This window comes from Artemia franciscana, chromosome 10 (assembly GCF_032884065.1).
Source record: "Artemia franciscana chromosome 10, ASM3288406v1, whole genome shotgun sequence".
NCBI lineage: Eukaryota > Metazoa > Arthropoda > Branchiopoda > Anostraca > Artemiidae > Artemia > Artemia franciscana.
In genome coordinates this window covers 5,679,060-5,823,238 of record NC_088872.1, presented here as the reverse complement: position 1 = coordinate 5,823,238, position 144,179 = coordinate 5,679,060, and the positions used below count along the sequence as shown (strand labels likewise).

Sequence of the window (144,179 nt, the reverse complement as noted above, 5' to 3'; positions counted from 1 at the left end):
GAAGAGGTACGCTTTGGAGGGGACTCCAATGCGTCCCCAAATGCGATCGGTCGAATTTTTTAAATATTCATTTTGTCCAAAATAAACCAAAGATAAGTATAAAAAAAAACTCCAGGGTGTACACAACCCCCCAGAACCCTTTAGCAAGTGTTGTAAATTGTGGCCCAGGGGCATAAAAGGTTTTTTTATGGAAGGAATGCTCGAATAGGTCTCAGAGGGGCCCCATTCTACCGGAAAATGAAAGTTGTAGTTCTCTCTTTAAGAGTTGAAAAGGATCTGAGGGCAACTAGTCCCCCTGCCCTCTTTACCCAAAATCCATACGATCCATTTTTTTTAGATATCCATTTTGTTAAAATAATTAGAAAGACCAGATAACAAAACCTCCAGGTCAACACAACCCCCCAGAGCGTGGGGAAGAGTGTTGTATGTTTTGCCCCGGGGGCGTATAAGGTTCTTATGCGCGGGTTAGTAGAATAGTTCAAAGATTAGATAAGCCTGAACACCATCCCAAGTTTACTACCGAAAATCAAAAAGCTTACTAACGATATTTTTATTCCAGAACTTCAGGCAGCTGACCCCGGGCCCTCCCTTTATGCCCTGACCCCTTCTAAAAAAAACAAAAGCTTATTAATGATACTTATTCCCAAACTTATGGAAGCTGATCTCTGTTCCTGTATGGCCCGATACCCCCCCCCAAAAAAAAACAAAAACAAAAAATTTATCAATGACAAATAATGGGAGCTGACCCCCCTGGCCCTCCCCCCACACCCCAACCCCGAAAAACTTATTAACGCTATTTTATTCCAAGACTCATGGGAATTTAGTTTATTTTTATTAGCCGTTTCCAAAACTGTCCAAGATACCTATATTCGTCACTACAAATAAGATTTTGGCCACTTCTCGCTTCCATCAAACAGTTAGTGTTAACGAACTGTAGTAAGGAGCGACCCTGCTCAATAGTAACCAAAACTCTAAAAAACGGAATTTTGATACCAAAAGTTACATCAAAAGAATCGCATTTTAATGCTGATTTCAAATATATAAGTTATATCAAGTTTAGTCCTACTCATCAGAAGTTAAGAGCCTGAGAAAATTTGCCCTATTTTAGAAAATAGGGGGAAACATCCCATAAGAGTCATAGAATCTTAACGAAGATCACACCATCAGATTCATCGGATCAGAGAACCCTACTGTATGAGTTCCAAGCTCCTATTTACAAAAATGTGTAATTTTGTATTTTTTGCCAGAAGACAAATCACGGATGCGTGTTTATTTGTTTATTTGTTTTCCTCTTCAATGCCCCGCTCTTTACGCTAAAGTTTGACTCTTTCTCTTAACTCTACCTCTTAAAACAGTAAAAACCTTGAGCGTAAAGAGCGGGACATTGAAGAGGAAAAGCCCCTTTCATATACGGAGTAATTTCATATAAGGAAGTATGCGCATATTGCCTTTTTGTCAGTTGTACATCCCCCTCATCACGCCCTGAAAGTTTCCACTTAACATTCTTAAGCCATTCATAGAATTAAAAATCTTTATTTCAATCTGAATGTTTCTATTTCTCATAATATCAGAAAAAACGTTATAGCTGAGATTACCGAAAAAAATGAATTTAATTCAAAGAAGATGCCTGCAGTATTGAATTAGCTCTCAAAGGGATTACACCTGTTTGAACTTTTGAATTGTTTGAACTTGATTCCTTAGCCATGAATTAATTCAGTGACTACAGAAATTGTGCAATCTGATACTTGAATTTATCACACGATCAGATTTTTGGCGTTTTGAATTGAGAAAACTAGATACGATAGCCAAGTGTGGTGTGTAGAGAAAATCGAATATAATTTGCCTGCGCGTTAAGTACACGTTTTAGCATAGAGAAGGATTAGAAGTTGGGCCGATCTCGCACAGATTGGACTGATTGTTCACTTGGATACATTAGTGAGGCTCGGCCCTCACGGAAAGATAAGTTTCTTTCACTTTACAATCTTTCATTTACTAGGCATGAATCCTGCGAACATTAAAATCGGTGATTTATTCCTAGCCAAATTTGCGGGCTATCCACTCTGGCCAATTCGAATCCTAGAGGTAATGACGACGAATACCGGAGACTGCAAATTTGCTGTTTTTTGCTACGGCAAAAAAGAGGCTGTTCCCTCTTCAACGCCCTGCTCTTTGCGCTAAAGTTTTACTCTTTCTCTCAACTCTAATTTTTAAAACAGTAAAAACTTTAGCGTAAAGAGCAGGGCGTTGAAGAGGGAACAGCCCCTTTCATATACGGGGTAATTTCTGTTCGTTTTAAGTTTTAATGTTGCTCTAAGAAAACTTGTTTATTATTTAATAACGGTAAAAGCACAAAGCCTACTGCGTATTTGGCACTTTATTTGAATTTTATTACAAATATTTTCTTTTGTATTTATAACAACATTGAAAATAAAATAAAAATTGCGGTGGAATCAGGCTAGGATTTACTAATAGGCCCACTAGACCCTGAGGTTTTCACAAACCCCAAAGCTTAGGGGATTTCCCGAAATTCTTCATGGCCATGATCTTTACACGAAGTCTTCTTAAATTTTCTTGCAGTCATTTTAGTTAAAGAAAGACAATCTAGACGCGTTATAAAACGTTACAGGAATGCTTGTTTATCCAGACAACTGGCAACTCCTGGGCGGCACTTTCTTCTGATTTTGTGATCGAACAGACGTTAATAAGAAGTATGAAAACAAGTTGTAGTCTAACGAGAGGTAGAAGCATGGCTGAATTGCAGCGAATAATTTGGACATTTGCTATGCCTTCTTTTGTTCTCGTTTACAAATGCATGCAGAACCTGACTGGCCTCGTGGAGTCCACTTGTAAAAATCAAGCAGAAGCGATAACTTCAAGGAAAGCTAGAGCTCTGGTGGACATTGAAAAGATAGTTCGATACATTGAGCCCAAAGAAGCCTTCAGGCAGTATTCAGAGCTATTGAACGTAATTACTGGTATCCGTGCTTCATCATCTGTAAACAAAGACGATGCCAGATCTGTGAGAGAAACGATTCAGAAGGACATGGAAGTGGAAGACATTGACAAATATGTTTACAGGAGAAATGAGAAAGCTTTAATTATGGCTGAGAATTTATCCATGGTGCAATATATCCGAGACAGAAATAACCGATCCAGCTCTAATCTTCATATGTCTAGCCGAGGTGGTTAGCGCCAGTGGTTCTGACTTGAACGACGTTCTGTTGTTTGTTTTCCATACTGATACACCATCGCTCTTTATTTCGTTCGAGGTGATGAGGAAAGCCGATGAAGCATCTCTAACAAATGAACTGATGAAAATTAAAGGGCTTGATGGTCCAGTGACATTACCAGCCTCCCAGAGAGCATTGAACGGTAGCTGGCTAGTCAACAAAATCTCTGGACTGCCGGATGCCTATACTCTAAGGTGGCAGGATCTTACATAGAGTATGTCACAAGACGCTTCAGCCAGGTAGAGGTGGCTTTAAACTCTTCTACTGATGCGCCAACGACAAAAAATTGCACACATCTGAAAAGAACCAAAGGTTTCCTAGGATCCAACCCTCTGGAGATAATAGAAGCCTGAGAGAAAAATTTACTCTGCATATACAAAGGACGAAGTAATAGAAGACACTAAAGGATGTCAGGGTACAAGAATTTACAATGCGGATTGCAACTATAATTGCTGTCATTCAGACAGAGTGGCTTCCGCCGACTTCGGCTACCGCAAAGTACCACTTTTAGAGGTGCTATTTACAAATGATGAAGTGGCAAGACACCTCTAATTCTGTAAGGCTTGAGGAGTGGGTTGGCACCTCTCTTCATCACGGAATATGTATCTTACCATTATAACAGATGCTTCATAATCACAGAAAAATTTCCCGAAGATGATGCAGTTCCAATCCACCAGTCTCGCAGTTGCAGCTGCCTTCAGAACGGTTTGCCCTGCAGTTTTGTCTGTGGGAGTGTAAAGGGGTGTTATATGCTAAGGCTGCAGCAAGACAGGATGAGAACGGTAACGAAGACGAGCAGGATAAAGAATTTGCTTTAGGTTTTGCTTAAAATGAAACTATTTTTGTGATTAATTTAGCTGTTAACGTTCCTTTTTATAACTCATTGATTTGAAGTTTTGATCTCGGTTAAAGAAGTGGTTTTCAAGATGTTATACTTAGCAGCCCTCATATTACAGGTCCCTTAGAGTTGGAATTCAGGTAAATATAAAAAAAACCGACGTTTTGACCTCATATTTGGTAATTGAGTGCTTTATTTGATATAAAATGATCCTAAAAGGAATCTGTAAAATAAAGATCTGCATGCTTTGCCACCCATCCCAATTCCATGAAGGTGAAGATTGATACTGGTGTACGGAAAACTGGGTTTCTGATGTCAGAATTGGATTCATCGTGCTTGATTTGATACAAAACGACTATTTGAACTCCATAATATTTACAAGCATAAAAATCGATTTTCCCCCTCATTTTCCCCTTCAAGGGTAAATTTGGGACACTTGTGCAATGGGGATTTGGGTGGATTTTTTTTTGTGTAATTAACATGATTTTTCTGAACATTTTGGTGCAAAAAAAAAAATCCGTGATAATTTCCTTGTGTTCAAACCGTTCCCCCCCCCCCACTCTTGCCCTAAAAATGTAAAATTAATCAGATTTGAAGGGACCCATCCTAAATTTTGAACCTGAGAAAATTTACCTCATTTTGAAAAAAGCGACAAAACAACACCAAAGAAGGGATGAATTTGATAAAAACTGCACAGTCAAATTAGTGCTAGAGAAACTTAATGCAGAGGTTTCAAGCCCCTATCTACGAAAACGTAAAGATGTTACATTTTATCGAGAAGATTTGCTGGGTCAATTTTCATCGGATTGAAGTCTGTGTGTATTCAATTTACGGGTGAAATGTGACGGGGGTAATCTAAGAAATGGGGCTTTGCACAGGTTGAGATTTCTGGACACAACTGATTATATTTTCAATTTACTTGAATACTTTCCTCTTACTTTAGAGTAACATGTCAACCGACGTCTTAAATGCCACGAGAAACCAAGCAGCTGCTAACAGCAAAGCTTTTAAAGAAAACTCCCAGCTTCTGGCAATCTTTTAGGCCAAAATGTATGTTTAAATCAATAGCACTTTATTGATAATTCCCAATCTCTACACCTTTGGATCTCAATACCTTTCGGAAAAGAAAGTTCTCCGAGAAAGCAACTCTAATTCACTTTCGTTGTTGGAAAAGTGACTTTGACCACTTCGTTCCCAGAGGCTGCAAAGTATTTCTAAAGCGTTACGACATTTTTGAAAGGCATACCTTGAAGAGAGACGAATTTTTGAAAGCCTCTCGGCGAAAAGCCTTGGATTAGGCTCATTAAAAGTCGACGTGTTCCTAATGCAACTCTGATTGATTGAAATAAACTTCATTTTCTTTCCTAAATTTTTGAATGGACTCCCGTGAAGAACATCAAAGAAAAAGTGGTTCTAAAGTAAGAAAAAAATTCATTACAACTTTAACCAGTAAAATGAAAATAGAGCTTTATACAAGAAGAAAACGGCTAAAAATGCAATAGTTGTATGGGTAAAACTTACCCATATATTCTTGTAAGGTTCACACAATCGCCTTTGGGATATTTCTTAAATTCCTTTCCCACATAATAAACTAATTAAAGCGAGACATCAACAGGGCAGACCCCTTCTGAAATCTTGGAGGGGCGCTCCTTCTAACCTTAGAGTTTCCTCCTGAAATCAGGTAAATCTTTCTGAAATCTTTATACTTTAAAACTTGTTCTTGTAAAATGTTTCTATTTTTTCAGTGCAATTCAGCCCCAAAATTATTGGATCAGTGCCTCTCGGTGTATACCCCCAATGAACAAAACCCTGGGTACATTCTTGGTCTTGGTTATTGAAATGTTTATCTATAGAGCACAATTGTGCTGGCTAAGTAAGGAGCGATATGGCTTCAATGTATTTTTTCTCCAAGGAAACTTTATATGGAAGGAACTTTCGTAGAAACTTTGGAGGGGCTCATTCGATTGTGAAAAGAAACTTTCAGGGCATGATGAGGGGGGTGTACAACTGACGAAAAGGCAATATGTGCATACTTCCTTATATGAAATTACTCCGTATATGAAGGGGGCTTTTCCTCTTCAATGCCCCGCTCTTTACGCTAAAGGTTTTCGTCAGTTGTACATCCCGCTCATCATGTCCTGAAAGTTTCCACTTAATATTCTTAAGCCATTCATAAAATTAAAAATCTTTAGTTAGATCTGAATGTTTCTGTTTCTCATAATATCAGAAAAAAAAACGTTATAGCCGAGATTACCGAAAAAAATAATTTAATTCAAAGAAGATGCCTGTAGTACACTGATATGCTGCAGTATTGAACTAGCTCTCAAAGGGATTACACCTGTTTGAACTTCTGAATTGTTTGAACTTGATTCCTTAGCTATGAATTAATTCAGTGACTACGGAAATTGTGCAATCTAATGCTTGAATTTATCACACAATCAGATTTTTGGCGTTTTGAATTGAGAAAATTAGATACGATAGCCAAGCGTGGTGTATAGAGAAAATTGAATATAATTTGCCTGCGTGTTAATTACACTTTTTAGTGTAGAGAAGGGTTAGCAGTTGGGCCGACCTCGCACAGTTTGGAATGATTGTCCACTTTGATACATTAGTGAGGCTCGACCCTCACGGAAAGATAAGTTTCTTTCACTTTATAATCTTTCAGTTACTAGGCATGAATCCTGCGAACATTAAAATCGGTGATATATTCCTAGCCAAATTTGCGGGCTGTCTCCTCTTCCCAATTCGAATCCTAGAGGTAATGACGACGAATACCGGAGACTACAAATTTGCTGTGTTTTGCTACGGCAAAAAACACGTTTTTTGCTACGGCAAAAAAAGGGGCTGTTCGCTCTTCAACGCCCTGCTCTTTGCGCTAAAGTTTGACTCTTTCTCTCAACTCTAATTTTTAAAACAGTAAAAACTTTAGCGTAAAGAGCAGGGCGTTGAAGAGGGAACAGCCCCTTTCATATACGGGGTAATTTCTGTTCGTTTTAAGTTTTAATGTTGCTCCTTACTTTCAGTTAAAATAACTTGTTTTTTATTTAATTTCTGAACGTTTTTGAATCAATGCATGTTTTGATTTTGGTTCTCCGCAAATGAATAATTAAAACGAGATTTGCATATTTATTTGTTTTGCTAAATGGCTTTCTCATAGTTTTTGGTCGAATGATTTTGAGAAAAAAGGAGCGGGGGAGGAGGCCTAGTTGCCCTCCGATTTTTTGGCTACGTAAAAAGGCAACTAGAACTTTTAATTTTTTACCAACGTTTTCATTAGTAAAAGATATATGTAACTTGCGAATTAGCTTACGTAACAAACTTCTATATTCGTACGTTTTTATTATGTATATGAGAGGGTTCACCCACTCGTTAATACCTCGCTCTTTACACTAAAGCTTAAATTTTGTCCCCTGAATCACAAAGGCCGTAGAATAAATAGTTGAAATTACTAAAAATGCTTTAGCGTAAAGACTGAGGTATTAGGAGGAGGTGAACCCCTTACATGCGTAATATTTTCTGTTCGTTTTAATTTTTAATGCTACTCCTTACTTTTAGTTGAAAAAACCTTCGCATATTTATTTTTTCATTGTTTTTCTAAATAATGCTAGAAAATGCTGCGCCCCCTTTATGGAAATCTTCTTCCCCCATGACAAATTCCTTCATGGAAGGTTCCCCCAACATGTCCCCCTCTTCTCAACCTCCCTCCCAACCGAAAAATCCCCCTGAAAACTTCTGTACACTCCCCATAAACCATTACTATATGCAAAAACTGGTCAAAATTTGTAACTTGCAGCCCCTCCCACGGGGACTGTGGGGAAGTAAGTCGTCCCCAAAGACATAGTTATAAGGTTTTTCGACTATGCTGAATAAAATGGCTATCTCAGAATTTTGATCCGACGACTTTGGGAAAAAATGATCATGGGAGGGGGCCTAGGTGCCCTCCAATTTTTTTGGTCACTCAAAAAGGGCACTAGAACTTTTCATTTCCTTCCGAATGAGCTCTCTTGCAAAATTTAGGACCACTGGGTCGATACGATTACCCTTGGGAAGAAGAAAAAAAAGAAGAAGAAGAAAAAAACAAACAAACAAGCGAATAAACACGCATCTGTGATTTGTCTTCTGGCAAAAAATACAAAATTCCACATTTTTGTAGATAGGAGCTTCGAACTTGTACAATAGGGTTCTCTGATACGCTGAATCTGATGGTGTGATTTTCGTTAAGATTCTATGACTTTTAGGGGATGTTTCCCCCTATTTTCTAAAATAGGGCAAATTTTCTCAGGCTCGTAACTTCTGATGGGTAGGACTAAACTTGATATACTTATATATTTGAAATCACCATTAAAATGCGATTCTTTTGATGTTACTTTGGTATCAAAATTCCGTTTTTTTAGAGTTTTGGCTACTATTGAGCCGGATCGCTCCTTACTACAGTTCGTTACCACGAACTGTTTGATGGAAACGCGAAGTGGCCAAAATCTTATTTGTAGTGAAGAATATAGGTATCTTGAACAGTTTTTGAAAAAGCTAATAAAAATAGACTAATTTCCCATGAGTCTTGGAATAAAATAGCGTTAACACGTTTTCTGGGTTTGGGTATGGAGGGAGGGCCAGGGGGTCAGCTCCCATTATTTGTCATTGATAATTTTTCCGGGGGGGGGGTATTGGGCCATACGAGAACAGGGATCAGCTTCCATAAGTTTGGGATTAAGTATCATTATTAAGCTGTTTTTTTTTAGAGGGGGTCAGGCCATAAAGGGAGGGCCCGGGGTCAGCTGCCTAAAGTTCTGGAATAAAAATATCGTTAGTAAGCTTTTTCATTTTCGGTAGTAAACTTGGGATGGTGTTCAGGCTTATCTAATCTTTGAACTATTCTAGTAACCCGCGCATAAGAACCTTATACGCCCCCAGGGCAAAACATACAACACTCTCCCCCACGCTCTGGGGGTTGTTTTGACCTGGAGGTTTTGTTATCTAGTCTTTATACTTATTTTGACAACATGGCTATCTAAAAAATGGATCGTATGGATTCTGGGTAAAGAGGGCAGGGGGGCTAGCTGCCCTCAGATCCTTTTCGACTCTTAAAGAGGGAACTACAACTTTGAATTTCATGGTAGAATGGGGCCCCTCCTAGACCTATTCGAGTATTCCTTGCATAAAAAACCTTTTATGCCCCTGGGCCATAATTTACAACACTTGCCAAAGGGTTCTGGGGGGTTGTGTACACCCGGGAATTTTTTTTATATTTATCTTTGGTTTATTTTGGACAAAATGAATATTTCATAAATTCAACCGATCGTATTTGGGGACGCATTGGAGTCCCCTCAAAGCGTACCTCATCCATAAGAACCTTATATGTTCCCGAGGCGTAAGTTAAAACCTTTCCCCCGGGCTCTGTTGGGGGCTATGATGACTCAAAGATTTTTGATATCTGATCTTTGGGCTATTTAAAACAAAATTGCAATCTCAGAAATATGTCTTGAGTGCATTTGGGGAAAAGCGGGTGTATTTGAGAGTGGGGGGGGATAGATGCCCTCTGATCACTGTTGTAGAGCTTTATATTTCCAATCAAATGAGTCACCTCTAAGATTTATACACATCCCTTACATAAAAACTTTATATGCCTAGGGGCATGGCTTACAACACTTACTTCCAGGCTCTAAAGGGTTGTGTCGACCCTGGAAGTCTTTATTTAATCTTTAAACTATTTTGAAAAGAATAGCCATCTAAAAATTTTGATTGGATACATTTGGGGAAAATAGGATACATTAGGAAAGTGTGTGTGTGGGGAAGGGGGAATATATGCCTTCCGATTACTTTCGACTCTTAGAAAGGTAATTTCCGATTTCTAATCAACTGAGCCTCCTCCAAAGTTTATGCCCCCATCTCTTCCACATGAAGCGCCTCTAGGAAAAAAAGGCCTTATGGCCTTAGGGTTGGTGGGGGGAGGCTAGTTTCCATCTGATCACTTTTGAATCTTAAAACGAGAACTAGAAATTTTTCAAAGTTTCGGGGGGGGGGTCCGAAGGCCCCCCACCCTGCGTACGTGCCAGCTTACGTAACACACTATTATATTCTTATATTTTTATTACGTATGCGAGGGGGTTTGTACCCTCGTCAATACCTCGCTCTTTAAACTAAATCGTAAGTTTTGTCCCAATTCTTTAAGAATGACCCCTGAATTAGAAAGGCCGTAGAATAAATAGTTGAAATTACTAAAAATACTTTAGCATAAAGAGCGAGGTATTTATCTCCTCCTAAATACATTGCTCTTTATGCTAAAGTATTTTTAGAACCCCTCATATGCGTAATAATCTCTGTTCGTTTTACGTTTCAATGCTACTCCTTACTTTCAATTGAAAAAACGTTTTCATGTTTATTTTTTCTTTGTTTTTTTTATAGTAATGTTAGAAAATCCTGCGCCCTTTTCATTGAATTTTTGTTCCCCCATGACATATTCCTCGAATGAAAGATCCCCCCACGTAGCCCCTTCCCCTCAACCCCACCCCCCAAACCAAAAAAAGCCCCCTGAAAACGTCTGTACACTTCCCAATAACCATTACTGTATGCAAACATTGGTCAAAGTTTGTAACTTGCTGCCCCTCCCCCAGGGATTATGGGGGAGTAAGCCATTCTTAAAGACATAGTTATTATGGTTTTCGATTATGCGGAACAAAATGGCTATCTCAAAATTTTGATCCGTTGACTCTGGGAAAAAAATGAGCGTGGGAGGGGGCCTAGGTGCCCTTCAATTTTTGGTCACTTCAAAAGGGCTCTAGAACTTTTCATTTCCGTTAGAATGATCCCTCTTGCGACATTCTAGGACTACTTGGTCGATACGATGACCCCTGGAAAAAAAACAATTAATAAACACGCACCCGTGACTTGTCTTCTGGCAAAAAATACGAAATTCCACATTTTTGTAGACGTAGGAGCTTGAAATTTTTGCTACAGGGTTCTCTGATACGCTGAATGCGATGGTGTGATTTTCGTTAAGATTCTATGACTTTTAGGGGGTGTTTCACCCTATTTTCCAAAATAAGGCAAATTTTCTCAGGCTCGTAACTTTTGATAACAAAGACTAAATTTGATGAAACTTATATATTTAGAATCAGCATGAAAATCTGATTCTTTTGATGTATCTTTTAGCATCAAAATTCCGTTTTTTAGAGTTTTGTTTACTATTGAGCCGGGTCGCTCCTTACTACAGTTCGTAACCACGAACTGTTTGATGACTCTTTTATTTGTGAATTTGACATGAATATTTGCTAGGTGTGGTGGGGAAATGGTGTCACTCTGACGACTTGGATGCACATAGCTTTTGATTGGATTCAACATCCCTCTCAACATTATCTGAAAGTTTAAACTTAATACCCTAGCCATTCTTGAGATATTTTATATACGCCTTTTTAACAACCTGAATATACATAACATCTTTTGATTTAATTTAACATCCCTTAACATTACCTGGAATTTTCAACTAAATAGCGCAATCCGTTCCTGGGATATTGTATTGTAGATCATTGTTTTGTTAACCGAGATACACATTGTGCCTTTTGGATTTATCCATATCGCAAATGGCATTCCCTGAAAGATACAATTTAATGATCTTAACTGTTCCTAAGGTATTGCAGCTACGCCCTCTTAACAGCCAGATCTCTTTAAGTTCAACATCCCCATTAAAATTCTCTGAAAATTTACCCCTAACTGTTCCTGAAATATTGAAGAAGTGCCGTTTCTATAACCTAGATTCACATATGGTCTTTTGATTTAGTTTGACACCCCCCCCCCTCTTACTGGTCCCTGACAATTTAATGTCCCCAGTACCTCCCATCTATAGGTTTAAGCAAGGGTGATTAAAAAAAAAAAAATTCTAAATACATTGTCGTTATTACGGCTTTTTTAAAATATCAAATAGGTCTCTTATGTATTTCTTGTTCCGTCTTTTTCCCTTTTTTAAGGCATGTTGGAAATGTTTTGTTTTTTCTTGTTTTGGCCACCTATCGGCATTTTCAAGGTGGGAAACTCTTGAAAAAAGGGATAAGTCCTTTACACTTAGTAAGACAGCAAAATGGAGAGGCCTAGCTGGTATGTTGGTGTTACCCTTGACTATTTTGTAGTATTTACAATTTTTAGATTCAAATGGAATTTTTCACGAGCACTCATTTTGCTATAGAGTCACTTTTCTTGGAAAAATTCAGACTTTTTAAGACTAAAAATGAAAAGATGGGGCATCCATGACAAACCTTAAATATTTATAAAATATACAATGGTTACTATACGTTTTCATTTTAGTTTTTTCAAATCCATTTAGCAACAAGACGAATTATTCAAACATAGTTGGAGACATAAATGAGTCTAAATCGTTTAGGACAGGAAAGTAAATCTTTCCTTGTTCATCGTAATAATTGTTGTTTACATAATAGTAATAATTGTTGTACACATCCTGAAGGATCCGTACTTAGGCTAGTAGTAGTACTAAGTATAGTAATAAATCTTGCTTGCAAAACTAAGCGCCAATACCACGCCTAAGTCTTCTGGAATCAGCCACTGTGTTGCCTTGTGTAAGCCACAGTTACTTGTGTAACTCTGTTGCCACTTATACCGTCTTTTTCAGTACAATACCACCACTTCTAGGAAATACCCTCGGAAATGCCGCACAGTTTCCTCAGGATACCGCATATCGCAATTATACTGCAAAATGGCTTTTATTACCGCATTTATACCGAGTGATGTCACTGTCCTGGAAAAATGGCAAATTTTTGCTTTTAACTTGGACGTAGTTGACACACAGAAAATTTAGGGGAAAAAACACCATTGAGAAAATTTTATTTTACATATCTGCTGAGGCAGCAACAGTTTCTAAACCTAGCATTCTCATCTTCTAGAGCATTTCCACTAATTTATGGGAAAATGGAACGAACAAGGATTGAAAAACTTTCAAATTTAGTATTAAGGATTGAATGAGGGGGCCCAGGGGTGTCATTATTCATTGTTCCTACCCACCTTTTTTGGGTAAATTTTAGGGAAAAATCTACCACTTAAAAAAACAGAAGTGTTAAAAGACGAGTTTTTGTTAAAAATAGTGGCGAAGGTGTATTACAGGCATCTAAATTCACTGTAAACTTCACTTCACTTCGGTATAAAAAACGTCACTCCAAATTACGCTACCGAAAACTTGGTAGGAGAAACGCCACTTCCAAGTTTCGCTACCGAAAATTCGGTAGGAAAAACACCACTTCGGTATTGCAGAAACGCCACTTTTTCAATCGTCCGGCACCACTCTGCGTTTTAAATTTATGAAGATCATGTCCTTGAACATTTGTCCTTGACGATTTAATCCTCAAGTGTCAGGTATTTAATTAAAATTGTCAAAATTTACCAAAATGCTTCAAATTATCAACATTTCCAGCAATTCAACTTCGAATTCAAATAGCACTCAATAGCCTTCTTCTCTCATTTAAATATAAGGGATAACAACAAAACTAATAGTATTTCAATCTTAAATAAGGGGTCCAGTGTTCAAAATGTAAATTTGTCAAATTTCTCTCTCTGAAAACTTAATGGCACACTGAGAAATCAGAAAGGTGGTTCCATTAAAAGAGATTTGTCAATTAGTGAATAATTAATACCGGCTGGGATGTTTGAAAGTTACCGTGGGAAAAGCCAATCTGTCCTCACTTAAATGCAATGCCCGCGCTGCTCTTAAACCTTCTAAATGTCAGAGAGCTAGGATTATTTGTTCTAAACTTCTTCTAGCTCAGGGGTCTCCAGTTCTAATCACATTTGTGATTTTCTTTTCATCTACATACAAGAATAGTTATAAAATGAATTTTGAGTGCATAGCTAAACTATAGGCGGATTTAATGAGAACTCCCTGTCAATATTAAATCACCACAGTCAATATAACAATAACGTTACAAACAACTATATAACAATATATTGTTACAATATTTATAACAACAGATACGATATATAACAACAATATAACACAATATAACATAACAATATAACAACAGTACATTGACCACAGTCAATATAACAATAACGTTATAAACAACTATATAACAATATATTATTACAACATATATAACAACAATATAACACAATATAACATATAATAATATAACAACAATACAACAATATATATAACAATATAACAATATATACAACATTATAATAACGATATATAACAATATATGTAACAATATAACAATATGTACAATATATAACAAAAATATAACAGTATATAACAATATATATATAACAATATATGACAACAATATAACAATGTATAACAATATATATAACAATATAACAATAAATACAACATTGTAATAACAATATAACAATAACACAGTCAAAGACCTGAATCCTCCTCGGTCCAAAAAAGCGAATAATAGACCTTTTACCTTTTTTTTTACAATGGATTCTGGGAAAATGTTAACCTTATCCGATGACGTGAAAGATACAGGGTAATCTCTAAGATGATCTATACGACTATATCTATACAATTCTATACTGTATGTACAATACAATTTTATATTGGTAATCTATACAATTTTACTTTATAATATTACTATTAATGACCCCTTATCGCAGCACCATGCTTCGGCCAACATAGTTATAAACGGTTCTCCTCCACTCAACTCTACTCAGGACTTAACACTTTACCGTCTCCATTCCCCATAAATTTCTACTTTCTTTAACCATTTCTTGCTACCTCTTTCAACCCCACTTGAGGATGTCCTGTATTTCTTTTGGTCTAGCTCGATTATTAAAAAATATTAGTTTTGGCAACCTATAATTATTCAGTTGCAAAACATAACCAAATGTTTTCTCTTTTTTTTTTTTTTGAAAAGTATATTCAACGTAATATGTAGAATATTTTATCTTCAGAGCAGTCGTAATTTACGTTTGGCAGGGACTCTCAGGGGGTTTGGGGTAGGGGATCAAAATCCAATGAAGTCCTTATTTTGGCAAATACTTGTCCAAATAGCTCATATATGTTTATAATTTCCCAGCTTATGTTGTCTGAAACTCAAGGTCTGTTATTCGTTTTCTGTTTATCAGTATATCTAATTTTGATTAAGTAGGACCAATAATGTTAAGATAATGTTAATAATGGACCAACATTATTAAGATATGCCTACAATCTCATCCTCTTTTCACTCGGAAGAAGATCGGAAGCAAATAGAAGACATGACTCCCTGGAACGTACAGAGGAATTTATTTAGGAGGGAAGCGAATTTAAGGGGGGTGGGAAAAGTTGGAAAAACAAAATTAGACAAATTAAATGGAAATTACAGAGAAACTATAGAAACAGATTGCATAAATATCGAAATTTTGAGTGGAAGAATGGACGTATATACGTGCCTGATGACTTGCTTTTATAAGGAACGGCCTCAAGCTATTGAGAAGATTTTAAAAATATGGGCATCTATGGTTTTCATAACTTTGAAAAACTTCGCGTTAGTTGGTATTATTTATATTTTATTTATAATTATAGTTATTTATTATATTTGTTTTTTATTTAGTATATTTATTTATTTATTTTATATTAATTTACTTATATTATGGGTTTTAGTTATACAAGTAAAGAGGTGCTTGACAAAAGAATACTAAGAAGCCCAATATTTGGGCTTATATAGTACACTCCCCAGTATATAATAATATTCATAGCAAAACTATTCGGTGGGGCTGACAGGTATACATATACTTTATTATGGAGGGGCGCCACGTTTGGTAATTTAACAAATGAAAATTAAATGAACAGTGTAGAATTTTGAAGTCATAAAACCCTTGTGAATTTGGAGGGGACCGGCTTGAAGACTCGCCTTCCCTTCACTTCTTGTGCCCCATGGACAGACACCAATTGAGGAAATTAAGTCGTCATTGAATGGGCACCATAATAAGCCCTTTAGTGAAAAAAAATCTGTTTTTCATCAAATATTGATAAGCTTTAAGACAAATTATGAAAATTTTACCAAGGTTTAAAAATTTTAGAATCAGTAATTTCAGTTTAATTTTTACATTTGTATGCTGAACCGGATAGTTGCAGGGCCGTTCCTAGGGTCAGTGGCGCCCAAAGCAAAATTAGTCACAGACCACCACCCCCCACTCATGACTCAAACATAAATAAAAAAAGCCAGGCGTGGTGTTTAACTACCATGACGCCCCCAAGCCACGGGGACCAGGGCAGCTTGTCCCGCCCGCCTCTTTTGAATGGCTATGATAAATTCTCGAGCTTGTAAAGGAAAATAAGCATATTCTGCAGTATAAGAGCATTTCTCCAAAAAGGTCATCCTAAAAATCACCCCATGAGAGTCTCGAAGAGCCAAACGGGCCATTGGAGTTATAGCCCCAAGGGTTTAGAAGGGACTAGCAGATTCAGCCTGCTAGATAGATTGTGGCGCAAAGGGAAAATTTGTTGATATTGCACAAAATAAAGGTATGTGTGGTTTGTTTCTGGCAATAAACCCTATGTCCACCCCCAAACAGCATCCCTAATCCCATATGAGCATAATTTTCTATTGGGTCTATGCTAAAAACATTAATATATGAAAGCTTATCTACTGTCAAAGTTAGCAGTCCATTAGATAAAGGGTCATATATATGTGCAATTCCATTTAGGTTGATGAAGGATTCATTCTTGATACCTGTGAAACGCCAGAAAGCAGATACGAATGGCTCTGTGAGAAAAGGGCGTTTTTATGTCATGCGGCGCCAAGATTCGAAAGGTGATTTGTTTTTGCATAACAGCGATGAGCTCTCGAATTTTCATGAATGTCGTCTTGATTTCAGCGAAGAAATTGAGTGACATACAATATTCTTGCGTAAACGAACACTAAAAGTCCCTAAATGAGATAAATGGGGTCAAGTCAACCCGTATTTTCTTTCAACTTTTTCTACAATATATGATTGTTTAACAAAAAAATAAGTTTTTTAATGGAAACACAGAGTTAAATTAAAATTTAATATGAACAAAATTATAGCTTCTTAGTCTATACAACATTTATTAAATAAAATTAGCGCAAATGAACTGATTCATAATATCTCACTATTATAACGATTGAGCAAATCTAACGCTTTACTGAAATCAAGATACCAGCAAAAAAAAAACATTTCTTTTGACAAAAATGGTTTTTCAAAAGAAAAAACATTTCTGCAGTTAAAACGACAATCGTTTTAACTGCAGAAATGTCGCTAAGCTAGCCCGTGGAAAATAAAAAAAGACTAATTTATAAAGTCCTCAATACTGTTTCAGCAGTCATGATGTCTATAACCTTCAGCATTTTGTCTAAATCCTCTTAAAAAATAAAAAAAGGAGTCATTATTTTAGTAGCCAAAACTTCATTATGCAGCATACAAAAATAACAGACCGATATATGAGGCAACTAATTGGTTTCATCAGCTGTCATAAAATTTTAAACTATAGAAGCTGAATAAAATAAATGTGACCAAATCAACCCGTATTTATTTGATCCGAATATTGTATTTTCTATAACCTAACTCTAATAAATATTATCTATCTCAGTTCAGGATAACAAAGAATATTAAAAAATATGAATATTAAAAATATAAAAAAACCAATGTCTTGGATTTGGCACATCCATTAAGGAGGGAGGCCTTCAGTTCTGCTTCCTTATATAATGTAGGCTACATATTTGTACAATATGCCTCATATTACCTATATTTTCTATATTCAAATCTATCCTTAGGGGTGTTTTTCGACTTCCTCCAAATATAGCCTAAATAAATTAGGGGTGTCAGTTAGGGGTGTAGATGGTAGCTTCAAAGCTTCAAAACTCTGGGCTCATCCCAAACCAATACCCCAATTGTCTAAACCATCCAAAGATCTAGATCCTTGTTTTTTTGTTGTTTTTTTTGGAGGATAGCTTATGTAAAAGGTAAGTAATCTTAGGTACAGGTTAACAAATCACCAGATATCTGCTATGTGACAAGTACTCATATAAATTTATTTGAATGGGTATATTTCAGGGAGGAGGATAAATTGTCACATCCATAAATCAGAAGATCATGCAACAAAATCTATTAGAAAAATTGTTAAATCGTCTGATTAAGGGAGGTAGTCCTGGCAGCTCCCCCTCTGCCCGTATTAATTTGAAAGACATTTTTCGTTTCAAATTCGTACTCACAATTTCAGCCAGTCCACCCCCCCCCCCCATCAGCAAAAGGAATTGGGCCGAAGGTAAACATCTCTCACTGTTTGGAACTAAACTGGAATTTCTAAGCCCCCAACAAATCGCTTAAAATGCCGACAGTTTACAGAGGTTCTTGTGACCACTTAAAATTACTCAGACTGTTATATTAATCTTCTGTTTGTTTTTTTCTTCTTTTAATCTTCTATTCGTATTTTGCATTGGACAATAAATATAATTGATTATCAGTAGCTGACAAGATAGGTAACTTGCAAATGATGCTTCATAGCCTTAATTGGCACAAATTATTGACTGCAAGATGTTTTTTGAAAATTTGCAATTTGAAAGTTTTCTTTGGAATCTTGGTACTAAACCTGATGCACTAATTTATTTTTATTTGTACCAACAGTGACAAGGTGACAAAGAGAGGTCGATCCTAAAAACCAAACAGCATGCTTTAATTTTTTTTAATGGAGGCTCGATCCCTACTTCTCCTCGAAATTGAATCTGAAGGTATCTTACTGGGGCTTTTTGAAAACCCAACGGATATTCAAATATTTTTTCAAGAATTCTACCCGGGCATATTGCAGCGTTCGAGGCCCAATATTCGAGCAGAGAGAAATTTAAGTTAAAAAAATAAGCACAAAAAAATATAATAAATGAAAAATGTGGAAAGTTATTTTTGCTTAAAATTCTGTGGATTTCGGGTGACTGGGAGACCCAATTTTTGGTACCTCTCTGACTACCCTCATCGATATTTATAAGTTTTCTGGAACAAGGTTGTGAATACAGCATATTACTCTGTTTGTTTCATTATCTTAATTTTATTTATGTTGTAAATGTGATTAGAATTGAATGTAGTAAAAAAAAATTGCAAAAACAAATTGAATGTGCATTTAATCAAGTTGATTAGCTCTCAACACGGAATATTACCCCATTTGTTTTGTTATTATTTCATTTAAAAACAACAGCAATTTTGAATTCTACCCCTTCCAGTCAGTTACTAACTTCAACTTTTTAAGTTCGTAGATTCAGCTTCGTCCTTTTTGTAAGCCGCACCTTATAGATTCCACGAAGAAGATGGTGACAACAGAATTAAACTTTTCCCCACCCTATGTGGCAAAATGACAATCTCTCATTCATTTCTAAGGCGATTATGGGTGACAGCATCAGACTTATCAGAACTTTGCTGTTTGCCACATTATTTTTTCTATTTCCATCTCCACAATTTCCACAGTTCTATTTAATCCTGTGTTAATACCTTAGCGGCACGCCAAGCCGTGTGGAAGAGTAAGGTATGATAATAATGATCGATCCTAACTGACAATAGGATCTCTCTAAGGCTTAGTAGGGCCTATGCTTGATAATATCCTTTCTGAATCTCTCTTGGGCTTGATATCTTAAAAATGTGAATATGAAAAGTAATCTGTCACTTGTCTCTCTTAATATCTCTTTTTTCTTAGCTAAATGTAGGTATGGTCGGAAAATTACCTTTCCTGGAATAACTTCCTATAAAACACAGTAATCAATTACAAGTCTATAAGAAGCAGTGACTGTTTGGTAATCCGACGCTTTTGCTAACGCTCGTCTGCTTAGGTCAAGGAAGGTCAAATTAAAAAAAAAGGTTAAATGTTCAAAGCAGATGAGATACCCATTTAGAAATTATGCTATGTTATTGTTGTTTAATTGTTGTTACTGTTGTTTAATTGTTTTTAGTGATTTTATTTTTTAATGTAATTTTATTGTTGATTTTCGTTTGTGTTTACTCCACTATTTATCTTTTGACGTAAGTGCGTTATAAATAAATATTATTATTATATTATTATTGTTGGTTTTTAGAAGGAGAGATATACATGGTTTTTTCATGAAGTATCACCGACAAAAATATTTAGTTTAAAGCATGACCTATTTGGTCACCTAAAAAAGGAACTAGAACTTTTAATTTCCGCTAAAATGCACCCTTTTTCGACCTTCTAGGATCATCGATTCGATACGATCACTTCTGAAAAAAAACACACCCGTCATATATTTTTTTCCTGCAAAAAAATACAAAATTTCACATTTTTGCTGGTAGGAGATTGAAACCTCTACAGTATGGTTCTCAGACACGCTGAATCTAATGTTGCAATTTTTAGGTAAAATGTCTTTAACTTTTGGGGGTGTTTCCTCTATTTTTCCAAAATCAAGATAATTTCCTCAGGCTCGTAGCTTTTGAAAGGTAACACTAAGCTTAATGAATCTCATATATTTGGAATCACCATAAACAGGCAATTTTTGGATGCATCTATTGATATTAGCTTTCTTTTTAAAGTTTTGGTTACTATTGAACCGAGTCGCTCCTTATTTACAGTTTGTTACCACGAACTGTTTGAAAAGTGTTAATTTCTCAAAGCAGGTATTTTTTAGTAAAATGATCTTGCTTTTTTTTAATACATTTGGATATAAGATTGTTCTTAAAAAGCTTCTGGAACTCAAACAAAGTTCGTCTATTTCTTCGTCGACTCGAGGGTTATTACCTTTTCAGTTGCCATCCTTAATTTTTTGTAATGCATTAAAAAAATAAAACCTTTGAGTAAAAATGACATAAATATGAGGATCGGATCTGGAGCTATATTGTTAATATGTCTTAATTTTTTAAACTAAATATTTTAGATTAAATTATTAATTAAATTAAATATGCTAATAAATTTTTTGATTGATTGGTTTAGCACCGAGAATTTTGCAGTTCTAATACATTAATTTTAGTTAGGGGTGTTATGGCCCGTGGCTTTTTTTTTTCAGTCATATGGTAAAAACAATAGAATTTTTCGCATATATATGACGAGGGAGGTCACACAAAAAAGTGGATCACTTGAGACTGGTCTCGAATTTGTTTATTCCAAATAAAGAATTTTCCCAAGCATACGTATGCTTTGCCCATCTCAAAGGCTCTGAAATGAGTATATTCCAGAGAATTAACAACCAAAAAGCTCAAAATTATGGAAAAAATGATTTAGCCCGAAATTTCTTACAAGACAAAATTTACTTTTAGAGATGAAAATAAAGTTTAAGCTACTGAATAAAAATTATTTATTTATTACTGTGAATCCACCTTAAAAAATATAAGACAAAACATAATAAAAAAGGGTTGTAAGAAAATAAAAAAAAATAAATAAAATTTAATCAAAATAAAAATAGAAAAAGAAGTAGAAAAAATAAAGTTAAAATTACAAACTTCAATAATAAATATATTAAAATTAGCAGACTTTTAAAATTAAAGGAGAATGTATGCTTTAAAGTAAAACATCAGCCCGCCCCCTTAAAAAGGCAAGGGGTTTTAATGGAGCAAAGCTTTGACGGTTTGATCGAGTGGAAAATGTGCAGTAGAATCAGAAGGTTCTGTCTTATCGGAGTTTTCTGCTGTCCTGCGGATTTATAGTGTGTCGTGATCTCTTAAGATAATCCTCATTTCTTTCTGTATTTAAGTTGACTGTGTGCCAATAACTGTTATACGGGTCTACCAGATGGGGTCTTGGGCCTACCTAAATGAGTCCACTCTCGGGTCTACCAGATTAAGTCAACCCGTATTAAAATTGGTGTTTTAGAAAACTACTAGGCCTTCTCCCGAATATTTCGAGAAAACTTACGAAGCCATTTACAAAAAAGACAACATGTAAACCTGGTAGGGCTTGCTACCCGTCGAGTGGGGAAATCAATTCATGAAAAAAACCTTTAAACCTAGGTGACAAAAGAGAAAAATTTGCAAGAATAATTAATAAAATTTGAATATATTTTATCACAGATATTTAAAAGGGGAATATATTTAAAATTTTGGAGGATATTAGAAATTGTAAATCATAAGATATTGAAAAAAACCTCTAAACACATTTCCAATATTTAATAAACAAATCTAGCAAATTATAATTCAAAGAAACTCATCTTAGCAGTAAAATTAGCCAACTACTTGCTTGACGCGGTACATTAATTAGATAAATTTATTTCGTGCTATATACATAATTCCTTGAATCCAAGTTTTTATGGAAATAATGCAATATTTGTAAAATATATGCTAAGAGCCTTTTGATTTAAGATGCTCACACTGCGATTTTAATGCATTTAATTTGATTTCAATTTGATAAAACGATTTCCAGCTCAAAGGTACCTGCTCTTGAATTCAAAACCTTAGTTCCTAGGTCTAAACCTAAATAGTTTGTCGATGGTACAAATAAATAATTCAGTCTTAAAATATAAATCAAACAGTTCGTGGTAACGAACTGTAGTAAGGAGCGATCCGGCTCAATAGTAACCAAAACTCTAAAAAATTGAATTTTGATAATTTTTTTGATAATTTTTTGATTGAAAATTGAAAATTGGAAATGAAAAGTTCTAGTGCCCTTTTTAAGTGACCAAAAAATTGGAGGGCATCTAGGCCCCCTCCCACGCTCATTTTTTTCCCAAAGTCAACGGATAAAAATTTTGAGATAGCCATTTTGTTTAGCATAGTCGAAAATAATAATCACTATGTTTTTGGGGATGACTTACTCCCCCACAGTCCCTGGGGGAGGGGTTGCAAGTTACAAACTTCAACCATTGTTTACATATAATAATGGTTATTGGGAAGTGTACAGACGTTTTCAGGGGGATTTTTTTGGTTTTGGGGGTAGGGTTGAGGGAGGGGGCTATGTGGGAGGATCTTTCCTTGGAGAAATATGCCATGGGGGAAAAAATTCAATGAAAAGGGCGCAGGACGAATCTGGTCACGTTAGAAAAAAACGTCAAATTAAGAGCTTAATATACAATGCTGGGTGTTCGGAGCCTCTCTATTATGGAGTATAATTTGAAAATAACACAACTATACGAGCGATAAAACATATATACCACAACCATAACTCAACTAACGAAAGAACTGCTAAGAGATAACACAACTATAAAGCGAAAACAGGTGAAAACTAACGGGAAAATAAACGAACTAAGAGGTGGAAGGGGCCCAGAGAAAAAATATAATCCTTTTTCAATTTTGAGCCTAACTTCCGCAAAGGAGTAATAATGTCAGAAGCCCCGAAATACCGAATTATTTTCTTTTCAAACAGTTCGTGGTAAGGAACTGTAGTAAGGGGCGACCCGGCTCAATAGTAAACGAAACTCTAAAAAACGGAATTTTGATGCTAAAAGATACATCAAAAGAATAGAAGTTTTACGCTGATTCTAAATATATAAGTTTCAATTAATTTAGTCTTTGACATCAAAAGTTACGAGCCTGAGAAAATTTGCCCTATTTTGGAAAAAAGGGGGAAACATCCCCTAAAAGTCATAGAATCTTAACGAAAATCACACTATCGCATTCGGTATATCAGAGAACTCTATAGCAAAAATTTCAAGCTCCTATCTAAAAAATGTGGAATTTTGTATTTTTTTGCCAGAAGACAAATCACGGGTGCGTGTTTATTTGTTTGTTTGTTTTTTTTTTTCCCAGGGGTCATCTTATCGACCAAGTGGTCCTAGAATGTCGCGAGAGGGCTCATTCTAACGGAAATGAAAAGTTCTAGTGCCCTTTTTAAGTTACCAAAAAAATTGGAGGGCAAATAGGCCCCCTCTCATGCTCATTTTTTTCCAAAAGTCAACAGATTAAAATTTTAAGATAGCCATTTTGTTCAGCATAGTCAAAAACCATAATAACTATGTCTTTTGGAATGACTTACTCCCCCACAATCCCTGAGGGAGGGGCTGCAAGTTACAAACTTTGACCAGTGTTTACATATAGTAATGGTTATTGGGAAGTGTACAGACGTTTTCATGGGGATTTTTTGGTTTGGGGGGTGGGGTTGATGGGAGAGGGCTTTGTGGGAGGATCTTTCCTTTGAGGAATATGTCATGGGGGAAGAAAAATTCAATGAAAAGGGCGCAGGATTTTCTAGCATTACTATAAAAAAAAAATAAAAAAAATAAACATGAAAACGTTTTTTCAAATGAAAGTTAGGAATAGCATTGAAATTTAAAACGAACAGAGATTATTACGCATATGAGGGGTTCTAAAAATACTTTAGCATAAAGAGCGAGGTATTTAGGAGGAGATAAATACCTCGCTCTTTATGCTAAAATATTTTTAGTGATTTCAACTATTTATTCTACGGCCTTTTTGATTCAGGGGTCATTCTTAAAGAATTGGGACAAAACTTACGATTTAGTGTAAAGAGCGAGGTATTAACGAGGGTACAAACCCCCTCGTACACATAATAAAAATATAAGAATATAAAAGTTTGTTACGTAAGTTAATTCTTAAGTTACGTATATTTTTTACTAATAAAAACGTTCGTTGAATATTAAAAGTTCTAGTAGCCTTTTTAAGTAACCGAAAAATTGGAGGGCAGCTAGGCCTCCTTCCCCACCCCTTATTTCTCAAAATCGTCTGATCAAAACTAAGAGAAAGCCATTTAGCCAAAAAAAAATTAATATACTAATTTCATTTCAATAATTTATGTGCGGAGAGCCAAAATCAAACATGCATTAATTCAAAAACGTTCAGAAATTAAATAAAAAAAACTAGTTTTTTTAACTGAAAGTAAGGAGCGACATTAAAACTTAAAACGAACAGAAATTACTCCGTATATGAAATGGGTTGTCCCCTCCGCAGTCCCACGCTCTTTACGCTAAAGTTTTTAATTGTTTTAAAAAGTAGAATTGTGGCAAAGAGTCAAACTTTAGCGTAAAGAGAGAGGGACTGCGGAGGGGACAACCCATTTCATATACGGAGTAATTTCTGTTCGTTTTAAGTTTTAATGTCGCTCCTTACTTTCAGTTAAAAAAACTAGTTTTTTCTATTTAATATTCTTAAGGCATAAGTCTTAAAGTATAGTCTTAATGTATAAGTAGACGTAGTGTTTTTACGCTAAAAACGGTTATTTTACGTCAGCTTTCGAACTAAGATATCTTTATAGTTTAAGCATTTTTTTTTAAGCTGACTGCTAAGATTGAGGGATTATTCGAGCAAATTGCGATAATTTCAGCACAATATTTGTGGATTTACTTACTAGCTCACTTAATATTCTATTTAATGGAATGCCAAAGCAAATTAACTTTGTTGGATGGCAACGTTTTATAAATTCAATTTTGCCAAAATTTGCCAAAAAACACCGCCTTTTCCTTAAAAAATCCAGCTTATCTTTAGCACATGTACGCTCTTAAAGTGCTGGAATAAAAAATCCGTCCCTCAGGGCCGTAACGTTGCACATAGTGAAGCAGAAACGCATGCAACAAACATAATTCTTTTGTTTTTATAAAATAAGCCGTTTCTGATGTAGTTTCTGCTGTTACTAGGGCCCCTATCACCCCCTCTCAGTATGAACTCTCAATAAAAAAGACATAATGATGTCATACTTTTGGTTTTGCTGAAATATTTGGGGGAAAAACTAGTTGTTTTTTTCATTATTATGGCGCCATAGAACTCCCACTTGGGTGCAGGTAGTGAATGACATAAATGCTGTCAGGTATTGAATTTCTCAAGTTGTCCCACGATTTTTAGAAGAAAAAAGTTCTAGGCTGTAAAGTCTAAGGCACCTGCTTTGTAATCTGTATTAGTTAACGCCTCTCTATGACAATCACAAACTTGATTTTACAACACCTCCTATCTTGAGTATGTAACACACTTCCTCAAGATAGGCAAAAACATTTGTCTAGCTAATGGAGCGATTCAAATTTGAAAGGTCTCAATCACCTTTGGAATGCCAGGGTTTGGAATGAAAGTTTCATCTGCGAGAAGGAATTTAATTTCCAGAACCATTCGTGCATCCTCTTCACACCTTGGTGAATACCACAGGGTTGCTTTAATTTCTTTTCGTAGAATTAGTCAAAATTGTGCCCAAGAATTTCATAATGTACTGTCTTTGAATTTTCCTTTTTCCTTTTTATCTGGTTTTTATGTTTGCAGCCTTAATATTTATCAGTAACTGGTTTATCGACATCAATAACTGTGTATTGGGGTATGGTATATTGGTATATCGTTTTGGAATTACCCTTTGTTATCCCTTATTTCTTTCTTATCAGATTTATTACAAAAACAACTTTAAGAGTGTATTAGTTTGGCACATGAGAGGATTTTGTAGAACCATATCAAATAAAGCTTTAGAAAAATAAAACATCTTAGAATATACATAAATTCCTGTGAAACCAATTCGCGCAAGTTTATTCCAAAGTATAATCTAGAAGAACGCGTTTTCGCCATGATATAATTAGTGCATAGAAACAGTGGTGAATATTTTTCTTTGATTATTATTATTATTATTATTATTATTATTATTATTATTATTATTATTATTATTATTATTATTATTATTATTATTATTATTATTATTATTATTATTATTATTATTATTATTATTATTATTATTATTATTATTATTATTATTATTATTATTATTATTATTATTATTATTATTATTGAGCTGTCAGTCATGGATATCATTTTGACATTAAATGTTGGAAAAAAAAAACAAAATTTATGAATCAGAAGCTGGGCCTCTGCTATTGTGTCATTTATAGATGCTGAATTAATAAATAATAGGATAATTCCATTAAACCCATTATTATTCTTTTATTCCATTCTGTTGTTCTATTAATGACTTAACCCCAATCTTGTCTTGATAAAACACATTTTAAAATTTAAACTAAATAATTTCCTTTTTTAATTGAGGGAATATCTTATAAAATTTTGGTCAGTCTTTTCTTTTTCTTTTTTGTTTAAATTGACACTTATAAAGACTGATGTTTGCACGCCTAACTTACAATTAAAACATAAAAACATGAAACGTAAAACATAAACAACTACAATATAAAAAGGTTAATGCTCTTTTTTTCATTACCAGGCTCTTGCCCTTGACTTTGTCTTTTCTGACTCTAAATGATTTCGAAAATTAATCAAACTGTTAGTTGCAAAAATTAATAAGCATTGACTGTTAAAAATTTTCGGTGTGAGAAAAGTCCAAATCAAGTTTTACCAAACTCTTTCCAATTGACCTTCTATTTTCTCCAAAATTATATGTTTAGCAAAAATATACGTAAAAAACGCGTTTTTAATGTAATTGCAATTTCGATAAATAGCACCAGCTGCTTAAACGAAACTAAGAATAAGTAAGAAATAATGCAATCTACCTGGTAAATATTATTTAATTAGTTCACATATATTAATGGTGATTTTCTCGAATTTTTTTGTTGATACGCAGAAACACAAATACATAAACACTAATGAATCAAGTTTGTGAACAAAAAAAAACGTTCGGTTTACTTAGTCAAAACTTGCTTGGAAATTTGACGTGCATCCTGATAAATTTAAAAAGAAAAATCGTGGTACTGGAGGAACTCCAAACATAATTACTTATTTCGTACTGAACAAAATATGAATTCATTATGAAAGGTTGCCACATAAACAAATTTTGGCCAATATAACCATTGACGTAATTTTTAATATAAAATTCCATTAATTTAAAAATTCCATAGCATCTCTGGTGGGTAGCGTGTCATTTTTTTTGTTTTTTTTTTTTTTCATATATATAGAAACTGCAAAGCTAAGTAAACACATTATCAAACAGTTCGTGGTAACGAACTGTAGTAAGGAGCGACCCGGCTCAATAGTAACCAAAACTCTAAAAAATTGAATTTTGATATCAATAGCTACATCAAAAGAATCGCATTTTAATGCTGATTTTAAATATATAAGTTTCATCAAGATTAGTATTACCCATCAAAAGTTACGAGCCTGAGAAAATTTGCCTTATTTAGGGAAATAGGGGGAAACACCCCCTAAAAGTCGTAGGATCTTAACGAAAATGACACCATCAGATTCAGGGTATCAGAGAACCATACTGTAGAAGTTTCAAGCTCCTATCTACAAAAATGTGGAATTTTGTATTTTTTGCCAGAAGACAAATCACGGGTGCGTGTTTATTTGTTTGTTTGTTTTTTTTTTTGTTTTTTTTTTCCCCAGGGGTCATCGTATCGACCAAGTGGTCCTATAATGTCGCAAGAGGGCTCATTCTAACGGAAGTGAAAAGTTCTAGTGCCCTTTTTAAGTGACCAAAAAAATTGGAGGGCATCTAGGCCCCCTCCCACGCTCATTTTTTCCCAAAGTCAACGGATCAAAATTTTGAGATAGTCATTTTGTTCAGCATAGTCGAAAACCATAATAACTATGTCTTTGGGGATGACTTACTCCCCCACAATCCCTGGGGGAGGGGCTGCAAGTTACAAACTTTGACCATTGTTTGCATATAGTAATGGTTATTGGGAAGTGTACAGACGTTTTCAGGGGGATTTTATTTTGTTTGGGGGTGGGGCTGAGGAGAGGGGGCTATGTTGGAGGATCTTTCCTTGGAGGAATCTGTCATAGGGAAAGAAAAATTCAATGACAAGGGCGCAGGATTCTCTAGCATTACTATAAGAAAACAATGAAAAATAAACATGAAAACGTTTTTTCAAATGAAAGGAAGAAATAGCATTGAAACTTAAAACGAACAGAGATTATTACGCATATGAGGGGTTCTAAAAATACTTTAGCATAAAGAGCGAGGTATTTAGGAGGAGATAAATACCTTGCTCTTTATGCTAAAGTATTTTTAGTAAGTTCAACTATTTATTCTAGGCCTTTCTGATTCAGGGGTCATTCTTAAAGAATTGGGACAAAACTTACGATTTAGTGTAAAGAGCAAGGTATTAACGAGGGTACAAACCCCCTCGTATACATAATAAAAATATAAGAATATAAAAGTTTGTTACGTAAGTTAATTCTTAAGTTACGTATATTTTTTACTAATAAAAACGTTCGTTAAAAATTAAAAGTTCTAGTTGCCTTTTTAAGTAACCAAAAAATTGGAGGGCAACTAGGCCTCCTTCTCCACCCCTTATTTCTCAAAATCGTCTGATCAAAACTAAGAGAAAGCCATTTAGCCAAAAAAAGAATTAATATACAAATTTCATTTTAATAGTTTATGTGCGGAGAGCCAAAACCAAACATGCATTAATTCAAAAACGTTCAGAAATTAAATAAAAAAACTAATTTTTTTAGCTGAAAGTAAGGAGCGACATTAAAACTTAAAACGAACAGAAATTACTCCGTATATGAAATGAGTTGTCCCCTCCGCAATCCCTCGCTCTTTACGCTAAAGTTTGACTCTGCCACAATTCTACTTTTTAAAACAATTTAAAGCTTTAGCGTAAAGAGCGAGGGATTGCGGAGGGGACAACTCATTTCATATACGGAGTAATTTCTGTTCGTTTTAAGTTTTAATGTCGCTCCTTACTTTCAGCTAAAAAAATTAGTTTTTTTTATTTAATAAGTAAACACAGGAGCACATTATTTGTTGAGAAACTTAAAAACATATCAAATAGTTCGTGGTAACGAACTGTAGTAAGGAGCGACCCGGCTCAATAGTAACCAAAACTCTAAAAAATGGAATTTTGATACCAATAGCTACATCAAAAGAATCGCATTATAATGCTGGTTTTAAATATATAAGTTTCATCAAGTTTAGTCTTACCCATCAAAAGTTACGAGCCTAAGAAAATTTGCGTTATTTTAGAAAATAGGGGGAAACACCACCTAAAAGTCATAGAATCTTAACGAAAATCACACCATCAGATTCAGCGTATCAGAGAACCCTACTGTAGAAGTTTCGAGCTCCTATCTACAAAAATGTGGAATTTTGCATTTTTTGCAAGAAGGCAGATCACGGATGCGTGTTTATTTGTTTTTTTGGTTTTTTTTCCCAGGGGTGATCGTATCGACCCAGTTGTCCTAAAGTGTTGCAAGAGGGCTCATTCTAACGGAAATGAAAAGTTCTAGTGCCCTTTTTAAGTGACCAAAAAAATTGGAGGGCACCTAGGCCCCCTCCCACGCTAATTATTTTCCCAAAGTCAATGGATCAAAATTCTGAGATAGCCATTTTATTCAGCGTAGTCGAAAAACCTTATAACTATGTCTTTGTGGACGACTTACTCCCCCAGAGTCCCCATGGGAGGGGCAACAAGTTACAAACTTTGACCTGTGCTTACATATAGTAATGGTTATTGGAAAGTATACAGGCGTTTTCAGGAGGATTTTTTTGGTTGGGGGGAGGGGTTGAGAAGAGGGGAATACGCTGGGGGAACTTTCCATCGAGAATTTGTCATGGGAGAAGAAAATTTCCATGAAGGGAGAGCAGGATTTACTAGCATTATTAAAAAAAAAAAAAATAAAAAAAAATGTGAAAAAACTTTTTCAGCTGGAAGTAAGGAACAGCAATAAAACTTAAAACAAACAGAAATTATTACCCATATGAGGGGTTCACCTCCTTCTAATACCTCGCTCTTTACGCTAAAGTATTTTTAGTAATTTCAACTATTTATTCTACGGCTTTTGTGATTCAGGGGTCATTCTTAATGAATTGGGATAAAATTTAAGCTTTAGTGTAAAGAGCGAGGTACTGACGATGGGGCGAATCCCCTCATATATGTAATAAAAACATGAGAATACAAAAGTTCTTTACGTATGCTAATTTATAAGTTACGTAAATCTTTTACCAATAAAAAGAGTCGTAAAAAATTAAAAGTTCTAGTTGCCTTTTTAGTTAACCAAAAAATCGGAGGGCAACTAGGCTTCGTCCCCCGCTCTTTTTTTCTCAAAATCATTCGATCAAAATTATGAGAAAGCCATTTAGCCAAAAAAAAAAAAATATGCAAATTTCGTTTTGATTATTCCTCTGCGGAGAACCAAAATCAAAACATGCATTGATTCAAAAACGTTCAGAAATGAAATAAAAAAAAAACAAGTTTTTTTAACTGAAAGTAAGGAGCGACATTAAAACTTAAAACGCACAGAAATTACTTCATATATGAAAGAGGCTGCTTCCTCATCAACACCCCGCTCTTTACGCTAAAGTTTTTTACTGTTTTAAAAAGAAGAATTGAGAGAAAGAGTCAAACTTTAGCGTAAAGAGCGGAGCGTTGATGAGGAAGCAGCCTCTTTCATATATGAAGTAATTTCTGTGCGTTTTAAGTTTTAATGTCGCTCCTTACTTTCAGTTAAAAAAACTTGTTTTTTTTTTATTTAATTCTTGAATATGAATAGAAGTTTCAAGCAGTATCCCAACCGTCAAAAAAGTATAAAAATAAAAATCAGAACCAAAAAAAAACGAAATTTGACCGTTTTTGCGACCATTTTAAGAACAAATTGGTCTCAATGTTCTATTTTAAAAATTTCATAACATCTCGGATGGGTAGCGTATCTTTTTTTGTTTTTTGTCTGTTTTTTTTTTTTTTCTTGATATATTTGGAAATTGAAGAACTTAGTAAATCAGTTCACAGTAACATATGACTTGCCATGAAATTTAGAAATAAAACTATGAATGTAAATGGAAATTTAATGCAGCATCCAAAACTTTCAAAAAAGTACAAAAATAAATTGCAGAACCGCAAAAAAAATAAACCGTAAACCACAATTGCTTCTTAAATGAAAAAAGTTCCATTTTCAGGCTTGGAATTTTTTTTTTCTTATCACGGACTTTAAACCCAGCAACAATTCTGTCCAACAATATTTGTTTTTTTCTGGAGAAGTTGTAGTTTAGTTGCCTCAATAGTCACAGATAAGATGGAACAATCATTACGATATGTGAGCTTGTAAGTAGCCACCATGCAGGTGGCAACACAGGTGAATTTCTCAGGAAATAAGAAATTTCAGTGAAGTTTAAAAAAAAATAACTGAGAAAGAACCCTTAAGCCTTTGCTGGTGGCAAATTAAAAAAGAAGTACAAAGAGTTTGCGAACACCCTAGATTTCTGTCAAATTATTAGCAAGCAATTTTGTCAGGTCGCAAGTTTAATTAAAAGGGTCGAACCAAATCTTAAGCTGTGTTTCGTTCCCAAGAGAGAGCTGGGTGCGAGAATCAGTCAAAAATGAATATAGCTTTTCAAACCAAAGGGATGCAAGCTAAATTCTCTTACCACCCATAACGCGAATTTACTTACCATCCTCAGCAAGTTTCTACAAAGACCGCGAGTTCAATGATAAACGACTGGATGGCCTACGCGTGTTTGAGCTGACCATTACATGTGAACCTTTTATTTAATGATTTGTTTTATTTCAGCTTTCGGTCTAGGATATGTTTTTTGATTCCTTGCATCCGGAAAACTAAAATGTTGCATTTACAATACCTGAAAAGCGCTTAAGGGTACTAAACTGAAACTTTCAGGGAAAATTGAGGGTGATGTTGAGCTAAATCAAAGACACTATGTGCATCCAGGTAATCTAAAGGGCAATAATTTATCCGCAATATCAAGGTTATTAAGTTGAAACTTACAGGAAATGTAGAGCAGAATATTCTAATTAAGTATGAGGGTAAAAATCAAGAAATGGGACATTTTAGTGTTGGCTTAGTAGAGCATTAAACGTTAAATACCACTGAATATGCTTATTGATGGCTGGCTTTAAAATTTTTTTTCTTTGGGATCCTATGTTTTAACATTTAAAATAATTGCCAAGAAAATGCTGCCTTTTCTGTAAACTGCCAGTATGTTTTTCTCAATAATATCCACTTAAAGCTAAAACATACTATGTATGTCTAGCCCCTAAGCTCAAGTACACGGATAAAACGATCTTTCAGCCTGTGGAAATTGCCATGGAAAAAAGTATAGTGTTACAATGACGATGTGTAAGTTACAACTTACAATGACGAAATATCAAACAGTTCATGGTAATGAACTGTAGTAAGGAGCGACCCGGTTCAATAGTAAACGAAACTCTAAAAAAAGAAATTTTGATACTAATAGATACATCAAAAGAATCTTATTTTTATCCTGATTTCAAATCTATAAGTTATTTTTTTTAATTAAGTCTTACTCATCAAAAGCTACGAGCCTGAGAAAATTTGCTTTATTTTAGAAAATAGAATGAAACAACCCCTAAAAGTCATAGAATCTTAACAAAAATCACACCATCAGATTCAGCGTATCAGAGAACCCTATTGTAAAAAATTTCAAGCTCCTATCTACAAAAACGTGGAATTTTGTATTTTTTGCCAGAAGACATATCACGGATGCGTGCTTATTTGTTTTTTTGTTTTTTTTCCAGAGCTGATCATATCGACCCAGCGGTCTTAGAATCCTGCGATAGAGCTCATTCTAACGGAAATAAAACTTCTATTGCCCTTTTTAAGTGACGAAAAAAATTGGAGGGCAACTAGCCCCCCTCCCACGCTAAGTATTTTCCCTTTCACCGGATTAAAATTCTGAAATAGCTATTTTATTCAGCGTAGTCGAAAAACCTTATAACCATGTCTTTGGGGACAACTTACTCCCCCACAGTCCCCGTGGGAGGGGCTACAAGTTACAAACTTTGACCAGTGTTTGTGTGTAGTAATGATCATTTGGAAGTGTACCGACATTTTCAGGGTGACTTTTGGTTGGGGAGGAGGGTGGTTTTTAGGGAAGGGGCTACATAGGAGGATCTTCCCTTGGAGGACTTTGGCATGGGAGAAGAGAAATTCCATGATGGGGGCACAGGGTTTTCTAGTACTATTAAAAAAAGCAATGAAAAAATAAATATGAAAAAGTTTTTTCCACTGAAAGTAAGGACCAGCATTAAAACTTAAAACGAACAGAGATTATTACGCATATGGGGGGTTCATCTCTTCCTAAATGCGTCGCTCTTTACGCTAAAGTATTTTTATTAATTTCAACTATTATTCTACAGCCTTTGTGATTCAGGGGTCAATCTTAAAGAATTGGGACAAAATGAAAGTTTTGTGTAAAGAGCGAGGTATTAACGAGGGGGCAAATCCCCTCATATACATAATAAAAATATACGAACATAGAAGTTAATTACGTAAGTTAATTTGTAAGTTACGTATATTTTTACTAATAAAAACGTTCGTTAAAAATGAAAAATTCTTGTTGCCTTTTTCAGTAACCGAAAAATTGGAGGGCAACTAAGCTTCCTCCCCCACCCTTTTTCTCAAAATCGTCTGATCAAAACTAAGAGAAAGCCATTTAGCAAAGAAAAAATTAATACGCGAATTTCGTATTAATTATTCATTTGCAGAGAGCCAAATCAAACATGCATGAATTAAAAAAGGTTCAGAAATTAAATAAGAAAACTATTTTTTTAACTGAAAGTAAGGAGCGACATTAAAACTTTAAACGAATAGAAATTACTCCGTGCATGAAAGGGGCTGTTCCCTCCTCAACGTCCCGCTCTTTACGCTAAAGTTTTTTACCGTTTTATAAAGTAGAACTGATAGAAAGAGTCAAACTTTAGCGTAAAGAGCGGGGCGTTGAGAAGGGAACAGCCCCTTTCATGCACGGAGAAATTCCTTTTCGTTTTAAGTTTTAATGTCGCTCCTTACTTTCAGTTAAAAAATGTGTTTTTTATTTAATTTTAAATTAGAATGGGCTAAAGCGTATTTAGTATTGCAGACATTATTTTTGTGTCCATTATCCGATAGCTCTTTTTTTCCTTTTTTCTCCAATTTCCTATGTCTTCCTTTTCAGTTCCATTTCGGATCGTTGACTAAATCAAAAAGTTGCAGCATCAAATTAAAGCTTACCCTAGATAGATTTTTTTTCGTTTTCAAAAGACACTAAAATCCAGACATACTTTCTGCCTCAAAATTATATGTCAGAAAAGAGATCAAACAGTTCGTGGTAACGAACTGTAGTAAGGAGCGACCCGGCTCAATAGTAACCAAAACTCAAAAAAATGGAATTTTGATACCAGTAGCTACATCAAAAGAATCGCATTTTAATGCTGATTTTAAATATAAGTTTAATCAAGTTTAGTCCTACCCATCAAAAGTTACGAGCCTGAGAAAATTTGCATTATTTTAGAAAATAGAGGCAAACACCCCCTAAAAGTCATAGAATCTTAGCGAAAATTACACCATGAGATTCAGTGCATCAGATAACCCTACTGTAGAAGTTACAAGTTCCTATCTACAAAAATGTGGAATTTTGTATTTTTTGCCAGATGGCAGATCACGGATGCGTGTTTCTTTGTTTTTTTTTTTTTTCCCAGGGGTGATCGTATCGACCCAGTTGTCCTGGAATGTTGCGAAAGGACTCATTCTAACGGAAATGAAAAGTTCTAGTGCCCTTTTTAAGTGACCAAAAAATTGGATGGCACCTAGGCCCCCTCCCACGCTAATTATTTTCCCAAAGTTGTTGGATCAAAATTCTGAGATAGCCATTTTATTCAGCGTAGTAAAAAAACCTTGTAACTATGTCTTTGGGGACGACTTACTCCCCCACAGTCCCCGTGGGAGGGGCTACAAGTTACAAACCAGTGCTTACATATAGTAATGGTTATTGGGAAGTGTACAGGAGTTTTCAGGAGGATTTTTTGGTTGGGGGAGGAGTTGAGAAGAGGCGGATTTGCTGGGGGAGCTTTCCATCGAGCAATTTGTCATGGGGGAAGAAAATTTTCATGAAGGGAGCGCAGGGTTTACTAGCATTATTTAAAAAAAAAAAACAATGAAAAAATAAATATGAAAAAGTTTTTTTCAGCTGGAAGTAAGGAGCAGCATTAAAACTTAAAACGAACAGAAATTATTACCCATATGAGGGGCTCACCTCCTCCTAATACCTCGCTCTTTACGCTAAAGTAATTTTAGTAATGTCAACTATTTATTCTACGGCCTTTGTGATTCAGGGGTCATTCTTAATGAATTTGGACAAAAATTAAGATTTAGTGTAGAGAGAGGTACTGACGAGGGGGCGAACCCCCTCATATATGTAATAAAAACATGAGAATAAAAAGTTCTTTACGTAAGCTAATTTATAAGTTACGTATATCTTTTACTAATAAAAAGATTTGTAAAAAATTAAAAGTTCTAGTTGCCTTTTTAATTAACCAAAAAATTGGAGGGCAACTAGGCTTCCTCCCCCACTCTTTTTTTCTCAAAATCCTTCGATCAAAATTAGGAGAAAGCCATTTAGCCAAAAAAAAAATTATGCAAATTTCGTGTTAATTATTCCTCTGTGGAGAGCCAAAATCAAAACATACATTGATTCAAAAACGTTCAGAAATTAAATAAAAAAAAAACAAGTTTTTTCAACTGAAAGTAAGGAGCGACATTAAAACTTAAAACGAACAGAAATTACTTCGTATATGAAAAGGGCTGCTTCCTCATCAACGCCAGGCTCTTTACGCTAAAGTTTTTTTTACTGTTTTAAAAAGAAGAGTTGAGAGAAAGAGTCAAACTTTGGCGTAAAGAGCGGGGCGTTGATGAGGAAGCAGCCCCTTTCATGTACGAAGTAATTTCTGTTCGTTTTAAGTTTTAATGTCACTCCTTACTTTCAGCTGATAAAACTTGTCTTTTTTTTATTTAATATCAACAAAGGACGAGACAGTTTGTAAGACCATAGGGGCAAAATGTTGGGTCAAGTTATTTTATTGTCAAACTTAAGTTTAAGTGCCTATCCAAGTTGCGTTTATAAATATTTCTTCTTATAACTTTTTATTTTATAGCTAATATAATTTTTTTTTTTTTAGATAGCTTTAAGTGACACTACTGAAGTATGAATACTTGAAATATGCACTATATATTTCCCCGAGTCTTAGGTATTATTTCTAAGAAAGTTTTTATATATTTAGGGCAGGACCGTATTCAGGGAGGGCTACCCGGTTAGACCCCTCCCCTGATTTTTTCTCATACTCATGCAAAAGTAAAAAAAGGCATACGAATAAATTTCGTTGTGTTTATAAAGTTTTTTGCAATAGCCCCTCAATCGGTATAAAATCCTGGAAATTGCCCTGGATTGGGACAGTGTTTGTGAGAAGAAAATGTACCTTTTGTTTCCTAAAATGGAACCTTCGTTTATATAGCTGATGGCATAAAAGTGTTAGATCTCAGACGATGTTGAAAATCCCATTCTTCCAAAAGCCATATCCATGGGATGGGGGTTTAGGAGGGTCCCTCCCCTCCAAAAAAATGTTTGTATGACTCGTAAAAACATATCAAAAATGAATATAAGCTAATGTCTAATACGTTTTTTGAATTTTTTTTTTGTAAAAATCCCCTCCGAAAAAATCTTTTTGTAAGCCACCCCCCTCCCCCTAAAAATCATTGATACGGCCCTGATTCTTCCTATGCTTCTTTGAGGTCAAGGTAATAACCTATACCAGCTATTCTAGCAGCTTTAATTTGAACGCTTAATATAGACTTAACGCTGAACTACTCATTTAGGCATTTTATTCTACCTTTTGTAATCATTTTGTTATCTACCTGTTTGGTCTTTAACCCTCAATAAAAGAAGAATGACGTTAAGCAAATCCAGTCAGTTTATTTAGATATTGATAATTTTTACTTTACCTCTCCCCCCCCCCCCCCACATTGGCATAGCAATTGTAAATAGATTGCAAGTTTGGAATATACGATGCACTAGCAAAGATGGCCCAACTCCATGGAAAGCTCTTAGATTCAACTTTTTAAGATTCTCGCCCCATCATCCTTTAGCCCATCTGTTAAGTTAATTTCATTGTTGTTAATTGTACTGTATTCTCCGTTTTTTATCGTTATATTCTGCAAGTGTTATTTCTGTATATGACGCAGTTAAAAATAGACTATTATTATTTATTAGTTTGACAATTAAAGAAAGTTAATAAGCTTTGTAGCTAAGGGTTAGAAATTTGCAAGGTCAAAGGGTGAACATTAAACGTGCATCTACCCTTGCTGGCGCCGATTAAATTGCTCGACCTTTAGTTTCCTACACCTAAGCATTGATAACCAAGAACGAATCTCTCAATTATTCGATACGTGGGAGGTTGTGTTGCGCTGTTAAACACCTCAATCAAGTTTTTGTTTCTGGCAATCAAAGATAACATTTATTACATCATACAGCTGCTCAGACATCTTCAATCCTGTTCTCGTCGTAATCATGAAAATGATATTTAACAGACATTTCTTTATTATTCGATATTCCTTGATCCATATCTCTTTCTAGAGTCAAGTTTCAATCTGTTGATTAAGGAACCAATTTGACGATTGTTCTGAATCATTCAAGAGTTCCAGTCATCGTCGACATTTGAGACACTTAGTCGTCATTGTTTGGATGTTCATAACGCAATTTTCACTGTCATAGAATGACTAACACCTAAGCCACGCCATAGCCACACCTGTTGATAAAATGAAGCCAAGATTCATGATTGATCTGCATTTACAGTAGATTTTAATGGGTACTTCTTGCAAGTATCGTTTGGTACTAACGTACAACAGCAAGCACTATCAATTTTTTCGTTGGGGGTTTCCAAATAGTGCATACTAAAGAAATAGTTGAGATTGTATACAAGTAATGCTGAAGTTATGAGTAACATTGGTGCAAAGGCAGGGTCAGCAAATTTGAAGATCGTTCTGAATCACAGCTTAGATACCAATACAGTTGTGAAAATTCGATTTATTTTTGGGACACAGTGCACGGTAGCGATGCTAGCGGCTGGAGACAGGAAACTGGCAGGTATCTAAGCTGTGCCTCCCATGCATTTTCACCACGTATGCAACAAAACAAAATTGCGTTCCCGCCTATGGGGTTGTAGTACAGTCTACGTGTCGGAGACTGTCTACGTGGCTTGGAGGAGGCGCCAAGATCAGAGCTCTGTACCAAAAGCTTCTCATGGGCAAGATTGGAGTTTTCATAACTGTATTGGTATCTAAGCTGTGTTCTGAATCATTCCTGAGCTCTAGTGATCGTTAACGTTTAAGAAATTTAATCGTCATTGTTTGGGTGCTGAACAACGTAATTCTGACTGCTATGGAAGACTCACGCCATAGCCACGCCTGTTGATAAAATGAAGCCAATATTTATGATTGATCTGCACTTACTGTAGATTTCAATGGGTACTTCCAGCAAGTATCGTTGGGTACTAAGGTACCACAACGAGCACTACCAGGATTTAATCGGGGGTTTCCCATTATTGTATATTAAAGAAACATTTGCGATTGTATACAAGTGATGCTGCGATTATGAGGAACATTGATACAAAAGCAGGATCAACCAAATTGACGATTGTTGGAATCATTCAAGAACTCCAATCATCATCGACACTTCAGACGTTTACTCGTCGTTTTTGGATATTCGATGGCGGATGTTTCGCTGTGTAGTAGTAGTAGAGCAATTTTACTGAAAATAATCATTTTTTATATAATAGCACAGCAAAAGCGGAGCTTGCGAGGATGTGCTAAAATTAAAAATAAAAAGAGTATGGAGCATGAGAGCATTTCCTGAAACCAACATGAAAAATATACAACAAATCACTACATTATAAAACCCCAAAACAACACATGAAAAATACAGAAAAATAACCCACTGAAAATATATTTAATCTTTTTCGAAAGCATACCTACCGAGCAACTCCACACGTAAATCAGATTTAAACTGGTCGAATTTACCATTATCCTTAATATCTTTACTAAATTTGTTCCAAAGCTTAGAAGCTCTATTAACAAGAGAAAAAGAATGTGATGGAAGAATGATGTCTGAACTACATAATATTATACCTCATCGAAAAATGCCAAGATATGTGATGAGTCTGCATTTGTAATTGATTTTAATGTGATATTTACATTATAGAAGCAGCAGGACTGAACTGGCAAGCGCTTGGTTTTAAAAGTCTATATCAACATAAATTAATTCAACATATTCCCAACTAAGAATGTGCCTTTACATTTTTCTCAGATTCATCACACAGACAGAAAAACTACTGTTACAAAATTTCAATATTTTAAGTTTGAAAAAAAACTATATAAAAAAGTGATAATCTTTTTGTTGATTGACCAATTATAAAAATTACACTTAAAGTTCGCTATATCTCAACTCATCAAGTTACACATGTAATATTTTATGGGTGCATTAGTCCTGCATATTGACTTGGGCATGTGACATGGGCATAAAGTAGCTCCCAGACAGCCCTATTATTGACGTCAATGGAAGGCAAACGCTGTAGATCGAGCCCTTTCTCTAAAATGTATATTGATGTCAAACTTTAATTCATTTTTGGAATGCATCAATTTTTCATGGGAGTTTCTATTATCCCATAATAGTGAGCTCATCTTTCCATTCTTGTAAAAACGTTCAAGGAAACTCGTCACTGCTTCAGCAAATTCCTGGCCATAGCCACAATTTTATTTTCCTTTTTTATCTTTCGGTATTAAACGAAAAAACAATCCCTGAAAACAATATTTAACTTAAATTTGAACACACCCTTTCACGTAGGTCTTGGGATTAAAGTAACCCGAAATGTTTTAAATTTTACGAATTTCCGATAATTTTCTACAATTTTCTGGTAAGTCTCCGTTGTTGCCAGTATTAACAAATTTAATACCCCTCCCCTTAAACTTTGGGTCCTATCACCCACCAAGGTTAATCCCAGTGTGCGTGGTCTGGCTTGACTATGAATTCTGTATTAAATATTTGGATATAAAAAATTTATTTTCTATCAAAATACGGGTATTAAAAATAATTTGCTTTTCGGTAGATTTTTGTTACAGCAGAAATCTAGTATGCTGGAATGTCGCAAAATAAATTTTGAACAGCTTAATGAATAATTTAACGAGTATTTTACAAATAAATAATAACAATAGAGCTAGAATAGTCTAAAGAATAGCTTCTTATTTTATTTTCTATCCCTTTTACGTTTTCCAGCTTTCTTTTTAATTTATGTCCTACAGCTATCGAATCTTCTCGTTCGGATTATAAGTGTCATTTTTGAAATAATGCCAAGCATTATCATTAGTGTGTAATTCATTGATCGGAGATCATTTTCGTTGGAAAAACAATGGCCTACCTTATATCAACTCTCCATTTGCGAGAACCTAAGTCTTTTGAGAATATCATCGACAAATGGGCATAAAAAAAACTGCATTTTCCAGATCAGAAGACAGTCAGAACGCTGATTTAATGTTGGTAGATTGAAAGCATCAATTTAAGACTCGTAATCAGGATTTTTACTCGATAGACCATCATCTGAATCGCATTTACTTGAGAATACCCCAGTGGAGGTTCTGACCCTTTTTACGCCTTGGGCAAAATCTTGATTAGCACTTCCTCTCTGTCTCCTAAAAAATTTTCAGGTCAAATTTTAACAAAATTTTATTTATTAACAAAATTGTTTTTAAATTATTAACTAATTAATAATTTATTTTCTAGCTATTTTAAATTCATTATTGTAATTATTTATTTATTTGAATTTAAGTGTTATTATTATAATTAAATTGTTTTTGGTTTCTTTAATTTATTTTATTAATTAAAAATAATTTATTAATTATTTTCATTGATTAATTGCACCCTCTACTTTATTTTAATGAAAATAAAATTTCAAAAATTAAAAGATAGTTATAACCGTTAGATTATTTATTTGAAATTTTGTCCCCCCTTAAAACACCTCTGGATGATCATTATGTTCTATTTCTTATATAGTACCGCATAACCGAGTATCCAATCTTTGAATTTAAGACAAGTGACAAAGTCTTTTTATGGAGTTGCATGCTCTATTTTTCTGCAAAGCCCCCCCCCCCTTGTCCACCCTGTTCTAGGTATGGATGTAAGGTATTTGTTTTCAAAGCATATTATAGAATAATCCTTGATAAATGACCTTTTTTAACTTCATTTAAGCGTTCGTTAGAGTTTAATATTTAGACATTTTATATCATCATTTTCGTAGCATTCTTGCGAATCACCTTGCAAATAGAACGAATAAGAACAACCTGACAAGCAGTTGCAGTTTCAGGCCTGATAATCTTGGGGGAAGGCAAAGTATACTAATGTAGTTGTAACTGAAGGGGAAGGGGCATGTCAGAAAAACTGAAGGGGCAGCTGGCCCCGCTACCCAGGTCCAGAACTGCCAGTGATGACAAATTATGTTGTCTCTGGCACAGTTTGAGTTTAGTAATGAAATGTAGTAATAAATGAAATAGTACATTAACTTAAAATATTCAAATATACTCTAGGTTCAAACATCAAAGAAATTATTTGAGCAATCATGGGGGTTGCAGGCGCAGAACTGTAGAAACGATCATCACAGCAGTAGGCAAAACTGGGCTACAAATCCTATTATCAAAGGCACAAGGTCATCAGTACCTTCTGAAGAGAATACACTTTAAGTTCAGGGAACCACACCTCTAAGCCCCTTTACAAGCATATTTGAAGTAATTTTTCTTAGATAGAACCATAGAAGAGAATCTCGTGTATTTGTTTATGTACAATGTTTCTCTTAGATCACGGAGTAGAACTTGCAAACAAGCCGAAGTTTAGACTTTATGCTATCTAATGTGATCTTACAGAAGAAATATTTTAGGTATCGTAGGCAGTGCCCAGTAGATCTGAGCTCTACGTTACGTTATGTGAGTTCATGTTATATTATGGAAAATTCACTACAGCAGCAACAAAATGCAATTTCTGTATAAACAATCAATAAATTAAAAAAAAAAAAATAATAGACCCGTCCCAGAAAGCCTTTCATGCTTGATCAGACCTTGAATCTCCATATCCATTCCGCATTTTTGATTTTTGAATAGTTTGCTTGTGATGATTTAAACCGATGATTATGGTGGTTTTTTGCATCCCAGTTTTAACCTAATGTAAATGGACTTATCTAAATGTCAAAGGTAATTCTTTCGTATCTAACCACTTAGCATAGAAAATGACAATTCCACGGAGAGAAGGGGGCAGTAATCATTATTGCAGTCATTTTTAATTACGCACATTCAGAGGTCTGAATTACAAATCCACCATTTTGGCTCTTTCCCTGAGAAAGTCATAGTAAATTTTACCTAAGCGACAGCAAATGTTTATGACAGTTGTGGCTAGAAAATATAACAGATGACTGTTGGTGATAACCGCCCCAGTCTTGTTCCACTCTGCCAACGTTCTGTGGATTTGTTAATTGGACAAGATATATATTAAGAGTAACGACTCTCCTGAAATTGAGCGTGTCATGTAGGAAATTGCTAATAATTAAGGCTAGTTAATATCCCCACCTTGTTTTTTGGATGAAAATTGTCTCTGAGAAGATCCCTCCTGACGGTTGGATAGAAAGTAATCAAAATCCATTAAAGTGTTTCTATGGCTATTAGCGTGCTTCACTAGTTTCACAAAGGAAAATTTCAAATATTCCTGGTGGTAATAATGAGTTTTAATCTAAAATTGCTTCTTTTTCAGAGACTATATTAGAAGAGTTTTCTTTTCTTGTCCTCGTACAAGGCAAATCATAGGTGACCCAAGGGAAAAAGAGGGAATATTTCCTTATAATTCTGTGGTAAAAAATGTTCTTATTTCATTGGTTTATGTCTATGACGTATTTTCGCAAGACAAACATTTTATTTATTTAGTGTACATCAGGAAGAAAAAACAATAAACCAACTCTTTTAAACGTTACAGGTTCCTATACGAAATTAAATAAAAAAAACAAGTTTTTTAAATGAAAGTAAGGAGCAACATTAAAACTTAAAACGAACAGAAATTACTTCGTATATGAAAGGGGCTGCTTCCTCCTCAATGCCTCGCTCTTTACGGTAAAGTTTAACTCTTTCTCTCAACTCTTCTTTTCAAAACAGTAAAAAACTTTAGCGTAAAGAGCGGGGCGTTGAGGAGGAAGCAGCCCCTTTCATATACAAAGTAATTTCTGTTCGTTTTAAGTTTTAATGTCGCTCCTTACTTTCATTTAAAATTTTATTTTTTAATTTAATTTCTTTACGTTTTTGAATTAATGCATGCTTGATTTTGGCTCTCCGTACATAAATTATTTAAATCAAATTTGCATATTAATTCTTTTTTTTGGCTAAATGGCTTTCTCTTAGTTTTGATCAGACGATTTTGAGAAATAAGGGGTGAGGAAGGAGGACTTGTTGCCCTCCAATTTTTCGGTTACTTAAAAAGGCAACTGTCCCCTCGTTAATACCTCGCTCTTCATACTAAATCTTAAGTTTTGTCCCAATTCTTTAAAGGCCATAGAATAAATAGTTGAAATTACTAAAAATACTTTAGCATAAAGAGCGAAGTATTTATCTCCTCCTAAATACCTCGTTCTTTATGCTAAAGTATTTTTAGAACCCCTCATATGCGTAATAATCTCTGTTCGTTTTAAGTTTTAATGCTTCTCCTTACTTTCAATTGAAAAAACTTTTTCATGTTTATATTTTCATTTTTTTATAGTAATGCTAGAAGATCCTGCGCCCTTTTCATTGAATTTCTCTTCCCCCATGAAATATTCCTCCAAGGAAAGATCCTCCCACATAGCCCCCTCCCCTCAACCCCACACCCAAACCAAAAAAATCCCCCTGAAAACGTCGGTACACTTCCCAATAACCTAGGACCACTTGGTCGATACGATGACCCCCTGGGAAAAAAAAAAAAAAAAAAAACAGACAAACAAACAAATAAACACGCACCCGTGATTTGTCTTGTGGCAAAAAATACGAAATCCCACATTTTTGTAGATTGGACCCTGAAATTTTGCTATAGGCTTCTCTGATACACTGAATGCGATGGTGTTATTTTCGTTAAGATCCTATGACTTTTAGGGGGTGTTCCCCCTATTTTCCCAAATAAGGCAAATTTTCTCAGGCTCGTAACTTTTGATGACAAAGACTAAATTTGATGAAACTTATATATTTAAAATCGGTATAAAAATACAATTCTTTTGATATATCTTGTAGCATCGAAATTCCGTTTTTTAGAGTTTCGTTTACTATTGAGCCGGGTCGCTCCTTACTACAGTTCGTTACCACGAACTGTTTGATTTTAAGCCAGTAGTAGGAACAAAAAGTTAAACTCTACCTGATTGGCTCTGCTGCGGGAAAATTCAACCCAGTAAACATTACAAGAAGTTGTTAAATCACAAGATTTCGATTTCCTTTACAAAATGGGATAACAGTGTGAAAAACTTAGAGAAGACTTAGGGGCCAGAATGGGTCCCAAAATGTGGTTTAGGAGGCAACTCCACATAGGAAGCTTGAATATCCATATTTATCCTCGTTTAGTAAACTAGAGTAGGATAAAATAAATGCAATGGGCCCTAGCCCCTATCCAAAAAAGAAAACTTCTTTTTTTTATATATTTTGTTTTTTCCGAGGGGTGATTATATTGACCCAGTGATCCTAGAATGACGTGAGAGGGCTCATTCGAACGGAAATTAAAAGCTATAGTACCCTTTTCAAGTTGCCAAAAAAATATGAGGGCACCTAGGCCCCCTCCCATGCTCATTGGTTTCCCAAAGTCACCAGATCATAATTCTGACATCTAATTCTGACATCTTTGCACTAAAGTTTGAATTTTGTTCAAATTCCTTAATAATGACCCCTGAGTTACAAAGGGCTTATTTAGAATAAATAGCTCTTATGAAAGCACTAAAAAAAACTTTAGCGTAAAGATCGAGCTGGCCCCCGCTCTTTACGCTAAAGTTTCTTATTGTTTTAAAAAGTAGAGTTGTGAGAAAGAGTTAAACTCTAGCATAAAGAGTGGGGTGTTGAGGAGGGGACAGTCCCTTTCATATACGTAATAATTTCTGTTCGTTTCAAGTTTTAATGTCACTCCTTACTTTCAATTTTTTAAAAAAAACTAGTTTTTTTATTTAATTTCTGAATGTTTTTGAGCTATTGCTGGTTTTGAATTTGGTTCACCGTTAATGAACAATTAAAACGAAATTCGCATATTAATTTGTACTTTTATAGCTAATAATAACCTTAAAATAATTTAAGTTTGATTTTTGTTCCAGCTATTTAAGAATGACTCCTGAATCACAAAGAATGTTTAATTAAAATAAAAAGCTCTTTCAAAAGTTAAAAAAAAACTTTTATTCCATTGAGCAGAGGCAACCCCCTTCGAATACGTATTATTTTCTGCTCGTATTAAGTTTATTACCACGTATTAAGCTGCTTGAGATAAAATTAATTGTTTAGTTTTGCCGAAAAATAACATAAACAAATTATTGTTTATATTGGCCATTATTTAACAAAATTTTAGCTTTAGCGTAATGAACAAGGTATTGACGAGGTGGTGAACTCCCTCATATACGTAATGTGAGGGTGTTTTCCCCCCTCATCAATACCATGCTCTTTACGCTGAATTTCAAATTGTGTTCCAATTCTTTAAGAATGACCCCTGAATCGCAAATGCCGTTTAATTAGAATAAATAGCTCTTTTAAAATTACTAAATACTTTAGCGTAAAAAGCGAGGTATTGAGGAGGGAAGGAACCCTCTCATATACGTAATAATTTTTGTTCGTTTAAAGCTTTAATGTTGCTCCTTACTTTCAGTTGGAAAACTTTTTTTATATTTAATTTCTCATTGTTTTTAAATAATGCTGGAAAATCCAGCACCCCCTTCATGGAATTTCTCTTCCCATGTGAAAAATTCCTCTATGGAAAGATCTTCCCATGTAACCCCCGACCCCCCCACTCCACCGGAGAAAAATCTCCCCTGGAAACGTCTGTGTGCATTCCAGTAACAAATCCCCAGGGAATATGGGGGATTAAGTCGTCCTCAACAGACATAGTTATTAGATTTTTAGACTATGCTGAACAAATTGGCTATCTCAAAATTTTGATACTGTGACTTTGGGAAAGGAGTCTAGTGGCTCTCTATTTTTTATTAAAGGGCACTAGAACTCTGAATTTCCATTCAAATGGGCCCTCTAGGTCGATGAAATCACCCCTAGGGAAAAGAAAAAAAAATAAACACCCATCCGTGATTATTCTTCTGGCAAAAAATACAAAATTCCACATTCTTGCAGATAGGAGCTTGAAACCCCAACTGTAGGGTTTCCGGATAAGCTGAATCTCATGGTGCGATTTTCATTAATATTCTACAATTTTTAAGGGACGTTCCTCCTTTTTCTAAAATAAGGCAAATAAAGTTTAGGTGCTTTTAGATCGTTTTGTTTCTTCTGAGGACAGCCACCAGATGGCTGGTTACTCCACATTTATTCGATACAATGGTGTTACCAGTCTAAGGGGGCAGCCAAACCGATGCTTTGTAGATTTGTTAATACATTTCCTAATGTCTGCAAAATCATTCTGCATGAAAAGTGGACAAAATGTCAAAAGACCAAAGCAATCTTTTACTTTAAATTCGTACATCGACAAGAAATCCGTTTTGTCAGCAACGATCCATCTGAAATGACTCATCTACTTGGACCGCCAGGAACAGAAGTCCCGTTATCATTCTTCTGTCGACACCTTTCTTTTCCCTGTTGTTTGCGATTAGCTCTGGAAAGGTGATCTCAGTTCTTTTGACTCATTGCCATATACTGATCCCGCGGGATAGGCTCTCCTATCAATAATCCCCCAGTTGGCCAACTTCCAGCAATATTTGTCTTTATTGCCTTGTCGGTTACAGCTGTTATCAGTGTCGGCAACACGTGGAATCCAAGTTGAGTTATTGGCCTTTTTTCGATTCTTTCCTCCCTCTTAGTATATTCAGTATCGCATAAGTTAACAAAGGTTTAGGCTAAGGTAAAAATATAAAGAAAAGATAAAAATTATATAATATGGAGGAGTAAAATATTTTAAATATATTTGTATTTGCAATTTGAGAATGTTCATTTTGTTCTACCATATTCACGAATCGAGATGGTTCTATGTGTAGAAGGAACAGAACTTTTTTTTTCATTAACATGTAATTATGTTCGGCTACTAAATATTTGATTCATATAGATGTATTCAAAGGTACGTCTTTCAGTCCCGCACCCCAGAAAAATTTGAGTCGTGGGTTTTCTTTAATTTTTAAGATTTTCCTCAGGGTTCACCGAATTTGTGTTTGTTCTTTCTAGTTCTCCCTCTCTCCTCCATGAAATTTTGTCTACCCAGGAAACGAAGTCCTACGCTCATTCCAGAAATCGACGTATATCGGAAATCGAAATTGTACGTTCCAAAAACCGGAAACCGAGAGTAGTTCTGAATCTGATAATCATCTACAGTACGTAACTTTCTAATCTACACTGGAATCTACGGTTGTATTGTTTTTGGTATCCCTTGTATAATGACTCGTAATTCTTAGAAGGCTTCTTCAGGGGACACTGCCAATAGCCCAACCAAATATGATTCTTTTCAATTCTTATCAAAGTAATTCTTATTCGGATTCTTACTTCGGATTTCGAAGGGTGGTGGTTCGATTCCTGGTGTGGCCAGTTATTTGGTTTGGGACGAGGATCAGTTGCATAAATCCGCAATTCCAGCCAGAGTCGATTCAGCTCTAAATGGGTACCTGGAGAAATCTGGGGAAGGTAAGCAGGAAGGGTGTAAAAGCACAGGATGGTTGGCTCTCAACCCTCCATTGCACTTCGTGGCTGATCAGCACCGTGGCTGACTTCATGCTGATCAGCACTTCGTGGCTGACCAGCAGATGGAGATCAGCACCGCTGGTTTGGACTTTAAGGGTCTAGTGCCGCATACTTTCTTACCTCTTTATTATCAAAGTAATTCAAAAGCATTGATTTTGATCGTGTATTTTTGTAGTGTTCTTACTTGTAGAGAATTGAAGATATACCTACAAACTTTAGTCCAGCTTTTGGCAAAAAATACAATAGTTTTTACCAAAATATCGTTGATGAATTTTTGGCCAGTATTCTTGACTAGGCATCAGATGACAATGGAAGAGGTGATTTTAGGTAGCGACAAAATGGATCAATTAGATAGATTCACATATGTGTGCAGCATTAGTTCTAAAATGACGGATTTAGTGAGGGTGTAAAACACAGAATAATCTATGACCAAGGTGCTTTTGCGCTGTTAATGAACGTTTGGAGGAGTAGAAAGATTAGTCATCAAACTAGGATCAGAATATTCGAGACCTTGGTAATGACAACGGTCAAGTTCTGCTCTGAAACGTAAGTGCTTCTGAAGGTGCAGGGAGCTATGTCAGATGCTTTCCAGAAGAATAGTCTTAGGATGTTGAATAGGTATAGGTATGTGAGGTATTTCTAGGGCGAAAATCCAAGATTGGTTGAGATAGCAAGGCCGTCTCTTGCGGATGAAGTACGACAGATTGTCAAAAACTTTCTTTTGACCCTCCCTTTGGTGTCCAAAGAAAGCAGGCTGTCCCTAAATTGGATGAGAAAAGTCATCAAAAATCGTTAAAAGAAAATTGAAAATTCATGGGATAGAGTGGGGAGTAAAACTTTGAAAAGATTGGAGAGAAAGAATAGCAGACGCAGTTGTCTTGGCCACAGGTAAGTTGCTGCTACAACAGGCTATTAGTAGTAATAGCTGTTGTAGTAATAAATGAGCCATGTCCCTCCTTAAATTCAAAGATTGTATTTTTCTTCGAAATTGAAGTCAAGCCAAAGGGCAATTGTAGTCAAATTTTCAGCAATCACTGATGAGGATGATCTTATATTCCTAATACAATGTGTCTGAATTAATACACAAATTGACAAATTCTGATTGTCAATATCTACATTAATGTCAAAAACAAATCCGCATTAATTTGTTTAAAAATAGCCCGCTGGATGTATTTCCGCGTTAGCTTTGTCAACAAAGAGGCATTTTATGTGTCAATTATTTGCCTAGAATTCCTGACATACCGAACGACTTTTTTTTCTATTTATTTGTATTTTTTGAAGAAAAAAATTTTCAGTGTCAATTTCACTATAAAAAAAAAATCCTCTAAAACCTATGCGGATGACCCAATTGTAAAAAAAGAAAAAACTTGTTTATACTTGTGTTAGTTTTAAAAGAGACAGACCGAAGTACATTTAAGTTCAGAATTTTTGGCGTAAGACTTTTGAATTTTATGGCATCATTTTGAGGCCCTTATTTCCCCAGTATTCCTGAGTTAAGGTCATCAACCAATCCCCAGCAAAATACTTCTATTATTCCATCTTTCCCCCAAGTGCTCGTAATCCCGACATTACTGTGGCGACTTGTCAGTCAAGCATTCTGTCTGTCATCAAATCTATCTCACTCCCAGTATTTTTAATTTAAAACGAATGCTCTGTTTCAATAACCAGAAAAGTAAAAAAAAAATATGCAAAATGGAAAGCGACTCGAATGCCCCCTACTAAGATTCCGGAAGTGAGATGATGCTCCACTAAGACTACAAAGTGATGGTCATCCCCACCCTCGTTTCTATGATTAGTTTCTTGAATGAGAAACCCTAAGCCGGAAAAGGTATAAAAGAAAACAGGTGTGTTTCTAAGCAGGTTGGCAAGGAAGGTGACACTGCCATGGAAATGAACATATGTCGGTTTGGATACTTTCAAACATCTACCTGGAGTTGAGAGAGCCACGATCGCTTTTGTGTCAATATAAAATTTCGTCAGAATAACAAACTCTAAAATTAAAAATAAATAGATACTAACACCTCAAAAATTATCGCCTCAAAATTATCACCTCAAAATGAAATCATCAAATTTGATCGCACATAAGATGCAGTTGTTGAAAATCTAACAATTACGTTTATAATCTTTACAAAATTTTACTGTATTTTTTACAAAGTTTTTGTAAGCTTTTTTCTGGTTGAAAAATTAATTTTTGATTGTAATTTTATAGGAAAGAATTTAATATTTGATCAAAATTTTGATCAAGCATAATCGTGTGCTCAACGCACCCTCACAAAAAAAACAACAAATTTCTGTGTTAAAATAAAAATACAATTATTGCAAAGTGTCAATGAAGAAGTGACGTTGTTGGCAATGGTAAGGTGATGGGGCTGAACAATCTGGAGGTATTATTTAGGACCGTGATGCGAGGCAAGGAAACCACTGAGGCAATAAGCGGTACACCATAGGATGGTAAAGAAAAGTTCGGACTGAAAAATTTTCACCGAGATTCCTGCAATTTTATCACTTGACACTGGTTCCCTCTGTGTGTGGCTTAAGGCCACACACAATTAATGGCCAGTAGAGTGACTAAGAAATTGCTGAGGTTTGCTTGAAATTTTGTAGGCAGGTATATAAACCCAAAGAGGCTTCCAAGAGGGTTATATTGCTGATCTTCAAAGTTTAGGCAATACCAGGTTTTTTTTGCAGAAATAAAGTGGAACTCAGAAGCTACGTACGCTTTTGAAAATCTGTCTTTATTCCCCTTTGGCCGCGAGGTTCTTTCCCCATAAACTTCGGGTGGAAATGAGCCGTTTTGTGAAAAGATCATAGGAGAGGCAAAAACGCTGTCAGTCATTCTCAAGTCCCATTGAACCAAGGTACTTACTACGTAAGTTTCAAGTTCATCAGAGAATAAAAACAGCCAATCTTTCTACTGATTAAATAAAAAAAAACTAATTTTTTTAGCTGAAAGTAAGGAGCGACATTAAAACTTAAAACGAACAGAAATTACTCCGAATATGAAATGAGTTGTCCCTCCACAACCCTCGCTCTTTACGCTAAAGCTTTTAATTGTTTTAAAAAGCAGAATTGTGGCAGAGTCAAACTTTAGCGTAAAGAGCGAGGGATTGCTCTTTCAAATTCAAAGAAAGTGCAAAATCTTTCTTTTAAAATATGGCGGTGGTAATGATTGTCGGGCGCGTTTGATCGGTCAATGACCAACATTGGTTTTCTAACAAACAGATTGGAGATTTATGCGCAATTAAAGTTCAAACAAAGTGTCACATGCCTTCTTACTGCTATTAAATAAAAAACACAAATTTTTTTAAGTGCAAGTAAGGAGCGACATTAAAACTTAAAACGAACAGAAATTATTCCGTACATGAAAGGGTGTTCTCCTCCTCAACGCCTCGCTCTTTACGTTAAAGTTAGGAGATTTTGCACAACTCTAATCTTTAAAACAATAAAAAATTAAGCGTAAAGAGCGGGGCGTTGAGGAGGGGACAACCCCTTTTATAAACGAAATTATTTCTGCTCGTTTTAAGTTTTAATATCGCTCCTTACTTTCAGTTGAAAAAACTTGTTTGTTTTTTTTTAATTTAATTTATGAACGTTTTTGAGTTAATGCATGTTTTGATTTTGGCTCACCGCACATGAATAATTAAAACGAAATTTGCATATTATTTTTTTATTTTTTGGCCGAATGGCTTTCTCATAGTTTTGATCGGACGGTTTTGATAAAAAAAAAAGGAGTGGGGGAGGACACCTAGTTGAACTCTAATATTTGGTTACTTAAATATGCAACTAGAACGTTTTATTTTTTATGAACGTTTTTATTAGTAATAAATATACGTAAATCACGTAACGAACTTCTATATTTATATATTTTTATTACATATATGAGGGGGTTTGCCCCATCGTCAATAGTTCACTCTTTACACTAAAGCTTGAATTTCCTTCCATTTCTTTAAGAATGACCCCTGAATCACAAAGGCCGTAGAATAAATAGTTGATAAAAATACTGCAGCGTAAAGAGCGAAGTTTTGAGGAGGAGAAGAACCCCCTTATGTACATAATAGTCTCTGTTCGTTTTAAGTTTTAATGCTGCTCCTTGCTTCCAGTTGAAAAAGCTTTTTGTTTTATTTATTTTCTCATTGTTTTTTTTTAAATAATGCTAGAAAATCCTTCGCCCCCTTTATGGAAATTCTCTTCCCTCATGATAAATTCCTCCATGGAAAGATCCCCCGCGTAGCCCCCTCTCCCCCCCCCAACGCGAAAAAAGTCCCCCTGAAAACGTATGTACACTTCCCGATAACCATTACTATGTGTAAACAATGGTCAAAGTTTGTAACTTGCAGCCCCTCTCTCGGGGACTGTGGGGGATTAAGTCGTCCCCAAAGACATAGTTATTAGGTTTTTCGACCATGCTGAGCACAATGGATATGTCAAGATTTCACCCCTGGAAAAATACAATCACCCCTGGAAAAAAAAACAAATGAACACGCATCCGTGATCTGTCTTCTGGCAAAAAATACAAAATTCCACATTTTTGTAGATAGGAGCTTGAAACTTATACAGCAGGGTTCTCTGTAAGTTCTTTGATGTAACTATTGGTATCAAAATTCCGTTTTTCAGAGTTTCGGTTACTATTGAGCCCGGCCGCTCCTTACTACAGTTTGTTACCACGAACTGTTTGAAACTGTCGTTAATTGAGATTGGTGTTGAGGTAATAGAATTGGCTGCTAAGTCTTTCATGCTCTTCAATCATGCAAATTGAAAATCTTTTTATGATTTCAGTTCGAAAAGAAGAACATATAACTTGTTCTTCTACCCACCTAGTTAATCTGCAGCTTGGACTTGTTTTTGTAGTAAGTGAGGACGTTTTTGCCCCAAGTATGGGCTTGCTTGTTTTGCACCAAATCAAGATTGACCTAGTTTTAGCATCAAATCAGGACGCAGCCCGTTTTTAACATACTTTTATTTATTAGCTTAGGAGCATCCCTGTAATTGGAATTACTTATTTTTGCGCCGATACATCGAAATTTCGCAGCTTTGAGTTTTTTCGTTTATGCAAGGAGACAATACTTAGATTGTATTTTCAATGTGTCAAGAACTAGCCTGTTTTTGCAGAGTATCTCAAACATTCAACAGCTTAGTCTCAGCGTGCTTTTGCACCTAGTCGTACATTTTGCATCGAAACAACGGCAATCCAAGGGATAAAATTAACCCTTGACTGGGCTGCCCACTTAATTGAACAATCTGTCTTGGCTTTTTTCTACAATTGGCCTTGACTTTGACTTTTCCCACAACTATTCCCTTTTTTTTAAATTCGATTTTACACTAGGGCTTAATTCGCTTTTACACCAAATCAGGACTGATTCTCACACCAGGTCGATATTTAAATTGTGTCCACACTGTGGCTGTTTACAGCCTAGTCTTAGCGCGTTCTTACACTGATTCAGGACTTAGTTAACTGCTGTATTGAATTAGGACTTGATCTGGTTTCGTACCAAGTCGGTATTTATCTTGATTTTGCACGAGTTGGGATTTTAATCATTTTTGCGCTAAACTAGGACTTAGTTCGTTTTAGCACCAAACCTGAGGATCCTTTCGTGATTATGAGAATTCCCTATTATTCAGCACGGTTCTGAATACGATCTTAAAACTGAACATAAAAATTAAACAAAAAAGGAAAATAAATAGCAAAATTAAAACTCGAACTAATATGAAACACAGCATATGATCAGTTATGCTAATTTACGAAAATGTAGGGGGACAGGGGTTTTATCGTTTCTTTAATGCAAATATCGAAAGGGTATTCTTAAAATCTAGAATGGCCCAGTTGTCCCCCCTTACCCGACACACCCCGATCGGCACCACTGTATAAGATATAAATGAGGATGTTGCCTTTTCCCCTGAGCACCCGCTCTTTAAGTCAAGATTCGTCTTTCTTATCGTGTTCAATAAAAAAAGAAATCTTCCAGGCAAGATTAATTTGACAAAAGTTTTAACTTTGTTTTGTCAATATGCTTAGAGAACAAACCGAATAATTTAGTTTTATTTTCTTACAAAAAAAATTGTTCAATTTTTTTTGCAAGGGAATTTTTAACTTGCAAAAATTTGTTGCTTTTTAACAATTGGCATTCAGCGTACACAGGCAAGGTTTTGGGTTGGGGCAGTCCCTTTCATTTAGGGTAATTTCTGTTCATTTCGAGTTACAACAGTATTCCTTACTACCGTTTATAAAATCAATCATTTTGAGCTTAGAAGAATTAGTTTCAATGAAACACGTAGCAATGTTCATTTTACAAGAAAGTGAGAGAATAATAATCTGAATTACTTGCAAGAGTAATAACATGACTTTCTACTGAAAGTAATTAATAATTCTTGTACAAACTACAAAGCAAGATATTAGTTTGGTCATGAATTTATTCAAAAATATGCGACAACTCTAATATTTCATATTTCTCTGGATAGGTTGAAAGGTTAGCAAAACAAGAAAAAAGATAATATAATCAATCCACGAAAATAAAGAAAATAAATGGTGACTGGGTAGTTAAAATTGAATGAGATCCAATCTAAGATCCAAATCTAAAGAATCCATAAAAAGAGTCTAATGGGTGATACCAGGCACGTACGCAGGAATTTTTTTTCGGGGGGGGGGGCAAAACCTTCGAAACAGCAGGTATGAAGTAGCACTTTTTTTTTATTTAGTAGCTAAATAAATGCAAAAAGCACGTACATCAGAAAATACAGTTTAACTTTAATCTTGTAGTGTTGTAGTGGATGGGAGAAAGAAGACTAAAGCCTCAGAAGTACGTTTTAGGCTCAGGTTATGTTTATAGCGATTTAGAACCAGTGATTAATCTATTATATCCTACTGAAATGGAAATTTTAGGGTTAACAGCGCAATATGGGTGCTGTGGGGAGTAGTTCTTCGATTGCAAAACGTCGATTTTAATGAAAAATGATAGTTTCCAAAATTGATCCACTAAAAGCTTTACTTTATCCTGAAAAGGGGGGGGATAAGCGCCCTAATATTAAGGATAATTCTATTTTGTAGTGGAAAGCAAACTCTCTTTACGAAAAAAAATAACAGTATAATCGCTAATTACTTCAAAGAGGGTAAAAAGTTAGACAGAAAATAAGTTAATAATTGGTCAATGACTTGACCGGATAATTGCATGCTGTAAAATCCAAAAAAGGCTTCAAACCTGAATCTAAATTATTAATAAATTTCCTATTTTTGCCAGAAATCCAAAGAAACCATGGGGAAATCAAACATTTCAAAAAATATCGCGGGGGGGGGGGGCGGTCCCGGAGGCCCCCTCCTGCGTACTTTTCAGGTCTACAGGCTAAAGTATATCCCGGGAGGGTATTTTAAAGTACCCATCTCCACTCCTTCTCCCTCTAGAGGGTCCTGAAATTCGCCTACATGACAGGTCCATACCTATTGAAATTTTGACAAACACCTTAATTTGCAGTTACCAGTTGCTTTTTCTCTGCGTTTAGTTCTGAAAATGCAATTCCTGTTATTTGAATAGAATTCTAAGCCATATCAACATTTTCTTTTTCAAAATTTAGGAAATCTATTTTCATATCTTTAAAACCTTATAAATTGGGATTGAGCAAATTTGTGAAGCTGAAAACAATTTTGTTGCACTTCATTCAAGCAGAAGATCTATTTTGCAAGGTTTCACATTTACAACACACACATTTTTAAAGGTCAACAAAGGTCAGGGCCCTCTAGAAGGAGAAGGAGTAGAGACAGGTACTTCAAAATACCTTCCCCGTGATATACTTTAGCCTGTAGACTCATCCCTAAAAGTTTCATTTTCTTAACCTAACCCCTTTCCGAGATAGCAAGAAGTCACTAAACTAGAATTTTACCCTAGTATTAATTGTGTCTTAGCTCTTTTATGTTATTTTTGACTTAAACTTTTACTATAAGCTACATAGTACTTTTGGGGGAAGGTGCATACATTCTTACAATCAAATTCTAAGTTTAAAAATGCTTGAGAATTCTAAGAAAGAAGTATTGGAATCTTAGTCTTACATATTATTAAATAAAAAAAAAACGATTTTTTTAGCTGAAAGTAAGGAGCGACATTAAAACTTAAAACGAACAGAAATTACTCCGTGTATGAAATGGGTTGTCCCCTCCGCAATCCCTCGCTCTTTACGCTAAAGCTTTTAATTGTTTTAAAAAGTATAATTGTGGCAAAGAGTCAAACTTTAGCGTAAAGAGCGAGGGATTGCGGAGGGGACAACCCATTTCATATACAGAGTAATTCCTGTTCGTTTTAAGTTTTAATGTCGCTCCTTACTTTCAGCTAAAAAAATTGGTTTTTTTTATTTAATTTCTGAACGTTTTTGAATTAATGCATGTTTGGTTTTGGCTCTCCGCACATAAATTATTAAAATGAAATTTGTATATTAATTCTTTTTTTGGCTAAATGGCTTTCTCTTAGTTTTGATCAGACGATTTTGAGAAATAAGGGGTGAAGAAGGAGGCCTAGTTGCCCTCCAATTTTTCGGTTACTTAAAAAGGCAACTAGAACTTTTAATTTTTAACGAACGTTTTTATTAGTAAAAAATATACGTAACTTAAGAATTAACTTACGTAACAAACTTTCATAACCTTATGTTTTTATTATGTATACGAGGGGATTTGTACCCTCGTTAATACCTCGCTCTTTACACTAAATCGTAAGTTTTGTCCCAATTCTTTAAGAATGACCCCTGAATCAGAAAGGCCGTAGAATAAATAGTTGAAATTACTAAAAATACTTTTGCATAAAGAGCAAGGTATTTATCTCCTCCTAAATACCTCACTCTTTATGCTAAAGTATTTTTAGAACCCCTCATATGCGTAATAATCTCTGTTCGATTTAAGTTTCAATGCTACTTCTTCCTTTCATTTGAAAAAACGTTTTCATGTTTATTTTTCATTGTTTTCTTATAGTAATGCTAGAAAATCCTGCGCCCTTTTCATTGAATTTTTTTTCCCCCATGACAGATTCCTCCAAGGGAAGATCCTCCAACATAGCCCCCTCTCCTCAGCCCCACCCCCAAACAAAATAAAATCCCCCTGAAAACGTCTTTACACTTCCCAATAACCATTACTATATGTAAACACTGGTCAAAGTTTGTAACTTGCAGCCCCTCCCCCAGGGATTGTGGAGGAGTAATTCATCCCCAAAGACATAGTTATTATTGTTTTTGACTATGCTGAACAAAATGTCTATCTCAGAATATTGATCCGTTGACTTTCGGAAAAAAATGAGCATGGGAGGGGGCCTAGATGCCCTCCAATTTTTTGGTCACTTAAAAAGGGCACTAGAACTTTTCATTTCCGTTAGAATACGCCCTCTTGCGACATTCTAGGACCACTTGGTCGATACGATGACCCCTGGGAAAAAAAAAAACAAACAAAAAAACAAACAAATAAACACGCACCCGTGATTTGTCTTCTGGCAAAAAATACAAAATTCCACATTTTTGTAGATAGGAGCTTGAAACTGCTACAGTAGGGTTCTCTGATACGCTGAATCTGATGGTGTCATTTTCGTTAAGATCCTACGACTTTTAGGGGGTGTTTCCCCCTATTTTCCTAAATAAGGCAAATTTTCTCAGGCTCGTAACTTTTGATGGGTAAGACTAAACTTGATGAAACTTAGATATATAAAATCAGCATTAAAACGCGATTCTTTTGATGTAGCTATTGATATCAAAATTCCATTTTTTAGAGTTTTGGTTACTATTGAGCCGGGTCGCTCCTTACTACAGTTCGTTACCACGAACTGTTTGATCGTTTGTATTGGACAATTTTAAAGAAACCTGTTTCCTCAATTCAAAATAGTGATTACTTCAATCGCTGAAACTAAAATTCATGTTTTTTCTCAATTCCACAAGTATGGTGTAGCCAGGGGTGTAATTTGCTATATAGCAGAGGATAGCTGTCCCCCCACACCCTAGTTTACCCGCACCCCCCTCGTGGCAATTTGGTGTCTTCAAAATTCTTGTCAAAACTAAGATAGGCTAACATATTTCAAGAATCCACAGAAACAGATTAGTTTTCTTTTGTATACCTTTGCTTTTATGGGACTATATGGCTCGATTTCATTTTGCACTTGGTCATTTTCACTTAGCTTGAGAAGATTGACTCCTACTTTTTGACCCCCAGAGTTTTGACAAAATTACGGCCTGGGATGTACCCCTATTTATTCTAAAATAGATCAAACCGGCAAATAGGAGGGGACCTTTGAACCAGCCTTAGCCCCTTAAATCTCAAGAATATCAGAATTTTATTTAGGTGTTCTATAAGGTTTGTAAAATTGTTCTGTTTTCTCATTTATTTCGGGAATTTCCGCATTCACATATGGTATGAATTGTATTCCTCTGGATGCCCAGCACCAAAAACTCTAAGCAATATAAATTCTCTTAAATACTTCTCTAAATACTTATTCTTATAATTACTCTTATTCTTAATATTATTATTCTTAATATTAATATTAATATTATTATTCTTATAATTATTCTTATTCTTATTATAAAATGCTTATACTTATAATTCTCTTAATACTTCTCTAAATACTTCTCTAAATACTTCTCTAAATAATTCTTTAAATACCTCTCTTAAATACTTAATGATATAAATTCTCTTAAATACTTCTTGATGTAAACTCTTGATATAATTATGTCGTTTCTAACCAACTTGCTCGGTATGTTTACAAAGTTCATATTTGTATATTTTCCAGATTTTTGTCTTTACCCCCTTCCTGCTACGCCAGTGGTTAAAACAAGGATTTTAATAGTTCCCACGCTTCATTTTTTTTCTATTTTTATTGCTTCAATACAATTGTTTTATTATCAACTTGTTCCTCCGGGGACCATCTCTTTGTTTCATTTTGGCCACGCCTACGGCGACGCGCAGCCCAGGTGGAGACTTCTCCTTAGAAAGCAAGCAATTCCAAGCCGCTTAGAAATTTTGTGCGCGCTTCGTGAGTCAAGTAGAAACTAACGAAACTCAAATACAACAAGGTTAACTTGATCAGTTGTTTACCGGTGTGCCTATGGTCTTATGTGCGGAAACTAGTAATATGGACTTAGCCTTAAAGAATACCACAGCTGAGCAGAGACAGGCATACTCGTATAGGCTATGGAGTCTTGCACAAACCTGGCCAGGTATGAATTTATCCTGATAATTCTAAAAATTATATTATCAATCCTTCTCAGAATCAAACACTATCAAATTATGAAAACAACTTTTGAAAATTATAAAATATTTATAATTCCTAAAAGCGCTTCCGTTAATTGTGTTTTGCCTCCCCCTAATCTTCAAATATATAGCCCAAATTTTATATTCTCCATGCATTTACCGTTTCCTGATTTTGTCGACGTTGCTTCTTGTGTCGTTAAATATATTTGAAGAAAAGAGTCACGTGCGAAAAAATCCACGGAGAATATATAATTCGGACTATATATTTGCACATTAGGGGGTGGGGTAAAGTGAAGTGAAATGCTTTTAGGAGTGATATAATTAGGTATTTTAGAATTTTCTAAAAGTTGTTTTCAGAATTTATTGTTTCCTCTCGAGGAGAAATAATTATAAACTAATACCCAACATTATTTTGGAATATATCGTAGCAATCCAGTGGCGTAATTTCTTCAGAATTACGCCAATATTTAAAAAAAAACAATATTAAAAAATGAGCTACATAGTACCACAAAGGCATACTAAAAATTACCCCCATATGGGGGTCTTTTTAGTATACCACAAAGGTATACTAAAAAGACTGATCTGTTTATGCAGATGCTTGAATTAAGTAGGATAAAAGCCTTCTTTTGGGGAAAAATGTTCTTTGGCATTCTGGAAAACTAGGGATCGGTTTTCGGACTGCCCCTACTTTACTACAGCATGATACACAGTGAGGGTAGTAACAAGAACCCCACCTATTATCTGACTTCTTAGTGAAGTTTTCGCCAATAATTCATCAAAATGAATTAAAAATAATTTTTTCCGTTTTAACAAGAAATTGAAAAGAAAAAAATTAGATTTAACATTTGCAATTTATAGAATAAATATCAAGAACTAAGTTGCATTTTTAGAATAAAAAGAAAATTAGCTTACTGTTAATATGTGAAAAAACTGAAACACTGAAATATATACATAAAAATAGGATAATTGATATTTCCAAAAAGAGGTCCTTTTTGTTAAGCCAATAAACTAACAATTTCAAGTATTTAATCGTGAATAATTTTAATAATAACATGATTGATACATAGCTTAGATTTTTAGCTATTCATTGTTAATTAAACTCTTTCCAACACCTATTTGGTAACAAAATGTGAGGGTTTGAGTATAAATAATTTTGCTCAATTGTATACTAATTTTTTACCCCTGGCCTATCTTTGATTTGACGAGATTGTTGAAGACACTAAATTTCAGCTTGGCAGTTGCACCTCTACCCCATAGCAAACTACACCCCTGTAGCGATCACGCTAAAAGGCCATATCTGACATTTTTTACACTTATGAAATAATTGCCAAAAACAAATTTATAAGTTATCTCATTCTCTTTTAAAGCTTGGCTAGATTTACTTCTTTTAATTTTATACAAGTTTGCTTTATTTTCTAGGCTCATGGGAATCATTCTCTATCTCTGTCAAAATTTTGATATCAATGTTCTCATTATTTTTATTATTACTTCGAGCTATCGCTTTTACAATACTATTATTTAAGAAAGTGTTGGCTCGGCCTAGTTTATCTCGAAAGTAAAACAGTTCAAAATAGGGATGAAACCTTTTAATTGACAGTGAACTCATTTTGGTAATAATCATCAGAGTTTTACTGCTGATGATGAAAACTGTATATTTGTTCGAAATATCCGGTTAAATGATTTTATATCTACTCACTGTCAATTAAAAGGTTTCATCCCTATTTTGAACTGTTTTACTTTCGTCATGGAGAGGTAGTGTGGTCTTCGAAATTATCTACCTAGTTTATCTATGTCCTTATTTGTTTTAAAAATAATTTATTTGAACTTGAAGCTACCCTCAAAGAGGGATCAGCAGGGACTTACCCGCGGGGGCCTCCGGCCCCTCTCACGATATTTCAGATTTTTAAGTTTGTGGGGACTTCTCATTCAAAAAATAAAAAATGTTTTTTAATACCCCCCCCACAAAAAAACTTCCACGCGGGCAATGTATTGCGAGTCCCTTTTTTATCCTCCTCAAGGTTTTATCTGGGATTTGACCCCCCCCCCCCGAAAAAAAATCCAGGATACGGCCCTTATCCTCCTGTTTTACTTTGCCCTGATGATTCGACTATTCGAACAAGCGTTTTTTTGCCATTATTTCAGGAAGTCTGACAATGAGTGATACAACTTTCTGGCACGACAGCACGATATATAGGACAAAATTATATATTACTTTCATATTGTTTAAATTTCTAATTAAAAGCCGAAGTTGGGATTTTTATGAATTCAAGAATCGATCTTGGATCACTGTTAACCAGGTTGCAAACCGGTGAAAAAAATCACTAGATTTTACTGATTTTTTGGTTTATTTAGTGATTTTTTTCCAGTAATCTAGTGATTTATGTGCTGATTTAGTGATTTTTTAGTTTAGGTAATATAAAAACACGAAAAATAGTGTTAAAACACTAGGGGTGGCAACCCTACTGATCACAATGTAAACCCGGTGCTGCCAGTGTTACATAATTTTCCTCTTTTCTAAAGATGCGATCTATTTTATGTTTTAGGACTTTTACTTTTAAAATTATCTCTCTTTCCACAATCAAAAATACCTGCATTGTTTACACCCTGTCTTTACCCAAGACTGAACTTGCGATAAAATAAGAAAAAAAGTATCGATTCTATGAGTCTTGCCACTGGTTTGAAGATTTGACTAACTGTACTCTGGCGGATTCAGGGGGCTGGGAGGGGCCCCCCAAAATATTTTTTTCCAGCACCCTCTTAACCTGTTTTTTCCTTTTGCTCTTTTTTGAGAATGAATGCGTTAATTTGGTCAATTATTGGCACCTTCGTCATATTCCCCCCAAGATTTTGCTCATTAGCGCCCTTGTCACATTGGGCCTTCCCCAAGAGTATGCTCCAGATCCGCCCTGTAACTGTACATAAATTAACTAACTGAAATTGGATATTTTCTTTTATTTAATATCAGGAAAATTTTACTTTCAAAAGAGGGATTCTTAATTTCGTTAAATCAGTTTTATTGGGAAGAAAAAAGCTATTTTGAAAACTGACTAACCTGAAATTGGTAGGTAGTATGTAGATAAAATTTGGCTCCACAAACTTTCCGTAAATACGAACCTGAGAAAATTTGCAAGATTTTCGAAAAAGCCATGAAACACCCCCAGAAACTCGAGAAATCTTAAAGGAAATCCCACCAGGAAATCCGCAAAAATGTGAAATTTTGTATTATTTTACCAGAAGAAAGAACACCGATGCATCAAAAGTATAGTCTGATTCCTTCTCCCTCCATTCTCTTCGAAGGCCTATTTAACAGCCTATTGAGGTTTCCCATTCCATTAGTATGCTTCTTTTTTGTGAGTTATAAGTACATAAAACAGATAAGACCATTTTTATTTTACCTTTAAATTTCAATTGAATATAATGCCTATTTTTCATTTGACCATAGACATTGATAATTCGGCTTTTATCTTTCCCTACCCCTCATTCATATATCACATCCTGAGTCATAACATTACGTGAGATCGTTTTGATAACGGTATGCCCTATAGAAATGGTAGCCTATTTAGCCTTTCGGTTTTATGAACAAGCCGTGACAAGAAGCCTTCAGTTGTAATTTTGATGGATTGGACAAGTTTAAATGAAATAATCGGATAATCAGTAAGTCATTTATTAGATTATTGATAATTTATCAACTAGATTATCAGTCAGTTACTATTACAGTTTTTTTTATCATAGATTAAATTTTAAATTGACTTAAAATTGCGCTAAGGACAACTCGAGTTTTGTAGATTGAAATTGATTCGTCAACCAGGGTTCTTGTATAAGATTAACTCCAATGGCTTAAAAATGAATGTACCATTCAATTCCACATTAAGTGTTCTTTCCAAATATAACAATAGCTACTGTTGCATTTGCATCCTAACCCCCCCCCCCCCAATGCTGGGTAAAGACTAGCCCTAGGTTATATACAAAGATACGCTGGTTTTACGTCTTTTTTTGTTGGCTTTGTTTGCCATTGATAAGCATAACAAATAATGCAAACTTACAAAATCGGCAAATTATCGTATTAGCTTCGGGGTGTACCTAGTCCCATTAGGCATATTAACGAATTAATACAGAAAAGGAATAACAATTGGGGCTATAGAGAAGGAAACATGTTAGGAAACCAATCCTTTCTTCATAATATGCAGAAAAATTGTAGATTACCCATTTTGAAGGTCCATCCACAATACTTTACCCCCCTCCCCCAATTTTTAAGTATATCGCCCAAATTATATATGCCTCACGGATTTTACCCTGTGTTGCTCTTTTTTCAACCTGTGTACCCGTAAATTAAGTCAACGTTGACGAAATAAAGAAATCAGAAATATATAGTTCTGGCTATATATTTGCGCATTAGCACATGGGGGGTACATGGGGGTAGGGGTAAAGTATACAAATATATTGGAAGTGCCTTCAAATGAATTAGCTTCAATTTTTCTGCATTTTATGAAGTAAGAATTGTTTTCTTAACATGTTTCCTTCTCAATAGCCCTAGCTTTAGGCTTATACAAATTTTAGCCTAAGCTTCGCTGATTTTGTTGTTATTTCTGTTTCAAATTGGCAGTATGATTCACCCATTGATAATTAAAAATGCGAACTTGTAATTTCATCCTTCTCTACCTGTAACTCTTGAAAGTACTAATTTTTTGGGGGGCTTTACATATTTGTTCCAAGTGCGATAGGAATGGAGGTAGGGGTTTGAAGATAGCTTCCCAGATTGTTATTTGGGCTGTTGATTTTGAGAGATCGCTGACTTTTAGAAACCGCAGACACCAGGGGTGACATGCCAAGCATGGCAGAGACTGTTTCATGTGTGGCGGAACTGTGCCATGCGTAGTGGATCTAAGCAACACACGTGACACTCCAAGGTGTGCATCAAGGGATGGAAAGTTGTGACCCCTTGGCGGATCCGTTTTTGAAAGGGTGAAATTCCGAATGATGGGCCTTCGCTGTCTTGCCAAAATAAGGCCTAAGAAGATTTTACGGGGTTTACACTAATCTTTCAATAAGAAAAAACTATAATGAAATGTTTTAAATTACCTTTTAATTATTTTATCTTGACCAAATCTAGTTGAAAGGATTTTTTGCATTTTAGAAAGCAGCCTAGTTGTAAGGCTTGGAAAATTGAATAGAAAACATAGCCTAAAAATTGACTAAGTCCTTTGCTTCGAGTCTTAAGCCCAGCGCCCATGGGCAAATGTTTTGAGACTAGAATTGCTAACCAATTGCGCACGCAACTGTTTTGTGATCATGGCTTTGAAGTAGAATGGGGGCCCACCCACGAGTCAATCCGGATAAGACTGGTTTCCAATCAGTCTAAAATCAGCTCCGTATGAGCCTCTAACCATGGTTATACACTTGCGTTGCAGATTGTTGACCGTACATTTTCGGGAGCTACTGCGCTGATCGTCTCCAATTATTTTGGCTCTTTGCATGTCAGACCAAGAATTAAACATGAAATTCATAGAAGTGGAGAAGTATGAAGAGATGTACAATTCTGTACAAGATGTACAAATTCTGTAAAATGCGACATTGTGTAAAATGCGGTAAATTTTCTATCTGTTTGAGACAGTTCTTTTCCTGCTAAGATCAGATGAGACTTTGTATTCTTTCCCAAGTAGGGATGGACCCAATACTCCCTCTACACCGTACAAAACCTGTGGTACTCATAGTAATCAATTAAGTCTTCCTTGTCGGAATTCAACATAGTTAAACACACTATACTGCTCAATTAGATATTTACTGAGCTCAGAAAGGTCTCTAGAACTGACATAACCTGTCTAGGACAGGCTTATATATAGGGCTTATGCTACTTTTAATGACCAAAACTGCAAACAAAGAGCCTAATATAAGGCCTACTAGGTCTACTACTACTACAAGCAACTCCATGCGTCACCAAGCCGCCTGAGTCCAGCACAGCTACGTGCGACCACAGGTGCGGATCTATAACATACTGTAATATGGTGTAGGACTACTACAATTCTTAGTTTTAATTGGTCGTAAATTTTTAGTTTCAATTATTTTAATGACAGTCAGTAAATATAACACTGCAATAGCGGAAGGTCATGCCCAAGCCCCTCTCGCCCTGAAACATCGACATTTTCCGATTGTTTCTTTCATTCCCTATGAAATTCACTGGCGGATCAAGGATGGTCTGGGAGGTCCCCCCAAGAGTTTTTTCGTTTTTTAATCTTATTTTAGAATACATTTGTCAATTTGGTCAATTATTGGCACCTTTGTTATATTGGGCCCCCTCCAAGATTTTGCTCACTGGCGCCCTTGTCACATTGGACCTCCCCCCAAGATTTTGCTCTAGACCTCCTCATAACTGGCATAAATAAACACTAATACAACACTGTGGCCATATGGTTCACCCAGACAATCTTTTAGAAGGACCACTACGAACTTTCACTTGGGAATGGCCTAAAATTCCAAGGATATGCAGTGGAGGCACGCCCTGTAGGCCTGAGCCCTGACCTAGAGTTTTTGGGTCTGCCCCACTGTGTGTATAGAAACATATATCCTATAAAATATCATGTAACTAGACAATGGGTTGGAAGGATCTTATGGAACCCTTCCCGTTTTGTGCGTGCGTGTCCTTCCTTTATAGCCACGAAGTTCATTATTATACAATGAATTTGATAGAAACAAGAATTATTGTGTAACCTAGAATCTTCCATATTTTCTGTTAAAACACATATTTAGAAGTCCTTTCAGCTAAGAAGTGGCGTAATTTCATTAAAATCCGGGGGGGCAAATTTGAAGTCAATTTTTCCAAATCAAGTGAAAATGACAGTAAGAATTAAAAAATAAGCCATTTGGTACCATAGAGGTACTATTTAGTACTATAAAAGCACTATACAGGTATTTTATAGTACTTTAAAGATAACCATATACTAAAAAACTGATCTATTTCTGTTGAAGCTTGAATTATGCAGATTTATCTTAGTTTGAGAAGATTTTGGAAGAAACTAAATTTCAGCTGGGGGAGTTGCAAACTGGTCTGGGGGAGGGACAAGCCGATGTCTTGGAGAGACAGCTACCCCCCCTGCCCCATAGCAAATACGTCCCTGCAGCCAAGGGTGGATACAGATTTACACTTTTTGGGACCTCACCCAAACCATTGGATCGACATCCACCCCTACTTTCAGCCATTTCTTGTGAAAATAGGGAGCAGTCTTGTCTACCTCCTCAAATGGCATTTCTGAAGACCGTGATTTGCTAGAAAGAAACTTTCTTTCTTTTTAGAAAGTATTTCTTTAAATGAACTAGGAGGAATCTTGTATCAAGCTTTTATTGCTCTTTTCTTCATTTTCTACCTTAATTTATAATCATTATCCTAAAGCCGCTAGATGACAGTTGAAAAATGGGTTCCAGTCCAAACTTTCCATTCTCCTGGATTTTCTATTTCAGGTGCTTTGAACTTGAACGAAGAAATTCCAACTGAATATTTTGTCAAATGCTACCAGTGCAACAAAGGCTTTCCTGGTTTATCGGCACTTAGAACCCATTTGAAAGTATTTCATGGTGAAAAAGGCGACTTTTCAGAAAAATCTGACGTAAGAAAAGAGAGAAAATATTCATGCTTTCAGTGCGGAATGAAATTCGGTGATAAGGACAGTTTGGAAAGACACGAGCTAAGTCATGCTCCAAATTCCCAAGTGGTAAGTCTCTTGATTAGATAGTCCTATACCCTGTCATTAGCTACTTTCTGTCTGATCATTATAAAAAGGCTGACAATACAGGTTATGTATGTTGTATTCTACCAAGTTTTATATTCTAAGGGAACTGTAGCTTCAATTCGCGAACATTTTGGGGAGGAAGGTGCAAAATCTATTTATCTAAATCTAGGGAGGATGAAATTGTTTTTTTTTTTAATTTATTCAATGAAAATACCGAAAATGGCCCTCAAATGAAAATTGCTCCTCCCAAAAAGTTTTTTTTCAAAATCTATGAGGGGCAAAGAAATCTGGGGGCACATGGCCCTTGCCTCATATCCCAATTGACGCCGTTGCAAATGAAAAAATACGATAGCGATATTTGTATATAGTTTTCCAGGTTTGAGGGGGTGGCACAAGATTCCCTGTGGCAACACAATTGGGCAAGAAGAGCTCTCCTATGGAGTGCTAGGGTATGTCGAGTCATAGCTAGGGTAAATTTACCCATTGAGCCATATGAGGCATGTGTACAGAGACGGGGGACTTTGGTCCTATTCTTAAAAATTTCAAGGACTTACCAATGTTCTTTTTATTTTCATATATATTCCTACAATATGCCTGTTTTGGAGTTTTAGCTGAATACCCCTCCCTCCATCTGAAGTGCGCCCCTAGAGTTAGCCCCTGCTTACGTGCCTGGTTTATAGCTTTTAAAAATCAGATTTTGTCCGAGGTTAAAGAGATTTATCTAGCTACTCAAGCGTACAAAACACAAGTACAAAGGGGGTATCAGGCTGAGTGTCCCCTCCTCAACTCAAAATTTAATATTTTTTTGTATTTTTTCCTATATAACCATGTAATTTGCCTGTTTTAGTTTTTGTCCCCCTCCTACCTCGCCACCTTCCACCCTCTACGTTATAAAATTATCTGTACAATTGACTACTGTTTATGGACCTTTTGACAAATTCAGGGTGCTGAATTGTTGGTTTTCTGCTAAAATATTTGAAAAAAAAACTGCTACGAGAAAAATCAACCGAACTGTATACAACCCTCATTACGAAAATACAAGCACTCTAAATTTGTCGGATTCAATCAGCTGAAAGCTACCGTCAAAAGATTTTTTTTACTATTGGCCCTTATCGTCTGATCTTTAAAGGGTTTCGTACCCCCAGCAAATTCACCCCTTTTACGTCATATACACCTGGATCACCCTGCAGTGATTGCATTATTGATCAGCCACATGAGCAGGTGATAGATTGCCCCCTGTCGGACTTTATTGAGAGTAACATAAATTCAGATTTTCATTGTGATTGCGCGCGTGTTAGCTAACCGATTCAGGGCGACAAAATGCAAATATCGAAAACGGGATCTGTTCACTCACCCGAAATGGATTTATCATAAAAGACGGATGCTGGAAATCTGTCTCCCCCTGGCCGCTCACGCACGCTTGGCTTTTGTTCATCCCCCAATGTAGTATAAATTGGAATAGTACCCCTCCCTCCTATCCACTAAGGTAGAATGAGGAAAATTGAGATGATGATTGCTTTCACCTGCTTAAAGCCGGCGGTTCGTTCGATTTGTAAAAGGATTAGCCGTATTGCCGATATATGTCAATTGTTTGTGGTTAATGCTATTCTGTTCCAAATCAAAGGAACGCTATATAAACTTTTCATCTCTATTTTAATGTGTATTATAAAATCATTACTTCAGACCGCCCTCTATCACTCAACTTTTTTCTTAACCATTTATTTATATCTTCACTAAAAGAGATCGAATCCCTAACCTTTAAAAAACGCCAGGTTTTTTTTATTCAGAATACGACCACCCCAAAATTTTGAAGTACCTTTTTATATCGAAAATCGAAAAAAGAATCGAAAAAAAACTATTGAGAATTTGCAATATAAATTAGTTTTTTTGAGTACCCCCCCCCCTTTAATTTCATAAATATAGACATGTCCCAGGACTGGCATAAAATATAATAAAGATCATTTTGAAGAAAACTGACTTTTCAAAAATATAAAAAGCAAGCAGCAGGCCACTTCTTGTTAATTATTGTTGTTGAATTATAATCCACCTGTAATTTCTTTCGTATAGAAAATTACATCCACACATAGAAATACGTATACATATAGGTATACATACATACGTATACATAAGTATACGTATACGTCTACATATAATGAAAAGAGAAATCACCAATGCAACAGCACAAACACATAAAAAAAAAAGGAGACAGAAGGAGAAAAGGAAGACTGTTTTCCTAAATTAGTGATTAATATAGACCAGCACTTGAATGAGGCCTTAACACTACTCATCCATACAATCACATAGGTCAAACAGCATAGCCATATACAATCAACCATAAAGAATAATCCGTGATACGTATAGAAAATAGAAATCTACGTGCAATTGCTGTTGTTCTTGTGTTTATGCGAACTTTCTTTTTTTTTATCTTCTTTTCTTTCGAGTTCCAATGACATTGAACATGAATTCTAATTGCTGGAATTGGTTAAGTGGGATTTTACACAACTTATATATTAAGTTATTTGTAAAAGTTGAAAATTCAGTTGTAATGAAAAATACATCGTATGCAAGTTTTTTGGTTGTTTCTTAAACCAAGTTTAAAAAAGAAAACCTTGGTGGTAAATCAGCAAAATAAGCTAAACATAAATATAATATGTGACCAAACAGCTTATAAGGTATGGCTCTCCTTGGAAGAGTTGTCTTAACAAATAAAAAAAATTGAATTTTTGCGGTAGAATATCTCAAAATATGGTATCTAACAGCAAAACAAGGCGCACCTTTCCTTTGAAGATATAGTTCACTTTGGGAATCAGCGGATTAAAAGTATTTGAATTTAATACGGACAAAAATGATGTCAAATTTATCTAATGAGCTTTACTTGTTTTATATTTGCGGTTTGATGTGGCAACACTGACGAAAATATGGTACTACCCACAAAACTTCACAATTCTTAAACATCGAAAAACATCTGAGAAAATTGTTATTTTCGTGAGCAGACCTAAGATAGGCCCAGGGAGTAAACAAAAATGATTTTGATGTCCTATGCTGTTATACACGGGTTTTCAAATAAATAAATAAATGAGAATTGAACAAGTTTTCGTGTAAAAATGTGATTTTTTAACTTGATATATTACTTCATCCAAAATTTTCTGTTGGGACCATTCTGGAAAATTACGCATAATTTTTTAAATGCTGTGGTGTTAAGATAGAAGTTTTAAACCGCGTTTTATGTTAAAACACATAAAACTCATAAACGCGAAGAATTTCCATCTATACGAACAATAATACCACTTTCCTTGTTATATACTTCATCCAAATTTTATATTGGGACCATTCTGGAAAATTCTGCATATTTTTTTAAAAGGTTGTGGCGTTAAGATAGAAGTTTTAACCGCGTTATACGTCAGTTTTCTGGGGAAATATGCTACAAATAGTAGGAATATATTGCTTGTGGCAACTGCTGCTGCTGTGGCTTATGGCGCTTTATCAATAGAATCGAACTAAAAAGTACTACTATCTTAGATGTACTCATACGTCAGTTGGGGAAATATGCTACAAATAGCGCGAATATATTGCTTATGGCAACCCTAATGTCATTAACTCAGCCAGGTAATTTAATTGGGGGTTGGGCAGGTGCTACCTGGATCTTTATCTCTACTAATATGTAAATTGGAACAATTTGTTTTTTATTCATTTCTTAAGGTTGTCTTGTTTCCATCATAATGTGGCATCGTTTCCAGGGAGGAGGGGATCTCGTCCTTAGGGGGCCCTGAGAGGCTTGTTAGGGGACTGGGGGAGAATACATAAACGTAATATAAATATTCATTAAAATTATAAGGTATAAGGTAGGCTACAAATCATAAGGTATAATTATTAAGGCATACAATTCATCATAGTTAACATGTTTTCAGTTTCTTTATTTTTCTAATAACAAATTTGGTTTTTCGTATATTTATATTCTTTATGAAATATAGGTGTAACCAGCTGTGGAATTGAATCCTTTTTAGGAATTAGATATAATATTTGGTGGTGGGGACAACTTCTTAGAAGTCTCGTAAAATGTTTTTTGAAGTTTCCCCATTGTTCAACTGAGGTGACAGTACGCAGACTGATTCTAGTCCAAAGATGTCACCAAGGAGGAGCAATTAAAAAAATAAATTTTGAGTCTGCCTGTCAAAATAAAACGGGAATTATTAATCCATTTTTTTATCAATACTTGGCTACATTAGAGATTTATGACTCATTTATTTTATTTTCTTTCTAAGTTTATTTTACCACTTGTGTACTGCGTAGAAAAAGGGTTTACCAAATTAATTCGTAACTTATCAACAAACTCAACTAATCAACAAAGGGAAGTTTTACTTGATAATTTGAACAGGAAGTACCTCGAAATCCTAAAAAACTTAAAATTTAGATTGGATGGGTGAGGGGGAGGTGTACAGTGAGTTGTTGGTAGCAGTAGTAGTAGTAGTAGTAGTGATAGTAGCAGTAGTATGTTCTCTAGTGTTGATTCTTTGTAAAATACTGATGAAATTTGACATATTAACGCAAGACAAGCTGTGGTCCGTTTGTGGATTATTTTAGACGCCCCAGGAAGTTTATTTTAGTTTGTCTTTTCAAGTTCAATATAAATTTGTCTCCGGTCACGTGAATTAATGATGGAATTTATGTAACCACTATTGGGAGTGGGAAAGGGGTGATCTATTGCAATTAGTTTTATAATACAAAAGAAATTGAAATTATCATGTAAAAATAGCAGAAATCATGAAAAATAATAAAAATTCATTAAAATGAAAGGTGGTGCTAAATTAAGTGTCGAGTGGTGATTTCCACGTCGCAATTATAAAATATAATTTAAATCTATATATAAATATATAATTAAATCTATAATATAAATTTATATTTATATGTAATACAAAATATATTTTTATATAATATATTTATAATAAATTTATATATATATATTAAAATATATTTGTATAATATATATTTATTATTTATATATAATAATTATGATTTTATAAATTATATATTTATAAAATATAATTATAAATAATTTTATTTTATGATTTATTTATATTATTATTTTATGATTTTAATTATAAAATAAGGAGTAATAAGGAAATCAGGTCCCGTTCTTTTGTTATTTACGTTTCGGAATTACATAATGATTAATCATTACTTATTCAAGTCTACCCCTCCGCAAAGAGCAAGTTTTAGCGGGATAGACCATACACATAATACGTACTACTACTGCTACTACTGACAACTCATCGCAGCACTAAGCCGCTAATATAATTTTTTTAATCCTCCCTTTTCCCCCGCTGATAAAGGTTTCCAGATTTGAAGCTGGAATATTCGGACACTTTTTAGTATTTATATAAAGAAAAATTTTTGTTTTTATCTTTTCAAAGTTCCACCGTCTCAATTAACAGTTTTACTCATTTTTATATTTCCTATACATTTTAAGTATAACTGAAAAGGCAGTATGGTCTAAGAAATTATTTGCTTCTGCTTCATGATCAGTAATAATACAATAAAGCCCCACCTCTTGTTTTCATTAAATATTAATCAGTGGATGCGGACAGCATCCAATGGCACCAAAAAGCAAGGATTAAAGAAACAGGAAAAGAAAAGAAAAAAAAAAGAAAAAAAAAGGAATCAAAGTAAAAATAAAAGATGGGTTTCTGTACAACGAACTCACATTTTTGGTAATATTGTGAAGTCGTAAAACAGCTATCGTAAAAAGTACATTAAAGATGAAATTATCTAAGCATAAGTTGATGATTGCAGTAAATCAAAAAATTATGTCACATATTTACAGGAGAAAAAAAAGAAAATGTTTTTTTGTTTTAGACTGTCGTTGGCGAACAGTTGTTTGTACGAAGGTTTATATCTAACCTTCCAAACAAGACAAATGTCATTATGATGTCAAAATACTCTCCCAACTATTTTTTGATTTTATAAAAGGAGACATTTCGGATTTAAGGAAAAATAGAAACTCCGGCAATCTCGGAACTTAAATAAGATACAGAAAATGGAATCAGATCAATCGATGAAGCGTGTGTCGTTTAATAGGGTAATGAGTTTTAAAACATCTCTTTGACCGAAAATTTTTAGCATAAGGGCTTTAGAATAACGGTAGTCGATAACTGACTTAATCAAACAGTTCGTGGTAACGAACTGTAAGTGAAGAACGACGTGGCTCAATAGTAACCGATGCTCTAAAAACGCAATTTTTATATCTATAGATAACCCTATACCAAAAGAATCGGCCTATTATGATCATCGCAAATGAATAAGATTTGTTAAGTTTAGTGTTAACTATCAAAAGCTACGAGGCTGAGAAAATTTGCCTGATTTTCGAAATAGAGGATAACATCCCCTAAAAGTCAAGGAATCTTAATGAAATTAGCGCTATCATATGCAGCATATCAAAGAACGCTATTGTATGAGTTTCAAGCTCCTATCTGCAAAAATGTGGATTGTTGTGTTTTTTTTTTTTTGCCAGAAGAAAGATCACGGACGCGTGTTTATTTGTTTTTTTTTATGTTTTCTCCATGGGGGATTGCATCAAACCAATAGTCCAAGAATATCAGGAAAGGACTCATTCGAATGGAAATTTTACCGGATTGGTATTACCTTGAGTCTCATTCCATACGGGGAGGGGGTCCATGGAAGAAGTTTTCCATGGGACAAACTCTCCTGACGGAATTTCCTACGGGAACAACTTTCCACTAGAGGGCAGAAAGAGGTACTTGCGGGAAGAATTTTCCACGGAGGGGGATATCTGGCATGATTTTAAACAATCAGAAATTAAAGGATTTAGCAAATGAAAGTGCTAAGAAAAAATTTCAGCCAGAATCGTCCGCAAGAAATTTTCTGGGGAAATTTTCAGCTAGAATGGAATTGGTTGGGTTGAATTTTCCTGGTGGGAGGGGGAGATGTTTTACATGGCAAAAACTTCCCATGGATGGATTCTCCGTGGGGGGGGGAATTCCCAAGGAGGGGAAGCTAGATTTCCCAGCATTATTTGGAAATAATCAGAAATTAAACAAAAAAAAAAACAAGTAAATGAAAGGAAGGAGCAACATCAAAACTTAAAACGAACAAATATTATTATGTATGTGGGAGGGGGTCCCCTCCTACATACCTCCCTCTTTACGCTAATTTTTTGAACTTTTAAAAGGTTTGGTGTTCTAATTAGACGACCCTTGTGTTCCACGACTTGCTCTTAAAGAATTTGAACAAGTCTAAATTTAGCGTAAAGAGCGAGGTATTGAGGGGGGCAACATCCTCATAAAAATAATAATTTATGTCCCTTTTAAGTTTTGATGCTGCTCTTTACTTTCAGTTGAAAGTAAGACTTGTTTTTTATATTTAATTTTCTTAATAGCATGGGAATTCGTTCTTACGGTTGAATGCATTTTGCAGGCTAAGACTTGAAAAAAAAAAAGAAGAAAAGAAAATAAACTATTCCACCTGGAAGGTAGGACAATACACATCACATCTTGATGAATTCCTTTGAACAAACACAGTTTGTAATTTGATCGTAAAAACCTTTTATGCGGGCGAGACCTGTCAATAGTGGAGCACCTTAGAGATGAGAATCCCGTATGCTCTATTTACCTGTGCAGACAAGAGCACAATGAGCAGCCCTCAGCTTGCATCATTGTCGAACTGAGGGGCTATTCAAAGGGTCTTTTACGATGAAACATTTATGCTAATCCGTTTTGATATTTGATATTTCCGTTTTGGTGTAATTTTTCTTTCATAGACAGGGGCCGTCTCTAACAAAAGGGAAAACAATTTATTGTTTTCCTATAATTCTAGAGTTTAAAGTAAGCCAAACCAATAATTCACACTTGTAGCATGTTTTTGTAAGCAAATCTTAATATTCCTCGTTTTTGGAAAGATAATTAACCCTATCTCTTATAAATCTGTTTGGTTTTAAAACCTTCTCTGTGAAATTTAAACCAAAGAAAAGTTTAAAAGTTAAAGTCGAAAAGATTTGGACTCAACCTTATTAGTTCTCGAGTGCAAAATTTAAAGCCAATAAGAAAAACGAAAACTTCTGATTCACAAGATTTTTTTACAATTTATTCCTCTGCTTCTCGGTCTTCACTTTTATATATTGATATAAAACTTTTTCCACAAAACAAGTTTTTGAAAGAAAAGTAAAGATCTTCATTTGGCCAAAAATGGGCAGAAATAAAGTCAAATAATCTTCCAAGCGCAAAACTACCACAAACCACAATCAATAAACAAATGAAACTCAAATCAGAAACTACAAAAGTACAAAAAATCACAATCACACAATTTAAAATCATATAACATAAATTACAAAAAATCACAATCACTTAATTTCGGAAATAGGAATCGAATTTAAGTCGCAATTTAATATCATATTGTGAAAATAAAAATCATTAACATTTTAAATTTAGTATTTAAAATAGCGTAAGTATTTAAAATAGTATTTAATAGTATTTAATTTAGTATTTAAAATAGTATTTAAGTATTTAATGATTTTAGTATTTAATGTAACCGTAATTGTGCGAATTGTAATAAATAAAAGAAGTAGGAATTCGCTTTGAAAGTTAAATTTCTGACCAAATTAAAAGGAAACCATGATTAAAATGTCCCTTGGAAAAACAAAATCGAAGATAGCAAAAGCTAACCGAATAGTATTATAGGAACGTTTAAAGATTCTTGTCCTAAAAAATAAAAACATGGAATCCTCTTTTTATGACTTATTACTGATGACTAAAGGATTTAAGATTAAACTTTAAGGGAAATTTTAGGAGTTTCAATTAAAGGAAAAATTAATAAAAAAAAAAATAACCGTGGATTGTCAGCTTAATTGAAAATTAACCTGTAAGTTCTAATAATTTTTTATTTATGAAAGTAAAAAAAAGTGAAAGCATCTAAATTTTTTTTTTCAGTAAAGTGCAAATTATGTTCTGGACTTTAGAAGGTATGGGGCTATGAGCCCTACTCCATATTAATTTCTGCTCGTTTTGGGTTTAATTCGGCTATTTATTTTAATTTCTGTTCGTTTTGAGTTCCATATGTTTATTGACAGTGGTCTGTGGTAGTTTTATGCCTGGAAGATTATTTGACTTTATTTCTGCTAATTTTTGGCTAAATGGAGCTCTTTACTTTTCTTTGAAAAAGTTGTTTTGAGGAAAAAGTCGTTTGAATTAATTTTTATTCGTTTTTTATTGACGTAGTCTTTTTCATGAAAAATAAAAAATATTTTATAACTTATCACTTTTTTTCTATAAGAATCCATGGTTTGGGTTGCTATTTGTATGTTGGAGAAACTTTTTCTACAATTTTTAATCTTTAGACAAACAGTATTTTTTTACTTTTATAACTCCTGAAATTGAACTGAAAAATATAACTTAATATCATTCCAAAAAGATTTTATCTATGCTTTGTGACAAGCTGGATACACTTACACTATATTTATTTATTTAAATTGTAAGAGCAGAAATATTAATTGTAAAATAAAAATTTTCAACTTAATACCCGCAGTCGTTCTCGAAATATTGCTAAGGTATCTTTTTGGCAACTATAAAGGCAATATCTGTCGATTTAGTTTAAAGCAATATTTAGTTTTAAAGCATAATGAGCCAACTGCATAATTTTGGGGTTAACCTGCCCAATGCCCCTAAAGACATAGTTGCTGGACCGTTCTACTATGCTGAAGAAAATGAAACTTTTTTCTACTATGCTGAACAGAAAGGCTGCTTGCCGTCCAATCACTTTTTACTCTTAAAAAGGGCACCAGAACTTTTAATTTTGAATCGAATTAGCTCCTTTACAAGTTTCAATGATATTTCTATAATGCTGAACAAAATGGCTATCTCACTTCAATACGAGTGGGACTGACAACCCCCATGCATTCTCCAGACCAGAACATAATTTGTGCTTTACTGAAAACAATTTGCATGCATATAGTGTCCTTTGATTTAGTTCGAACTTCCCTTTAATACTGTAAATGGACTAGTTTGGTAGTAGTAGCGGTGGTAGTTGTAGTACTTGTACTATGCAAATATTGTCTTTTTGATCATATCCCTTATCACTTCCTGAATGATAGGAAATGATATGCCTATTATGATCATCCCCTTTGAGCATTCTCTGGAAGTTGCAACTTAATACCAAATCAATTCTTGAGATACGCTATTTTGACCATTTGCATGCTCATAACGTCTTTTGATTTAGTTTGAATTTCTCGTCAATAGTGTAAATGGAGTTGTCTGGTGGTAGTAGTGGTGGTAGTTGTAGTAGTTTTGGTAGCATACAAATACTGTCTTTTTGATCGTATCCCTAATCGTTTCCTGAATGATAGGAAGTGATGTGCCTATGATGATTATCCCCTTTGAGCATTCTCTGGAGGTTCCAACTGAATACTCAAATCAATTCTTGAGATACGCTGTTTTGACAATTGGCATGCACATAGCGTCTTTTGATTTAATTCGAATTTCCCCTCAATACTGTAAATTTAGTAGTCTGATATTGTATGCTTAAAAAGCCATTATACAACAATGGGAGTAGCTACAGCATTTTTATTGGGAGGGGGGAGGCAAGGGGGTCAATATCCGGATAGTCAAGGGGCAAGGGCTATATAATTCTTATTTTCTCCTAATTATTCGGGGGAAAACTGTCCCCTTGCTCCTCGAAACGACACCCCTGTAAATAACTAAACCCGCTTCCTGTTTATAGGGGAGTGTAGATCCAGTCCCCCCATCCTTGTCACGTCCTTGTGGTTTATTTCATTCTCCTTTTTTAGAATTGTAATATATGCCACAAAAACTTCGCCAATGTGTATAGACTTCAGCGTCATATGATTAGCCACGATGAATCAGCCGGATTGAGGAAGTTCAAATGCAACTACTGCGAAAAGGCTTTCAAGTTTAAACATCATTTGAAGGTTTGTGTTTATTTATTTGGCCTAGTCTTTGTCAACCATTTTTAACCTTTATTAATCTCTTGAATTCCCATTTTACAATACTGAACTAAATACAAATTAATATTTATATTAATATTGAATCACGGGCATATTAAATCAAAATTAAACTAACCCAGGCAAATATGTAATTTTTGGTGGAGCCAATGAGGAGCTGACACCCCTCCCCCCAAAAAATAATATGCAGGATAATCGTAAATACTCAAAAAAATATCTCCCCCCTCCAATTTAAGTGCCTGTCTGAGCTAATTAGTAATCATTCAAATTGAAAAAAGCTAAGAAAGAATAAGCTCCTCCTCCATTCTCAAGATTTTGCTATATTATGTGTAATTTCTTATCTTATTATTATCCCGGATGCCATGTATATTTGTCAAAAGCTGGTGTTTAGCTTTTTGTCAAATTTCAGCCCCCCCCCCCCAAGTGGTTTTGATTCATGAAAATCGTATGTTTCTATCTAAAAAAAATCGTTTTTGTATCTGATATACTCCTGGAGAAACGAATATACCGCTGATGAATATACCCGAGCCCTCGTCGGCTTAAGGCTTTTTATTTAGGCAGTGCAATTGCGCCACCTCTGAAAACAAATTGTCTTCTGAACTTTTAAAAGGATATGCGCCATGGCGGCCATTGAGAGCATTTATTGAAACCATATAAGTTCTTCAGAGAGGAACCGTGACGAATGATCCGGTTAGGTATTCTCAAGAGATCAGAAAGGAACCCTCAGATACAAATTTGTCTAAACTGTCTCATATGCATTTTTTGTTGACATTCTAGTGGTGAAATCATCATGTCAACAAACTTCATCTCTAGGGAGCTTTCATTTTAGAGGTGAAAATAACACCTCCTTGGTGAGGCACAACTGTCGGTGGGAATACTTGAGGGATTAACAATTATCTTAATTGAAAACAATTGTTAAAATGAAATTTAAAATGCCCCAAGGGTTCTTAAAAGCTTATTCTTAATTTATTTGTTCTTAATGCTCGAAGGCCTATTTTTGTGTAGTCAAAATGTACTGCAGAGTGGAGGGGGACCTTCATTACTAAAATAAATTAAAATACGTCATTTCTAGAAATTGCTTAGACTGAACGTGTAAACAAGTCAAATCTATTTTGTCACCTAACAAGCAGAACTTTTATAAATTATGCACAGAGTTAGGAGCAAGAATTGGGAACTTTTCCCCGAGCTTGAAGAATGTAGAATAAATGGATATATGATGTTGGAATATATTCTTTAAATCCGGGGAAATATTTTTGAAATGCCTTTTCACCCCCCCCCCCCTTCCCGTTCAGAATGTATTCTATACAGGCCCTACTTTCAAAAAGGAGAGGAAGGCTAGGATTATAAATGAAAATGCAAAATAAGGTATCTTCAAAATATTGGGGAGGGTGAACGGTGGGTGGTGGTTGGTAAAAATAATACAAAAGGGTATTCTTTAAAATCTAGATGGGACAATTGCTACCCCTTCCAAATTGGTGTCACTGGTCCCATTGTTCGAATAAAACCTGAAATTGCTGCTTTTTTCGTGTAGAACACCATAGGCACCCTTTTTGAATGGGAAGGGGTGTGTTAACAAATATTAAACGTCCCCTCCTTAGACGACAAAAATATGTAAAAAGGACAATTTTTATGGTATTCAAAAAATTACACTTGCGTCAAAATACTTTTCGGCAGACATCCGCCTCCTACCTCATCCTCCCAAGCACATTTCTTAGGCTTGCTAAACTCTGAGGAAATGTCTAAATACACCATGCCATATTTTGAAAGATTCTGTAATTTTTCAAAGGGCTATGATGGTAAAAAAAAATTAGTTTTAAAACAACGGATCAAATGTTTTTATACAATTTACGGTGTTTTATTTTTTTTTTGGGGGGGGGTGATTGGAAGATTGAAAAACCTGAATTGCTTGAACATTGCTATGCTTTTACTATTATAACGGCGGCCTCTGGGTTGAATTTGACAACATTCTAATATTTAAACTGTGTACCAGCTCCTATAATTGGCTTATCTGTGTTTGAATTGGCCTCATCAGTGTCATTTATTATCCATACCGACTGTTTACCAAATACACATCGGTAACATCTGTATACAACCTGTAAACTTCGTTGAATAGCTTCTCTGTTCTTATCTAAATAACACCCAATTTGACAAACACGAGATATTGTTTTAATCAGACATTGTCCAAAGAAAAAGCTACTAAATAAACATGAAAAGACGGCTTAAAAAGTACCCTAGGTTTCTCACAAGTGTTTCGTTGTTCAGAAAACATACCACCTTTTATTGGTTAACGTTATTATATAAAAATGTTACATATAATATTTTAGATGATTTTGAGGTACTTGTGCATTGTACGCCACTCTCAAGTTTATGCTGTTTAAAACTCGAGAACAAACCGGTTTCTTTGTTACTTTAGAAACAAATTCGGGCTATATGTTTGGACATTAGGGAGGGGGGTAAAGTATAGCAGGTCTGCATGGAAACTTTGTTAGGTACATTTATTCTGCATATTATGAAGTAAGAATTGTTTTCTAACTTCAAACTGTCCAAATACTTTACCCCCCCCCCCTTTAATGTGCAAATATATTTCCCATTTACTCTGAATTATAAAATTATGTATTTATATAATATATATATATATATATATATATATATATATATATATATATATATATATATATATAATATATTATATATATATATATATATTATAATATTATATATATATATATATTTATAATATTATAATATTATATATATTATATAAAATTATATATTTCCCATCTACTCTGACATTTATTTTTGTCTTGTCTTACGCCAAGCTGAAAGAAACTAACGAAGAAACCGGTTTGTTCTCGAGTTCACACAGCGCAAACTCGAGTGAGTGGCGCATAATACACAAGTACCAATTTTGATTTAATACATTTAGTCTTGAAATGGTGCAAACGGATTATAGGCTCCCAAATTCGACTTGTTATGCATACAGCTCAGTTCACTTTTTAATTTTGCAGGATAGATAAAACAAAGCTTACAGGCATTTTTTGTGTGTAGATAGTCTACTGGGTTTTGGCCAAAAGACTGCAGAGACAAATTAGGAATCGGCCCAACCGATTGAAGTTGTTTAGTTTAAGGGACCGGGGAGAAAATCTAAATTTCCAAAACCTTTTTCCAAAACCACTTAATTATTTCTGCTGAGATACCCAGGTCATTATTATTCATTTATGATCCAAGGCAGAGCCATTTTAACGTTGGTGGTGCCCGGTACAAAATTAATTAGGACACCCTCCTCCTGAATCAACTATAAGCAAAAAATGAATTAAGTTGAAAATTTGATTGAATCGACTCTACATCCATGCCTTCCTTCAGCCACGGCACCTTGGGCAGCTGTACCCCCCCCCCTTTGAACGGCCCTGATCCAAGCCTAATGTGGCTAAAAAAATTTTTGCATACCGCCCCTCATTTAATTTCTTAAACCACATTGGCCTGCCATAACATGAAGAAAGAAAACGATTAAAAATGGGTTTTTTAAAGGCCAAACGAAAATACTGAAGAAAACACAGAAAGCAAATATTTCGAGAGAACAACCTTTGAATAGAACGATAGAACAATATTTGAAGAAGATTAGTTCGTTAGTATCCGTCGTTGGCAGTTCAAATTTGTTTGGATTTTGTGCAAATCGCGAATATTGGCGAATAATTCACTTTATTTTTTTGTTAGGTATTTGATTTTAATTCTTTTAATTTTTGGTCTTTTATTGAATTTATTTAATTTTTTGGTGTGTTTTTTATTCATTGGTTTTGTTGTACTTTCCATGCCTGTTTTTTGGTTTTGTTTTTTCTTGATCATGTTATTTTGTTCGCGCTGAAGAAGAGAGGCGGTTGTTATCTCGAAATATTTGCTTTCTATGTTTTCTTCAGTATTTTCGTTTGGCCTTTAAAAGCCCCATTTTTGATCGTTTTCTGTCTTTACGTCCCTCATTTATCACATACACTAAACACGCATCTGTCTGTGTACAACCTACAAATACCCTTAGATTCTTTTTATTTAAACAGCGCCAATTCACCGAATGTTAGATATAATTTTAACTAACTTATTACAACTTCCTTATTCCCACTTCCAAGGGATTTATTACTTACTATTCCCACTTCCAAGGGATTGTCTGTTTGAGCTTGAATTGTTTCGACATCGGTGTTAAAGCAGGTTGAAAGAACAAGAGAATCCATATTATGAGTTTAACTAGAAGTAACTTACGAAGTTGATTGTGCAATTTCACCTTGTCTTTCCATTTCATATTATGAAGAGCTTCTTTCCTTTTTATAACGTTTGTACGTTATAAAACGTCGGGGAACGAGCTTCGCTCGGTGAAGTAAATTTTATACATAAAAATGGTGTCTGGTGTATCCCTCCCCCGTGGAAAAGCAAGTCCTTTCATACACGAATTTACATTAAAAAAAATGAAAAAACTTTTTGTCTAGTGAATACGTGCTCCTGATCTAAACAATGTAAAAATAACCTTACTTTACTAAAAATCTTGATCTAAGTAACATTTTTTTTAATGGTATATCTTGCTAAAAGTTCAATGGATCTATTCTATCAACTTCCAAAGTTCGGTTTGCCTGCAAGGCGGCTAGCCAATCGATGCATACGAATTTGATATAATAGGAGATCAAACAAAATGCAAAATTAACTTAGGTCGGAACGCTTCAAAATAGTAATAACGTGATTGATTTTCACTCATCCTTGTCCAACTGTCAAATTTCATTTTGACAGTTTTTTCCGGTTGTTCGGTCTCTTATTTCAGTATGCAGGGGATTTAAGAAAAATAGATTAAGGGCGGTGGGAGGGGAAACGAATTTTTTCTAAGTCTTATCTATATCTTTTTCATACCAGAAGATATTACTATATCAATTTTCAGACGAAAAAAAATATCGTGTCGTTTTATATATATATATATATATATATATATATATATATATATATATATATATATATATATATATATATATATATATATATATATATATATATATATATATATATATATATATATATATATATATATATATATATTGTTGTTTATATAATTGTTTAATTGTTTAGTTTACTCAGGTTTTTTGCAATGTGTTAATATTTGTGATTTGGTAAAATTTATAATATTTAGTTAACCTATTGTTGCTAAAGGGAGGGATATATTAACAGGATAAGCTTGTTTTGGTTTTACTTGGTTGTTTTACATTTGCTGTTTTTTTTTCTTTCATAGGCATGTATTTTGGGGGTGATACCTGACGCGGGGATGCCATGGATATTCTGTGGTAGCCACAGCACTGTGCTGGGTAGAGAATTTAGAGTGGCGAAACCCTATATAGGCCAGTGTATTCTCCTGATGAGCCCTTATGTTGGGTATTGCCTCTGAATTATTTGTCTATATTATTTTTTCTATTGTTTGGTAAATGACGACTTGTACTTATTGACGACATGACTGCCTGTCCATGGATTATTCTTTATGGTTGATTGTGTGTGGCTATGCTGTTTGACCTATGTGATTGCATGGATGAATAGGGTTAATGTCTCATTCAAGTGCTTGTCTATATTAATCACTAATTTAGGAAAACAGTCTTCCTTTTCTCCTTCTGTCTCTCTCTTTTTTTTTCTTTTTTTGTGTGTGTTTGTGCTGTTGCATTGGTGATTTCTCTTTTCATGGTATATTACACTTTTGAGTACTGACCACCTGAGGGGGGAGAAAACCTTCTGCAGTTATATTTTTAGACCCATTATTCGTTTGATATGTGATATTTTGAATATCGGTTCTTCAAGAATCAGCTACTTACGCATGACTATTTGTGGGGGAGGGGGTAAAAATTTTAAGAACTATATATTTAGTTTAACTAAATGGAAGAAATCGCAAAAAAAAAACAGGTTATGACAAATCTCAAAAACTATGGAGAAGATCCGAAAGGCCTGAAGATGTCTTAATGAGATTTCATCCTTTGAATGACAAATTAATGGGTTGACTAAAAAAAAAACCCTAATTTCCTGTTCCATCCCCTCTCACCACAAAAAAGGGTAATTATACTTAATATTATTTGGCAGGTTTAAACATTTTTTGTTTGTTTGAAATACATTATTTTTTCTGTATTTAGTAAAAAAAAAAAAAAAAAAAAAAAAAAAAAAAAAAAAAAAAAAAAAAAAAAAAAAAAAAAAAAAAAAAAAAAAAAAAAAAAGGCAATAGAAAGAGCTTATTGGAGGTTTTTTCCCTCCTAGTAATCCAAAATTAAGGCAAGCGTTTTAAAATATATAGATTATATCAAACTAAAATCAATTGTTCGCATTCTAAGAATTGGAATGTCATCTAATATACCTAATTCTTTTAGTTTCCAAAATTTGCTCTTAACTCTTCAACTTCCGCAGAAATGCTTCTTTTAACTTCCAAATTCGCCGCGTGATTTAGGACTATATTTTAAAATAAATCATTTTTATCTCGAATTTTAGCCAATGGTACGCTTTGTTTAGACTACAGAAGAAATTTGTGGATCAGCAGTTTGGGAATATAAATATGCCACATGCTGATTCCTGCATAAAATATAATAACAAGAGATATTTATTACCATTTTGGTAATAAGGATATCTTATATTTATTTAAAAAATTATCGTAGTAAAAAAAAATATTGAAAAAAAATGTTGATGCTGATTCCAAATGCTGATTCGTTCATAAAATATAATAACAAGAGATATTTATTACCATTTTGGTAATAAGGATGCCTTATATTTATTTGAAAAATTAACGTAGAAAAAAAAATATTGAAAATTTTTTTAGCAGTCTATAAATCGTTCTATTACATCTGAAAATGCCTAAAAACAATCTAACATACAGGTGGGATTACTATGGTATTTTAATTATTTAATTAATTAAATTGAAGACCAGTCTAAAAAACAAAAGAAAGGACCAAGCACAACAAAAAAAAAACTAACATGCTTTAAACTATTAAGGCAAAGTTAATGCGAGGAAAGAAAAGGACAAAAAAATCAACGAATCAAAATAGAATTATAAGCCATGGGAAATCTACAATTTTGTTTTTCGTATTTTGAAATAAGTTCTGAAACCGCGATTTCTGGGTCGGATATGCTGCATTTGATTATCAATCTTGAGTTGCCTATCCGTGTTGGTATGTTGAGCAGATATTTGGCGAAACGGAATAAGTTGAATGGATTTTTACTTTATTAGTTTGAGCAAAAATCTTCCTGAAACGCATAAATTTTCTGATGGGTCCCAAATTTTGAGAGTTATGTGTGAGAATTTTAGCATTAATACGTTATATGAGGCTCCACTCCCCCCCCCTTGTTATTACATCCTTGTGTACGTGTCTGGAAATTTAGTGCTATTATTGGTCCGGAATGTAGGAACGTAGATACGATTTCTGAAAGTCCCGACATTTTCTTTGAGATATATTTATTTTTAAAGTTTATTAATAGCCATAAAGTCTTGTTTCAGATTAATATTCCAGGGCTTTATAAGTAAGTTAAGTCTTTACTAGTTAAGATCCGACCCCCAAGACTGAATTTTCTAGTTTTCCCTAGTTTTAATGTCGAATAAAATTTTTGCGTCGATCGAAAATAAATTCATTTAAAAAGGAATGTTTTCTAAGAGCATGTTTGCCAATGAAAAGTTTTTTCATTTTTAAATTCATTTCATTTTCAGAGTAATTTTAAAACCTAGGGTGATCAGAAATAAATTCATGTAATAAGTCATATTTACAGCTAAAAGAAATTACTACATGGAATAAATGAAACCTAAAACGAGCAGAAATTATATAATAAAAACAAACTTGAAATGAATAAAAATTACAGCGAACGAATAAATTAAGCCTAAATATTCCATGAATTCAAATGAATAGAAAAGTAAAATCTAAAAAGAACAGAAATTACAACAAGTAAAAGTAGGGCCATACCGTACCACCCTCCTCAAACCCCCTTACGGCAAGAAATCCGTTGTGGCTCCCTGAACAGAGCTCGAAATCAATGTTTTTATTTTTATCAATGTAAAACATTGTGTCAATATATTGTAATCAATACAAAAAAAAATGGAAAATATGTCAACATTCTAACCAATTTTATAGGAAAGAAACAAGAACTATTTCTTGGAATATATCTTCGGCAGTAAGTCCAAAAGTACAAACCAGGTGAAAGGGTTATTAAAGGAAAGTTGAATTTTCCACTTTCTTTCCAACTGGCTGACGAAAAAATCAAATATGTATTCAGAAATGGAATAGTGCCAAATTCGGGTATAAAAACATTCACATGCATTATATGTGAGCTTCCATTTGATTCAATGATAACTCAACTTAATGGGAACCGTTAAACGATAACCCACCTGGAACCACTTGAATAGTGACGCAAGGGAAAATCCAGTGACGTTAAATGTTTTTTTTATTTTCAGTAGGATTATTGAGGCATTTTTTTACGATTTGTTTCTGCTGATTTCAAGTCTGCTTTCAGAATATTTTCATCGCCCATACCTTTTATGTAACAATTTTGAAGTTTGTTTTTTGGCGAAACTTCGGTGTTTTTACTTTCAAAACAAAAAGACAGTAGTTTATTCAGCAAGATTATTGTTGACTAATAAAATTTATCTCTGATGCAGCCGAATCCGTAAGTAGAAAAGTTTGAACCTAGCTAGGCCTTAGACCACCAGAGGACTATGTTTTCAATGTTTTAATTGAATCGTTTCTGTATTTCTCCATCTGACTTATCAATTTGTATTCGAGTCATTTTGTCATCAGGCCTTGGAAAAGTTGAAATTCTCTTGCCCAAACCTAATTTTGATTAAATCCACTATTTACCTAGTCCAATTGTGCCTGAAAGCTCATATTAATTCCCTTGGAAGTAAATTGGGCGTGAAGGATCGACGACCAAAACGTTCTTATGTTGATTTCCAGCTACTTTGAAGTAACAAGTTCAAGTTCTCGAGGCAGTCATCTTTGCCGAAAGGATGTTTCCTTTGTGCCTAGGCTTGTATTTCCCCGATTTCTTTCGGATTCCCTCAAAGTACTAACTTTCCTTTTGGAAATTTTCATTAAAATAGGTTTACCTCTGTGAAAATAGTTCTGACTTCCTTTCTAACAAGATTTGGCAAGAGCGCCCAAAGGACTAATTTTGGGAGGAGGCATGAACTTTATCAGGTCATAAGCGTAACATTGAAAAAATAATTTACAAATAATTTAGTTTGATGTAAAGTTTAGATAAGTATTTTGATCAATTATTCTGCTCACCATTTCGACGGTTCGGTTTTGTGCCTTTTCTCTTCGACAAAATGTCAGCTGTTCCTGGCCATCCCGTGGGGTTTGCTCCTCTTGGGGCATGCTTAGGTCATAAAATGAATAAACATTGGACAGTTTTACTAATGAAGGGGTATGACAGATCCGCTGAAATTAGTTCAAAAGCACGCCCCCCCCCCAAAACAAAGAAAATATTATGGCCTAAAATGTGCTCCTAATTAGACCCGTCCCCAAGATAGTTTACTCATATGCCTCCCTCCCTAGGTCATGAACTTGTATGAACTGATTCTGAATGGCTTGAATAATTCATAATCCTGCAGTATAAGAACCAAATCTTTAAAGATACATACAAGAAACCTTTGTTACCAAATAATTGTATATGTATTCTTACGAAATTCTTGTTTATCTTCTATAAATTCTTCAAATTCTTGCACAAAGTCTGTTGAGAAATCAAAAATTCCCCCTTTTGTTTTTCAGTTCATTGTTAACTAAAATAGGACCGCCGAGAGCCTAGCGTAATCACGGTGTGACTCGCCTTCTTTTTAATTTATAATAATTAAAAAAGTTATTAACTTTCTGTATTTTCTTGTAGTCTAGTGACTTCACAACTTTTATCGTTCAGGTTTTAATTTTGCCTCTAAAGTCTTCTATTTTGGAAAATTCAATTATTTGAAAATTCGGAAAATTGCAAAAATTTGATTTTTGCAGTATCTTAGTTAGCGCATGGGCATTGATTTATTTTGAGGTGGAATTAGTGGAGCCAGATTAAAAAAAAAGAACGTTATAGAAAAAATAACAAAAATAATGTTGAGATGCAGAAAGGGGTCGGGCCTGAAGGTCCTTCTTGTGATATTGGCTTAATTTAAAAATATGTAACTTATACGAATCTATTTCAAAAAAGTTTTTATTGTAAATTTTAAAATCTTAACACTTCCTGCGCATATACAGGAAGGGAGAGGGACCCTGTCGAAATTCGTGTCTTAAATTTTTCATTTAATTATAATTCTCACATGATTAACGTATTTTTTTTTCGGTTTTAATGAACTTATCTCTGGTAATATGAACTTTCCGAGATAATCCATTTGTACGTGCCTGAGTCTTTTTACAAACAAAAAGTTCACAATTCAAGTAGCGGCGAAGACCACACTGCCTTTCCGTCACAAACATCAAAAACAAGAAGAACAATAGGGAATTCTTTTCATAAGACAGTGGAAATCTAACTTGAATGTTGTAAGCAAAACTTGCAACAACATACGACCAATAAAACTAAAATGAATTTTTTTTTAAACAGTCCCACCATCCTTACTTCAGCGAAGAAGAATAAAGAAGAATAATTTAAAACACGTTTTTAGTGCTAATCTTGCCTTTTTGGCAGCTAACCTCAATGGTCTATTTGTGACTGGTTCTGTGTTAATATCCACTGTTTTTTTTAATATTTTGCAAGATCTTTTTTAATTTAATTTGTGTGTAGAACATCTAGTCCCAAGTCTTTATTTAAGGAAATATTATTATTATTAAGTCTGATTTCAATTGCTTCTAGAACGACTTGCTTTATCCCTATATCATTGCTAATAAGGGCGGATTCTTCAAAAAGTATTTTGTGGCTAGGATTTTCAAATACTTGGCTGCTTAAAGCAGAATTAAAAGAAACAGTAGCAATATTAGAATTTAAAGCTTTGGTGATATCATCTTTATGCTGTTGTATTTCCAAACAGACAAGATTAGCACTAAAAACGTGTTTTTAATTATTCTTCTGTCATTTCAATGAATTGCCTTGTTTCATCTCACTTTATTTATCAGTCCTGGTTAAACTTCGCTGAAGTAAGGATGCCGGGACTGTTTTAAAAAAAATCAATTTTTTTTTTTGGTCGTATGTTGTTGAAGTTTTTCTTCTTTTATATATTTATGTTTTGCTGAGGACGGCCTTTGGACATAGGGCCGATATATTCATTCAAATTAGATTTCCACTGTCTTACGAAAAGAATTCCCTATTGTTCTTCTTGTTTTTGATGTTAGTTCACAGTTTGCGAAAATTCTAACCGTTTGTTGAAAAAAACACCATAATTAACTAATGTTCTTTCAACATTTCATTTAGACCGTTATATTCTTTACCTGTAAAGGTTATCTGGAACATATTAGAAACATTTTATTCTCTCGCGCTATTTCCAAGAAATTGGCTTGGATAACCTCTTTTCCAAGAATTCCAGCAGGCCAAGTTCCAATTACCAAACCATGCCATTTACATTAACAGCCCTTATCAGCATTTTTGATAACTAAGGCTCACACCTGTTACCTTGGTGGATTATCAGGAAAACCCCTGAGAATAAGGAAAAAGAATGAGGGGAACATAATCCTTTTATTCCCAACGTGGATTCTATTGGCAGTCAGTGTTGCAAAATACATCACGATTCATAAATATAAAAGGTAAAATCTTAGTGTCTTTGAAAATGCTCTAAAACTGATTTTTAAATTAGATGATCAGAATTTGTTCATAAAAAAGGTAATGTTTGAAGTTAATATGATAGATTAAATATTTGTTGTTACCGTTAATTATGTGAAAGAAAAATTTATATTCAAAATTGACCAAAAAAGTAACCATTTAACTTTTTGTGGGCTGAAATCGTTTTCTAACAGGCTAATACAGACGGAGAATTGGTAAAAATATTCCTGCTCTTGGAACTTATTTTGTTTTCTTTATTTTTTCTTGTTTCATCATATTATGGCCCCCATTTCAGATTATATTGAAAAGAGAGGAAAGAAAACACTTTATTTTGTGGAGAGGAATCTGACCCCTTGTTTTGTTAGATATTTTTAGAAATTTTGCAGTTTAGTACGAGATGTGGTTTCTAATTGGCACTCCTATTTAATAGCCCCCTACCCCCTCTGAGAGGAAAACTTTAGTGGTGTCAATACTTTTCTCAACCAGTGGCGTCAATTCATGGAAATTTAGGGGGCAAAACGCCAAAGTGAAATATAAAAAAAAAAACTGTTTTCAATGAAAGTACCAAAAATAATTTTTAATTTAGGAAGGGACCAAAAAATCTTTGGAGGCAAATGAACTCCCCTAACTTCACCAAACTCAACACCACCTTCAATTGACCCTACTTCGCTCAGCCCTCGGTTAAAAAGGCGAACAGAGCTAAGCCAACTCATCCTTCAGCCCAATATACTTGAAGCTCCATCCTTCATTTCCATGTACTTCCAATTTCCTCTAAATTCTTTCTTGTGACCCCTTTACATTTCATTCCGCGACGACCTGCTTTCCCTATGGCCCTAGATTGATGACCAAGGTCTTAAATTCTTATATAATATTTGCTACAATATTTTATACTATAGATTTTCGACTGGAATTATAGTCTTCGGTTGGAAAAACAAAAAAATAGATGGAACATGTCCATCTTATAAAGACGCATCTGTATCTTGTAAATATCTCTAAGGTAACCCTACAGAAAGTTTTTCTAGAAGGGGCAGAAGATTTAGCCTACAATATTTTCTTGTGGGGGACAGCCTAGAACAGCTTCAAGAGAGAGGCAAAGATGTAAAATAGTGTGTTTTTTTACCTGAAAAGTATCATCTTTTTCCAAATAAGACTACATTTTCTACTTTCTATCTATTTTTGGTTTATCAAATATATAACTGAATAGTTTTTTGAGGAGCTAGCAACAAATACTGACTTAACTATCCACCACTGTAAAGCCGCACGTTTCATACCTGATAAAAGAGTAACAGAGATTAATATATATGGCAACCGTGTCAGCTGGGGAATGTAATCCTTTTATTCCCACTTGCCCAATATACAGTGGGCTATAACAAGGCCGTTGATTGCATCTGACGTTGAATGAAGCATTTCCTTTTAACCACGTATAGGGTCGTTATCGGAAAAGAATCGAATTTCGACGTGGGTTGTAATTTGAGGTGATCCTGTTGTCTCCTGTAAGAATGAAGATTATAAATTATATTACCGACAACCTGCACTTTCTCATAATGCTTTGGAAAGCTAAACAGATGGATCAGGAAACTTGCATTTTTACGGCTAATTGTTTTAGGGGGTTTATTGGAGCCCATATGGATTGTAACTTAGTATCAAGAATACAAAATAAAATATTTGAAGAAGAAACATTAAAGATATACACACATTCATATGCATGCAAACAAAAGAGGAATGGGAAATCCCTACGAGATTCGAGTGATATGCACTTAATATGAAACTTTACGATTCGTCAGACAAGCCTTCCTGAAAAATAGTTATGATATAGTTCAGTTCGTACATGGCTGCATATATGGATATTAAATCTATTTGACCTTTTTTGAGGCTAATCTGACAAAACCAATTTTCCCATCTTTTTACGATGTTTTACGGCCAAAGTACCTGATTCACTTTTATTTTTATGCTGTCACTAGGACATTCAAAAAGAACAAAGAATGGTACCAAACAGGGGTGAATCTGCAGCATTTTTATTAGGAGGGATAAGAGGAGTCCATAACCGGATCGTTAAGGGGCATTGGGTAATATAATAATTTGTCTCCACATTATTGGGGGGGCAACTGCCCTCTCTTGCTCCCCCCCCCCCCAAACGACGCCCCTGGCACCAAATAACGATCAAAACTTCTCACCAAAGCTTCATTTACAAGGAGCTGTATAGAAAAAATTGTATAGGAATTGTATAGGAATTTAACCCTGTGCTGAGTATTTTCTATCTTGCTTAGCCCGAACTGACCAATCAGAAAAGTCACCATTTTCATACCTAGAATTGAAGTTCTCATCAGTAATACCAGACTTCTGGTTTAAAATTGTGGCACCATAAAACGAAAATGTGTCGAAAGCGCCATTTTGCTTTTGAAAATTTTTGCCCCAAAAATGAGCTGATTTGAAAAAGTCAATCATAAAAATCACCCAAATGGCGCAAATACGCCCCTGCAACCCGGGTTGTCGTACTTCTGAGATATTTCCTAAGCTTTATTGTAGGTAAAGTTGTATCCAGGATTTTCTCAAGGGGGAGATTGTTTTTTTTTAGGAGAGGCTACAAAAACTTTACAAAACGTCAAAAAATTGTTTATTCGCGTTGTTTTTACCCACTTTACAAGCCGTAGAAGATTTTTTGTGAAGGGGTTTCAAACCCAGTACCCCCCCCCCCCCCCATGGATACGACCTTGATTGTTGGCTGCGGAACCGTTCAATAACTCGGATCTTTGTCATCGGTTCTACCCTACTGATCCTCCCTTTGAGAGAACCTGCAAACAAGTTTTATTATTATTGTTATTATTTATCAGTTGCTTCAGAAGTGTGAAATCTCCGATATAACTTCAGTCATGAAAATACAAATTTTGATTCTAATTGTGAAAATATTCACCACATGGTTTTACTCCTATAGTTTTTTTCTTATACTGTTATGCCTATTAGGTATTGTATTATATGTTATTATTACATGAATTAAGTATTATTATGTATAATGTATTATGCATGTTAGGTAAAATCTCAGCATTGGCTGAATCCTGGTCTTAGGTAAATCTTATTGTGAATGAACAGCTAGTCAATTCTAAAATGCGCGTTGGAACATTATACACGCTCAAGAGTATAATCAAACGACGAATAGTTCTGGAATTGTTTCCGTACGATTGATACGTTAAAATCAAACCGGTGATAAACCTTTTTTTGGACTTGGCCTGATATTTGCTGCATAAACTTTGCTAAATTTGGCCTTTAACGGCTCACCTAAAAGCGGCCGAATATCAACGAAATTGTGAAAAATCATGAGATTTTGGGAAGGCTTTGGATATGCACTACGACGGAGGAGAGGCAAAGATGCACAATGGGTTATGATCTGACAAGGTGGCCAAGTATCAGAGGTTTCCCCTACGGAAAGGGAGAAAATATACAGAGAACGTATTTTTGGGTCGTGCTTTTTCAGGTTCTACTTGACAGGGGAGGTAGTTCTTCGGAGCAGTCGTTTGCTTTAGTAGGTAAATTAAATATCTCTACATTGAGTTCTTTGCAGAGTTAATGTCATACTTCAAATCTTTTATACTTAGTTTTGGTAAGAATTTTCTAGAAATCAAAAAACGGTATATGCTTCCATGTACTTTGTTCATATAAGGTTAACAATGTTTAAGAACTTAATACTTGATGGGCTAATTCATAATGGGGGAGGCTAGTGAGGGGGAGTGAAAAACGGTTTATCTATGCTGAACTTCCAATTCGCCTATATTTAGCTATGTTTCTTAAGCTGATAAACTTTAATTTCAGGAACATATTCGTATACATTCCGGAGAAAAGCCATTCGAGTGTCCCAATTGTGGTAAAAGGTTTTCCCATTCTGGATCCTATTCATCTCATATGACATCTAAAAAGTGTCTTGTGGTGTCTTTAAGGGTAAGATTTGTTATTTTTTCTTATGCTCTGAGAGGAAAATTTTCAATTTGCGACTAGGCAAAACTGCCATATGGTTGATAATAAACCGTTAATAATTAGCAGTTAATTTAATCAAATTAAAACAACTAATTTGATTAACAATTAACCATAAGCTTGTACCTTCTTTTTACAAACCTGACCAATCAACCAAATTCCGAAATTAAGGGATACATTTCACGACTTAGTGAGGGAATTCAAAAGCAGTTATGTGTTATTTTGAAAAACAGAGATTGTTAGTGTATGCTCTATCTATTGGTTTATCGCTTTTTTCGCATCTTCAATAATTTTCTCTTGGAACACTTAATATCTCTCTTTAACAAAACACAAATTACCGTTTGAAAAAATCAATCACCTGATTTTTCATTCCTTTTCTATCTTATTAAAGAATAAAGGGACTGGCTTACAAAAATATTTCACAAACCTAAACTAATGAAAACAAGGCATACTTTTTACCATAGAATTCAGAGGTAGGTGTTTGTGCTGGATCCGTTTGTCACAACAAAAGTATAACAGTTCGAAATAGGGATGAAACCTTTTAATCGACAGTGAACAGATCGATTATAAAGTTTCATCCCTAATTTGAACTGTTATACTTCCGTCATCGAAAGGCAGTGTGGTCTTCGAAGTTATTTATGTTTGTCATAAATTTGAGTGCATCTCCAATTTTTATTGTTGTAACTAAAAAAGATACAATGATTACTGGTATGGTCTTGAAATATTAAAACAAATTCAGGTGTTCCTGAATGAGCTGAGGAGTTTACAGAGGGTTTATATATATATATATATATATATATATATATATATATATATATATATATATATATATATATATATATATATATATATATATATATATATATATATATATATATATATATATATATATATATATATATAGAGGCGGTTGCGACAAAACAGCAAAGAAGTCTAATTATAAAAATTACGGGAAAAATAAAAAATAAATCCATAGAGCTTGCCCCCACCTCACAAGTCAATATTTAATTATTTTTATGAAAATTTCCCATATTTTCCATAGAACAGCCTTTTTCGGAATTTCCTTTTTCTGGATTCTCAAATATCATACGTTTTCAGGCCTTTTCTCATCTTTGTACGGGACTGTTTCTGTATTCCGCGAATAATTGCCATGCATTTTCAAATTATGTATTTTTCCCCTGAATATAAAAATAAAAAAGGTGATGTTAATTTCTCCGTCCATGTGTTCTAAATGTATTATTGCAATCCAAGTTATCCAACTTGTTTCGGAGTTGTTAATTTCAGCTATATTTTAAAACGGTGAAATTAAGCATTCGAAATATAACCTTATTTCATTTTCAACTTTGGAATAGCGTATTAAAAAACTCGTTTGCTCTGTCTCTAACTGTTTAATTCATACTGAACATACAGATGCTTGTTTCTTGAAGAGAAAATTAGGAAGTGGCCAAATTAGTTCTCAACTTTCTGGGATTTGTGGCTTTAAAAACTTTGGAATATTTTTCGTGGGAAAACTATGGTTGACGTAACAATCTGTAAATTACTATTGCGGTTTACTATGTCCCAGTTTACGTGGGAATTCTTTAAACTTGTGTGATTTTTTAGTTAATTGCACAAATCCAGCATCAAAATACTTTATGTGCATGTGTTATATGCCGTCGTTTTCTAACTTGATAATTTAAAAAATTAATCCCGAAAAGTTTGTTTTGCTATTCAATATTTTTTATTTTATATCAGTAAAATCTGCTGACCCCTGTCCCCCCATGGTTAAGCCACTGTACAGCAAAAAATTCACTACAAGTAACTAAATCAGCAGATATATTTCCAAGAGTCCTAACCCCAAACCATGGCCGGAGATTGGCCATACTAAAGTAATTTCTTATAGTGTTTCTGTCTTTAAAAGCTAAAATAATCGGTTTTGGTTGTTTTGATTCTTTTTCGAAGGTTACGAACAACCTTTTGTATAAGAAAGGTTTGTAGCACACCTATAAAATAAGACAAATATAAATTTGAGGATCATTTCTTTAATTGACTCTCCCCCCCCGTTTTCCAGTAAATTTTGATCAGCATGCCTAATGTCCTGAGTTGAACTATCGACCTAACGTTCTCAGCTGAAAGGAACGGTTACAAATGTCAATTTTAAAGAAAATTTCAGATTTCACTTTTCGACTTGGCATAGTCATAATATCACGATGTTTATAGCAAGGACCAAAGTCATTTATTTTTCCCAAAACATTATCTACTTGTGCTACAAGGAATAGTGCATCAAATAAACGAGGAAACAGATTTCACCAGTTGATCCAACGTTCTCAGCTGAACGGTTTGGATATAAACAAAATATCAAAAAAAAAATTTCAAATATTGCTTTTTGGCTCGCAATGATCATAATGCCACCGTCTTTACAGAAAAGATGAAAGTAGTTTGATTTTTTGACGGCATTATCTTCTTACTCGTGTTACGAAGAAAAGAAGAAAATTGATGATAAACAAAGGCAAAGATAGGAACTATCTTCCTTGAGAATCGGAAAAACAATCGTTCACCTGTCGTGTTTATGTCAAAAATGAAACAAGAAACAAAGGCAAAATTTCTTCTCCTTCTTCCTGTAAACGATTCCTGACGATAAAAAGGCATTTCCCATAAAGACTAGCCGATAAGCTTCGCTGAGTTTGAAAATAAGCGGAATCTTTAGATCGATAGGGGTCTATTTCGTTGACAGATAAAGTTGAACTAAAAACTGAATAGTTTGTCTAAAACAAGGTTACTGACTTATTTGACGAATAAGCAAATCTTTCTGCTGTCTTGATAAAGTGACTGATTGTTCTAATCTTTCATGAAAAGGGAAAAATTCGACTTCTTTCTTTAAACGATTCAATTCCTTTTTTCAATAAACAAATGGTTTGTTTTATACCTAAAGAAAATTATATTGATATTATTGATATTGATATTGATATTGTATTATATTGATATTGATATTGATATTGTATTGATATGTATTGATGTATTGATATGTATTGATAAATGGAATTGATGTATGGATGTATCGTAATTCCGCATAGTGTGAATATAGGCATATATAAATGATTCAGTTGCCAAAAATCTAATATATCCAATCAACAATAGAGAAAAACAAATCTTTGTCAAATGAACTCTAACCGACCAAAACGAAAGAATCAAAATTTCTATTGTTAAATTTTACAATGAAACGGATTAAATATATCGTTAAAAAATTACTCAGAGTCAAAATTTTTGTTATTTTTGGGTATTATTCCTTTTTTTCTGAAATCACTAAGATAATAATCACTAAAGCCCTTGTACTTCGAAGTCTATTTAGGAGGTAGGGTTAATCTGTTCTGTTTCTGGACATCTCACATAGCTTTTAAGTTACACCGAGGGTCCAGGCCTGTTTTAGAGTTATGATGAGGTTAGCTAAATTTCCATGAAAACAATCTAGAACACACAGTTGTGTGATTTCTGTTTAAAAGAAGGTGAAACTATGCTAGAAGAAAAGGTAAAAACAATCTCCCAGTTAGCCCACTTTCCTTACATATATATTGTGCCTGATTTTTGGTACACATTTTGACAAGTGTTATACTTAATTCTTGAAAAAAAACAAGTCTTGTATTATTTATGAGGGTTATAAAGAGATGGAAAAAGAATAAAAATATCAAACGATATATCTTTCCTAAAATTTACTAGATGTTTTCCAGAGAAATTGCCTACGGATTGTTCTGGGTACCCGGCTGACTGACCATATTTCAAACAGTAGGTTGTACGAAAAGTGTGGTTCAATCCCGCTTTCTGGGGCTATAATGAAAGAAAGGTTGAGATGGCTAGGCCACGTTCTACGGATGAAGGATGACAGATTACCGAAGATTGTCCTTTTTGGCCAACCGTCTAGGGCTACACGGAAAGCAGGTCGTCCTTGTCTGGGTTGGGAGGATGTCATAAATAAAGATTTAAAGGAAATGGGAACTTCCTGGGAGGGTGTAAGAGGGAGGCTTTAAATAGATTAGGTTGGAGGAGGAGCGTGCGTGGCTGTGTTGGCCTCAGGCGGCTTGGTGCTGCAGTGAGTTATTAGTAGTAGTAGTAGTAGTAGTAATTACCACTCTGTTACCACCTTCGGCAAGTCGTTATCTGATTTAGATCTCCTTTAACCTTTTAATGTGGTTTGATGTTCCACAATATTTGACCAACTGTAGTCGTCTCAATGTTTACAGGGCCGAAACTGTCAATATTTTTGTATTAATGCTGCCTTAGTGCGGCATGTCGAATAGATAATAGCCCCTTTTATTGTTGATCCACAACTGTCAATTAAATCAAAAACAAGAAAAAGTAACAGAGGGGTAAAAGGTCCCGAAAAAATAGTATTTAATTAAAATCAATTTTCTGGAGTCAAAACATGAATTTAGTTTTAAGTATTTTAAAACTAAATCTAGTGAATTTTTATTCAACAAATTTCTAAACCCAGATAAGGTAAAATTGTAATATCACAAACATATCCAAAGCTTTCTTGTTAGGAACGGTGTTTGATCGATCTGACGATGTGTTACCACCATATCTGAAAATGGGTTAATAGAAAAGGTCGATTTTTACCTTATTAATGTCAGTCGTAAGTTTCAAATTTGCAATTGAAAAATAATATTTTTTCCAGCAATTTGTAAAATAAAAAGAAAATTAGTTTCTTTTCAAACTTGATTTTCCTGTTTTCTTTTTAGGGTTCCAGAATAAGGAATGCTAGTGAAGAAATGATTGATTCCAGAGCAACACCTAGACTGCTGCCCACACCCTCAGTGCTCCCAAGCATTGACAAAAGTAATGATTTGAAAGATAACAATAGCAACATGAAGCATCTTTTTATGTATACAAAGCCGTATCCCTATCAAATAGAATATAATATTCCAGCTCCTGCACTTGGAGCAGATCCTAATGCTGCAGCATTCCATCAGTTTCTAATTGCCTCTCAGCTGCAAAGAGCAGCTCTCCAACAATCTGCATTCCTGCGTAGTTTTTCAGAACAGACAAAGGAGGTTGAACAGCCATCTTTAATTAACTGCTCCCAGTGCAGTTCTCAGTTTGAAGCCTATGAACAGTATAGGGTTCACTCCTGCTGTGCTAAAACTTCAAAGGATCTTAATGCTGAGCATAACATCGAAGGAAAAGAAACAAGTCGATCTTCTTCTATTGATGACAGTGATGATGATGAGCCGCTGCTTATCGTAGCTGACGGAACAGAGTCTGATTGCAGCCAGTCACAACCAGTGAAAGAGCGTTCACGGTCAGTTATTACTGAGGAGCAGGCATGCATTTTACGTAAACACTATTCAATCGACTCACGACCTCGCAAAGAGACAGTTTACAAACTGGCAGATGAGCTGAAGTTCCCTCCTAGGGTTGTACAGGTCTGGTTTCAAAATGCCAGAGCACGAGATCGGCGTGACCTTCGACAGGTCACTATTCCATCCTCTGTAACTACTACAAACCCTGTTCCTGTGGAAGAAAGAATTGTGGATTTTGATATGCCATTAGATTTAAGTATGAAGCGGCTACCACATGAGAACACGAGTGTTGGCTTCAGGAGCCCCCTTCCTTATGACGAGGAAGAAGAAATGCAAACGGAAGCGATCATAAGTCCGGATGAGCCGCTTTCACTTGTTGTAAAAGAAACAGTGCCAGCCATTATAGAGGCTCAAACACAAATGGTAGATGACAGTCGGTTAAGCCTAAAGCCTTTCTCTGAGAGGGTAAGCCAACTTTGTAATTTTAATTATAATTTTATGAAAAATAACTTGAATTACAATTAAATTTAATATAATTTGAAGTTTTTTGATTTGGATAAATTTAACTGAAAAATTGCGCAAATTTAAAGGATTTCCACATAAGGCGGGACCTGTAAAAGCAAAAGAAAATAGGAATTTACATATTGTTATGTCAATTCTAGCCGTTGCAATGTTCAAACAAAGCTCTCTATGTACTTAAAAATTAAATAAAAAACTAGTTTTTTTACTTAGTCAATTCTAGCCGTTGCAATGTTCAAACAAAGCTCTCTATGTACTTAAAAATTAAATAAAAAACTAGTTTTTTTAACTGAAAGTAAGGAGCGACATTAAAACTTAAAACAAACAGAAATTACTAGTTGTATGAAAGGGGCTGTTCCCTCCTCAACGCCCCCCTCTTTACGCTAAAGTTTGACTCTTTCTCTCAATTCTACTTTGTTAAACAGTAAAAAACTTTAGCGTAAAGAGCGGGGTGTTGAGAAGGGAACAGCCTCTTTCATACATGTAGTAATTTCTGTTCGTTTTAATGTCGCTCTTAATTTCTGAACGTTTTTGAATTTATGCATATTCGATTTTGGCTCTCCGCAGATACATTATTAAAATGAAATTTGCATATTCATTCTTTTTTTGTACTTAAAAACTAAGTTTGTCTTTCCTCCTTCAGTAAAGGTTGTTTTCTATTTTGTCTATTAAATTGTTTACTATTTCAGCTAGCGGAATTCAGTATCACTTTTGAGGCGATCTTGAAATCATTCCGGAAATTCCAATTCAGGGTTATTAAGCATTTACTTTATATCAATTCTAGCATTTACTTAACTTCAATAATAGCTAATGTTTCTCAGAAACCGTAAACTTGAGAACTTGCGCAGATTTTTTTTGAAGTTTTGACTTTTTTTTGAGTAGAAAAGATACCTTGAATAACTTGAATAAAAGCTGCCTAGAAATTTGGTAAAACTAGTATTACGGTGGGACCTTTCCCCAAGCCTTCTCTCCTGCACATGACCCTGGGATAAGCTACTCTTATTAGTACAGTTGAACAGAAAGTTTTTATCGAGCACTAATGAAAAGAAAAACTAACCATTTCATAGGATTGTATGAAAATGATATAATGCCAAAGTTTATGATCGAATTTGTAAAAATTTCTCTACATTCAACGTGTCTCTGTTTCCCCAGAAATCTAGAAAAGCAGGTAAAGTATTTGGACAGTGTGAAGTTAAAAAAACCAATTCTTACTTCATAATATCACAATAATCGTAGTTAACACATTTTGCATGCAGATCCGCTGTACTTTACCCCCCTCCCCTCCTAATGTGCAAATATATATCCTAATCTTGTTTCCTAAATATTATATTTTTATCATACTTAGGTATATTTAATTAGGATGAATCTAACTCCAGTTTTTGAGCTGCAGGGGCTATATCATACAAGTACCATTATCTAATATCACTTTCTGAGAAAGACACAAGAAAAAATACCAAGAAACGCCACATGCTAGATGTCGTTGGTGATTTTTTGTCATACTAGTGCCAGTTTCCACTCCTATAAATTGGCTGTGCTCTTTGGATCAGCCTTTAACATGAAAATTAATAATTAATTGCACCTGTTCACGGCAGTTTCCGTAGTAACTATGAAACACTTCTATGATTGGTCTAAAGCATTAACCATTCATAGTGTTAGCTGCTTAAGTCGTTTACTAATTAACTGAAGGTAGACTGTATTCGGTTATATCCTAACCGGGAGGGGTTACCAACAATTGTTTGTTTGAGACACCTATATTGCTAGGCTTTACGAACCAGGTTACGATCCCATATCTCAATTTAGTCCTCCCCCTAAGCTGAAATTTAGTGTCTTTACAAATTTTGTCAAAACTAATATAGGCCTACATAATTCAAGTATCCACAGAAACAGATCAGTTTTCTTTAATATATTTGCTTGCTTTTATTGTAGTATATGGCTCTTTTTGTATTTTTCACTTGGTCATTTTCACTTAACTTGGGAAACTCAGCTCTTATGCTGGAAGAAAATCGTTGTTAATACCTCCTGTTAGTCTTATCTTACTTCACCTTATCTTACCTTATTAATTTGTAATTAATTTTACCTTACCTAAAGTTAATTTTATCTTATATTATAATTTATTTTATCTTATATTATATTTTATCTTATATTTTTCGGGAGGGGGTAATAATAAAAAAAATATTGATAAATTAAATAGAACGTAAAAGATTCACTGCTTACCTACCGTCACAAAACAAAGAAAGAAATCTTGAGAAAGAACGAATCAGTGACCAGTAAAAAGAAAACGGAAAGAAACAGTCACAGACATATTTCGCCTGCATCAGTGTTGATACTAATACGGTGTCCATGGGGGCTTTCAAAGTTTGAACCCCCCCTAAAAAAAATCTGTTTCGTAAAAACGCAACAAAATGCGTATATATTTTGTAATGTTTTTTATTGTATCCCCCAACGAACAATTTAAAACTTTTTGTTCTAGAAATGATCTAAAAAATAACACTTAAAAAGACCAGGAAACATCTAAATTCAAAGAAGAACAAAAAAGATCAAATCAACATATCACTTTATTTTTATTTATTGTTGTTTGATTCGGTAAATTTTGAATTTCGGCAAGGTCCCGAAGTCCCCCTCCTGCAATTGTCCTTGATGGAGCTATGCTTAAATAGATGAAAAATGACATTAGAATTTCAAACAAACACCATAATTGGCTACATCTACAATTTTCTATAGTCTCTTAAAAACTCCTCTAATTCCTAAAAATCTATGTTACCGTTTCTTTTTTTTTAACTAAAGAAGTAAAATCTATGACCATAGAATAATTAACATATTGATACAACCACCTTTGCTCATCATGTCTATTGATGACCACAGGCACATCCCATGTCAACCATCGTAGGTTCTTGAATTTTTAAGGGGTGGTAGGGAATATTTTTTAAATCTAGGGGGTATAAATAACTATTTTTTTTTCATTTTATAACTTCAATTGTATAAAAGGGGCATTTCTCCATGACAATACCCCAAGAAGGTATTTTTAAAAATCTGATGAGACAAAAATAAATTTAGGGAGTCCATGCCCTAAATGACATCACTGGTAAATACTAGGTTTCAACTCAAAAAGTGTGACAGATAGGAAAATTTTTGACTACGCCATTGGTCTTGCCGTGTCGAGATTGGGGAAGGTGTAGATACGAGGTTCCGATTTGGCAGACAAAATCTTTTTCAGTATATGAACAGCAAAGTCTGGGCTTACTCATGGAAAAATGGTATTATTAGGTAGTCTCTTTCCAAACTAATTCCTATGAAGAGTCACAAACAACTTTGCTTTCTCAACGAGTGAACTGTGACACGCGGTTTCATTTGGGTCATATAATAATAGTATCTTCATATAATATTATATTATTCTATTATATATTAATATTAATATTATATATAAATTAATATAAATTAATATTATATATTATAATTTCATATAATAATAGTATCTTCAAAATCTTGATTGAAAAGTGTCCATCAGAAAAAAAGACTTATCAAAATCTCTCCCCTTCCCCTGAAAAAATCTGCTTTTATAGCTAACAAAGGTTCATTCAGTAAGGCCAGAGTTTAGCCTAACCCATGGAAAAACAGAAAAATTTTTTCCTTCCCCGTTTCGACCTTTTTAACACGCTACCTGAAATTTGAGTGACAAAAAACTTTAAAAAATCTAATTGAAAAATGTCTTTATATCTTTAATAACTTATGTGCAAACCTGAATGATTAACCTTTTTAAAATCGTCTGTGGGGTCTCCGAGAACTCAAGGGCACCGTCCTCCTAAATACAACTAATGGTAAAATACCCCTTGAAAAATATCTCTAATTTTCCAACTCAATGCCGATAATAAATGAACTAACGCCTCCACGCAATATGGTCCGGAAATACAAAAATATGTTCAGTGAGGCCCGAGCTTACCATAACTTATGGGAAAACATTGTTATTAGAGAGTTTACTTTCTAAATTAATTCATGGGATTAATAACACCTACAAACTTTCCTGTTTTGTCCGTTTCCAACAAAGTTGCTTTACCGTAAATGCTCTTGTTTGCTTAATAACTTAAAATGGTGTGTTTGAATCTGCGATTGGAATTAGCTAAACTAACATAAATATTTTAGGAGATAAAGTTACTGAAGTCAATCCTTGTAAAATGAATATAAAAATGAAACTCTATAAAAAGCACCAAAAACAGGAAGAAACAATAGGAAATTTCTCAAGACAGTGGGAAACAAATTGGAATGAATATTTCGGCCCTATGTCCAAGGGCCGTCCTCAGCAATACAAAAATATATAAGAAGAAATAACTTACAAGAGGATAAAATCAATACAACTAAAATGAAAAGTTTTTCAAAACAGTCCCAGAATCCTTACCTCAGCGAAGTTCAACCAAGACTGATAAATATATTGTGATGAAACGAGGCAATTCATTGAAATGAATAAGAATGATTTAAAAACACGTTTTTAATGCCAGCCTAGCTTTTTTCGCTGCTGATCTCATAGGTCTATTTGTGACAGGTTTTGTGTTAATATCTATTGGTTTTTTATAATATTTCGTAAGGTCATTTTTAATTAAATTTGTGTATAGAGCATTTAGTGAATACTCTCCTAAATCTCTATTTAACGAAATATTATTATCAATCTTAAGTCTGATTTCAATTGCTTCTCGAACTACTTGCTTTATGCCTAGATCATGGCTAATAATGGAGGATTCTTCAAAAAGTATTTTGTGGCTAGGATTTTCAAAAAACATGGCCACTTAAAGCAGAATCAAAAAACAAAAGTAATATTAGAATTCAGAGCTTTGGTGATATCATCCTTATGCTGTTGTAGGTGTTTCTCAAAATTCTGGTGGGTTCTCCCTACATAGAATTTGCCACAGTCGAATGGTATTTGATAGACACCTCTTTGGTTCGTGGTAAAGAAAAACACAAACATACTACCCCTCCCCCTAAATATTAGAATGTAGTTTTTTAGTATCTTCATTAAAACAGATTGAAAGTGTTGTAGTCCCCCTCCCTCCTAATTTTTTTGAATTAGTTCTAGGGCCTCACCTATAAGGTGCTAATATGCTTAAAGATTACCTGCTCTGTTTGATGGGCGAACTAGCGGTCTATAAACAGCCCAAAAGTTTTCTTGGATTTTTCCACCTGGTAGGATCGTTGATTCTGTTTGATAGGGAAAGTAATGGCCAAAAACAGCCTTAAATGTTTCTTGGATTTTTGAACCCATAAGAATTTGGTTAAAAATCATGGAACTACCTACTGAAGAGTTAATAACTGTGTTGTTGTAAATAGTTTTAATTTCCAATTATATGAGTAGCTTTCTTATAATGATCTTTACCGATCTTGTATTTAATTGCAGGGCTGTATCGATGCGGAATATTATTTCTCGAAAAAAAATTGTTTTTTTGCAATAAGGAATATTTATTTGTAATCAGAACAGTTAGAAACATCTTACGTCCTTGCCATTGCAGAATATAGTAAAAAAAATACTTCTTGTTCTAATTTAAGTAGGCTAAAAACATCTGATTAGTTTTTTTTTTTAGGTCCAAATTACCAAAATTTAAGATGTTTAATTCAAAATTTAACTCTGTTTTTTTGGTCAGAAAATGAAAAAAACTTGGAATATTCAAGACAACAAAATATTTTGCTTTTCCCGCACCAAAAAAGAAACTTGTCATTTTCAACAAATAATTTAGATTGTTTTTTATTTAAGTTCTACATTCACACAATTCTAAACCTTGCCCTGAACTATATGAAACAACTTTTAACATTCTTTTTGTTCTAATTAATATTATTTTTCAGTCAGAAGAAGAAGAAACATATACACTAGACATTTGCCTTCAAACCAGTGTTTCCAGTGGAAGTCCTCTTTCTCCAAAGAAATATTCTTATTCACTACATTCCCCTGCTGGTAAGCCTCGTTTGGAGGAACCAGAGGGGAATTTTGGATGTGATCAGTGTGATAAAACGTTCGCTAAGCAAAGCTCCTTGGCCAGACATAAGTACGAGCATTCAGGTACCCACTGCATTTAGAATCTTAATTAGGTTGAGTGTACTCGGAAATTGCTGAGGGACCTGTGAGATACTGATAAAGGGATAGGTAACCGTCATAAAAGTTTCCGTGTAAGGAAAGATCTAGCTCTGTAAATTTAAAAAAGGAGGGAAAATATCATTTTAATGATTTTTTTAAGGGTTTTGAAGATAAGACTATTCTATGAGAATTATTCTAATAACCTGCAGGCAGGGACATAATTTGCTATTGAGCAGGGGGGACAACTGCTTCCCCCCTACCCTAGTTTACCTTCTACAACCGAAATTTAGTTTCTTCAAAAATCTTGACAAAGCTAACATAAGCCAGCATAATTCAAGCATCCACAGAAACGGGTCAGTTTCATTGCCTTTATGGTACTATGAGGCTTATTTTTCAGTTTTCACTGTCATTTTGACTTGATTTGGGGAAGTTGTTTCCAGCTTTGCCCCCCCCCCCTACGATTTTGATAAATTACGCCACTGTTTACAGGAAAATGTAAAATTCCTCGTTGATGCGCTGTGACAGAAGATGCCAAACGGGGTAGAGGGGCCTAGATGATGCAATTATCTCCCTCCCCTCTAGATACAGAAAAACTACCGTTTTGGGCTTTTTTCATAAAGAAACTGATACCCCCTTCCCTACCTTTTGAAAATATTCTTTTTTATCTTTATTTTTCTTAAAAATCGATTTTTTTTCTTTCCGCTCCCCTATATTTTCGTGAATTAATACCACTGCTTGGGAAAGAGACAAAAACACAAGCGAGAGAGGGAAGGGGTGAGGAACCCTTCCGCCCTTGAATTCGCCCCTGGGCCAGACCTGATTAAGAGCATCTGGGTGGCAACATTGCTTGAAACCTTAATTAGATTGAGTGTTATTTGGAAATTGCTGTGGCACCTGAGGTATACCAATAGAGGGATAAGTAATAAAAGCCTTTGTTTTTGGGAAGATTTAACTTTATGAATTTGAAAATAAGTAAGAATGCAATATTTCTGGTGTTTATTGGATAATTTAGAAGATACAACTAATTTCTAAGAATTTGTTGAAGGATTTACAGAAAAATATAAAATTTTACTGGAACTGTTGTGAAAAAACAGAGGGGGCTAAGGATAGATAGGGAAGAGACAAAAAAAAGAGGCAAGAAGGGAGACGGAGAGGGGTTTAGGGGGTTAATGAAAAGCGTCAAAAACTAAGTAGAAGAGTATTAGTAAATAAAATTTAAAATCTAAGTCAAAGTAAAAATTTCCTTGGCGAGAATTAATTACGAGAATTCAGGTGCTGATAACGCTCAGAAGCTTAATTAGGTTAAGCGTTATTTGGAAATTGCTGAGGGACCGGAGAGATACCGATAAAGGGATTGGCCATAACAGTTTTTGTATTGGGAAGGATTCAACTTGAATTTGAGAATAAGGAAAAGCGCAATTTTCGTGATGTTTTGTGAGTAATTTAGAAGAAAAGACTGATTTTTAAGAATTTTCTAAATGATTTACATAGTAATGTAGGATAAGATCCGAATTAGAATTACAGGGATAAAGAAGGTAGGAGAAAGGATTTGGATGGAGTAAGAAAGAGAGAAAACAAATGACATAAAAGAGGGAGAAGGACAGTGCAGGTTGAGAGTTGGCAAAAAAGGCTAAAAACCAAGCATTCCTTGGCAAGACATAGATACGAGCATTCTCTTGAACAGGTTGAGTTTTTTATGTAGGTTGCGTCATCTATTTAAGTACATTGTATTCATCTATTTATTTATTATTTATTTAACAATACATCAAACGGTAAGCAATAATGCTTGTCGCTAAACGTTATGAAACGTTTTTTTGAAAAATAGATTCAGTCTAGATATCTATTGTCAGCAGTCTATTGTCGTCCAAAGTAGATGTCAGTATAGACAAATATAGTAGTGTTAGTGACCATTCACAAGGGTCGTAGTCGTGACTACGACTGCGACTTGGCAAAAACTTCCAGACGGGTCTTAGAGTCTCACTCCCAGGCCCTAATAATAGTTAAACTTGGATCAACTTACCAGCAACTAAGACTACGTTTCAACCAATCACATCGAAGGTTATTGACAAGAAATTTGACAGGAATGGAGGATGAGCAAGTAGTAAAGATATGGAATGGCATAAGAGTTGATTTTCTTGGAGGATTTATTGTGCCTGTGGAGAACAAGAGGTTTTTGTATGGTAAGACAGAGAAAAAGCTGAACTTGGCTTTCAAACTCTCTTCTTGGTAATCTGAAGATTTCCCTCATCCACATCCTTCCCTTTCGTGCGCCAGCTGGGCTAACCATAAGAGTAAATAATCCCAATCCAGAAAAACTTTCCACAAAAACGTTAAGGCTTGAACTTCCTCATCCGTATTTTTCAACTTTCAATTGTTGCGCCAAATTCATAAGCCATAACTGGTCGGTCTCGTAGAACCAGGTTCAAGAAAGAACGCTCCGTGCGAACGGAGAAGTTTAGAAGCTAGGCGTGACTACGACTACACCTAAGCCCCGTGTGGATGTCCACTTGTTGGTATAATACTACTATAACATATCGGGGGATTAAATAAGAGTAAAATGTTCTGAATTTTTCCTTTTTTTAAAGTTCTGATGAAAAGACATCTCTCGAAGCCTACCTCATGCTTGAAGTTTTTTTTGCAAAATGGTCTGAACTGTCCCTGGATTTTTCCCACTTTAAGCCATAAGTCGTTTTTTCTATTTTGTAATCACACCCAGATTTTTACTTTTATCCATTCTGTACAGTTGAAGTTTACTATACTTGCTTTGTTTTTAGACTTCAATCTATCACTGACAAACATAGCTTGAAGGGATAAATGTATTTATGGATTTTCCATTTTTATCATTGTCACAGTTTTCTCTTAATTAAAGTTTTTTTTTTTTTATTCATTTTTATTCCAATAGATCCGAAATTATTATGCAAAAATTATTTCTTGCTTAACTAGTCTCAGCTGTAAATTCACTGGGGGGGGGGGGGTTATTTAAGAAAATGTTAGTTTGATTTTATATATTTACTAACAAAATCTTTATATTTTTATAACATGCTTTTCATGTTATCGGTATTTAATATTATGCTATTTAGTATTATGTTACTTTTATATGTAAATTAGTATTTTCTGTCTTATTTTTTTTTATTTAATATTAAAAACGTGATTTTTTTTCAGGGCAAAGACCTTACCAATGTGACCTGTGTCCCAAAGCATTTAAGCACAAACATCACCTTACAGAACACAAGCGTTTACACAGTGGTGAAAAACCTTTCCAGTGTCAAAAATGTTTTAAGCGTTTTTCACATTCTGGCTCGTATAGTCAACACATGAACCATCGTTATTCTTACTGTAAGCCCACGAACGAATGTACATCTCCAGAAGTTTCTGCAATGCCATCAGGCTCGATCTTCATAGCTACATGACCTGGAAGCTAAGAGTTCATACAGAGTAAAAGAAAAACTTATAACATATGAAGGCTCAGCAACGTCAGTTAAAAAAATATAATGGACTTGGGGGACAGCAAAAATTATTATTCAAAAATCAGGGGGGGGGGATTTTTTGTCTTATTGATTTGTTTTTTTCAGTCAAAATGCTAAAAAAATACCATGAAAATACAAAAAAATTGTATTTTAAAGTTTTTTGGAGAAATTGAGAGCACCCTCCCCCCTAATTGTTGCGCATTCAAAGGGTAATAAGTGTTAAAGATTGCTAGTCAAAACTGAATTTGTATAAAAATTAGTATTTTATTTGGTGAATTTCGTGATTTTAATTATTCTGTTTTTCTTCTAAAAAGTTTAATTATGACACCTTCCTAATCTTTATTCCAGTTTTTTTTTAACTTGATTCGGGGTAAATGTCATAGCCAAAACTAATACTGGATAGTGTACCAAAAGTTCGTTGGGTCTCATGTGATTCATGTTAATGTTTTAAATTTGTAAATAGTTTATTGCGCCATTTTAATTTTTTAATGTTTTCAAGTACAATGTTTGTGTATTTCAAAGATGTTAGATGTGATAGTTCTTTGTTAATTTTTCGTTTTGAAGAAATGTGAATTTTAAGTGCCAAAAATACGGATGTGGCGCATTGATGCGTTATTGTACCAAGCAATACTCATAAGCTGTAGGTAGTCTTGTAATATTTTGTTTTTAGTGTTGATCCGCAGTCTTCCATTGGTTTATATATATATATATATATATATATATATATATATATATATATATATATATATATATATATATATATATATATATATTTATATTCAAATATTTTAATTATGCAATCGATATAAGCTAGTCACGGGAATACGGTATGCCTGTTACTATATTTCGGTGTATTGGTAACGACAAAGGGCTGGGGTAGTCTCTGCTATTCGTGGGTAAAAATACAAATTTTCGGTTGAGAATTAGCCTTTGACCCTAAATAAAATATTATTTAGGAACAAATTAATTTCAATTCTTAGGATTAAAAATACAGTAAGTTTTTAAATTTTTTTTTTCAAATTGTGTTCCAATCTATTTCTAAAAAGATAAATATTTCATTTGAACCCTCTATCGTTCAGCTCAGAAACGAAGCAGAGTCTGTCCAACTTGTTTGATTATTTTTTTTTTTTCTTCTCTTAGAAAAATTACCTGCGTTAACTCAGAAGAACACGAAATGCGACTGTGTTAATGCCCTTTTACACGACATACATTTAACATAAATTTTAAGAAATTACAGACAGTGTATTTGGGTTGTTTAGAAGTTATTAATTAGCATTTACCTGCCGAAGACCTCTGAGATACAAAAAAAAACAGATATCAAAAATTGCTATTTCCAGAAGCGAGAAAACGAGAAATAGCGTGTTTTGTAAAAAGTACTAATATTTAAATATCTTAAACTGGTACGGTCAGAAAAAGTTGTTATTTTTAGGGGAAGGATGGGGGTACAAAATAGAACAACACTAAAATAAATGAATCAAATGAAAAATATAAAGGATTTTTGGATAAATTGTAAAATCAAGAAATTCTATTCGGAAGGGGGGGGGGAGAGAATCATCTGCGTATATGCTTTGTCTTGATCAAAAATGATAAAGGAACATCAATTCAACGCGATGAGTTTAAATGAGCGGGCATTAAATGACAATGGAGAAAATAGCAGACAAAAACTGATGGATAAATTATGGGAAAAAGAATTACAGCCGCAATGGCAAGAATATGCTGATGGATAAAATTGTTTAAATTTGAGCCTAAAACACAACTTTTTCTTGCTAATGTGTTAAATTCAATCCATTTTGTATATTATCCACGAATTTGGGGATGTAAATTAGACAGTAGAGAATATAAAAATTAAACTAAAAGTTTGTCATTTAGAAATGTCCTAGTAGCTGTGTATGTTTAGATATAAACTAGCTTTTTCCATTCTGCAATTGATATATTTGGTGTCATTCTTTCGAGATTTTTATCTTTTGGAATTTGTATTTAATTTTTTTTTAATTTGAACGATGGCGGGAATATTTTGTAATATTCTATTAAGCTCTTTACCATGTTGCTTGCTAAACTAGCATAAAATGTGAATATAAAACATGACCACGTCTAAAGACATGCGTACTTGGAATTATAATGCGCATGTGTAAAGCCAGTTTGAATTTTTACTGAGTTTCATCGAAGCTGTCATTTTCTACCTCGTATATGCTAAGATAAATTCATTTTTATTACTTGTCGACAATTGGTGCTGAACAATGGTGCTATCATATACGAATTTGCTTTATGTATTTCTATTTTTTCCTTAAATATATTACGCTTTTCTAAATTAGACGACGCAATCCATAGCATGAATGGCAGATGTCAATCTTATTTACAGTCACTCCTCAGCAACAACTTTGATTTTTTAGGCTGCTTTCTATCTAATTTTTTTTTTCATTCTTGCCTGCTTCCCCTCCTTCGGAAAAATCATGTGTACGTGCCTGCTGCACATTGAATAAAACATTATTCTTCTTTTCATAAAACTGAAATGAGATTGACTGATTTATTTACGCTGTGGTATCCTCTTCATCTCCGTCCTTCTTCTTGATGTGGGACTTCAGATTTTTCCCATTTTTTGCTTCTCTATGTGTTTTTAGTCATTTTAAAATAATTTCTTAAATCTCTTTCCAATGTGCCAATTTCAATTCCTTTTTTGTATAATGTGTGTTTCAGGTTAATATATTTATGCGTAATAGCTCGTTTTTTGTTTCATTATTCGTTTAGCTCGTTCAGCTTTTGCTAGATTAAAAAAAAAAAAAAAAATGGATCTACTTGCCTTTTGGCTTTAAGCTTAAATAAGTCAATACTTTTGGTTTGACCTTGAAAAGCTTAGAAAGTCATGCTAGTGGAACCGTTTAGGCCAATATTAGCCCTCCTCCTCGCCCCTTGTGCACAAATATACATTGATTGGATCATAAGTACATTGGTCGGGTTGATAGATGTGATAAGATAATTATTAATAAGGAGTGTTGGTGTCGAAAACATTGACAATGAAAAATAACTTATTGCGGAATATCAAAATAAATAATCGTAATATATAAAACTATAAATTAAAACAAGTGGTGAAATATTGTCGGAATGATTTCCTGTATCGCTGTGTTGCTCCGGGGTTGTATGGCTGTAGCTTGTTGCGGTGCTGGGTGTCGTGCTTGTTTTGTGTAATATTCGGTAGCAGGATATTGCGATGCTTTTGAGATGAAAGAAGGCCATGTCCGAAGTCCAAGAGAAGTTCGTGCCTCCTTGTTTCAAGCGTTGTTAGACCTGACAGAACAAGACATTCTTCATAAGGTGACAGTGTAAACCCCAAAATCACTCACAATGCAAGCTTTTGTATTTTCTCAAGTTTGTTATTCTGATCTTTTGTGAGACCAGCGTGCCAGACTGGGCAGGCATATTCTAGAATTGGTCTCATGTGATTTTTGTAGTAAGTAAGCATTGCATCTTTGCTTAGATTAAACTGGCGTAATTTTGTCAAAGACCTTAGTATTTTAATTAGTATTTATATGGTCGTCCCATGTCAATCTATCGTTGAAAATGACACCCAGAATTCTCATTTTCTGAACTACTGGTATACCCACTTCAGGTAAATCTGGTACCCTATGCTTTAAAAATGAAATCCTCATTATTTCTAGTTTCGTTCTATTTATGGTGAGTTTTATTGCTGAAAAATCTCGCCCCAGTCTCGTTACCATTTCCTGTAGGTCTAGGATTTCGTTCTGCTTCTGTAGTACTATCAATGTTAAGTCGTGTGCGAACTTTACGCGATCTTTGTGCCACGTAGCTATCATGTTGTGAAGTAACAAGAATAGGTTAGGTCCTAGCTTAGTTCCCTGAGGTATACCACATGTTAGGGTCGTTGTATTTTACAGCTCGTTTTTGTATTTGGTCTTCTGTTTTCGTTCAGATAGGAAACTTTCAACTATCTTGATTAAAAAAAGGTGAAAACCTTCCATGTATTTTAATATTTCCTCGTGGCTAGAGGTATCAAAAGCCTTCCTGACATCTGCTTGTAGAAGTTCAACAAATGCCTCATTAGTTTCAAGGTGGGCTATCTTTGTTTCAAAAAATTTTACAAGGTAGTGGTAGGTAGGTTACTATTTTAGGGTTTCGGGAAAAGTCAGGGGAGCTACCCCCTCTACTGCAGGTAAGAATTGATAGCAGTTATATTTGTACTCATGGTCATACGCATTCTCACTTAGCTTGAGATATTGGTATCTGTACATTGATTAGAAGATTAGTAAAATTTCGAAAAAAGGAGACCCTAATGTTGAAGCATAAACTGAGTTTTTGGCAGTTCTCATAACCAGTAGAAATATATGTCTCTTTCTAACCCCCTCCCTCCTGCTCCTTTCAGAATTAAATTGCTTATCTAATACTAGAGGGGTTGCATAACCAAGGCTAGCAGAAATATCGTTTACAAAACTTCTTGAGGCGGATCTTTTCCAACGTATTCCAAAGACGTGACTTTTTGGCATAAAAAAGTGACTTGGGTGAGTTTTTAGAAAAAAAAAAACACTTAGGAAAATGTGTCATTTATCATACTCTGGTGAATTTTTAAAGTGTATATTTTACTTTAGTTTGTGATCAGGAAAGTGGTAGGGGAGATAGCAGAACATTTTAAGTTCGCCATGAACTGTGCTGAAGTTCTTAGAAATGAAATGGAAAAGAACAAGAATTTTGCGACTTTTTGGAATTTAAGAAAGATTTATTTTGAAAGAAATATTAAAGGGTAATAAGCAAAACAAGGCATAAGATACTGTTAGTGTGGTAAGTGAATTTTTTAAATATGGCAGTCGTGAGGTTTTAGATTGGACACTGAAGATAACGAAAGGAATCTAAAAAAGGAGAACCTAGTGATTTCAGGAGAACTTTAATTGAACCCATTACAATGGCATTGCCTTGGTTTCTGTGGAAAGAAAATTACTTCACATGCCGACTCTTCAAGAATTCTATATCAAATAAGAAGTTAAAATTCTGCTATATTTAGATTATTTAGATGATTTAAGTGGCCTACATAGGGATGGACATAGCTTGGGTTTTGAGTTTTGAGGGAGATATAAAGAATGTTCTGACAAAATCGTCATGTGTGCCGGCACTTGCTGACAATAAAGCTGAATTAAACTAAAAATATAAGCTAAATTCATAGGTGTCAATGCTGCGCCCCTGGGCCTGCGACAATGTTTCTCTGGATTAATAATTTTTGTGAGGTTGTTTAGAGAAAGTTAGAGGTTTTTTACCCCCAGAACATGGTTAAAAAAGGAAAGCTAAATCGCTTAAACTAGGAATAAATGAGGGTGATGACTAGATGTTAGGTAATCAGGAAACGATCACGGGTGTAGCTCCACTTATCAGGGTGGTATTTTAAGGTGGATACAGTGGAAATATAAGAAATTGAATATCTACAGCACAGAGCGTTTCTTACGCAACTAAAGAAGTTTGGAAGGGTGGGAAGATAAGTCTCAGAACTAAGATTCGAATGTTTGATGCTGCAGCAATGATCAAGTATGGCTTTAAATCGTGGCTCTTCGAAATATTGAGAAAGATTGGCTGCATGTTTTCCAAAGAAACTGTTTAAGCATAGTTTCAAAGACTTGTTTGACTGACTGTATATCAAATAATAAGCTACGTAAAAACGTGGTTCAATCCGGTTGTCTACGCCTGTATAATCAATGAAAAGTTTAAATAGATAAATTCTGTCTGAAATATAGAAAAGTCAGGTCCTACTAAAATCGGAATTTCGCAAATATATTAGTCTTGTATAAGTCAAGTTACAAAAGTCGGCATTGTAACCTGGGCCCCTCCTATACCAGCATGGCTTGATAACCAAATCAAGGAACTTGAAGAAAAGGGAGTAATTAAAGAAGGAGTCAGTGAACGGTGTTTTCCATTAATATTAGTAAGAAAGGCAATACAAAAAAAAACACTGTGCAGACTTTATGACACTAAACGTAGTCACAGTAAAAGATGTCATGACACTACCCAGAATGGATAGAATCTTCGATAGGAGGGTCAAAATACTATACAAGTTTCAACCTTACAGCCAGACATTGATAAATAGGTTTAGACTCAGAAACTAAGCATTTTGGAATCATAAGTTTCTTGTATAATTTTGCCTGCATCATAGACATGATGGCTGCATGGGTGAATTTTGCTATTTGTTACCCGATGTCACCCAAGGCTCTTTTTTTCTTCCAAAGTTAAAGCTCTTGACGAATTTTCTCAAACTTTTTACCTGTTTAGACAGTTTTTTTTAGACCAGAAAACCTTAGGATATCAATTTTCCTGCAAAAATATGGAGCCATTTTCAAAAAAAAGAAACTAAAATACATACAAAAGTATTCCTTGTTTAAAGAGATAGTATATAAATGTGTAATATGTTTGTGTGTGTATGGTATTGTAATATAAACTTATTATACTTCCCAGAAAGAAATCGTTCGCGTGTCATGTTTACTAAGGATGCCAATGATTTTCCGTCATATGTTAGGCAATGGAACTATAAATTTTGAAACAGTCTCTGCTAAATTATAGTAGCATACTACATACAAATTCATATCTACATTCTCAATGACCTATCTTTCTTTAACAACATTCCAAAAGAATTGTTTATTAATGTTGATGTCCTAACCAATATTAGCATTCTCGCCTCACATCAGAACTGTCATACCCTCGTATCCATAAGCTCAGACACATCGGAAACTTGGTACACTAATATATTATTAATTTAAAAAAAGTTTTTCTGAGGGAAGTAAAGAGCGAAGTTGAGACTTAAAACAGACAAAAAATATTGCTTCACAGTCCATCTAACATATATCAATAAAAATAGTATAAATAAAGGACTAATCATATTTCTCTATGTTTGTAGGATCATAAAAAATAGTGCTTTAATGGAAACAAAAAAGTCAAGTATAAAAAACAAGAAAATTGGCTTAGAAGTCAAAAGTGAATACGTAACCTGCAACAACAAACAGGGGTGAATATCCAGCATTTTTATAAGGAGGGGTCCAAGTCCGGATAGTCAAGGGGCATGGGATATATAATATTTATTCTCCGCATTATTGGGGGGGGGGCAACTGCCTTCCTCCCCCCCCCTAAACGACACCCCTGACAACAAATTAATCTATAAAGCTTTTCATAGTCTTATACCAGCTGTAATGTCAGTAATTTCTTAGTTTACAATTAAATTATCTTAAAAAACAGAAGCATAAATTATATATAATTTTTAATAACCACCAAGTCATTGAATAGCATACAAAAATGATGAATTGATTTGTCAGGTAACATTTTGGTCTTACCAGCTATAATACCAATAGTGAGTAATATACAACTTTAACCAGTAAGAAATGCGCTTTTTATTAATCGAAATAAAGCCATAATATGAAATCTGAAAATTCAGTTATTTCTCTCTATACAACAGAGAATTTCAAGTTATAATACAAATTCTAAAGCTAAATTAATTTTCAGAACAAAAACAAACTAATGACCTTCAGAACTGAGAACTGAGAGTCAATAATTGGAATGAGCCATTGTGCATAGTGATACCAAATTAAACAAAAAAAAATGAATTAACAATCCTAAAATACTTTTTATAATGTAAAACGTGTCCAAAACGCGTCAAAACTATACGTGTAAAACGTATTAAAACTTCTATATTGTTTTGTGTTTCCAGTAAAGTGATAGTTTTCAGTAATCTTGTCCTTACTTACTTGCTTGTACTTGTTTCAGGACACAAGCTCTCCCTGGTGCTATGAGACGGTTGAGTACCAGGCCGCTTGGTCGTGTGTGCATGGTGCACATATTTCAAGCCACTGCTTGTCCCATCTTAGGCCGTGTCGTCGGAAACCACCAATAGACTCTAAATCCGCCTCGAGTGTGTTAAGCCAGGTCTTCACTTGTCCTCTTCACTTTTTCTTCCCGTGTGCAAGGGGTTGGCAGTATAGCGCCTTTTTAGTGAGGGTGTCATCTGATCTCCGACAAACGTGGCCAAACAAAGTTAGGTGGCGTTTTTTTATTAGAATTTCAATACCATGCTTCTGATGACATCGTCTACGAATTTCGACATTGCTATTTCTGTCTCGGGGGGAGACGCCAAGGATTCTTTTCAGGCAGGAATAGTTGAGCACTAGGAAAGCATGATCATCCGCTGCTTTCAGGGGCCATATCTCGCATCCGTAAAGAAGTACGGAGCGGACGGTTGCTTCACAGGTCTGGATTTTTATTTTTTTACTTGGACGTCTCTCTGTCTCCAAAGGTTCTTCCTACGTTGGGCAAAGACTATCGATGCTGATGATATTCTGCTATGGACTTCCATACTATAGCTACCGATCCCAAGTATTTCAACTGGTCAATGACCTCCAAACGGGAGTTGTCGGTAGAGATACCCCAGGTGAGAACGTCCTCATAATTTGTAAGAATTTCGGTTTTATCATTACTGATCTTCAGCCCAACCAAATCTGCAGTAGCCGCAACAACACACAGCATGGTTTGCGCATGATCTATATCGTTTCCTAGCAAGACAATGTCATCTGCATAGTCAAAGTCTTTGATGGAGAAGTCAGGGCTTACTTCAACGCCTCTGGCAGTTTGCATGGCGCGCTTCATGATCCAGTCAATAAAAAAGTTAAAGAAGATGTGGGACAGAATGCAGCCCTGTCTCACCCCAAAATTGATTTCGGAAGAGGGAGGACAGCTCTCCGTCAGCTTGTATACAGGCACGAATGTGCTGGTAGTATGCCTGAATAAGGCTTATCTGCTTCTCAGGGACGCCATCCTTTTGCATCGCAGCCCATATGCCACCTCTAACGATCTAGTCAAAGCTGTTGTAAAATCTATGAAGACGGCTATAGTAATCTGAAAGTGTTTCGTGCGGTGCTCGAGAATTTGCCGGAGTGTAAAGAGCTGATCAATGCAGCCCATTCCTGTCTATATATGTGAGATAAACTGTGAGGCAATAATTTTTGCTCTTTTTAAGTTTTTTTTTGTTCTTTCAAGTTTGAACTTTGCTCTTTACTTCCCTCAGTAAAACTTTTTCCTTAAATTAATATACCAATAAGACTACGCGATAAATTGAGCAAGTCAAATAATTTGTCTATGTTTATTGTTAAATTCAATTGACTAAGTTGAAAAATTCTTTTAAGACTCTTAAAAATATTACCTTAATCATAAATTTTCACTTAATTTGTTTTCTAAATACCGCTTTTTTTCTTATGGATAACTTTGTATTTCAAGTGGCAATCCCCCAAAAAATTTCTTTACCTTGGGCGCGTGTCTAATCAGACAGTTGTTGCATTGTCATTAATACCAGGTGTTTAAATTTTCTCATTTCAGCTTTTTCTACTTGTTTTAAGGTTGTATACTCAAATTTCCTACGTAATAACGATTTTCATAATAATCGACAGAGCCGGCTTAATTTAAAGGAGTTTACGAACCATTTACCTGCTGAACTGGTTCACACGGTTTTTGTTTCTTAATCCATATACTCACAGAAGCCTGATTTTGTACCTCTTTCTCCTTCTTCAAGGCTGCCAATTTCCGCTTTTGAGCTCCTGACAGACTCATAATAACAAAAAAAAATAAGATGTTGAATCACTAAGATCACAAACCATTCAATCACTTCAATTCCAATCCTTGCCTGACCCAGTTTACATAGGGTTAATGTCTTTATGCTAACTAATGCTAATGTCTCATTAATTTGAGCAGGTTTATGGTGTGCGGTAATTTCAAAACAATTGGACAGAATGGATTATGTTTATTAAAAAAAAAGAAGGCCTACAAAGGGCCCTTTGCGGTGGAAGCTCAGACCCTCTAGAAAATCAGAGATGGAAAATACCCACCTCTGCATCCTCTACATGGCGCCCCTGCTCTGGATAGAAGAACATCGTTAGGTATGGAAACCCAAGTTTTGGCTATAATTTGGCCAGGATTATGAAAAATCTATATTCACACTGGCTTTCACCCTGCTTAGTTGTAAACCAGCTTAAAGGCTTCGTATAGAGTTGAGAAGATGTTTTAGACATCCCTCCTTAAGCAATTAAATAAATCTAGTGTCTTCCTTCCCCATTCTTCATGGATTTGTGCTTCTTTTGTCTACTCATTTCATAAGTAAGCTGGTCCGGCTTCGTACCCTGGCGCCTCCCGTGAAGAATCACAACAGATTAAATCGATCCAATAAAGAGCTCTACGAGTAATTTTAAAAGGAAGTAAGGTTTCAGTTTTTCTTCTATAAAAAAAAGTCAGGAAACACTTGAGCATAGGAATGCTGCGTTGTGCCACAATTAAAAAAATGTAATAAAAAACTTTCGCACGGAAAACATTTCCCATAACTGATAGCCCCTTCCAATATTCAGTCAGATTTAAATTGTTTTTGAACCCGTTCCTGTCTTTTTCCCAATTTGTTTGTATACCTCCAGATTTGAGAAACAAACCTTTGTCTTCTTAACTACAGTAGAAAACTAAACAAAATTCTGAAGATTTATCCCATTACTTTTCCTCTTTTATTATTTAGTATTGGTGCTACCTAAGTTCTGTATTTGTTTCCCCCAATTTTTATAAGTCCCTTTATAAATTTTTTTCAAAATGTATACTACACTGGCCACATCACATAGGCAAAATGCCGGTAAGACAACTGCTGGTCTTCCTAAATATTATTAAAGAATATTTATAGATATCCTGAACGAAAATGTGAGCCATATAGATCAGACAAACATAAAACGACAAAATAAACAACTTGGATAACAGAAAAAAACAAAACTCGAGAAAATTCTGAGAAAGTCATTGAAACGTTATTAGAAAACTTTTTTCCATTTGTTTAATTTAGAAGTTTTGAATTCTTCTAGACTTTATGATCATTATTTTAAAAATCAACACCCAGTTGGACAATTTCAAGTAAATTTGATAAAACAGTTACTTGATATATGTTGTGCACCCTAACATGATAATCAAGGAGGCAGGTTTGGTCCCAAATTTGGCGGAAGTTAGTGAAAGGAAAGGAAGTCGAAAAACATTCAAACATGTTTCCAAAACCAAAATAGAACGTTTTTAGAGATGTGAACTGCTGGCTTTAGTGAAAGAGGCAAGGTGAAAATGTTTACATTGTTCCAAATTTTAAATGCTTTGATTTAAATCTTTTTACATTTGAAAACTCGGCTGTTCCTTCGCAGCTGGTTAGTTTTTCAAATGGTTTAGCAAACTTTGTTTTTTACGATTGTTCAGCTACGAGAAAATTCTCGCAAAAGTTTTCAAAGTGCTTTGAAGTGGAAATTGGAATTAAACGGTGATTTGATTAGAATTTCGTTTCTTAGAAAAAATTATTTTATAGCCGTCATTGGAGAGTAGCCTAGGTTTCTGTGATGTTTGACCATTAATAAAAACTGTTAGAGAGCTTTAAAGTTAAGACAATGATAAAAGGGATAAAATATCTTTCAACCATCTTTTGAACTGACTTATTAACTTGAAATAAAAAAAGGTAGAATTCTACTTAATTGACTTCTTGCTATCTCAGAAAGGGTTTAGGTTAGGAAAATGGAACTTTCAGGGATGAATCTACAGGCTAAAGTATGTCCCGGGAAGGTATTTTGAAGTACCTACCTCCACTCCTTCTCCCTCTAGAGGGCCCTGACCTTTGATGACCTTTAAAAATATGTGTGTTATAGAAGTGAAACCTTGCAAAATAGATCTTCTGCTTAATTGAAGTACAAAAAAGTAGTTTTCAGCTTCATAACTTTGCTCAGTTCCATTTTATAAGGTTTTAAAGATATGCAAATACATTTCCTAAATTTTGAAAAAAAAAAACATTGATATGGCTCAAAATTCTACTCAAATCGCAGGAATTGCATTTTCAAAACTAATGCCAGAGAAAAAGCAACTAGTAACTGAAAATTAAGGTAAAATGTTGTTTTGTCAAAATTTCAATAGGTATATACTGTCATGTTGACAAATTTCAGGGCCCTCTAGAGGGATAAGGAGTGGAAGGTACTTTAAAATACCTTCCCAGGACATACTTTAGCCTGTAGACCCATCCCTGAAAGTTTCATTTTCCTAACCTAAACCCTTTCCAAGATAGCAAGAAGTCAATCAATTAGAATTTTACATAAAAAAAAAATATGCTGAAAAAAGTTGATAATATATAAAATGAAGAAAACAGTGGCATCAATTTGTCAAAATGTGATGTAGTAGGTTTACTTAGACATCCACCTTTTGGAGAAAATGCCCTCCTTTTTTATGCTCTCTCCTTCCACAATAAAATTTCGTTTTGTTCTCATTTTTGGGTAAAATTCTACTTTTAGCTAGTTTTGGCTATCTTGCAAAGGGGTTAGGCTAGGGAAATGAAACTTTCAGGGATGGGTCTACAGGCTAAAATATGTCTTGGGGAGCTATTTTGAACTACCTGCATCCACTCCTTCTCCCTCTAGAAGGTCTCTATGCCTATATGACAGGTCTATACCTATTGAAATTTTGACAAAATAATATTTTACCTTAATTTTCAATTACCAGTTTCTTTTTCTCTGGCTTTAGTTCTGAAAATGCAATTCCTGTTATTTGAGTAGAATTTTAAGCCATATCAGTTTTTTTTTAATTTAGGAAATGTATTTACATATCTTCAAAACCTTATAAATTGGGATTAAGCAAAGTTGTGAAATGAAAAACAATTTTGTTGTATTTCATTTAAGCAGAAGATCTATTTTACAAGGTGTTTCTTTTGTAATAAACAGGTTCTTAAAGCTCATCAAAGGTCAGGAACCTCTAGAGAGAGAAGGTGTAGAGGTAGGTACTTCAAAATACCTTCCTGGGACATACTTTAGCATGTAGACCCATCCCTGAAAGTTTCATTTTCCTAATCTAACCCCTTTTCAAGATAGCCAAAAGTAGCTGAAGTAGAATTTTACCTATTACCATTTTGACAGGCTAATTGACACCATATATAGCCTAACTATTATGTATATTATTATTATTAACAACAATAATGGTAACATTGTATATAAATACAGAGCAGTTCATATAATTAACCTACAAATTAAGTGAACATACCACTTGATATCATTTTATATGTCTATTCTGAATATTCTTTCTATGGTTTTTGGTATAAATAGGGCTAAAATTTTGGTTTCAAACTTACTGTTTCATAATAAAATTTATTTTGTCAAAGTTATACAATCTGCAAGCATTGATTTGGCACAATTAAGCTAGATAAAAAAAAATTCAAAACAATTTATCCATTTTTCCATGCACCATCTTTCCTCTGTCAGCTATGATGTTTTTCAATGTATTGGTAAAATGGCAGTTTTTAAGTGGCCTAACAGAATAAGAAGAAAACATGACAGATTTGTAATGAACTTTGTTTTGTTCAACTTAATCTTGACAAATCAGTGTTTGTGAATTAGACTATACAACTTCTACAAAATTAATTTATAATGAAATGTTAAGGCCATGATTAAGTGAACTGATTGAACACAACAATCCCATGTTAAAATTAAAGATTTATATTTAAAAAGTACTCAAGTATTCATTGGCAGAAGATACCACTTTTAATATCAGACTGTAGCTTCTTGAAGATGCTACAAAATGTTTGCTAGGATTTTGCTCTATTTCCTCTAATTGCTTAGAAATCTTAGAAAACTTCTAGATCTTTTTCACAAGTGTACTATATGAAGGATATTGCTTTTAGAACAAAATTGGTACTATCATGAGCAGAAGACAATAACCTGTAAGATGATTACAAGCATTTTTTGATGTGTTTTCCTGTTTTCAAACAGTCCCATAGAATTTCTTCAGCTACCTGAAATTTTTACAAGTTTTTTGCCAGAAAGAATTGTTTCAGATCACCCTAGAGACCAAATTGACAAGCTGGTATAATTAACCTGCTATTTCCGCCAATGAATAAGTAGCCTACTACTTGAAGGGTTTTTGACAATCAATGGTCTCTAGAGAATTGAGAGACAGAAGGCTAACCTAACTTCAATTTTGAATCTTAATGTTTTCAAGTTCACTTAATCATGGCTTTAATTTTGAAGCAAATATTTCAACCCATTTTTATATCAAAAACTATAGAAATAAACTATTACTTTCAAGGATCATAAAAGGCCTTAAAGTTGAATTTGTGAAATAATCAATTATTATATTAAAAAAAAGCACAAGAGTGAAATTGAATGGTGTTTTCACTTTATTCAAAGGTCAGTTATATGAACTGCTCCATATTTACCACATAGGCTCCTCAGAAAGAAACGTTTTGTAGAACATAAGTAGTGCCAGAGCTGTTTAAAAGGAGTGTTAGAGGGACTAGAACAAGCTGTCCTGGGTGTATCAGCTTGGGAATCATTTACTGGGTCAAATTTTTACTTAGCTTTGCCTATTTTGCTTAGGATATATTAGGGTTTGGAGGGGTGCTGTAATTTATTTTTCCCCAAGCCAGGAACAGATCTGAGTAGTACCAATAGATTCCTTATTTTATACTCTTTTAAGTCTCTTTTTTTTCTGACAATAAACCCCAACTGCCATATACAAAAAACACACTAAAAATACACTAAAACAATTAAATTCTTACTTTATGTCAAACACTCACTCATCAATAATTGCTCATATTTATTTGTTTTAGTTCATTCTTCTTATCATTGGTTTTGTTTTTTAAAGTTTTTTTTTCTTTAATAGTTAGATGTTTCAATCTCTTAGGTTGTAGCTTGACTCTCTGACATTTCAAATCAATGTATAAATTTGTATAATGATGGCTCTGTCTGTGATTTTTATGGGTTATATACTAAACTCTGCTTAAGCTATTATGAAGCAACTTTTGTTGAAAGTTTAGATTCAAAAGTATAATGCAAGTCAACAGAATCAGCAATGTTTTGTTTAAGCTTGACCTAGGGATATATCTCGCTCTATTAGGGGGGGGGGTGATTTACAGTAGGCAAATACACAACCCTTGTGTTTAGAAATAATTCTGTTCACCAAATCAACTTGTACTACTTCTTTTTCTATTACACCCTAGTGCTTAGTTCAGACAAGGGTATATACAAGACATACCATAAAATGCAGAATAATATTGCACTAATGCTCTAACCTGACAGAAAATTAGCTGCTTCAGAATACTTTTTACAATGAGCTACTGAAATGATTATAGCATTTTAGAATCACTATCACTGCAGTCTCTACCCTCTTCTGAAGGAAATACTACAATTACTATAAAGTAGTATCATTTGATTCCTAATTGACAATCTTCCCCAATATAATAGATGCTACCATGACTATCCTAATGTCATTATTGTGTCCTTCAGAAAAGGGTATAAACTGCAGTGACACCCAAAATTTTTAAAAGGAGGCTGAAAACACATTCCTGTAAAATTTTAGATGAGGATATTTTGTTATCTTAGAGGGTAGTTGAGTTTAGAGCAATTAACTTTCAAGGATGAATTCACAATTTGCTTTATGCTTGAGTATTTTATTTGCACAAATAATTTAAATTTAGATGATAATTTAAAACTTAATAATCAGTAAAAAAAACAATTTTTAATAATTTACAACATAAAAACATAAAATGTTCAATTTTTTTTAAAATAACCTGTATATAGAAAATTTTGAGGCTGAAAACACCCTTGTTGTATCTTTCAGTAAGTGAAGGTTGTAAAGGGACTAAGTTGGGACTCTAGGATCTATGCTCAATGACATAAAAATTAAACTGTCAAAGAAAATATTTTGTCAATGAAGTTGAGAAAGAATGCACATTCGTGAAATCATTAATTGTATTGTATACTTTGAGGTTACACAGTTGTTCAATAGCTAACCATAGTGAATCTTATCAAGAGATTAAATTGAAAAAAAAAACAAGTTTTTTTTTAACTGCAAGTAAGGAGCAACATTAAAACTTTAAACAAACGTTTTTTTAATTAATACAGGTTTTGATTTTGGCTTACCACACATGAATATTTAAAACAAAATTTGCATATTAATTTTTTTTGGCTAAATTGCTTTCTCATAGTTTTGATTGGACAATTTTGAAAAAAGGGGTGGGGAGGAGGCCAAGTTGCCCTCCAATTTTTGGTTATCAAAAAGTGTAAATAGAAATTTTTATTTTTTTACAAACGTTTTTATTAGTAATAAATATATGTAACTTATGAATTAACTAACATAACAAACCTCTATATTTGTATATTTTTATTACGTATATGAGGGGTTTGCCCCCTTATCAATACCTTGCTCTTTACACTAAAGTTTGAATTTTGTCCCAATTCTTTAAGAATGACCCCTGAATCACAAAGGCCATAGAATAAATAGTTGAAAATACTAAAAATACTTCAGCGTAAAGAGCAAGGAATTGTGGAGGAGACGAACCCCCTTATATACATAATATTTTCTGTTTTCTTGAGTTGAAAAAACTTTTTTTGTTTATTTTCTCATTTTTTTTTTTGTAATGCTAGAAAATCCTGCACCCCCTTCATGGAAATTTTCTTCCCTCGTGATAAGTTCTTCCATGGAAAGATCCTCCCACGTAACCCCCCGACCTACCCTCACCCAACACAAAGACGTTCCCCCTGAAAATGGCTGTACACTTGGCAATAACCATTACTATATGTAAAAATGGTCAAAGTTTGTAGCTTGCAGCCCCTCCCCTGGGGACTGTGGGGATTAAGTCATTCCCAAAGTCCTCAAAAGACATAGTCATTAGGTTTTTTGACTATGCTGAACAAAATGGTTACCTCAAAATATTAATCCAGTGACTTTGGGAAAAAATGAGCATGGGAGGGGGCCTAGGTGCCCTCTGATTTTTTGGTCAGTTAAAAAAGGCACTAGAACTTCTAATTTCCGTTAGAATAAGCCCTCTCCCGACATTATAAGGACTACTAGGTCAAAGTCACCCGTGGGGAAAAAACGACAAAAAAACAAACAAACAAATAATCACGCATCTGTGATCTGTCTTCTGGCAAAAAATACAAAATGCCATATTTTTGTAGATAGGAGCTTGGAACTTCTGCAGTAATGTTGTTGGATACATTGAATCTCATGGTGTGATGGTATGATTCTATGAGTTTCAGGGGGTGTTCCCCCTATTTTCTAAAATAAGGCAACTTTTCTTGTAACTTTTGATGGGTAAGATTAAACTTGATGAAACTTATATATTTAAAATCAGCATTAAAATTTAATTCTTTTGATGCATCTGTTGGTATAAAAGTTCTGTTTTTTGAGTTTTGGTTACTATTAAGCTAGGTTGCTCCTTACTATAGTTTGTTACCAGAAACTGTTTGACAGAAGCAAAACCGTGTCAAGATCCCTAATTGGGTAGTAATAGTGGTGGGTGGAGTGCTGACTTGGCTGCACAGGTGTATAATACATACTGATATATTCATTGTTTTTCTAATGTTGCATTATTTAATATTTAATTAAACCAACATAGTAGGCCAAACTAAAGAATTGGGATGAAGATATCCATACTACTGAGTTGCCAAGGATAGAAATCTTGGGATAGATATTTAGAAGAACTAAAAATAGAAAAAATACCTTTAATATTGCCTACACTATTTCTTTTGCCTTAAAAAGATTGACTTTAAGTTCTGAACAGACAAATTTATAGTACTCAGAGCACTAAGATCTAGGGAAGAGTTCAAAATGTACCTTTTGAATGCAGACTTCTTAATCATACTTGACCATTGTCATCACTGTAACTTCCAATATTCTAATCTTGTTTTGCAGACTTTTATTCCTGTTCTTCCAAACTTTTTTGCAACTATGGAAAACACCCTGGGCCCTGGCTATTTTACTTTTAACATCGTCACTTCATCCTCTATCTTTACTAATGATTCTACTTACTAGGTAAGTGAATCTGTCTACTTAATCAATGTTCTTGTTACCCAACATTGCTTCTTTTCATTATGTACTCCTAGTCTTAGCGATTTAGTCTTCTTTTTATTAATTTTCGAACCTGATGATGGACCCTGAACTTGTAAAACCTATAAAAGCTTGTTCATGACATAAGTAACACTAGAGTACTTGTGCCTTTATTTTGACCAGTGCCCACTGTTGTATTGAGTCTCCTAAAAATCCCTTGATATTTTCTTTTGCAACAGTACTAGGCAATTGGCTGTTGACCCAGTTTACTTTTGCTGCAGTTGCCTGTTGTTGTTGAATCTGAAGGATGCAAGATATTTTACCACATTTAACAACACTTCCAAAATATACTGCAACAATCAAAGTGGTTAGGATTATATGAAGATTAATGGTTTTAAGCTTATTTTTTGAGTCCCTCATAGACTTAATGAAACTACGGGGAAATCTGCTCAGGAGCTGACTAAGTTAATGCAAAAAAAAGTCCCTACAAGAATGCTGCAGCAATGGATGAGTTTCACATGGGAGTTCACACACATGGAAAATGAATCAATTCAAAAGCTTAGTTTATTCCCTACACTAAGTATTCCATAAACCTGGTTGGAGTTTATGTTGCTATCTATTTCTATAAATTCAGTTACTCCTTTTTGGAATTATTGAACTGCTTTTTGTGTTAGTATCTTTTTTTGGTTCACACCCATTGATGGAATTTAGTTGCTGCCTCAACAGCTCAAAGAGTGAATCAGTTGCTTGGAATGACAAATAACACCAGACAACTCACAGATCTTTCTAAAGGTACAGATAGATTATTTGATGCAATTGTATTGCTGAAGCTAATGTGATTGTTTCTGTTTTTCTTCTATCATGGTTTTTTGGGCAAAGTACCCTGAAAGATCTATAATACACAACAGTTTATTGCAATTATAGACCTTGTTTTTTTTACCATATATTTATTTATTTTATTAATACCAAATACGGTAAGCTTTCAAGCTATGCTTCTAAAACATTGGCCACACAAGCAAACTTCAAGAAAAACCAAGTAAAAATTAGGACTTAGGTCTCTGTCAAGGAGTTTGATGTAGTAGTTGGGCCAGGCTAGAGGAGAAAGTGTAAACATCAATTTGGTGATAAGTCAGCATATGCATATATGATGGTGAACAAACAGGAGAAGAAAAAACTCTGACAGTACACTACTAGAAATAGCTCCCAGTTTTCAATAGTTTTGTGACCTGAGAATTTAAACAACAAATCCTTTCTTAGTTCTAACCTCCTGGATCCACATTTCACAGCAGAACTAGATAGTGTTTGCAAGGACATTAACTAAGAAACGCTTCAAGTCAGGAAGAGGCAGCTAGACTAATCAATGATTCTCAAAATTAGACCAAAGCTCTTAAAGGAGAATTGCTTTCTCAATGAATGTGTTCAATGCTGACACTGCTTCGACGTTGTTTTTGACCACTGGAGTAAGTGTAGCCTGCTGCAAGATAAATTTCCCAAAGATGATAGGCTACATGTAAAACACTACCTTTGATTGATTATGGGTGGGGCCAGATTGTCGAATCTCATTTGGCTGTTAGTTGAGCATAAAATAACTGATAAGGTTGATTTTGAAAAAAAACTTGAACAATTTTGTCTATCATAGAGCTTGAAAAGCTAACTTTTGGAGGACTGAAAGGCAGTTGAAATTTCGCATAAAAAAGATCACTAAGGTTTTCATCAATATTGACTGCAAGTCCAACATGGACATTCTAATTTTATTCTAAGAGTTCTGCTTTTAATAATTTTGCTAACCTCTTAGATTTTTATTATGTCAAAATCTGTATTTGTAATTTTGTGTGTTGTTATTTGTGTCTGATTTAAATGAAGGAAGATGTATTTTGGGACAATTCATGTCTTCTGAAGGAATAAGGTATGCAAGGTTTTTTTTCAACAAAGGACTACTTTTATTTGGACACTACTTTCTGATTGAATACATCCCAGTCAGCACCCATACTAGATATACTGCTTGGCTTGTTTTTAAATTAATTGTCTTGATTTAGGTAGACTAAGACATTTAATGTTGTGTTTCATATTTTATATCTTTCTTTTACGTCTTTGTATGTATACCCTTGTAAATAGTCACTATAGTTTCACTTTTTTTTGGAATGGGTATGGCAGCAAGTATGTAACTTTTGTCAACATTCATTTGGAGAGGGCAATGTAAGGTTCATTCAGAAAATAGACAAAATTGTTGTCAATAAGGTAATGGCAACTGTTTTTTTCTAGAATTCTAAGGAAGTTGGGCTGTAGACATCTTATAAGACTAATAAACTGTCCCAGGAGCCTATTATGTAGATATTTTGAAGAAATCGAGAGCAGAATTAGCCAAAAAGTGTTCAGGAGAGCTCCATCGTTGGATTCTCTTTCATCATGATAACGCCCCAGTGCGTTCCTCACCCATTGCAAAAGAAGATGTGAGGAAGCTTGGCGGAAGTTGTGGCAACATCCATCTTAAAGTCTGGATCTACATCCATGTCGCCTTTTCTATACTCCAAAAACTCAATGAGCACTTGTAAGGCACCTATTTCACAAGCACTGATAATTAAAAGATGAAGTAAAACATGATTCATAAAGAAGTTTCTATGTTTCTTCTAAAGTGGTCTAAAAGGAAGGTAGATTTACCTATTGAACTATTTTGGACTTAATGGATGTTATCTGGAAAAGTTGTTATGGAAAAATCAGTAAAAATAAAAATTTTTCTACATATTAATTTGAATGCCCCTTGTGCAATTATTGGAATTCTATTTTCAACTGGTTTGAATTTTCTCTAACGAATAGATAAATTTAATATCCATATTTTCATCAGTTCTGTATTATGTGTCACTATATGTCTATTTCTGACTTTATCTCGTCACTGGATATTCTTTTGTTTTCCTATTCTTGCCTAATTACTGAAATGGTAAATTATGTGAAAAAGGTGAAAACTTTATATTTCCCCTTTTTTTTGTTCAAGGGGAGGGGGAAGCAGTCTTGGGCAAAGAATCTTCATCTGTATCTCCAGTTCTCCTTATATCCATTTTATATTGCCTTCAGCATTTTATTGTAATATTGAGTGAGTATATAATTTAGTTTTACTTTTTCAGAGGAGATATGGCAGCAACTATCAAACCTTTAATAAGGTTATCTACCAACTCTGAACAAGTGGCAAAACATACAAGGCTTTTGAAAAAAGGTGTGAATGCTCTTCTGCCTGAGCACTATAAGAAGTTCTATCTAGGATGGAAGTCAGGACAAGAAGAGCCAGTTCATTTTATATCAGAGCAAGGTAGATGGAAAAAGAATCCTGAAACTGGAGAAATGTAAGTCTAATCATGGTAAAACAATAATGTAAGCACAGACTAAATAAGTTGCTACTCATTGTAATGTATCTGAAAATTCGTAAAGTTTTTCATTTTGTATAGTTTTGACAATAATCAGACTATTCATGGTAATAAACGGTTAGTAAAAAGCCAAGTATGACTTCAAATCAATGGAAATGACAGTATTTTCTTCAGGGTATCAAACCAGTGGCTGTAACGTTTAGGTTAATCCTAGACGTACCTTTTGTTGTACCTTTGTTGTAATATAGTGATAAGTAAGATCAGTAATGACCTTCCATATCCACGAATGGTCATAGCGAAGGGGACGGTAACAATAATAAAATGGCTTGCTAGTTGGTTTTAGGACTTCCACTAGCTTCCCAAACCAAAAACATAAATACAACCAAAACAATGTTCCTATTATAAGTAAGTAAGTAAGTATGACGACACTAGCCCTGAAGTTCCAAACTAGGGGTGCTGATGTCCGTTTCTTGACTCTTTAGCTAGGAAGTGCAATGGGAGGTTAGGGGCCAGCCATCCTGTGCTTTCACACACCCTTCCTGCTTACCTTCCCCAGATTTATTCAGATACCCATTTAGAGCTGGGTCGACTCTGGCTGAGCTTATAGAATCACGCCACTAACCCCGTCCCAAACTAAAAAAATGGCCACGCGAGAAATCAAACCCGACCCAACTATGATTACTCATTTGGACCCGCTCCTATTATGAACTTACTACATGTTTTTGAAGACTAACAAAAGTATAGGCATACACTGTCATACCTGAAGCAGAATTTTTCCAGTGCGCAAAGTAAAATATAAAAGTAATAAACATATTAAGTAAAATACAAGATTAAGGAACAATAAAACATAGTAGAGTAATCATCAAACAGTTCGTGGTAACGAAGTGTAATAAGGAGTGACCCGACTCAATAGTAAACGTAACTCTAAAAAAAAGAAATTTTGATACTAATAGATACATCAAAAGACTCGGATTTTTATGCTGATTTTAAATATATAAGTTTCATCAAATTTAGCCTTACCCATAAAAAGATACAAGCTTGAGAAAATTTGCTTTATTTTGGAAAACAAGGGGAAATACCCCTAAAAGCTGTAGAATCTTAACGAAAATCACACCATCAGATTCAACGTATCAGAGAACCTAACTGTTTCAAGCTCTTATCTATAAAAATGTGGAATTTCGTCATTTTTGCCAGAAGACCAATCATGGGTTCGTTTTTATTTGTTTTTTTCCAGGGGTGATTGTATTGGCCCAGTGGTCCTAGAATGTCGTGAGAGGGCTCATTCTAACGGAAATTAAAAGCTCTAGGGTCCTTTTTAAGAGAACAAAAAATTGGAGGGCACCTACGCCCCCTCCCACACTCATTTTCTCCCAAAGTCAACAGGTCAAAATTTTGAGATAGCCATTTTGTTCAGCATAGTTGAAAAATCTAACAACTATGTCTTTAAGGACGACTTACTCCCTCACAGTCCCCAGGGGAGGGGCTGCAAGCTACAAATTTTGACCAGTGTTTACATATAGTAATGGCTATTGGGAAGTGTACAGACATTTTCAGGGGGATATTTTTTGGTTTAGGAGGGGGGGGCTTATATGGGAGGATCTTTCCATGGAGGAATTTGTCATGGGGGAAGAGAATTTCCCTGAAGGAGTTGCAGGATTTTCTAGCATTATTTAAAACAAAAAACAATGAAAAAATAAATATAAAAAAGTTTTTTCAACTGAAAGTAAGGAGCAGCATTAAAACTTAAAACAAACAAATTATTACGCATATCAGGGGCTCATCTCCTCCTAAATACCTCGCTCTTTACGCTAAAGTATTTTTAGTAATTTCAACCATTTATTCTATGGCCTTTGTGATTCAGGGGTCATTCTTAAAGAATTGGGGCAAAATTTAAGCTTTAGTGTAAAGAACGAGGTACTAACGAGGGGACAAACCCTCTCACATACGTAATAAAAAATAAAAAAGATGTTCGTTACGTAAGTTAATTCGTAAGTTACGTATTTTTTCTAATAAAAACATCCGTAAAAATTAAAAGTTCTAGTTGCCTTTTTAAGTAACCAAAAGATTGGAGAACAACTAGGCCTCCTCCCCCATCCATTTTTTCTTAAAATCGTCTGATCAAAACTAAGGGAAAGCCATTTAGCCAAAAAAAATTAATATGCAAATTTTGTTTTAATTATCATATGCGGAGGGTCAAAATCAAAACATGCATTAATTCAAAAACGTTCAGAAATTATATATAAAAAAATAATTTTTTTAACAAAAAGTAAAGAGTGACATTAAAACTTAAAACGAACTGAAATTACTCTATATATGAAAGGGTCTGTCCCCTCCTCAACGCCCCGCTCTTTACGCTAAACTTATTTTTAGTGTTTTAAAAAGTAGAGTCGAGAGAAAGAGTCAAATTTTAGCGTAAAGAGCGGGGCGTTGAGGATGTAACAGCCCCTTTCATATACGGAGTAATTTCTGTTCGTTTTAAGTTTTAATGTCGCTCCTTACTTTCAGTTCAAAAAAATTTTTTTTTTATTTAATTACAATATAGGGATACGTTTTTTTATCTGAAACATAAGGTTGCCTATGTTCTCAGTAAAATAAAGTGAGAGCACATAAACTTTGAAGAAACATCGATCGGGGATGGTGGTCTAGTTGAACAGCAAGACATGCAGAAAGTGCCACACAAACTAAGAAGAAAGACAAATGTTTAAGTCTAATTAGGATCAGTTTTCAATAAGAATGGTAAGATATAAAAAGAAAATGGGCTCCCTCAAAAGGAAGAGAACTCATTAGAAAGAAAGAGAACTCAAAACAACAATTTTGGCAAAATAGCTATTTATATATTCTTCCAGTTTAAGAAGTCATGCTGCTGCGTGACAAGACATCATTCCCTAAATATATACGATTTATAAAGTATCGCATTTTTGAGTGCCAACTATAAGGGGCGGAGGCAAAGATCTTTTCATGAGACAGTCGGGTGCCTAATATCTGTAAAATGCATGCTCAGGCCTATAGTTTCACTTTATATTACAGGTCTTTTTGAAAGGAAACCATCACCTGAGCCTACCTTTATTTGGAGAAATATATTCTAACTAAGTTTGCAATATAGGTTGAAGGAGGGAGTCTGCCTCTTATTGGAGAGAATATAATTTTTAACAATAAACACTAGTTCTTAGAAATCAAAGTACTGTGACAAAAAAGTTGGATTTATAAGCTAAAGAACATGATTTTAGGGGGCGGGGGATGTCCTCTCGTAGCTAGGATAATACTACTTTGTTTTGTAAAATTAGTATACCTAAAGAAGTCCTTTTATTCTTGACCAAGGTTATACAAAACTCAAGTTTTAGATTAAGAATAAGGGCATGAGAGAGGTAAAATCTCCCTCCTTTCTCATATTTAAAATAAACTAAACGTGAAATTAAGAAAGAAAAGAAAAAACAACAACTTTTCCAAATAAGATAGAGTTCAATATCAAAACTTACAGCAAACAGACTTTATACTATAAATGATTGAGGACTGCCACCCCCTCGACCCCCCCACGCCCACATTAAAGTTTTGCCTTTTTTTTTATCTTGAACTATGAAACGACTCATTTGATTGTATTTACTTAAAAGATATACAAATTTACTTCTAAAGTTTTGAAAGGAAGTTGGTAAATATAATGCTTGCACTTGAATTTAATTGTCAATTTTGCTCTCTACTCTCGTTTGAGGAAACTTTCTATTTACATTTTATGTCATTCTAAAACAAATAAAGGTTATTATAGATAAATAATGGAATAAGGTGAACATAAATTTGTCACAAATAAATGTGGGGTTGTTAATCTCCTCAAAGCTGTCCAAAGGCTACAACATTTGTAGATTAGAATATATTCTTGACTAAAAATTGCGAATTTAATATGTATGGCCCTTAAAAGCATAGCCAAATGCTTAAAGAAGTAATTATTTTTCAAGGAGTGAGAGGGGCTGTGTTGTTTTTACATTTTTCGTTTACTTCCGTTTAACGATGGGGAGGAAGGGTAAATTTTGCTCCCTTTTAGCGAAATTTGTTTCTGCTGAGAAATGGAAACCATATCAAAACATAGAATAAATTTGAGAAATCGAATAAACATTTTACCTTGGCTAAGTAAACTCACTGCTCATCAGCTATCTGGCACCCTGTGGCACTTAAGGCTACACCATGTTCTTCTTAAAAAACTGTTGCCAAATGGGATCAATCTTTCTGTTCAGCATCAATTTATGTTACACATGGCTCATAAATTTTTGAATTTCACAAAAGCTAACTCCTGTAGTTTATGAAAATTGTATCTTATCAACATATAGAAGAAAGATTTTGGCATCGCAGCCTAATTATTTAAATATATCTATTTTACTCACATCCTTTTTTTCTGAAGACGAAAAAAACACTTATCCTCTTTGGGGGAGTATTTTCATCACTTTGTCCTGTAAGTCTAGTGTCCTGTAGAGCATGTTTTAGAATGTTTTCCTTAACCACATGTACCTTAATACTGCCAACTCCATATTGGCTGGGGGCCACCTGTCCTAATGGGATGGAAATACAAAGAGGTTAACTGATGAAATATTGAACGCTGAAGAAGACTGCTTTAATGACAATATGATATATGTCCCATAGATCTAGAATCCCAGAGCTGGTACCCACCTCAATGACGATTCTCAGACTGATCAAAGAAAATAGAAACGCAACCGAAGCAGTGAATCAACTTAAAACTTTTACAGCATCCCCACCAAAGATCCCCGAAAAAGAAAAATCAATTTCATCGTCACCTCAAGCATAAAGAAGTGTCTTCTTGTAGTGTTCATGTAGAGCTTTTTTTGGAACATGTCCTAATAGGGTGCAGATACAAGGAATTTAATTGATGAAGTGTTCAACTCTGAAGAAGACTACTTTAATGATAATATGGCATTTGTCCCAGAGACCCCAGTTTCCCTAACTGGTACGCATCTGAATAATGCTTTTAAGACAGGTCAAAGGAAACAGAAATGCAACCAATCCCCTGAACCAACTGGAAACTTGCACAACATCTCCACTAAGGATGTCAATAATAAACCCATTTTCCTTGTCATTTTCGAGAATAAACCCATTTTATTTGTCACCTCAAACATAAAAGAGCAAGTCTTCAGTTCCAATAACGTTGTTATTATTAAAATGGATCTGTTTGAATTTCTAAGCTGTGGTTCCATCGTGAATGCTCAGTCGTTGATCTGTCATTGATCATTTTCATTTTCATTGATCAGTCGTTGATCTGTCATTGATCATTTTCATTTTCATTGATCTGTCATTGATCTGTCATTGATCTTTCATTGATCTGTCATTGATCTGTCATTGTCATTTTCAGTCGTTGATCTGTCATTTGGTTCTTCATCATACTATGACGAAATCCATATTATGAAGATTTTCCACCTGCAATCAGATCATATGGCTCCTCTAACATCCATACAAGAATCGAGATATCCTCCCCAATACCCGTTTTGCCAACCGTCTGTCAGTTGTAAAGAGAACTGGCCCCTTTCTGTGAGATCCAGTAAGAAGTGGATTTTAATTTTGTTCTGCTAGATTGTGATGTCGATGTCATTGACCATAGCCTGAAAATTATCTTACTATCAGACAGCTAAATCTGCCTTACCTAACAATAAAAGTAAAGCTTATAGGTCACAAGGGCCCTAAGCATTGGCCCACTGGGGAGTTTACTGTTGCTATTCATGGAAAAAGAAAACTGGCAAAATATTTAAAAAATCCTTCCCCGAAGAAAAAAGAATTTTTCTTCTTTTTGTTTCATTTAAATGAAGATGCGAAAATGAAAATTTTTTAGAAACAGGGGGGGGGGGGCTTGATGGAAATTTGGTTGAAATTGCAGCGACACGCATCTTGAAGTCTGTATCTAGCCCATCAGATCTTTTTTTTTTTATCCCTAAAACTCAAAGAACAATCGAAAAGCGTGTATTTTTCATAGCGCTGATGAATAGAAAGACGCAGTAATTACATTGCTCATGAAAAGTTTCCAGATTTCATCTAAAACAGACTAAAAGGATGGAAGAACGACATGTAGAAGTGCATCGATCTTGATGAAGATTATGTTGGAAAACAGCCAGAAATAAATGAGATGTATATTCATATTATTCAGCTAAACTGGAGATAATAATAATTGCATTTAAATATTAGATGAATTTTCCATTAATTATCTTTCATTTTACTGTCCATTTTTAGACACCACCTCAAGATTTAAAATCTGTATTAGCCCTCAAGTTTAAAAGGGAGATGCTCGTTGCCCTTGCCAATGAAAACATCTATCCTGAAGACCCAATAAAGAAGAAAGAAGTAATTACTAAGTATGAACGTTTTGTTGTACCAGTAAGTAAGCCAAACTTTTTATTAGGTTAATTATTAATTTTGCACTATTTGAGCTGTTTACCTGCTAAATTAAGTGACTGTTTTAAAAACAGTGCCACGTAGGCCACGAAGACCACATAGTATTGGTTTTAATTATAGTGTTTGTAGCTATTGTCTCTTTAGCCCAATATTTTAGTTCTGATGGATGATGAAAAACGTAAAATCGTCGATACAACATCGCCATACGAATTCTGGCCGAGATATCTGACTAATTAGGAGTCGAATTGCCAAATCTTCCTAAAAAAGTCTCTAATAAAAAAGTCTCTTTTGAACGTCTATTGATAAAGACTACTGATATTACATTTTTTTTTTTTTCAGATTAGGCAACTGTTTATATTAGATAATCGTAGATATTTTTATCAAATTAGGCTACAGCCTTGAAAAGCTGCGTTGAAATATCATAAAGAACACCTGTTGTCGGTTTTAATTATTCATTTCGTATCAATCATCTTCCTTGCCTAAGAGTAGGTTATGACAGGCGATGCTAAACGCCTGGAAGGTCGAACGACACTGCTACGTGAACTCTGCTCGATATATCTGACTGATAAACAGTTACATTATTAGATCTTCCGAGATGCTTCTCCAACAGAAAAACTGACTTGAATATCTATCTAAGAAAGAGAACTGATGTTACGTTATTTTCTTTTATATTAGGTAACCGTTTATATTAAATAAATATAAATGTTTTGTTAAAATGGGTAACCACTTTAAAAAGTAGAGGTAAAATATGATAAAGAATACCTATTGTTGGTCTTGATTACACTGTTTGTATCAATTATCTTCTTAGCTTAAGAGTAATCTCTTACAGATGATACTAAACGTCAAGACGGACAAACGACGAATTCCAGCCGAAATATCTACCTGATTATGAGCTAGATTACTGTATTTTTCTAGAAAGTTCCTCGAATAATTTTTTTTTTTAAAGAATTCTCGAAGGGGCTGGAAACATGCACAATTTTTCAAGCTAAATACCGTAGTGTTTAATTATTACGGGTGTATTTTATGTTAGCTATGGAACTAGAATTTTTGTGTAGGTTAGTGGACAATTTGAGTTTTTTTTTGTTTTTTTTTTTCGATACTCAAGTTTGGAAGATATCCTCAGTATGATGGAACATTTTCAATTTAAGATCTGTAGAAGTGCATGTTAACTCGCTTAAGATGGTATTTGATGACCCGACTAGAATTGTCCCAAGAGAGGGGAATTCCCCCCAACTGGTTTTCGAAAAAAAAAATTTGTTGGGGGCGAAAATTTCGATATTGCATGATCTAAAGCATTTATTTGATTCCCATTAGCTACCCAATTTATATGGATTCGGTAGTTTTATCGCACTAGTTCAGCCTAATTGAAAATTTGATGATTTGACGTGTTGATTTGGTCCCCATTCGTCAATAAATTTGGTGATTTCGGTAGTTATATCGTAGTAGTTTCACTCATTTGCAAATTTGGTAATTTGACAAGTTCATTTGGCTTCCATACGTTACCGATTTCCTTGGATTCGGCAGTTCTATCTCACTAGTTCCACTTATTTGTAAATTTGGCGATTGAAGGTGGTCATTTGGTTCCTTTTGGCTTCTATAGAACGAATTTGGTGAATTTGTTAATTCTAACACGCTAGTTCTGCTCATTTGCAAATTGGGTAATTTGACATGTTCATTACAGTCCACTGGGCTCCTATTGTAATTCATTAAACATTCGCAAATTCTGTTGTTGTATGCAGTTAAAAACAAATAAATATGGTTGTTCTACTTGCCCTGGTCCGTCACTAAATTTGTAAAAGTTTTTTCTTGGCTCCTATCTGATCTGTAACCCAACTTGTAGAATTCTTGCATTAGGCCCATCCCTTTATCAAATTGTATTGGTTTAGTACTTTCCCTTACAAAATTCGATCATTTCAGCTGGTTCACATTCATTATTTGACTATGTAGTTTGGTTATTAGTCAGGAATCTAACTGAAAAGATTAATGGAGAATGGCAGACGAATGGATAAAATGGCAGAGAATTCAAATGCAATATTACGAAAAAAAAATCGAAAAAAGAAAAGTCTTTCATTTTGCACAAAAGCCAATGGAGCAATTGATTTTTCATGAAAGTCATTAGGCTATGGAACAAAAGACCTTTAAAGTATGTCTATTTTCCTCCATATTTTTTAAGAAGAAACGAAGAAGTCAATCATACTGAGCCTGAGATTATCCAGCCAGGAGTCCTCATTTCTTAGAGCCATTTGATTTTTGTAAGCATGCATGACCAGATATTTTGAGCCTTCTGCTGGAAATTCTCTGTTAACTTAGCACGGAAGTATAATTTTTTTCCAGAAATTCGAAAGAGGATTTGGTACTTGTCTGTTATTCACACTCAAGAATTACACTGTGCAGGATCTGACAGAAACTGGTTTCCCTCTCTGGGATCGGTCATGATTTCCTTATTTTGAGTGAGAAAAACTACGATGTATGTATATTTTTTATTAAATATTTAGTGTATGGAGGTGGTTAGGGGTTAGGTTAGATGTTTAATATAATGCGTTCTGCGCAGGCTGCTTTCCATGATTCTCTGTTGTAGTTTCCATAATTTTGTTTCTAAAGTATTATATTATCATCATGTTTTGGTATATTTCATTAGAATTAACCTGACTTCACTTATTGGGTGTGTTCGGTTTGACAGACTAGTACCGATGATTTCTTAATCGACTGACAAACAACTTGTCAGATCGAGCGCTTTTTGATTTAGTTTACATGAATTACAATTCGAAAGCAACTTTACTCCGACTTGATGGGAATGTTTACCGTTCTGTATGATATTGAAGATACTGTCGAACCTTAAGGGAAATGGCTGAAAGTGTCATAATGTTTTTGTTTTATTTCCAATTTAAGCCAGTAACTTAAAAAAACGCTTAAAAAGTGTTCTTTCACTGCGTTAAAGTAGGGTGCTGTGGTATATCTAAGTTATTATACACAAAAATCCAAGTCTAATAATTGTTTATTTTGCATGTTTTATTTGAAAATGCAAGATTCCACAAATAAATAACTCCTTTACTCTCCATAGACGAGGCAGCGGAAAGAGTAATTTTTTTTTTTTTTTTTTTTTTTTTTTTTTTTTTTTTTTAATAGAGAAAATTACAAAAACATCGTTGAAATTATTTTTAGCTTTTTGTCTTTATGTTTATTATTTTCTTTTTTTTTTCTATTTCACTATGGCTTTTGCTAACATCTCCCTTTTCTATAATCACAAAGAATCAAAGAGGCATATTTCCAGAGCATCTACTGCACTCTTTATTCCCAAGATCATGACAATCATTTTATAAGAATCACATAGATCCGTTTCCATAGCAAAATGAAATACAATTTTTTCGATCAAGATTTTTTAGTAAAGAAAAAACCATTTCGCAAAAATCAATCTGAGTATTTACTGAAAGATTAATAAGAGGCAACATAACAAATAATGTCAAAAATAAATGTTAAAGAATAAATGAAACCCAAAACGAGCAGAAATTAAATAAACAATCGTAGCAAAAACATACAACAAGTACTAATATAAAGGAACAAACTCAAAAAAAACAACCATTAAAGAATAAATGAAACCCAAAACGAACAGAAACTAAACATACCTTCATAGGAAACAAACATACAACAGGTACTAAGAAAAATGAATAAATAAGTCTCAAAACGAGTTGAACCTAAGTTGGATATGCACGTCAAACCCGATACACACAATAACCACCGCAAACAAGAGTTTGGGCCTTGCCTCCCCCTCTCACTGTTTAAGTCCAAAACCTGCAAAAGTGCAAATTTTGTTCTGGTCTTGAGAGGCCATGGGGGTAATCAGCCCTACTCATGTTAATTTTTGCTTGTTTTGAGTTTCACTTGGCTATTTATTGTAATTTCTGTTGGTTTTGAGTTTCGTTTATTTGTTGATAGTGATTTGTTGGAGTTTTACGCTTGGAAGCTTTTTGAATTTGTTTTTGCTCATTCTTGGCCTAATGGAGCTTTTTACTTTTCTTTGGAATTTTTGTTTGTGAAAAAAGTTTTCAAATTACTTTCTCTTCGTTTTTTATTGACATAGTCTTTTTCATGAAAAAAATTACATTTTATATCTTTTTATTTTTTTCCTGTAAGAATCCATAGTATGGGTTGCTATTTATATGTTGGAGAAACTTTTCAACAATTTTTAATCCTGGCACAAATAGTATTTTTTAATTTTAATCTTATAGATTCCGAAATTGACCTCAAAAATAAAACTTAATATCACTCTCAAAAGGTTCTATCTAAGCTTTTTGACAACCTGTATACACTTACACTCTTTTTATTTATTTAGATTGTAAGAGCAGAGGTAGTACAAGTAGTATCCCCAAAAGTTTCAACTTATTATCCCCAATCCTTCTTGATATATTGCTGAGGTGTCTTAATGGCAAACATAAATACAATGCCTTTTGATTTATTTTAAAGTAACATTTAGTTTTAAAGCATAATGAGCCAATTCCATAATTGTGGGGGTCAGGGTCTTTATTGTGCAAAATGTTTGGGGAGGGGGGAGTAAGAGAATTTTCCGACTTGCTGGTCATTTTTACCGACTGTTAATTTCGAAACTTAGAATAGAGTCCGTTTCAAATACAAAACATAAAATAACTACACGAATCGGTAAAACCGTTGCATTTACCAACCGAGATTCAGATTTTGGTACAAAATCGTGGTACCATATGTAAAATAACGGCAGTAGTCGTTAAAACTGCTCCGTTTACCGACCAAGTTCGAATTTTATGTAGATGACATGTCAGTGTTTTCCTGGTCTTTATATGAACCGAACAAAGAATTTTAGTGCCATCAGAAAAATCGACACGATTTTACCGACTACTCTTTCTTACCGAGTGACTAAAAACCTTGGCGGGGGCTTCTCACACCTCCCTCCTTGCGTAACGGCCGGTGGGGGGGGGGGGTTGACATGCTTAATATCTGTAAAAAATAGTTTGCTGACCGTTCTTCTATGCTGAACAAAATGACTGCCTCAAAATTTTGACTGGATGCGGTTGGAAAATGAAGGGACTTGAGAAAAGGGCTGCTTGCCCTCCAATCTTTGGCTACTCTTAAAAACGGCACAAGAACTTTTAAGTTTGAGTTTAATTAGCTCCTTTGAAAGTTTCTATGATATTTTTAGCTATTATAGAACGGTGCTGCCTATGATATTGCTTATATTCCCTTTTGAAAACCTGCTTGCATACAGTCTTTTCCTTTAATTGTAACTTCTAAACGTTCCCTAAAAGTTTCATCTTAATACTTTTAGCGTCATTAGTTACATTGCCTTCTGGCTAGTTCAAAATTCGCACAACTTACCCTTAAACCTTAACTTATATATTTATATACTTCTTGAAGGTTTTATCTCAAGGCTCTTAGCCCTACAAGTAGTTGCAATAGAATTAGTTCTAGTAGTAGTAGTAAATGGAGAAGTAACACTAGTATTAGCAATAGTGACATATTGTCTTTTGGTGACATCATCATTCCCTTTAAGTATTCTCTGAAAGTTTCAACTTAATACCCAAATCAATTCTTGAGATGCGCTATTTTGACAATGAGCATTCACATAGTGTCTTAATTTAGTTTAAATTTCACCTTAACATTGTGACTTAAAAAGGGCACTAAAACTTCCAACTTACAATCAAATGAGCTCCAATTTTTATTAGATGTATTTGTGGAAAATAAAGCGTAGAGGGAGGGGGCGGGGGGTGGCTGCCCACGATCACTTTGACTCTTAAAAAGGGAACTAGAACATCTGATTTCCAGTCAAATAAACCCCCTCCAGGATTTATATGACCGATCTTTCCATAAAAATATTAGATTCAAAGATTCAAAGAGTCATTTGATAGGCTCACAGAAGAGCTGAGGAAAATAATTGATGAAAAATTTCAATTATCATTTCAGCTACTGGAAGAGAAAAAAGAGGCTTCAGAAAGGGAGAAAAGATTTAAAGAGTCTTATGATAGGCTCAACGAAGAGCTAAGAAATTCTGCTAAACGCCACTCGGATGTAGTTTTTCAGCTTAATAATAAAATTCAGGTTTTGAACGACAGATTTGAGGAAATATCCCGTTTTAACAGGAGTAAGCCGTATTTTAATACAAGCAGAGCAAGTAGTCACAGGAAAGATCTAGGAATAAAAATTGAGAAGGAGAAGCAGAAAATCCCAGCAAATAACGAGTTTAATAAAGATAAGCATAGTTTGGAGCATACACCAACAAGAAGCCGCGATAACGAATATAAACAAAGAGGAAACATGTGCAACATGAGCAGAAATAGTTACAACTTTAACACGGGTAGAGGGGGAAATAGAAATAGAGGTGGAGGACATCGTCAACATGAAAAATTGGATGCCAATCTTCTTAGTAATTCTAGCATTTCTGAAGGAAAGCCTTGCTACCCTTAATCTTAAGGATCCAACTTCAAAAGGATCCCAAGAGTGCTTAGTTAATTTCCTAGTTTTTATATGAATAGATTTTACTTATTAAATGGGTCATACTTTATCCATCTTAAAGCCTTGGATTTATTTTCTTGAGCAGGGTAAGTAGCGTCAATTAAGCTGTAATCTACACTTTCGTTCTGTCTATTCAATCTTGAAAAAAAAAAAAAAAAAAAACTTTCCTCAACTTGAAATTTCAACAATAGTTAGCTCATTAAAGAGTTCGTGGTAACGAATTGCTGTAAAGGAGTGATGCGGCCCAATAGTAACCAAAACTCTAAAACACAGCATTTTGATATCAATAGGTATTTCAAATGAATCGGCTCATTATGTTGATTTCAAATAGATACAAACCTTTAGGTTTAGCGTTATTCATCAAAAGGTACGAGCCTGAAAATATTTGCCTAATTTTCGAAAAAGAGGGGCAACACCCCCTAAAAGTCAGGAAATCTTAATGAAAATCACATCATTAGATTCAGAGTATCCGAGAAGTCTATTATAGAAGTTTCAAGTTCATATCCGCATAGATGTTGAATTTTGTATATTTTTCCAGAAGAAAGATCACGGGTGCGTGTTTATTTATTATTAATTCACAGGCGTGATGGCACCGAACCAATAATCTTATAATATCAAAAAAAGGCCTCATTCTTTATGAGGCCTTTGAATATCAAATATCAAACGGCATAGTATTTCTTTTGTATATCTTAAAGCCTTGGATTTTTTTTCCCTTGAGCAGAATGAGTAGCGTCAATTATGCTATGGTCTACATTTTCGTTCAGTCTATTC

General features: G+C 34.4%; 2 protein-coding genes across 6 annotated transcripts in view; both read left to right on the top strand.

Annotated features, from left to right (window-relative positions):
* Positions 1–59,477: 59,477 nt before the first annotated feature.
* LOC136031702 (zinc finger E-box-binding homeobox protein zag-1-like) lies at positions 59,478–112,081 on the top strand. Its single transcript, XM_065711397.1, has 7 exons — positions 59,478–59,661; positions 67,148–67,398; positions 78,209–78,349; positions 93,896–94,021; positions 98,767–99,792; positions 105,670–105,883; positions 109,061–112,081. The coding sequence occupies exons 1-7, from the start codon at positions 59,550–59,552 to the stop codon at positions 109,306–109,308; spliced, it is 2,118 nt and encodes a 705-aa protein (XP_065567469.1). The 5' UTR covers positions 59,478–59,549; the 3' UTR covers positions 109,309–112,081.
* Positions 112,082–120,593: 8,512 nt separating this feature from the next.
* Positions 120,594–144,179, top strand: part of LOC136031697 (uncharacterized) — a 183,382-nt gene continuing 159,796 nt past the window's right edge. For 2 of the 5 annotated variants that reach the window (XM_065711388.1, XM_065711386.1), the window contains exons 1-3: positions 120,625–120,655; positions 127,060–127,179; positions 130,314–130,529. In XM_065711388.1, coding sequence (XP_065567460.1) covers positions 127,163–127,179; positions 130,314–130,529 — 233 coding nt within the window. In that variant the 5' untranslated portion in view covers positions 120,625–120,655; positions 127,060–127,162. Of the gene's footprint in view, positions 120,656–127,059; positions 127,180–130,313; positions 130,530–136,769; positions 136,914–144,179 lie in introns of those variants that run through there. The other 3 variants (XM_065711387.1, XM_065711389.1, XM_065711390.1) reach the window with 3 other exon arrangements.

Coding starts and splice junctions, on each gene's coding strand:
- LOC136031702 (XM_065711397.1), top strand. CDS start 59,550: ATGGTCTTATGTGCGGAAACTAGTAATATGGACTTAGCCTTAAAGAAT. Junction 94,022..98,766: donor GTCTTGTGGTGTCTTTAAGG/GTAAGATTTGTT, acceptor TTTTCTTTTTAG/GGTTCCAGAATAAGGAATGC. Junction 99,793..105,669: donor TAAAGCCTTTCTCTGAGAGG/GTAAGCCAACTT, acceptor ATTATTTTTCAG/TCAGAAGAAGAAGAAACATA.